Raw genomic sequence first — 144179 nt, forward strand, 5'->3', positions numbered from 1 at the left:
CCCAGGATTTTATTAGTTTTTGACTCTCTCTTTAAATATTCAAATGATTGACCATGGCTATCATATCTATATTCGGAACGATTTTTACTCCCAAATACCGCATCTCGTATTTGGTTTGGTATCAGTAGTTCGGCAGGTTCCAAGTCATGATTTCGGTCTTTTCTGCATTAACCTCGTAACCAGAGACTCGACCGAAATCCCTCGCTAAACTGATGACCTGAGGAAAAGATGACTCTAGATCTGACTACAGAATAAGAATATCGTCAGCGTACAGGGCTACCTTCCTCTGCCATGTTTCACTCTTAAATGGTAAGATAGCTTTCTCCTCCCTAAGACACTGAGCAAATGGCTCTATATACAAATTAAAAATGAGAGGGGAGAGGGGGCAGCCCTGTCTAGTTCCTCTCTTAATTCTGAAGGGTCTAGTCAGTTTTCCATTAACCACCAGCCTTGCCGAAGGATCACTATAAATAAGATAAGACTAATGGTTCGGCGGAATTTTGGACCAAAATTAAACTTCTCAAGAACGGCAGCAAAATAGTTCCAGTTGACCCTGTCGAATGCTTTAGTTGCATCCAACGTCATTGCTGCCAAAGAGAGTGAAAAATTAGAGGCGAAATCAATCGCACCTATAAAATCGTGCGTGAGGTCAAAAAGATTTCTACCTTTTAAGAAACCCTTTTGATCGGTATGCAGCAAGTCCCCTGCTACTGCGCCCAACCTATCAGACAATATTCTGGTAAATACCTTATAATCCGAATATAAAGTGAAATAGGTCTATATGACCCAGATTTTGTAGAGGGTTTGCCTGGTTTTAAAATCAACATAATGTTAGCTTCACCCCACGAGGTAGGAGGTTTAACCCCTTCAACTAAAATGTTATTGAAAATAGGTGTCATAAATGGGATTATCGCCTCTCCCAAATTTTTATATAATAACGCCGTCAGGCCCTGCAACCATACCTGCCTTACAAGCGAGAAGTGCTTTCCTGACTTCCTGTTGTGATATTTCAGCTTCTAGATTTTCTCGTTGGATGGATTCCAAGGCAGTGAGATAAATCGGATTTAACCATTCACATGCAGATGTACTATCTATATCATTATCCCCATCATATAAATCCTTGAAAAAAGTGTTGAAGGCTTCTCCTATCTTCTTCCTTGATTGTTGATGTGTTAGAGTGTGCGTTATCTATTTGTTTTATAAGATTCCGAACTCTATCAGTTTTGGCCTTCCAGGCTAATAATCTCCCAGCCCCTCACCATATTCAAAGTGGGCAAGCTTGCACACCTCCCACCTATTGGAAATCCTGGTCTGAATTGTATTATCCAATAGGACTTTCAAGGATTCCAGTTTCTCAACTAGTGTCTGACGAAGATCTTGATCGATTTCATTATTAATCTTCTTCTCCACCTCCTTCATTTTGCGCTCAGTAGATGTAATTTACTCCCTGTACTGCCTGTTTTTGTAAGAAGTCCTGTTTGTAACTAAGCCACTCAAAAATGACTTCAGGGCATCCCATACTACTAAAGGTTCTACTGATCCTATATTGATATTTAAAAAGGATATTGTCTCCTGGGATAAGTAGCCAGTTTCAACTTCATCTAGAAGGAGAGTGCGATCGAATGTCCATGTCCTCTGCTGTTCTTTCCCTGCAAGATCTAAGTCCATCCATACGGCCCGAAAGATGGGGGGGTCACATAGCCTATATCTTTGATGTTACCTCTTAAGTCATTACTAATCAGGATATAATCGATCCTTTATTTATGTCTATATTTTTTTATTTTAGAAAGACACCCCCAATTGAGTGCCAGATCTTTCCGCCCAATGATCAAATAACGCATTTTGCCTCATCATCGTCTTTAGGTATGCTTTGGATTTTGACAAGGCATTGGCCCTACTGCTTGGGGATTTATCCAATTTTGGGTTCAATACTATATTGAAATCCTCGGCTAAGATTATCGTATCGGGAAACCCCAGAAGATTTATAAAAATAGTTTTTAGTATTGAGGGATAATCCTGCATAGGGCCATAATACCTAACTACTGTGATAAGTAAACTTTCAACAGATAACTTGGCTATAACCCCCCTACCGCTTGCATCTGTCATGACATTCAGGAGGCCAGCATTCACTTGTTTTTTTATTAAAATAGCAACACCCCTAACATTGGCAGTTTGGCAGGAGCAAACACAATGTTCCACCCACCTGAGCTTCCCACAAATCCACTAATTTCTTCACTCAGGAGGTGTGTTTCCTGCAAGATGATTATGTGTGCGGGTGAATCTTTAAAATATTGGAAAAATGTTTCCCTCCTACTTTTAACTCTGAGAATTAACGTTCCAAGATAAACATTGTAACGTTCTCATGGAGGATTAAAAAGCCGAACTTTGACTCTACTCCATCCTACAGAATATCGACTCCAATCCAAAAACAATGACGAATAAAAAGCAACTAAGTTAGAAGACAAATGCGATTTTCCTTTTTTTTTATTTTTTACCCCTCTGCTCCCCCACCTGTGCTACTCCTACCCCACCCTTGATACCCTCCCACTCCTCCCTGGAGAACCCTACCCCCATTTATCTGGAAAGTTCCAGATTCTGCCTGCCGGTATGCCCTACTCTGCCACACTCTTGCCTTTTGCTATTACTAGTGCTGTGTGTGTAGATTTGTACCATATAAGCCCTAGTCAGCATATTTTTCCTAGCATAATTTAGTGTATCCTAATATATTCTATGTATGTAAACTTATAAAGTTTCTTATCACAACCGGGATCCTATGCCTCAAACTCTCGTTGGTATAAAGAATCCTATATTTTGTATCTTAAAGTGAGTCGAAAAAATAATTTATTTTAGATTTTCTAGGAGCTCATCCGCTTCCTGCACCATTCTCACACTATACATTTTGTTGTTGAACATGATTTCCAGTTGCACTGGGAATTCAAATTGAAAGACAGCCCCTAATTTCTTGAAGCCTCCATTGTTTTTCCCCAACTCCCATTGTCGATCCAAAGTAACACGTAAGAGATCCGACCTGATCTCAAAGGCAAGGTCTCTCGGTTTCAGTGATTTCTGTTTGAGGGCAGCTGTTAATATTCTCTCTTTTAAGGAAAAGGTCAAGAAATTGATTAAAATTTTCCTTGGTTTTGTTCGGTTAGGATGTCTCCTGAAGGGGTCTCTATGGATTCTTTGTATGTCCCTCTTCAGATCTTCTCCTGATTCCTCGATCTGAACCGCGTTTTTGGATGAGGGCCACAATGAAAGATTTAAGATCCTCACCCTCTTTATCTTTGGGTACGTTTAAGAGGCGCAAGTTATTATGTCTAGAGTTATTCTCCAAAGATTCTAATCTGTCGCGGAGCGCAGCCTCGTCCTTCTTAAGTGTAGAGATATCCGCTTCGACTGCTCCCAGATCTTCTTTAAGTTCTTTTACAGAATTCTCTAAAACCACCGTCCTTGAGCTTAAGATGTCAAATTTTTTCTCCAGTGAGTCACAGAAGAGTCTAATCTCTCCCTGGTTCGACTCCGAGATTGCAAACCCTTTTTTGATATCAGATGCCATTGTGAGAAATAGCATCTCTAAAGAGCCCCCCAAAGGGGATTCTCCCGCCGGGATTCCCCCTTTTCCATGTTGTTCTTCTCTTTATGATTCTCACTACCAACATCTCCTGTATCCTCTACCACAGAATTAACTCCTCCAGTGTGCTTCACTGCCCCCTCTGAGCTCATAACCGCGCTATCCTCTGAAACTTCTAAGATTTCAGAATCTTTTGGCTGATTGGATTGGTTGGCTGGTTGCTCAGCTAATTTGGAGGGTGTTGTAATCTCCTCTTTATGGTACATTCCGGACCCGCCTCCCCTCCCTGTCCCAGTTGGTACGGTCCTGTCCTCTGTGTGCCAACATTCCACAGCGCACTCCAGCTGTCTGGAAACTGTGGTGGTGAGAAGACTAATAAAGAAGAGTTCCATGCTTACCTGCACTTTGTCTTTATTATAACACTGGCGACAATTCACCGGGTGGGGACGGTTCACCACCTCCCCCAAAGCTTACTCCGGGTCAGCAGTTCTGTTTCTACGACATACAAGTGAGTAAATTCCCTCACTTCTTCATCCTGTTCCACCTGCCTCATCTCATCGTCTGACTCTGCTGTGCCCTCGTATGTGCCATTAAAGGACTTCCATCGTCCTCCTCTCCCCAACCGTTTCATTGCTGGCCCCAGCTTACTTGACTGTTGTGCTCCTTGGCATAGTTTAATTGGTAGCGCCAGCTCCGGAGGAGTGTTGTAGCAGCAATTACAACTTTAGGCGCCTAATTCTTTTTTTTTGATGTAAGCGCTCTGGGACCGAGGATTTCTTTCAATTAAGTGTGAGCGCTGTGTTCATAACGTGTGTGGGTGTTTATCTTTAATCTGGCTCTCAGCGCACACATCGCACACAAGAGTTTTCAGAAGCGGTGGCACCGGCATTCTTTGCCGTTTCAGAAGGTAGCGTGTGTGGCGTTTGATGTTAATTCTGCCATCAGCATACGTTGCACGAAGTTTATGTAAGCAGTGGTTCATGCTCTTTTCTCGCTAATATTGCCACCAGTAAAATCTTCCTTGTGACTCTCACTACCGAGTTCCAGAATCTGTGTGACGCACATTATCACCTGTTACCGGCGCAGCTGATAGAATCTTCAGCTGAGGAGAATTGTTGGCGTTTCCGCTCTCTCTCCATTAGGTGGCAGTGTGGCTCCGGACTTTAAAAAAAAAAATTGTGTTGTTATTACAATACCGAAGAGAGGGGAATTATCTCAGCACCTCTCTTTCCTCAATGAAGACAAGGGTGGCTCAGTGGCACACAACTCAATGCGGTATTTTCCATGCGTGAGCCTCTAGTGTGCAATTTCACCAAATAGTAAAGCTGCTTCCATTCTTGCCTGTGTAATTTCATTCACGCTGACAGGCACAGCATTACTTTATAGCCAACTTCATAATCAACCCAGCTGGAGAGTTTTATTCAACTTGTTGACACTAATGAGCTCAACGACTTGGTATATTTTGTTTCAAGCAGAGGGATTCCCACTGATTCGTTTTCATCTCTATCGTTTCACTGATGGGCACAGCTTTTGGCTACACTGTACTGCCTGCTATTTCACGCTGATGGGCACAGTTTTACATTGTTAAAGTTTCACTGATGGGCGCAGTTGTATTCACCATTGTCTTGCCTGTCTTTTCATGCTGACAGGCTCAGCTCTTCACAGTTTTTGCTGTTTTTTTCACTACTATTCATACTATTGCAGTGCGTACACTGTACTGGACATTGTAGAATTGCCAAGTAATTTTCAGTTGTTACTTTTTACATATGGGCACACATTCAAAGTATTTATTGCTTCTTGTCTGGAATTACATTTGAGCATATGAGCTGTATATCATACAATTGTATGTTTTAACCTCTCATAACTAGTTTTCAACTGTTGATAGCATGGCAGCTGCTAACATGTCGCAACCCCCACCCTTCCTTAACGAGGAGGGAGAACCTGTACTACCTTGGAAGCAATGGTTTGGTTTGCTAGAGTCCTACTTAATTGCTATCGGTGGGGAGAAATTTTCTCATTTACGTAAACTACACATCCTATTACACAACTTGGGCATTGAGGGATGGAAAGTTTACGATGATATTTCGGTTAATGCAGAGGGAGGAAGTGATAGTGATGATGGGGAGAATGTGTACTTGGTGGCTGTTAATAAATTAGAAAAACACTTCAGCAAGAAAATAAATGTGGTGTTAGAGAGGCATAAGTTCTTTTCAAGGACACAGGGGAAAAGTGAAAAGGTCAAACCATTCATTGCGGCATTAAAGGGTCTAGCTAACACATGTGAGTTTGAGTCTCTTCAAGATTCCCTAATTAAGGACCAGTTGTTCAGATGCACTAACAATCCCAAGATACAGGAGAGGCTTCTTGTGGCCATCCCTGACCTCAAGGAAGCCATAGACATAGCGGTGGGGATTGAGCACACAGCAGATTGTATGGTTGCAATGAAAGGAGAAGGGGGCAAATCCACGGAGGTAAATGCCATAAGCAAACAGGATTATAATAAAGATAACAAAAATAAGCCAGCTAACACGTTCCCTCCTGGTACCAAACACAAGTGTTATAGGTGTGGGAGCCCAAGCCACCTTGCCAACAACCCTATATGCCAAGCCCGTTCTGTCATCTGCCACAAATGTGGGAAAAGGGGACATTTGTCCAGGGTTTGTCATGATCAGCGCTCCAAATCTGTGTTGTCTTTTGAACCAGAATCGTCTACTGAGTCTAAGTTGATTTTCCAACTGAAAGATACAAACAATTCTGCCAAATTTCCGTCTTGTGATATCACCCTAGACAATAAACCCGTTACTGTCTTCGCGGACTCATGTTCCCCTTACACCCTTGTTGATGCTAAGATATTCTCCCAACTTTTTCCCTCTTGGCAAGAAACCGTACAGCCCCCTGACATCCGACCAGGTGGTTATAATGGGGATCCTATACCCTTGTTGGGCATGACCACAATTGTAATTGGGTTGAAGGGCAGGAACACAGTAGGCAAGATTTACGTCACTTAGAAAGGATCTAACTTGTTAGGGTGGAAACACCAGAGGGAACTGGCCATCAAACTCGATCCTAACAGTCCTGATCAAGTTTTATTGGTGGATACTTCAGCTGGGGGGATGGAAGTATGCAACGAATTCCCCAAAGTTTTTTCTGACTATTTGGGTTTACTTAAGGACTACCAACATTCCACAAAGTTAAAATCTAACGCCAAGCCGGTAGCACACAAAGTCAGACACATTTCCCACATGATGCAAGCCCCCCTTCGCACTGAACTGGACAGATTATTGTCTTTAGGGGTTATTGAATCCATTGAATGCTCACAGTGATTGGCCCCCATTATCCTTACCACCAAAGCTGCTAGTAAAGATATCAGGTTGTGTGTGGACCTCAGGGACCTCAATGAGAACATCTGGGTGGATCGGCACCCCCTGCCTCGTATACACAAGGTTCTCACCCTCATCAAAGAGGCCAGTTGTTTCAGCGTCTTGAATTTATCCTCTGCCTACCACCAGGTAGAGTTGCACCCAAACTCACGTCACTTAACCTCTTTTGTTATCCCCCTGGGAGCATTCCAATTCCTACGCATGCCATCTGGGTTGGCCTCTGCGGCTGCTGCCTTCCAGAGGATAATGCAGCACGTCCTAAAAGACCTTCCTGACATACTCATATATGGGAAGGACCAGGAGGAACATAATTGTACTCTCAGAATGCTGCTATCCAATTTGGAAAAGGCGGGCCTCACTCTCAAAAAGGACAAATGTCGCATTGGAGTGGGATCCGTTGACTACCTTGGGCACACCATTTCTGAGGAGGGTATCAGACCCAAAATAGACCTGGTAGAGGCCATTCGCGACACAGTTGCCCCTACCTGTGTACAAGAGCTCAAGTCATTTTTGGGTCTGTCTGAATTCTATGCCAAATTTGTGAGAAATTATGCTTCCATAGTTGAACCCCTGCGGGGTTTACTCAAATCCAGAACTCCCTTTGTATGGTCTGACGACTGTCGCAATGCCTTTGAGACTGTAAAAGGATGTATAATTTCTGCCCCATCCCTGGGAAAATGCGACCCCACGAAACCCACTATTCTTTGCACTGATGCCAGTAACAAAGGCCCATGAGCCAGTCTCACCCAAGTTGATGACGGTAAAGAACAGATCGTCGCGTTTGCGTCCCGTGCCCTTAAGGGCACAGAATGTAACTACTCCATTTTCGGTTTTTCCTGTAGAGTATTCCATTTACTGTAAAGACTGACCACAAACCTCTAATGTTTGCGTTTACAATAAAAGGGTCAAATAGAACCACCCCCAGAATAGCCAGATGGATCCTGGGGCTTGAAGGGTACAATTTCAGTGTTAAATATGTGCCAGGTTCACAAAACATTGATTCTGATTTCTTATCCCGTTCACCACCAATGAGTGAATGCAATACTGCTTCAGATGATTGTGATGATGTCATACTCCAACTTCAATGTTTGAACAAGGAAGAATGGGACAGTGCTGTGCAAGATGATACTGAAATGGGGTCAATCAAAGAGTTCATCAGAAATGGTTGGCCTGCTACTAAAAGTGTTGTTCCGGCAAACCTATGTAAGTACTGTGACATATGGCTAGAGTTGAATATTCAAGAAGGTATTGTTTGTCGTGGGGAGAAGGTGGTTTCTCCTGAGAATCTAAGAGAGAGAATTGTAGAAATGGCTCACGTGGGTCACTTGGGGAGTAGCCTCACCAAGAACAAAATTCGCTTGGACTACTGGTGGCCAGGCATGGATTCAATGACCTAGAATGTTGTGAAGAACTGTTTGGATTGTAGCCACAGTGATAAGATTCATCAAACTCGCAAACCACCACTGTCACCAGTGGAGGTTCCAGACAGGCCGTGAACCAAATTGGCCCTTGACATAATTGGTCCTCTGAACATGAAAAGTTTAAAAGAACGTTTCATTTTGGTATTGGTGGACTACCACTCTCGTTGGGTGGTGTATAAATGTGTACATCAGATTGACACTAAAGTACTCACACAATTCTTGGAAGGAGTCTTTTATGATGAGGGTATACCAGACACGTTGGTCACTGACAATGGGGTGCAATTCACTTCCGAAAACATGAAAGAGTTTCTGGCATATAGGGGCATCAGCCATCACAAGACAGCATTGTATTGTCCCCGTGCAAATGGCCTTGTAGAGAGGATCAACCGTATGGTCAAAGAATGCCTTCAGAGAGCAGAAGTTATGGGGACACTGGCCAACTCTGCTTTAATGGAGACTATTTGGGCTTATCGCTCCACTTCCAATAGCGTAAGAGGGATTTCCCCTTTCACCTCTCTCAAAGGAAGGGTTCCTAAAACAAGCCTGTCTCCTCCAGGGTTAAAAAGGAACGACACATGCGTGGTCAACCGCAACGAAATTTCAAGAAGGTTGAACGAACACCAAACCAAATACAAAGACAGATATGACCATACCAAGTACGTCAAATCCCACTTGTTCAAAGAAGGAGAATGGTTCCGTGTGGACCTGCCCAAACCATGCAGAAGAGAAGCGTCTAGCTTCTCAGAGCCTTACAGAATATCCAAAGTAGGGAAAATGTGGTCCAACTGGAAAATGGACAAGCCTGGAGCATGGACAGAATCATTCACCACAATCAAGGGGGTGACGCTGACCTCAGCTCTGACCCGGGGAGAGTGTCAGTTTCACCCATACCCACGAGATCCTTGAGAGCCAAGTCTGCTCCTGTGTGGGTCAAGGATTACAGTGTAAAGTGAAAATGTATTAATACCCCTGTACTTTCGGGTTCCCTCCCCGCTCTTCTCTCTCTCACTCTCTCTCCTCCACCTTCCCCTTTTCCTCATCTTTCCTTTTCTCCCTATGCAAGGAGGTGTGTTGTAATCTCCTCTTTATGGTACATTCCGGACCCCCCTCCCCTCCCTGTCCCAGTTGGGACGGTCCTGTCCTCTGTGTGCCAACATTCCACAGCGCACTCCAGCTGTCTGGAAACCGTGGTGGTGAGAAGACTAATAAAGAAGAGTTCCATGCTTACCTGCACTTTGTCTTAATTATAACAGAGGGGTTTGAAGATGCTACCAGTGTGGGCACAGGGGCAAAGCTGGAGTTGAGCAAGGGCGAGGGCGAGGGGATTCCTGAATCCATAACCAAGTGGAGAGGAGACTGTCTTTCTGACCCTGCCTGGCCAGAGTCTTCCCTGAGAACTTCTCCCTGTTTTACCACATCTAAAACCTGTGGGAGGACTTTAAAATACGATCTCAACGAGGGGGTAACTCTTACTTTAGCGTCTGCAGGGAATCCCCTCTTTCTAATAGTTTTTGCACCCTTTCCTTTGAACTCCCGGTAGGGAGTGAAGCTTTCTTCAATACTGCCCTCTGGCCTTTTAACTGATGTTTCTTTATTATCTAGGGGCGGCTTGTTGGTATCTTTGCAGGGTTTACCTACTCAAGTCTCCTGTACCTCAGGCTCTCGTGCTGCCCCACGTTTCCTGCCTTTTTATACTAACTTGTTTTTAGGGATTTTAGGAGTTTTACCCATTTCTTTAAACGTGTTCTCCTGTGTATTTTTGTTAGGCTGCGCTGGATTAATGGCTAGGGAGTCTCCCTTACGGCTTGTTTGTCTCAGACAATAAGGTGGATAGGGCTTACCAGATTTAGAGATCTCCTGGTTACCATCATCCCTGTTTACCTGGGACACCAATGCCTCACTGTCCTCCCGATCCTCGCTGTTCTCTGTCGGGTTCAATCCGCTACTCTCCACAGTGGATTCCTCTCCTGTAGCCCTCCTCGTCCCCTCGGCTTCAGCCTCCCTCTCCAGCATGGACGCGGTGGCAGCAGCCGCTCTCACTCTGCTGTCTCTGCCAGCAACCCTCCCAGATACACTTAGGGAGAGACCGCCTCGAAGAAGACCGCGAGCGGCAATCCTCCGGCCGCTCCTCAATTCCAGGGCAACCGAAAAACAGCACGGTTGGTCCACCAATGTCTCCACGCACATACCCGAGCAAAATTCCCCAGGTAAAATACTTTTAACTTTATAAAGAAACTATAGGAAAACTATGGAACAGCTAACTAAAGCTCCACGTACAGATTGCTGCATACTGCGTGAAGGCAGAGCAGGAGCGCTACCGGCATCTGCAAGCAACCGCTCAGCTCACGGCCACCATGTTCTCCCCCAAATTCACAGGTAACGTTGTATTCAGAGGGGAATTTAATTGTGGAAAAAGTTGTGTGAACTATCCACTATATCATCTGTAAATACCATTCCAAATGATATCAGCAACATTATGCTGGATTGTTGCGTATGCCACTGATTCTCAGGTTTTTTTGGCTGTACAATGTTGTGTTATACTTCTGTGGTAGTACTTAATTTTATCCATCAAATGATTCTGGAAAGAAAGTTTCTGACAGGACATTGGAGGAAAAATATGCCAAGTTGGGCTAAAATATATATATTTTTTAACTCGATTTGAAAAGTTATAAGTTTCAAACAGCCTCATGCATCAACCCAAAATCCAGTCGGTAAAATACCGATTCGCTAATAGCTCCCGGTATTAAGTTAAAAATACCCAATCCCAATGCATCAACCCAAAAGCAGAAATCGCTATTTAAGGAATCCTTAAATAGCGATTCTTTAAATAGGGATTCCTTAAATACCGATTCCTTAAATAGGGATTCCTTAAATACCGATTCCTTAAATAGGGATTCCTTAAATACCGATTCCTTAAATAGCGATTGCATTTAAGGAATCCCAAAGTGAGATTCCTTAAATGCAATGCATCAAAGTTAAAAAATTAGCGATTTCGCTAATAGGGGAAGCAAATTACCATGAAGATGAACTGCATGGTAATTTGCAAAAACCTTGAAAAATGACTTTTGTGCATTTTTCAAAGTTTCATGTTGCGCACACACATGCCCTTAGAGCATGTGTGTGTGCAACATATGTGCACATATCATTTTCAGGGGTGCAATAGGGTGTCATTTTGACACCCTTGCACCCTTGAAATTGCATGAGCAATTAGCGAGAACCTACTGGTACTCGCTATTTGCTCATGCAATCTCCGATTCATTCCTATGGGCCTGGAGGCCCATAGGAATGATTGGGATGGCATTCCTTAATTGCTACTCGCTATTTGCTAGTAGCAATTAAGGAAAGTTAAGGAATCGCTATTTGAATAGCGATTCCTACATGCATAGCCTTTTGCTATTCCTTATTAGCGAATCCTTATTTTTCGCTAATAAGGAATCGCAAATGCTAATGTTGATGCATATGCCCCTTAGTCCTGAAAGTGTGGAAAATACATTTTAAAAAACTTTATTTGTATGCATCAAAAGGTAATTTGCTTGTGTAAGATTCAAAAAATGTGTATCTTGTCACAACGAGCAAGCCTGCAGGCTCCCCCTCTGACCATTGCCCACCACTTCCTGAGCAAACTTATAGGAAGAGCCGCTTTGCCCAGATGTCACAATTTATTGAAGACAATTCCATGCTTTCTGACTTCCAATTTGGATTCCATGCAGGAAAAGGCACTAAATAGGTCCTTATCTCTATCTGGGATGACCTTAAAACCACGGTAGACCAGAATGGAGTTGCTGCCTTCTTCTCTCTCCTTTCGGCAGCCTTTGACATAGTGGATCTTGATACACTAATCCAAAGACATGAAGAAGCCGGAATAGAGGGCACAGCTCTCGCTTGGATCCCATTGTACGTGCTTGATAGGAAAAAATATTATACATACGCCTTTCTTTTCTAAACCATACAGCATTAAAGTAGAAGTTCCTCAAGTCTCCAACATATCACCCATGCTTTTCAACATAATTATATCACCCATGCTTTTCAACATCTATATGAATTCATTACTAGATCTGATCAATGGTTTTGACTTCATCTGCTATATCTACACAGATGACAGGCAGATGCTTCTGAAATTGGAAACCCCAAAGGAAATTGTAACATCACAAATATTCAATTGCGTCTGGGCTGTTGACTATTGGATGATGTGAAGCCACCACAATTTGAATGCCTCCAAAACCAAAATACTCACCTGGTGTGCCTGGAAAACCTATGTCCCTCTCAGCACATGGGCCTTATAATCTAGAATCACTGCCAAAAATATCTAAGGAGGTAAGAAAACATTGAATTTCTATGGACACCAAGCTGTCAATAAATGCACAAGTGGACAAGGTAACCAAATCAAGCTTTCTCACAGTGAAAACATTGCAAAGCATCTTACCGCACCTAGAATTCCCTCACAAGGTTCAAACTACCATCTTTCATATCTTAACTAAATTGGATTTTGATAATGGTCTGTATTACAGCCTACCTCTGTCAACTATGAGAAGATTATAGACAATACAGAACACTCGTGCTAGACTACTCCTACATGTAAAGCCAAAATAACTTATCTCCCCTGCCTTGAGGGCCCTGCACTGGATACCAGTTGCCAGAAGTTATCACACACAAAGCAATACATGGCAAAGGACCAATCTTCATCAGGAAGAAAATCAACAATACATACAAAGGAACTTATGCTCAAGAATGACTCACCTCCTCAAGGTTCCAACATAAAAGAACAAAAACATTGGTGGAACATCTTTGTCTGTTCAAGCAGCCAAACTATGGAATTCACTTCCCACACACTTAAGATTCTCATTCACTGACAACCATCTTAGCTCTGGAAGATTACTCAAGAGCTGGCACATCCTCACATGGGAAAAATACTCATAACACAAACGTGTACCATTCCAGAATACTCCAACATAGCCAACTATGATTCTCATGTTATATAGATGAAATTGTTGATATACATGTGGCATCACGCCTTGAACTATCCGTCTTGTCATAAGCAGATACATTCATATAAGGACGTGCATATCAGGCAATGCCATAATTACTGCTTCTGTGTACATAAAGGCGCATATATATAAAAGATTATGCTTGCTTCTAAAACTCTTAGAAATGTCAGAACATTTGCAAACTTCACCAAAAGATAACTGTGCACATCAGACCATGGTAAATATTACTGCTTCTGTGCACATTTGGCAATTTATAGAGAGCATTTTTCATCAGCCAATGCAACCTTATCAATTGTCATGTACATATGTGAATGTCTAATTTAATTTCTGTTTTTTCAAAACACAAAAATGCTTTCAACATTTTTTCCATCCCTCCTCTCTCAGGCTCACCCCAAATATTTCTGACTAAGAACCCCCAAACATCCTTCTCAAATGTTCCCCTTCTTTTTCCCCATGTCACCCCGCTAACAGCCATACACAACCTCTACCTACAAAAAAACAACTTACTACGTCCCCTTTCAAATCCACCCCCATCATTTGATCCCTACTCTAAACTACTAAACACACAAGAAATCAAGAAATTACTAATCTACTAACTATTAACTTCTAATCTTTTTGTCTGGAGTATCATGCTCTCGTCAGCAGTGATAAGCACAATACAAATACAATTTGTAATTACAATTACAATTGCATGTCCTTGATATCTTCACCGCCGCTGATTTGTGCTTCTTTCTTTTGTCCGCTTGGTAAATTTTGGCATCTAAGTAACCACAACTGCTCACACGTTTATACTATGTCACATCACTTCATGTATCGTGTTTTCCCATGCTTTTTTCATGATATCCAAGCCATGAGAGCGGCACACTCACAACAGTCACTTTACTCGGTACACTTTGTTCAGTGCAATTCTCTTCAGATGCACCAAGGGTGATCCCTTCTCCACTGTTCCCTGTGTATGACAATGACTAGGTTACCCTCTGTTTACCCTGTTTCCCTCACCCAAGGTTTTATATCCCTCCCAGCCCTGAAGAGTCACAGGACCACTCCTAGTGACGAAACACGTGTTGGCTGGTTGTTTGGTTCAATACAGTTGTTGCTTCATGATAAAAAACTTTTCAAACTTACACTGGTGTCGACCACTGCATTTATATAACGCATAAGACTGACATTAACATTGTGATATCCCCACCACGTGTGCCCAGGACTGTGCTTACTTTCCAGTGTGGATCCTGTGATTCACACAATTCTAGGGGTTATCGGGTAATTCCCCCGACCTGGCAGCACCGTACTGACACAGGTCCATAGAAGAAAACACGCGCATTAGTCTGAGCGCCATTCTTCCTGACTTCACTAAAAACCTCACCCCTAGCCTTCAAATATATGATTCTATTCAATAAAGCTAGAAGTAGACACATAGAATTGTACCAGAGGCCAGGCCCTCTACCAGCTCCCACATAGGCTGTTGAAGTTGAGTTTGGCTGCCCACAGATGATTGGGCCAAAGGCTGTGGGGTGTCTGCGGTGGGTTGGGTATAGGACCTGGCCATTAACCTATCCCTGCAGTCAACCCGCACTGTGCAAGTCTGAAGTTTGCATCTATCGGTGGTTAGTTGACCTGTGTGGGTAGGATACAGTATCCGACCAATCCTTTTAGTATTTATTAAAAGTCCAACTGAACTGTTAGGGAAGATTATTAATAAATATTAGGGAAAAGTAACTTTTAGTGAGCAACCTTTGCCTCTGACTGAAGCTCCTCAAGTCTAATCTGCATTTACTCTCCAGTAATGCCCTGATAATGTGTGAAATTTGCTCCCAGAGCAGAGACAATGGCTGGCTCTCACTCAACTGAATCAGTCATCAGCGTTGTCGACGATCTGAAGGAAGGAGCTGACAGGGGGCACAAACAAGCAATGGTCTTACTTGACCTCTTTGCAGCCTTCGATACCGTTGATCATGTGATACGAGGGGAAAGATTAGTGGCAGCAGGTCTTAGAGGCACAGCATTACAAGGGATAAAATCCTTTTATGAAAGATCGCACTCAATCAGTTAGGCTTGCACCCTACAGCTCTGCCTCAGTAACCACAAACTGTGGGGTTCCTCAGGGCTACTCCTTGTCCCCCCACCTTTTTAACCTCTATATTCGCCCTCTGATTCACTCCCTCCAACAAATGAAGGTTAATATTTACAACTACGCGGACTACATGCAACTGATTTATTTAATTGACGAGACACAGGACTCCAAGATATTCTTCCAAAATACTATGCTATTCATCAAAGATTGGATGACTCACAACCACCAGACTAAATCATTGGCCTAAAACATTAGGAACCCCACCCACCCCTAAGAGCGTTGTAAAGAGTTGAGGCATCCAAATAGGCGCTAATCTTTCCATGCAATCTCAGGTAAGCATGGTTACGTCATCCTGTCTTTATCAACTGAGAAATTGTAGAAAAATCTGAAGGTTTTTGACCAGGGAGGCCAGCACCTTAACCATGATGGCCATGATTCTATCTAGAATTGACTATGCCAATGCCATTTACTTAGGGCTCCCCATCAACCTAACCTATAAGCTTCAGTTCATTCAAAATTAAGATGCCAGAATCATCTTTCAACAACCCAGGCTTTGTCCTACGAAGCCATTGTTGAAGGAGCTTCACTGGCTTCCTGTGGTACAGCGGTCCATGTTCAAAACGGGTTGTATTAGCTTTAGGGCAATCAACAACAGAGACCCTAAATTTCTCTCCACAAAGATCCACCCATCCCTTCCAAAACAGAATCTCAGATCGGCACAAATGAAGTTGCTGACAGTCTCCAGATTTAAGCGCAGAAAAATGGGCAGTTTGCGCTTCTCTAAGTTGGATCCAGAACTTTGAAACTCCATGCTGATCGAGATTAGACAGACAACTGATTAAATGAGATTCAGAAAAAACGGAAAACCTGGCTTTTCACTCAAGCCTACTTCTAGACACAACTTCAGTGTTGGTTCTAAACTTAGCACCAAGAGACCTGATGGTGTACGTGCACTTTATAAATTCCCCATAACAAAACATAACATATTCCATTGGCAGGAAGACCAGTCGAGGTGCAACAAGGCTCTTAATTTATGTCAAAAGGGCCTATCCCGTCACAAACAAATGTTATGTGACCCCCAAAAGGCCCCATATTTTGTCCTTCCAGTCAGGCATACACCAACTCCAGTGGGGGGACAGCTACCTGCAGAACTGATTTGAAGTGAACAGAGAGGAGGGAATTTCTCATTACCTTGGCCACAATGCTGGGAGGGCACACAGGCTCTAAACAAAGGGAGAAAGGTTTTCTCATCTTTGATGGTGGGAGTGAGGGGTACTGTGGGATTGTTTGCAGTAGGGAAAACAGGAAATGCTACTTAAGTGGGTATGTTGGACCCAGGCAGCTGGTGCCCAGTTAGCTAGGGAGGGGCCTACCATCTAGTGCCAGGCACAACTATGGCATCTCCAGGCACCCTCCTCAGAATACTTTCTGGACTTGTTGAAGAACAGAAGGGGACTGGGCCAGCTGTCAGTGATTTTAGCCCTGAAGGACTGGACCTGCAACCTCCTGTAACCAGGACAAAGAAGTGAACTCCTAGGGTCAGTTGGTTGACCTCCTGGGTGTCTACAGAGCTATAGAAAGCTGCAAGTGTTTTGTTCCTGAAGTTCCCAGCTGATCAGTACCAACTGAATCTACCATGGACCTTGCTGTTGTTCTTGGCTGAAGTGAGTCTCAACCCCCACAACTGTTCCTGAGAACCTTGGCTGTGTCTAACTCGACTTCTCCTACTATTCCTGAAAGCCTAGGACTTCTGCAAGGCCAGGACAAACCACCCTAGCCTTTCAAACCAAGTCAGACCTCTCTAGGCTAATACATCAGGTTTCTCGCACTCAGGGCTTCTCTGTTGCAGCAAATTCAGTCCAGCAGACCCTCAGGGAGAAGGTATGTGGTCTTTTGGAACTCAAAGTCAGATACAGTCACAGCTTTAATCAGCAGATGAATTTTGAGTTGCACAAAAGAGAATAAGTCTGACGGTAAAAAGCTTCTCCAGGCAAAGAAGCCAAACGTATCTGACTGGCGAGTTGACTTCCCTGGGTCCATATTTTAAATTTCTCCCACTCTAATCTTTTCCCTCGAAAACCAACAGTTTCAGCTGTACCTCAACCAATGCCTAGCTGACTTTGTGAGGACTTCTTTATAACAGCTTGCTGCCTTGACTCATTGAAGGATTTTGATTTTCAGAAAAAAGACTGAGTCGCAAAGTGTGATCTCCGACTCAGCCGAAGCTGGTGTGTAACTGACTAGGGGTCCATCGTGGGTGGCCTCACATTGCGCCTAGGCCCTGGTCTACAGCGACCATTAATTAATAAGAGCTCTTTGTACTTTTTTGTGCTATTTTCACCTAAAGCTTTACAAATTCATGCCTTTGGTTCCCTATACTGGATGTTGCTGTTTTGGTTTATTTGTATTCATGACATTTTACTCTAAGTCATTTGGGGGTTTTTGTTGCTTGTTTTTTTAAATTTATTAGTGTTTTACTAGGGCATAAATACATTGCTCATAGTCTGTTCTATTCCATAGCTACTGGGGTTGAGCCCAGATTAATTTAGTGACTTTGAGGGTTCACCATGACAAGAGTTGGGATTATTCCTTGAGATGGGCAATTGACCACCCTAAATATTAATCCAATTTCGTAGAGACATGTTCAATCCCAAGAACCATGATATTATCAATATCAAGTGTGTGGATACCAGATATCTTTTATCACAATTTGTTATAGCTTTCATTGCTCTTTCCATCTTTCTTTCAAGAGTCTCTTCATAGACCCAAAGTACATTGTTGACCATACACAAAACAAATTATGTAACTATAATTAGGCCTGGGCGAAAATTTCGTTCCGTTCGCGGAAATTGCGATAATTTGACATTTTCCCGTTCCGCGGAGAGCGCGAAAATGTCAAAAATTCCGGTTTCCGCAGCTTGGCGATAATTTGTTTCTTGCTCGCGCTGTAAAATAATACATTCTCCCGCGCGCGCGATCGCCTTACCTGAATCCCTGCGTTCGCCGACAAGTTTTCTTGATCCGGTCGCGTTCTCCATGAGATGTTGTATTGTTTTTAGCCATTTGCGCTGTCTCGCAACAGTTCGCGCCCGCAGTGACGTCATGCGTCGCGCGATCACGTCTTTCTTCTCGCGATCATGCACCGCGAGAACAACTCAAAACAAGATGGCCGCGCCCGCAAGCAACCACATGGGTAAGTTGGCGACCTGCAACCATGCAGAAAATCTCGCGAACATGCCGGAAAAAAACTTCCGCATCTTCGCGATATTTCTGCTTGTTTGCGATAATTTTAAACATTTTCGCGATAATTTGCGAAGGTTAATTCCGCAAATTCCGCCCACCCCTAACTATAATACAGTGTGTTGCAGCATAAAAACTATTTAATGGTGATTTGTTTCAGTCTATTGACACTTGAAGATGCCTTTGTTTTATCTATTGCATAGTTGCTGAAGATAGAATTTCAACAAATGTAACATCCTACTGGTGTGCTCGAACCTATAACATCCTATTGCTGTGTCTGACAGCCAATTACAAGTATTTTGAATCTGAATATCTACATTTATCACATAACTCACGATATTTCTTAATGTTTCTGCATTCTAAAAGTGACTATTGGTGTGTGAGGTAGAATGTTATTAGTATCTTACACCATTTTTGAAACCTGCCAGTGTTTGTTTAAAAGACAAAAGATCTTTCCAATCTCTGCGCAACATTTAATTACAAATTTATAACAGCAATAACAGTGGAGCCTTCAATGGACCAGCACCTAACCTATTGTAACTCTCCCAGTACTAACCCTCTATTTAAGGGAAAATCGTGTGCACACTCTGTGGCACCCACTGTTACAATGCCTATTCCCTTAGGAATCAGAGTATATACCAACAGAAGAGAGGTGCACCACACGAGAAACTTAAGAACACAGAATTCATTTGTAATTATAACATTTCTTCAGAGATCATTCCTTATATTCATTTTATTTTCATTTTTATGATAATTCCAAGAGACATGACATTCAGTTCATATGACTCTACAGAAAGACCAGCCAACGTGTTTCGTCCTGAACCAGGACTTCTTCAGGGCTGTTAATCATAAGCAGAGAAGTACATATAAATAACACACATATAAAAATACATATACATATATAAAAAACATATACATATATAAAAACACCAGTCTTCCTATGTTGAGAATTAAAGCAAAACATTCCAAACAATACATTGTATTTAATAAGAATCCAATACATTTTACAGGGGCCAAACGAGAAAAGGATGACTTGTATTAACTACTGAAAACAAAACAACAATACAATAAGAGTTATGACAGAAGGTGAGAGAGGAAATAGAAGAGAAGAAATGAGATAAAGAGGAGGGAAAAGGAGGAGGAACCTAACCTACCACTGAATTGTAAAGGAGATCACAAAAAGGGTATCTTCGTGAGTGTTCACCAATCTTTTAAACTTTCATACTGAGAGGCAGAGTTCCATCCAATCAGATCTATAGTAAAAACACAATCAAAAGGGCACCTAAAATCAATAATAACTCTAAGGTGTCAAAACGGAAAAGGAGAATGCTGACACAAAAATATATATATATATCAGACAGACTACGTGTAACTCACAAAATCACGCCAACACTGGGTTATCAATGGCACAGCTGAGTGTCGTACTTTAATCTCTGTGACCGCGTAGGGAACAGGGCCCTACCCCTGTCTATCTTGGTATTAGCAAACCGCAAATGGTAAATGCGGCATGTACAAGTGCTTTATATATCGTTCTAGCTATGAATGCACTGTGTACACGTTATTCTGCTTCACTACGCGGGTTCCATTTTGGAAGCAGTGGCCATCTTGTCATTGCCCTCACATAGGCTATGATGGAGTAAATACGGGCCTCACAGTACATGGGCTTTCCCTCTGACTTCTCTGTGACCTGGGCAGCTGGCTCTGCTGCCCCAGGTCAAACCGGTCTCACGAGCTCCCCTTCCTCCGTACACCTGTGATTAGCATCAGGGCTTGACCCATCATAAAACCCTTTCATTCTACACAATCCTCCGGCTAATCTCTTTCACACCTGCTTGTTCCTGCTTTATGACTTGTTTCCCAAAACAGGAGATGCTCATGTTTATTGGGGGGTCTATTGACATCAAATGTGGGATCTGAACCTTACTGTGTAAATCATTGTGAGCTGGCCGAACTGGAATGTGGGATGGTCATCATGACTCTGCTTTTTCGTTTGTAATGTATACTTGTAATGGCCATATCGTAAACCAAGGAATGTGTGCCTGAAGCATGATATTTTGTATTTAAGGAGAAGCCCGTTCCTATGATCTTTAGCAGTCTCCTGAGAACATACATGCTGTTGTACTTCTAGGATACCTGTAATTGGTCTGCAGCCAATAAATGAATCTTTGACTTCACCCAGAAGACTCTGTGTTTCTGTAGGTCTGGAACAGGGTGAACCCAGAAGTCATAGGGTGTGTGCCCCTGCACCGCTGGGACTAAAATACCCAGTACTTCAGTTTGGCGCCCAACTCGGGGCGATTTCAGCGGTACCGGTCCAAGCCAGAGGTTCGTGAGGAGCGTCGTGTGGAAATTCCGGAGGAAGGCCGCCACTTCATCGACCCCTGCATGTCGACGTGGTCCGAAAGTCTTTTCTGCGAGGTTCTCCGCGTCCCGACGGCTACGAAGGACTGCTGCCCTGATTAATCGACCTGTTTTGGACCCTTGACGAATTTGAGAGAGCGAAACAATCGAGAGAGTCTTCTGGTGACGCCATCGATCAACAATATTCAGTTAAGTATAAGTGGAGCGTCTCCCATTTGTTTTGGTATCCTTCGGGATCATTTGAATTGGTACTTTGGAGTTTGCAAACGCCAAAGCCAGAGGACTCGTGTATTCACGAGAATATCGTAATCGATAATCCTTTGACGTTTGGATCTAGACTAGTGAGCAAAGATGCCTGGATCTGGACTATTTGGTAGATTATTCTGTTTGGGTTGTGGAAAGGATTTCCAGCTAGAGGAATCATGTCCGGTTCCTCCGGTTGGAACTCCAACTTATGAGCTCTATGTAAAACATGGCGTAGGCCCCATTGCATATAACGAAGTGTGGATCCACTACACCAGGAAAGACGGTGTTTTAAAATGGCCCCAAAACGGTAGTTTTGATACCGATATTTTAGATAATTTGGAAATTAAATTGTTTAAGAAGAAAGCCCGGCCGGCGATGTTTGACTCTTTCCGCTTATGGCGAAAGGAAGCCAAACAGAAGGAAATTAAGTTAGCGAAAAAGAATAAGAGAGAGAAAGGTATGACAGTAATGCAAGCAGCTGTACAATTTAAAGACAATGAGGAGGAGCAGATGAGTGAGCAATTGCACAGGCAGCGCAAGTTAGGGATTGACAAATGTTACCCAGCTTTACCACATTCTAAGCAGAATGAGTTAGAAGAAAAGGAGAAAGATCCCCTGATGTCACATTTGTTGAGTTCGCCACCCCCGTATGCTCAAAATGCCACGGCACCTCCCCAGCTTGTGAATATGCCACCTCCAGTCAATATACTGCAAGCCTTGCCGCTACCGCCAGTTGCTTTGCAGCCGGTTCCTATCCCTGTAGCGCAGCCCTCTCAAGGGCCGCCAGTTGTGCTTCCAACTGCCCCCGCACTTTCTGCGACTTTGCCTAATACAGCAGCTGCCTCTTCTGACACTCTTCCTTGCACCACTCCAGTACCTGTTTCTACATCCTCTTTTCTTCCCTCTGTTTTTCCCCCTGTTTTCGCCTCAGCTTCTCCTTCAGCGCGACAGCGCTTAGCTAATGTGGTCACTACATTAATGTCTCCTCTCTTTGATTCGTCTGGTGCGACTCCTGGTTTAAAGCGTAAGCAATTGCGCAGCCAATTGCCTAACCCTGACGAGAAAAAGGTAATAGATAACATGGCGCGTAGATGGATTGTTTTCCCTTCACTGTATGATGTGGAATCAGTTGTCAACGTTTTCCATCAGTGGGATGCCCCAAAACAGAGATATGTGTTCGAGAAAATGTGCGAAATTCTCTGTGAAGAATTGGAGGATAGTGGTAAAAATCCGAACCCGCAGGAGTTGTGTAGAGTGAGGTTCGATTTTGGAACTGGTATAATTGTGGACCGCGAGGTAGATAAAGCAGTTGCGGTTGTATTGTCCTTCAGGAATGATGAGTGTCAACAGTCATTGTTTGAACAAGATGTCCTTGTAGGGAAAAAGGTAAAAGCGCGACAATACCCCATGAGAGAAGTTCCCCCAGTATGGAAGGAAGCGGTTGCAGCTGCCGGTGGTAACCCCGCTGTGGCAGCGCATTTCCAGCATGTTTGGGTGCATGTTCCATGGAAGCGCTCTGAGGTGTTAGCGCTTAAGCAGTCATTGCCTGATCCCCGTAAAAACCCAGCAGGTTATTATAAAGAGTTGTCGCAGACGGCAGGGTCATGCGTTATGAATCTGGCCGACATAGACATGTTATTTGGTAATGTTGTTCCACAGCCTCTATGGGGGTCAATTCGTAATGTAGATCACGATGCAGAACTAGGGGATACATGGGCTAACATTATTGCCGCTGATGCTAGACAAACTGGTGGCGCGAAAACAGAACCTTTAGTAGCTGAACTGCCTGGTAGAATCATCACGTATATGAAGACAATAATGCCTGCGATGCACGTAAATTGGGACAAGCTATCTGCATGCAAGCAGAAGAAAGATGAGACAGTGTCAGACTTCTTTACTAGGTTTGAAGAAACGTTTATTGATCACAGTGGGCAGGATATGAGTACTGAGGGTGGCCAACGGTTATTTGTGGATAAGTTTGTGCAGAATCTACTCCCTGACCTGTGTAAAAAGTTAAAAGATTCAGAAAGTTCTTGGGCTGTTTCTTCTTCAGCGCAAATACTGGCTACTGCACAGTATTATGAAAATAGAGATAAGGACGAGAAAGATAGAACGGAGAAGAAAACGAAGGAACTAAAGACAAAGGTCCTTTTACAGCAGGCCTATCCGCCACGTGGAGGTCAGAATAATTATAGGCAACCCCAAGGTGTCTATCACCAACCCCAACAATTCCAGAACAATCAGCAAATGAATGGGTATTATCAACCACGTGTCCCTGTAGGTCCCAACCAATGTTCATACTGCAAAGAGGAAGGTCATTTTAAATATAGTTGCCCTAAATTAATGCAGCGGAACGGTAATGCGTATGGCGCAAGAGGTAGGGGTGGTCAGCAAGCTCCTAGAGGCAGAGGGCGTGGAAATGCTCCCCAGAACGCGCGTCCTCTGCCGCCTCAAAGTACCATTAATAGCTTTGATCAGCAAGCTAACGCGACTAGTAATACGGCCCAGTATTATAATAATGATTATTATGTAGAGGACGGTGATGCAGAAAGTAATGATTACTAGGACAGCCATAGACAGAGAGAGGGAGTTGTTTCAGTGCCAGTGGATCAGAGCGGACCATATGTTGAGGTAACTACAGCAAATGTAACGGAGCCTTTTCTGCTAGACACTGGTGCTGCAAAGAGTTCAATCATGCATTCAAAACTCCCTGGCGCACCTTTGTCTGGCGATATAAATGTTTCAGTAGGTTTTTCTGGCGCCCCAGTTAGGAACCCGATTTCTAGTCCCATGTCACTTTCTGTTGGACCTTGCGAGTTGAAAGCACCCCTGATTCTGACAACAGGTTGTGGTGAGAATTTGCTGGGATTAGATTTGTTGAAAAGATTGCACGCTACACTGTATTGTTCTCCTTCAGGAGTACAACTTACATTAGGCAAGAAAGTGATTTCCCCAATGTACTTGTCTAAAAATACAATGCCACCTGAATTGTCATCCCTTCCGGATGCCCTTTGGGCTACTGGTCCCAATGATGTGGGCCTCTTGGAGATACCACCATATGTGGTGACTTTAAAAGCTAATGTCAGACTGCCACGTATTCCCCAGTACAAGATCTCTAATGAAGGCCAGAAAGCATTGTTAGACATTGTCAGCGACTTGATTCATAAGTGCGTGATTGAAGAGACAAGAGGCAACGTTTGCAATAGTCCGATTTTACCTGTCTTAAAACGAACGGATCCTTCACAGCCACCTGTTTACAGATTTGTGATTGATCTTAGAGAGGTTAATAAGATTGTTGTGCCACAGTTTCCGGTTGTCCCTGATATAACTGCCTTGTTAACGATGATTCCAGCCTCTGCTGCATGGTTTTCAGTGATTGATTTAAAGAATGCCTTCTTTAGTATCCCAATTGCAGAAGAGAGCAGGGACATTTTTGGTTTTAGTCTGGGAGGCCGAAGCTTCCGCTTCAAACGCGCTCCCCAGGGCTACTGTGAAAGTCCATCCATATACAGTCAAGCTTTGAAAGCGCAGCTTGATGCACTTGTTTTACCTAGTGGCGCTATCCTGATTCAGTACGTGGACGATTTACTGATCGCTGCGGATACTGAGAAGATCTGTAAAGAAGCCACATTGTCACTGTTGCACCATTTATCTGCTTTCCATCACAAAGTGTCTCTCTCTAAGCTGCAATATTGTCGACAAGAAGTGACCTACTTAGGTCATCTCTTATCGAAGGAGGGAAGGAAACTGACCCCAGAAAGAATTCAAGCCATTGCACAGTTGAGTGTGCCAAAAACACAGAGAGAAGTGCGTGCTTTCTTGGGCATCACTTCATACTGTAGGCATTGGATCCCTAGTTTTTCTTTGTTGGCAAAACCTTTGTTAGCCTTAACATGCAAAGACACACCGAATCCTATCCCATGGTCTGAAGAGTGCCAGAAAAGTTTTGTGGAATTGCGTAATGCATTATGTTCGGCTCCTGTGTTGGGTACCCCTGACCACAGTAAGCCTTTTACATTGTATGTTCACGAGAAAGATGGATGTGCGTTGTCAGTGTTAACACAGCCTTTTGGCGACAGACCGCGCCCATGCGCATATTTTTCATCAACCTTGGACCCTGTAGCGAGGGCATTGCCAAGCTGTCTGAGAGCGACAGCTGCTGCAGCGATGTCTATCCGACAATCTGCTGGTTTGGTAATGGACAATACATTGATTGTTATGGTTCCACACGCTGTAGACACATTATTAAATAGGACCAAGACACAACACTTGACTAGTGCGCGATTATCAGGCTATGAGCTCACACTGTTAGCAAATCACATACACATAAAGAGATGCAATACGCTGAATCCAGCCAGATTGTTGCCAATTCCAGCAGACTCAGATGAGATTGAGCAACATGACTGTCTGTTCAGAACGGAAGAAGAGACGAAAGGGAGAGTAGATCTAAAAGATACTCCCCTGACTGAGTGTGATGGCACTTTATGGGTAGATGGTTCGTGTTTCAAGCTCCCTAATGGTGACACGACTGCTACATATGCTATCACGACTTTGCACACGGTCGTGGAAACTGCACGAGTGCCACATAATTCGGCCCAAGCAGCATAATTAATCGCCCTCACGAGAGCATGCGTGTTGTCTGAAGGAATGAGAGTAAATATATACACAGATAGCCAGTACGCCTTTGGCGTGGCTCATAATTTTGGGCGTTTGTGGAAGGAGCGTGGGTTCCTGACATCGCATGGAGCTAAAATTCAGAATGGCAAGTTGGTGAATGATCTCCTTGAGTCACTGACCCTACCGTTGCAAGTTGCGATCATGAAATGCAGTGCGCACAGGAAAGTCACAGATGATGTTGGACGTGGGAATGCGTTTGCTGATGAGACGGCGAAAGAAACAGCACAGAATGTGAAGACTAGAATGTATGTTGCAGGCCCCGCAAGATGGGTTAATGATGTGGGAATGTGTGAGAACGCAATAGAGAGTGTGAAGTCGCTTCAAGCTGAAGCCACAGAGAAAGAGTTAAGCAAGTGGAGAGAAAGTATGGGTAAGTTGGATGAGAATGGTTGTTGGATTGATCTGACAGAACATAGGCGATGGTTATTGCCTGATGCATATGTGCTTCCAGTGGTTACTATGGCACATGGAATGGCACATATCAGTACGAAAGGTATATGCAAGTTGTTGGCTCCAGTATGGCAGAATGCTGGGATTCCCAAGTGTGCAGAGAATGTGGTCAAAAATTGCATAGTATGCTTGAAGTACAACCCTGGTAGGGGAACCCCAACTCCAGCTGGTCACTTTGCACCCCCATCATGTCCATTTGAAGTTTTGCAGCTGGACTTTATTCACATGGAAAGATGCAACAACCTGAAATATGTACTGGTGGTTGTTTGTGCTTTCTCAAAATGGATAGAGGCTTATCCTCTGAAAGATAACACTGCCCTATCCACAGCCAAAGCCCTTGTGAAGGAATTTTTCCCTAGGTTTGGGATGCCAAGAATGGTGTGGTGTGATAATGGAAGTGAGTTTGTGGGTAAAGTGATGAAGAATGTATGTGAAGGGCTAGGGATAAAGCAGAAGTTCCACGCTGCAAATCACCCCCAATCAGCTGGATTAGTAGAACGCTACAATGGAGCCTTAAAGCTCAAGCTGGCCAAAATTCAGGCGAGCACCGGTCTTAAATGGCCTGACGCTCTGCCTTTAGCACTCCTGTCCACCAGAATGACCATACACTCACGAGTGGGACTTAGCCCTTACGAGGTTGTTTTTGGCCGCCCGGCCAACGTATGGGGTGTACCGAGGCCTACGAAGTTCAGTGAGATTGAGCATCCAGTACTACTCAATTACCTGTATGATTTGACTGTTAAACTGCGTGTTTTGCACCAACAGGTACATGATACTCTTCCCCAAGCTTCTGAACCTCCTGGACACCCTATCAACCCTGGCTCGTGGGTGCTGATCCGAAATTTCCAGCGTAAGAGCAACGACGAGCCTCGCTGGATCGGCCCTCACCTTGTGCTCCTGTCGACAAGGTCAGCGGTGCGAGTAAAAGGGAAGAAACACTGGATCCATGGTACCCACTGTAAAGTAGTCCCCTTGCCTCTGTCATATGACCAGTGGGTCAAGGAGGGTATCGCCGACTCTGAGACAGGCACTGTACCTCGTTTTGTACCATTCAGTGACGCACGCATAAAAGACACAGTTTCAGACCAAGAGAGTGACAATATTCTGCAGGAAGCTGTGCCACCATCAAATCGACTGGACACCACTGAGCCTCAACTTTTATTTCAAGACCAAACAGCACCTGGCCGTCTCCGCTATAATTTGAGACCAAGGCCCATGGACAAATAAAGATTTCCTTACTATTTCCTTTTTGACATTTTTGCTCTCCCATCTGAAGGACTTTCTTGATTTTTGTTTTTCGAACCACCATCCGGGTTCTGCCGCAGGGTCGCGGTGCCAAGACTTTGGGGTACAGGCCGAAGACGCTAGGTCAACGGTTCTGGTTGGTCTAGGGCGTTTCCCTGGACTGACAGGCGTACTCCTTAGCAGAAGACACTCATCCGCCGCGAGCGGCCCGAGTAGAGGATGGAGTTTTTTAAGATGGAGAGACCGATTGAGGAAATGAACTTTAACACAAGGATGTGTAGAATTGTAAAAAGTAAATGTTTTGTATTTTTGTGCCTTTTTACACTGTGTAGTATAATGATGTTTATTGTAGGGTTTGTGTTTTTCTCTGCTCAAAAGCCCATTGAACCCACTGAACAGCCTATACCTCTTTCTACTGCCTCCTCTCACTCTTTTCACCCTTTGCCTGAGCACGAACAGACCAGACGATCGGAGTTCGTAAATAACTCGTTTATCCAGCTCTTGCACCAGCACCAACTAGTAATGAATACGACCAATTGCTGGGTGTGTGGGTTAATGCCACATACCATTAACAAGGGTATTCCCTACCTGGTGCTGCCGTATAGTTACAATGGATCGTCATGGGCATTCCAGACCATGTTTCTCTATGCTCTAGATACGTACTCCCCACGCCAACCGCGTTCCATTAGACCTATCACCAATAATAAGGCTTTGATGAAAGGAGTTGCCGATATGAGTAGGGATATCGATGCATACTCATCCATTCCCAAAGAAGAGTTGAGACCTTATGTAGGATGGAACGCGACGGGGTATAGTATTAGTCTGGGTGAAAGACAGCGAAAAATCTCATCCCCAATCTGGGTCGTACCCCACATGGGTCGGTTCTGCTTACAAGGTAATGGTCAGAATCCTAGAGCTCAACTGGGAAGAAGTGACTGTACTGAAACGTACACTTTCCCGTCACAGTTTTCCCCTGCGTTTTTGGCTGCCAAGGGCACATATTTCATCTGTAATGACCGAGCATATACATGGCTGCCCCCTGATTTCTCGGGCACATGTTATATTGCGAACTTGCTACCGCCTACATTTACTGCTGCCTCTGACTATCACAAGACCAGAGTTGTGAGAGGTGTGATTAGTAAGGAGGATACTGCCGGTCAGGAAGCGGGAGACTTCTTCTTGGGTTTCCTGCCGTTTTGGGGACCTATGGTCAATAGTAGGAACCTGAGACAGCTGACTCGTGTGGTTGAATCCACTGTCAATGTAACGGCTGGTGCCCTTGGTAATCTGACAGCTGAGCTCCAAGCGGATCGCCTTATGACTTTACAGAACCGCATGGTTCTAGACGTTATTCTTGCAGACCGCGGTGGGGTATGCAAGGTCATCCAATCCAGTTGCTGCATTTTCATACCACATAATGCTCCAACAGTGTATCAAGCCATCTCCAAACTCCATAAAATATCTGAATCCATACACGTGGATAAGGGAGATTGGTCACTGGTGGGGTGGTTCTGGGAATTGATATCTGCCTGGGGTTGGAAAGTTCTGATGGTCATTGGAATGATCTTAAGCCATTCTTTTCCTGTTCTGTCTGTGCATACAGTGTGCTCCTACGATATGTGGCCTCTGTGCTACCTTATGTGTAAGGAAACCTGTATCGAGGGACGAGCTAAGTAATAGGATGATGCTACAGCAACATCTCCATGATTTCGTGAACATCGACCTAGACTCGGATTAAGATGAGTATAGTGATTGCCTATGTAAGGGCAAAAGGAGGGTCTGTCGTACTTTAATCTCTGTGACCGCGTAGGGAACAGGGCCCTACCCCTGTCTATCTTGGTATTAGCAAACCGCAAATGGTAAATGCGGCATGTACAAGTGCTTTATATATCGTTCTAGCTATGAATGCACTGTGTACACGTTATTCTGCTTCACTACGCGGGTTCCATTTTGGAAGCAGTGGCCATCTTGTCATTGCCCTCACATAGGCTATGATGGAGTAAATACGGGCCTCACAGTACATGGGCTTTCCCTCTGACTTCTCTGTGATCTGGGCAGCTGGCTCTGCTGCCCCAGGTCAAACCGGTCTCACGAGCTCCCCTTCCTCCGTACACCTGTGATTAGCATCAGGGCTTGACCCATCATAAAACCCTTTCATTCTACACAATCCTCCGGCTAATCTCTTTCACACCTGCTTGTTCCTGCTTTATGACTTGTTTCCCAAAACAGGAGATGCTCATGTTTATTGGGGGGTCTATTGACATCAAATGTGGGATCTGAACCTTACTGTGTAAATCATTGTGAGCTGGCCGAACTGGAATGTGGGATGGTCATCATGACTCTGCTTTTTCGTTTGTAATGTATACTTGTAATGGCCATATCGTAAACCAAGGAATGTGTGCCTGAAGCATGATATTTTGTATTTAAGGAGAAGCCCGTTCCTATGATCTTTAGCAGTCTCCTGAGAACATACACGCTGTTGTACTTCTAGGATACCTGTAATTGGTCTGCAGCCAATAAATGAATCTTTGACTTCACCCAGAAGACTCTGTGTTTCTGTAGGTCTGGAACAGGGTGAACCCAGAAGTCATAGGGTGTGTGCCCCTGCACCGCTGGGACTAAAATACACAGTACTTCATGAGATCCAGTGGGTTCACGTCGCAACAGTTCCACAATCACAGGAACCATACACACTTAAGTACTTGGAATGTTCCCATTTATCACTGTCCCAATATTCTAAAAAGAAGCGAGAATATATATCTTAAATAGGGAAAATGAACATAATCACAATTTTCTATAACTACACGGAAATATATATCTTTCTTGGAAAGAATGAACATGGCCACAGAGCTTTTCACAAATAGTGACTAAAAAAAGGGGAGAAGAATAATTTCTCAAATGGGCAGTAAAGCAGGTCAGCATAGCGACCTGGCTCGGGAAATGAAAGAAATACCCAGAAGGGAAAACGGCTGCATTAAGTCAATTACAAATTACATAGGAATATATCTCTGTCCCCCCTGCCTCCCAAGTCGTTGCTCCAAAACCTAATGCGCACAGAAAATAAACAGTGCACATTAATATAAAGATAAGGTCGGACGGGGGGCCCAATTACAGAATAAATTGTTGCTGCAACCCGTAGTGAGCACAGGGAAAAAACCGTGCTCATCGATATGTACAATCGAAGTAAAGATGGTGCCAACTGTGAAATACGAAGCCTAAGCAAGCCTCAATGAGCGGGGCGGTCTGTAGTTCGAGACTTACCGCAATATGCTAGTTGTAGGTCCAAAGAACAAAAAAGAATCTCCAAAGGACAAACTAATGGTCCAATACCCAGGAGAGAAACCTGACCCATTTTCCAGCGATCTTTAAATAGTGCGCGCAAGGGGTCTAGCTGAAGAAACCACGTGGGTAGTTTCCATGGCAACCTGCGTTGCCAAGTCCTACTCGTTCGTTGCGGCAGCCATATTGTTATTACCTATGCTCTTGTTAGTCATAAAAAGAGCATTTGATATTCATCGAAAAGAGCGAACTCAAACCACCCGTGTCGTTAGATTCTAATAATGTTTTAACTGCGGGCATAGCGCAGCCAGTCTTAAAAACGACGTGCAAACATGTTAATGTAAGCCGAAATAGGCGTTCCTTATTGTCACCACAGTGGCGGCCATCTTAACATGTTGCACGCTATCTAGTGTGTAATGGGAATATAACTATACATCAAATTAAGCATAAAATAAGATAGCATAAAAATCGCAATTTATCTGCTTGTAATGTTGTTAAATGCAACTCTAACCAAAGACCTATACAATATATTAACAAGAATTATGTCCCTTGGTAAGAATTGTTATATAACTATCAATATTCAAAATTGAATCTCCCACCACGGAGAGCAGAAAGAATCAAAGGAAGAGAGGCATACACCATAATACGCGTATAAATAGAGCACTGTTATTCAGAGTACTTATATAAAGAGTTTCCAAAGTACCCTTCATAAACACTCATTCCTCTCTTATTGCGGCAGTCCTATTTTGATATAACCAAACCCCGCTATGAATCCATAAGGAGGGTAATGGCAATGGAAAACGCTTCTCAATTATAACAACCATTTAGAAGAGCTCCAATAGCATAAATCCTCAGGCTTAGAGATAATAATACCTTGAACATCCAGTCATTAAAGATGGGAGTGGTCACTTGTAAATCATAAGTATAACTGAGCATTTAGAAGAAGGGGAAAGAATCGAGAGGGAACCGTATGGTATAAGTCGGATCTTACCAACCTAAGAGTGATGGCAGTAAGACTCAGCATATGAGAGGTGATAATGGCTAGGTCCCCAACTAACCTCTTAATAACCTAGAAATACCTTAATTTAGTGTAACACTGAAGGGAAAATAATAACATATAAACTTTCAAAGTGGAGAAAGCCAGTGAATATAAGATGATCAAGACATAAGCAGAAGAGCATGTAGCAACTAGGATAGCATGGATAAAGGCCAAGCGCAATGTATTTGCATGTTTCTTTCAGACAATCCTCATGGTATATTCAGCTTTGGTTATGAAGGGCAAGTCACTTGTTTCAAACCTGAGCAGTGATCGCAGAATATCAAGCCACTGACATTACAGAAAATAATGCATTTCGTCATCGCTATTGTATCCAAATTCAACACTTCGTAATTTACAGATCCATCCTGCCTCATTTCTTCTCAGGGACAGTTTCCGATTGCCACCCCTCAGGTTGGCGGGTATGTGATCTATTCCCATGAACCACAGTTCTTCTTCAGTTGTGTGATTTTCCTGCATGTGATCGGTGAGTGGATATCTGAGATCACCATTACGACGAGCTCGAACATGTTCCTGCATTCTTACTTTCAAAGCTCTTTTGGTGCTGCCCACATATATCTTATCACAGGGGCAGCCTAACACATACGTTACGTATTTGGAATTACAATTAATTAGATGATTTATCGAATAACTGCTTTTGGTATTAAAACTAAAAGTTTTTGTTTTGTTTTTCCCCAATTTGCAAACATTGCATTGATTGCAAGTGTAAAAGCCAATCATCTTAGATTTAAGCCAGGTTTGTGGTTTTGAAGTGGTGACATAACTTGGACACAGGATGTTACGTAAATTTTGTCCTCTTCTGTATGTAACCTTTGGTTTAGTTGGTATAATATCCTTGAGGCCTGGTATCTCCACCAACAGATGCCAATGTTTTCTTAGGATATTATATACCTTATTGCTTCGGTCATCAAATTGTGTCCCAAAGGCAATAGGAGCTTTTTGGGACTTGCTAATTGGCTTGGTTGTTAAAGTATCTTGTCTCAAAATTTTCAATACCTTTGTATGAGCTTTTTTCAATACAGTTTTCGGATATCCTCTGTCCAGGAACCGTTTCTTAGTTTCTCCTACATTGTGAACAAAGGTCTCATTCATGCTACAATTTCGACGCATGTGAATCATTTCCCCATAGGGGATGTTGGAAATGACATGTTGGGGGTGTGAGCTTTGGTAATGCAGTGTGCTATTGCAAGCCGTGATCTTCCTATGGGTACGGCTATGTATATGTTCATCATGGATAAAAAAAGTGATATCCAAGAAATCTATTTCCCGCTGACTATAACTGATGGTAAATCTCACATTAAAGGGATTATCATTAAGATAGTCATGATAGTCCATGAGTTTGGCGATAGGTCTATCCCACAACACAATTACATCGTCGATGTACCTACCCCAAAAGATCACATGCTCCATCCAATTGGCCGCATGTCGGCCCCAGGCATGCTCCCGCTCAAACCAGCCCATGAAGAGCCCGGCGTAGGCGGGAGCAAACCTGGAACCCATGGCCGTACCCTGGATTTGATGAAACCATGTTGAATCATGCAGGAAGAAATTTTTTGACAGGATAATGTCAGTCATTTCAAGTAATACTTCATTATGAGAATAATGATCAGCCGTTCTTTGTCCCAAGAAGGATTGTAATGCTTTCATCCCAAACTCCTTCTTGATGCAGGTGTATAAACTGGCGACGTCCATCGTCACAAAGACAAGGGACTCCGACCACTTAAATCCTTCAAATTTCCCCAAGATGTCTTTCGTATCTTTGATATATGCAGGTACATTTTGCACCAGTGGCTGAATATAAAAATCCACATATTCGGAAAGTTTTCCCGTAGGTGAATTTACTCCAGAAATAATAGGGCGGCCTGGTGGAAACTGGCTGCCCTTGTGTATTTTCGGGAGGGTGTAGATACAAGGAAAGGTGGGTTCCAAGACTGTTAAGTATCTGCATTCTTCCTCACTGGTGCAAAATTTACCTGCATATATCAAAGATACGAAAGACATCTTGGGGAAATTTGAAGGATTTAAGTGGTCGGAGTCCCTTGTCTTTTGTGACGATGGACGTCACCAGTTTATACACCTGCATCAAGAAGGAGTTTGGGATGAAAGCATTACAATCCTTCTTGGGACAAAGAACGGCTGATCATTATTCTCATAATGAAGTATTACTTGAAATGACTGACATTATCCTGTCAAAAAATGTCTTCCTGCATGATTCAACATGGTTTCATCAAATCCAGGGTACGGCCATGGGTTCCAGGTTTGCTCCCGCCTACGCCGGGCTCTTCAAGGGCTGGTTTGAGCGGGAGCATGCCTGAGGCCAACATGCAGCCAATTGGATGGAGCATGTGATCTTTTGGGGTAGGTACATCGACGATGTAATTGTGTTGTGGGATGGACCTATCGCCAAACTCATGGACTATCATGACTATCTTAATGATAATCCCTTTAATGTGAGATTTACCATCAGTTATAGTCAGCGGGAAATAGATTTCTTGGATATCACTTTTTTTATCCATGATGAACATATACATAGCCGTACCCATAGGAAGATCACGGCTTGCAATAGCACACTGCATTACCAAAGCTCACACCCTCAACATGTCATTTCCAACATCCCCTATGGGGAAATGATTTGCATGCGTCGAAATTGTAGCATGGATGAGACCTTTGTTCACAATGTAGGAGAAACTAAGAAACGGTTCCGGGACAGAGGATATCCGGAAACTGTATTGAAAAAAGCTCATACAAAGGTATTGAAAATTTCGAGACAAGATACTTTAACAACCAAGCTGTCAGGGCACGATTTCAGACAAAGGATACAAAACCTCAGGAGCGAACAATATTCTCCACACTCCCCTCAGGGCACGACCAGACTCAAATATAAGTTTGAGAACAGATCAACTGCCCCACGGGGAGGTAAGAGACATCGAAGGACCACCAGTCTTCGAGAAGGGATTGCAGGGATGTAAGACTCTCAGGAGTGGGAATGTCCCTACAGAGAGAGAAAGGAAACAGCAGGTAAGTGAAAGAATATGGCAGGAAACTCTCTCTAACGTCTTTCCCCCCTCCCGCCTGTTATCTCTCTAATCCTACTGTAGCTACCCCCCCTAGGTTGTGTGCTCTCTCAGACTCACCGGGGTGTGATCATGTAGGTGATGTCTTGGCAACAGCAGGAGACTGGAAGGAGTCCGAGGACGAATATAATCCACAGGAACGGCAGGAGAGCTGGAGAAGATGCACGCTCACGTCGGCGGAGTCACTGGGGTCACCAGGGCTCTTATTGAGAGTCTTTAACTCCTTGGGAAGTGCAAGCCACGCACTCGAGCTTGGAAGCGGGATAATCGTATCCAACCAAGCAGCATTGAGAGGAAAGTCCTGTACTGACTGTCGGTGGGAAATGAGGGTGTAGCAAAGTCAGGCACCCTACGTGGATTTTACCAGGTGCGGGTTTGCGGTAACGCACAACAAGCAAGTGAAACAGTCGTGGTCAAAGCAGGAAAGCAGCAACACGCCACCTGACGAATTCCAACAGCAATCAAAGGTCCGATACACAGCTGCGGGAGGCGTGGTCCATCACAAGGAGGGATTGTCAAGCGCCGGCATCACGCAGAGTGACGCTATTTATCCGCCTCGCAAATCAGGTGATCTCTGCGAGTGCACACAACCTCCTCCCTCTTCCCACTACCTTCTGGGACATGTAGTTTTTCTGGCTAACACGGGATCTGGACCGGGTTCTAAAGGGTGTTAGGGGTCAGGGGCCACGACCAGGTTTTAAGGTGTAACAGTTCCCCTCCCTAAAGATCTTCCCACTAGTCTAGGCTTGTCGGGGTGCAGTGTGTAAAATCGCCTAACCAGAGTAGGGGCATGTACATGTGCAGCTGGTTCCCAAGTTCTGTCGTCAGGGCCATAGCCTACCCAATCGACTAAGTATTGTAGTTTGCCCTGTATCCTTCTAGAGTCTACAATACGCCTGACTTCATACTCTTCTTCTCCATTAATGATAAGTGGAGGAGGAGGAGGTTCTGTACAAGAGGGCGTTAAATAGGGTTTAAGCAATGAAGTGTGAAACACTGGATGGATCTTCATTTCTCCAGGGAGGTCTAACTTCATCGCTACGGGATTGATGACTTGTTTCACCTCATAAGGACCTATATATCTGGGTTGCAGCTTGCGTGGTCCCGGCATTCTCAGATTCTTTGTGGCTAACCAGACCTGATCACCTTCTTGATACTCAGGAGCCGGTCTTCTATGTGTGTCAGCCTGCTTCTTCATTCTGTCTTTAGCTGCAGCGAGCTCATGTATTGCTTGCTTCCAAATCTGTGTTAGTAAGGCGTGATGTTCTGTTACTGCAGGGAACTTTGTTACACTAGGGGGAAGAGACAGGGGCAAGAACCTTGCATGATAACCATAGGAAAAGAAAAAGGGAGAGATTTTAGAGGCAGAGTGGTTTGTATTGTTGTAGGCAAATTCCACCAACGGAAGCGCTTGTACCCAATCCCCTGTAACAGTACTCAACAGACATCTTAGATACTGTTCCAGCGTCTGATTGGTGCGTTCCGTTTGCCCGTCTGTTTGAGGGTGATATGCAGAAGATAGGCGATGATCTAAGTGAAGAGCTGCACATACTCCCTGCCAGAATTTGGAAACAAATTGGGGGCCTCTATCGGAAACAATGACCGAGGGCAGTCCATGCAATCGTACTACATGTATGATAAATGCCTCTATTAAATCATTGGATGAGGGTAGTTTTTTGAGTGGTATAAAATGCGCCATTTTTGTCAGCATATCAACTACCACAAGCACGGCCGTATAACCCTGGGAACAGGGTAAATCAGTAATAAAATCCATACTGATGGATGACCAGGGGCTTGAGGGTATAGGTAAGGGGCGTAGCAACCCTGGGGGAACACGATGGAGAGATTTCTGTCGCGCACAGACAGGACAGGCCTTAACATAGTCGTGAATGCACAGAGACATGTTAGGCCACCAAAACCACCTTTTGCATAACTGTAAAGTCTTATCACCCCCGGGGTGTCCCGCAAGAGGAAGAGCATGACACCACTGGATTATTTCTTTCTGTAATTCCGTAGAAGGAACATACAGCAATCCGTCATGAAAGAATAGGGCATTTTCGACTTTATTCAAAGGGTCTAGTAACCAGTCTTCTTCCTTTAGGGCCTTGTACGCCTGCACCAATTTCTCCACAAACGGGGTGTCTGCTTCTTCTAACGTTTCCCCCACTGCTATGATCTTATTGGCGGGTATCAAAGGCACAGGTTCTTCTATAGTGTGTTTGGCGTCCTTACCTAAACGAGAAAAGGCGTCGGCTCTGCGATGTATCGCTCCGGGTCTGAAATTTATGACAAAGTCGTACTCACAAAAGAAAGACACCCATCGCATCTGGCGAGGAGTGAGTGCCTTCGCTGATCTAAAGAACTGCAGGTTCTTGTGGTCTGAATATATGGTTATGACATGAGGAGAGCCCAACAAATAGTGCCTCCACTCCTGGAAGGCCAACTTGATCGCTAGGAGTTCTCTCTCTCCTATGGTATAATTTTGCTCAGCGGGGGCAAGAGTTTTTGAAAAATAGGCCACGGGATGGAGTGTTCCCGTCAAAAGGTCTCTCTGCAACAGTACCCCACCCACAGCATATTGCGAAGCATCAGCTTCCACGTAATAGGATTGGGTTTCATCTGCGTGTCTCAATATCGGGGCTGACACGAATTTGTCTTTTAAGGCTTGGAAAGAATCTTCAGCTTTCTCATCCCAATTGAACACCACTCCCTTCTTTAGTAGTCTGGTGATGGGTGTGATGAGATCTGAGAAATGATCTATGAGACGCCTATAAAAATTGGCGAAGCCAAGGAAGGATTGTATGTCTTTGACGGACGAGGGACTGGCCCACTGTGTAATGGCCGAGATTTTAGCTGGATCCATATAAATGCCTTCAGGGGAAATCACAAATCCTAAAAAGTCTACTTTCTCTACATGAAACAGGCACTTCTCCAATTTGGCAAAGAGATGGTTGTCTTGGAGTATCTGGAGGATCTTCTTTACATGAAAGACGCATTCATGTATGTTCTGTGAATATACTAAAATGTCGTCTATATAGACAATGACACACACATCCAAGTATTCACGCAGGATTTCGTTGATAAAAAATTGAAATGCTGCTGGAGCGTTGCAGAAGCCAAACGGCATTACGCAGTACTCATAGAGTCCAAACTTAGTGCGGAATGCCGTTTTCCATTCATCTCCCTCTTTCACGCGAATGAGATGATACGCGCCTCTCAGGTCTAGTTTCGTGAATATCTTAGCCTTTCGGACTTGGTCTAACAGTCCAGGAATTAATGGAAGAGGATACTTGTTTTTTATAGTTACTTTGTTAAGGGCTCTGTAGTCTAGGCAAGCTCTCAAACCCCCTTCCCGTTTCGGTATGAAAAAAAGCGGGGAAGAGACGGGGGAGGTCGATTGGCGGATAAAGCCCTTTTTTAACATGTCCTCCAGGTATTCTTGCAAATATTTGCTTTCAGGTTCAGTCAACGCATAGACTCGACTCACGGGCATGTCTGCGCCTGGGATTAAGTCGATGCGACAGTCAAATGGTCTATGCGGTGGCAGAGCCACCGCCTTGACCTCATCAAACACCACAGCATAGTCGTGATATTCTGCAGGTAAAGTGGTGGTAAGAGACTCTGCGAGGGCACAGGTAACAGAGGTGGTGGTGGGCGTGGTATCCCGGTAGCAATGCTGCAAGCAATAGGGAGACCTAAGCGTAACTTTACGCGTTACCCAATCAATGTGAGGGTTATGTGTCTGAAGCCAAGGCACTACAACTATGGCACCGAAGTTTGGAGCCCCGATTAAGTCAAATTGGACCTTTTCAGTATGTCCGTTATCACACACCATCACCATTACAGGTGTTTGGTATGTGATTCTACCTGAGGATAACTCAGTACCGTCCACAGCCTTGACTGTTTCAGGATGTGTCTTGGATATGAATTCTATCCCTAATTTTTTGGCTAAAGTAATGTCTAGGAAGTTACCGGTAGCCCCGGAATCCAACATGAGCGACAGCGTGGTCTTATCGGTGAAGGATAAAAACAACACCACTGATAAAGTTAAGTGCTTGGGCGTAGAAGAGGAGGTGTTAGCTAAAAAACTAGAGACCAAAGAGGTAAGCGGACTTGAAGAACTGGTCTTGTGTTTCTCCAAGTCAACTAGTTTTCCGCCTGCACGGATGATCCTATTTTACCCACACCCGCCCTAGCGCTAGTCTTGGGTTTAACCAAGTAATCTTTGGCGTAGTGTCCTCCTTTCCCACAGTACAAGCACAGATCGAGTTTTCTACGCTTCTCTCTTTCTTCTTTGCTGAGTGGTCCACGGATACCACCTATTTGCATAGGCTCTACTCCGTCTTTCACCTCTTTTCTCTCATTACGCGTCACCAGCAAGCGAGGAAAGTCTCCTTTTGTGCGTTCTCCCTTCCTCTCACTAATTCTGTGGTCCAGCTTGACCACTAAATCAATGAACGAAGTACAGTCTTCAGGTGGATCTACGATTTGTGAGAGGATGTCCTTCAAATCGTCTCGGAGTCCTCTATAAAACAAAGAAGTCCGTTTCTCTTCTGGCCATTGAGTCTCGGCCACCAGCCGATTGAAGGTAGTGATATAAGTCACCAAATCTTTGGAGTCTTGTTTCAGCCCTAACAACTCATTATCACTTGCCTGCATATATGTGTGACGAGAGAAAAGGTTTTTCATACGCTCTTTGAAGCGGGTCAAATCATACAGAACGGGGTCGTCGTTTTCAATTAGCGGAACCGCCCATAAGGCAGCATTGCCAGACAAATATGATATGATGAACGCCACTTTTGCCGCATCGTCAGGGAAAGATGCAGATCGGCATAGAAACTGCAAGTGGCATTGGTTCATGAACACGGCGTATTTCTGACTTTCTCAAGAGAACCTCTCTGGCATAGCAAGGGGAGTCTGAGGAGGAGTCAGAATCGTTACAATCACCGGCGCCAGATTAACCCCTAGGGAGGGGTCTGCCGCAAGAGAAGGCATTTGAAACCAGGCAGGCTGAATATACGTCTTTTTTTGCTTAACTGACCCGTCTGGATTACTGAAATTGGGCATGGATTGGGTTTTTAAAGTGTTCAGTTCTAGGTGGAGACGTATATTTTCGTTTTTTACGGTTTGGAGCTCTTGTTGTAAATTACTGACTAAAACGGCCAACTCAGACATATTGACAGCATGGTTAGGGTCTGCCATGGCCCCAGCCATAGGTGTCATATCCTTATCCATCTTCGCTCGGGTTTTTTTTTTAAAAACGTGGGCTTGACAATCTGTCAGGGCACGATTTCAGACAAAGGATTCAAAACCTCAGGAGCGAAGAATATTCTCCACGCTCCCCTCAGGGCACGACCAGACTCAAATATAAGTTTGAGAACAGATCAACTGCCCCACGGGGAGGTAAGAGACAGCGAAGGACCACCAGTCTTCGAGAAGGGATTGCAGAGATGTAAGACTCTCAGGAGTGGGAATGTCCCTACAGAGAGAGAAAGGAAACAGCAGGTAAGTGAAAGAATATGGCAGGAAACTCTCTCTAACGTCTTTCCCCCCTCCCGCCTGTTATCTCTCTAATCCTACCGTAGCTACCCCCCCTAGGTTGTGTGCTCTCTCAGACTCACCGGGGTGTGATGATGTAGGTGATGTCTTGGCAACAGCAGGAGACTGGAAGGAGTCCGAGGATGAATATAATCCACAGGAATGGCAGGAGAGCTGGAGAAGATGCACGCTCACGTCGGCGGAGTCACGGGGGTCACCAGGGCTCCTTTTGAGAGTCTTTAACTCCTTGGGAAGTGCAAGCCACGCACTCGAGCTTGGAAGCGGGATAATCGTATCCAACCAAGCAGCACTGAGAGGAAAGTCCTGTACTGACTGTCAGGGGGAAATGAGGGTGTAGCAAAGTCAGGCACCCTACGTGGATTTTACCAGGTGCGGGTCTTGAAACCGGAGGCAGTCTGAAAGAGGCCAGACGGAGGCGGGGGAAAATACTGACGGCAATTGGAGGATGAGACACCGGATGGAGAACCTGCAGACTCTCGACCTCCGGCGGTGTCCAAAGATATTTTCGCTAGTCCGCGAGACCGCAGAGGAACAAAAAAGTAGCCAAGGAAAAAGGAAACGGGCAGGGTTTGCGGTAACGCACAACAAGCAAGTGAAACAGTCGTGGTCAAAGCAGGAAAGCAGCAACACGCCGCCTGACGAATTCCAACAGCAATCAAAGGTCCGATACACAGCTGCGGGAGGCGTGGTCCATCACAAGGAGGGATTGTCAAGCGCCGGCATGACGTAGAGTGACGCTATTTATCCGCCTCGCAAATCAGGTGATCTCTGCGAGTGCACACAACCTCCTCCCTCTTCCCACTACCTTCTGGGACATGTAGTTTTTCTGGCTAACACGGGATCTGGACCGAGTTCTAAAGGTTGTTAGGGGTCAGGGGCCACGACCAGGTTTTAAAGTGTAACACAAGCCAATTAGCAAGTCCCAAAAAGCTCCTATGGCCTTTGGGAAACAATTTGATGACCGAAGCAATAAGGTATATACTATCCTAAGAAAACATTGGCATCTGTTGGTGGAGATACCAGGCCTCAAGGATATTATACCAACTAAACCAAAGGTTACATACAGAAGAGGACAAAATTTACGTAACATCCTGTGTCCAAGTTATGTCACCACTTCGAAACCACAAACCTGGCTTAAATCTAAGATGATTGGCTTTTACACTTGCAATCAATGCAATGTTTGCAAATTGGGGAAAAACAAAACAAAAACTTTTAGTTTTAATACCAAACGCAGTTATTCGATAAATCGATAAATCATCTAATTAATTGTAATTCCAAATATGTAAAGTATGTGTTAGGCTGCCCCTGTGATAAGATATATGTGGGCAGCACCAAAAGAGCTTTGAAAGTAAGAATGCAGGAATATGTTCGAGCTCGTCGTAATGGTGATCTCAGATATCCACTCACCCATCACATGCAGGAAAATCACACAACTGAAGAAGAACTGTGGTTCATGGGAATAGATCACATACCCGCCAACCTGAGGGGTGGCAATCGGGAACTGTCCCTAAGAAGAAATGAGGCAGGATGGATCTGTAAATTACGAAGTGTTGAATTTGGATACAATAGCGATGACGAAATGCATTATTTTCTGTAATGTCAGTGGCTTGATATTCTGCTATCACTGCTCAGGTTTGAAACAAGTGACTTGCCCTTTATAACCAAAGCTGAATATACCATTAAGATTGTCTGAAATAAACATGCAAATACATTGTGCTTGGCCTTTATCCATGCTATCCTAGTTGCTACATGCTCTTCTGCTTATGTCTTGACCATCTTATATTCACTGGCTTTCTCCACTTTGAAAGATTATATGTTATTATTTTCCCTTCAGTGTTACACTAAATTATGGTATTTCTAGGTTATTAAGAGGTTAGTTGGGGACCTAGCCATTATCACATCTCATATGCTGAGTCTTACTGCCATCACACTTAGGTTGGTAAGATCCGACTTATACCATACGGTTCCCTCTCGATTCTTTCCCCTTCTTCTAAATGCTCAGTTATACTTATGATTTAACAAGTGACCACTCCCATCTTTAATGACTGGATGTTCAAGTTATTATTATCTCTAAGCCTGTGGATTTATGCTATTGGAGCTCTTCTAAATGGTTGTTATAATTGAGAAGCGTTTTCCATTGCCATTACCCTCCTTATGGATTCCTAGCGGGGTTTGATTATATCAGAATAGGACTGCCGCAATAAGAGAGGAATGAGTGTTTATGAAGGGTACTTTGGAAACTCTTTATATAAGTACTCTGAATAATAGTGCTCTATTTATACGCGTATTATGGTGTATGCCTCTCTTCCTTTGATTCTTTCTGCTCTCCGTGGTGGGAGATTCAATTTTGAATATTGATATTTATATAACAATTCTTACCGAGGGACATAATTCTTGTTAATATATGGTATAGGTCTTTGGTTAGAGTTGCATTTAACAACATAACAAGCAGATAAATTGCGATTTTTATGCTATCTTATTTTATGCTTAATTTGATGTATACTTATATTCCCATTACACACTAGATAGCGTGCAACATGTTAAGATGGCCGCCACTGTGGTGACAATAAGGAACGCCTATTTCGGCTTACATTAACATGTTTGCACGATTTTTAAGACTGGCTGCATTATGCCTGCAGTTAAAACATTATTAGAATCTAACGACACGGGTGGTTTGAGTTCGCTCTTTTCGATGAATATCAAATGCTCTTTTTATGACTAACAAGAGCATAGGTAATAACAATATGGCTGCCGCAACGAACGAGTAGGACTTGGCAATGCAGGTTGCCATGGAAACTACCCACGTGGTTTCTTCATCTAGACCCCTTGCGCACACTATTTAAAGATCGCTGGAAAATGGGTCAGGTTTCTCGCCTGGGCATTGGACCATTAATTTGTCCTTTGGAGATTCTTTTTTGTTCTTTGGACCTGCAACTAGCATATTGCGGTAAGTCTCGAACTACAGACCGCCCCGCTCATTGAGGCTTACTTAGGCTTCGTATTTCACAGTTGGGACCATCTTTACTTCGATTGTACATATCGATAAGCACGTTTTTTTCCCTGTGCTCACTACGGGTTGCAGCAACGATTTATTCTGTAATTGGGCCCCCCGTCCGACCTTATCTTTATATTAATGTGCACTGTTTATTTTCTGTGCGCATTAGGTTTTGGAGCAACGACTTGGCAGGCAGGGGGGACAGAGATATATTCCTATGTAATTTGTAATTGACTTAATGCAGCCCTTTTCCGTTCTGGGTATTTCTTTCATTTCCAGAGCCAGGTCGCTATGGTGACCTGCTTTACTGCCCGTTTGAGAAATTTTTCTTCTCCCCTTTTTTTAGTCACTATTTGTGAAAAGCTCTGTGGCCATGTTCATTCTTTCCAAGAAAGATATATATCCCCGTGTAGTTATAGAAAATTGTGATTATGTTCATTATCCCTATTTAAGATATATATTCTCGCTTCTTTTTAGAATATTGGGACAGTGATAAATGGGAACATTCCAAGTACTTAAGTGTGTATGGTTCCTGTGATTGTGGAACTGTTGCGACATGAACCCACTGGATCACAGCTCTGCCATTGATAACCCAGTGTTGGCGTGATTTTGTGAGTCACACGTAGTCTGTCTGATATATATATATATATTTGTGTCAGCATTCTCCTTTTCCGTTTTGACACTTTAGACTTATTATTGATTTTAGGTGCCCTTTTGATTGTGTTTTTACTATAGATCTGATTGGATGGAACTCTGCCTCTCAGTATGAAAGTTTAAAAGATTGGTGAACACTCATGAAGATACCCTTTTTTTGATCTTCGTTACAATTCAGTGGTAGGTTAGGTTCCTCCTCCTTTTCCCTCCTCTTTATCTAATTTCTTCTCTTCTATTTCCTCTCTCACCTTCTGTCATAACTCTTATGTGTTGTTGTTTTGTTTTCAGTAGTTAATACAAGTTATCCTTTTCTCGTTTGGCCCCTGTAAAATGTATTGGATTCTTATTAAATACAATGTATTGTTTGGAATGTTTTGCTTTAATTCTCAACATAGGAAGAATGTTGTTATAAATTGTAAATATATTCTAGAACTGGGAATTATTTCTTCTTTCCCCTAGTACACAATGTCGCTCTGTCTTTTTGGTGTTTTTATATATGTATATGTTTTTTATATATGTATATGTATTTTTATATGTGTGTTATTTATATGTACTTCTCTGCTTATGATTAACAGCCCTGAAGAAGTCCTGGTTCAGGACGAAACGCGTCGGCTGGTCTTTCTGTAGAGTCATATGAACTGAATGTCATGTCTCTTGGAATTATCATAAAAATGAAAATAAAATGAATATAAGGAATGGTCTCTGAAGAAATGTTATAATTACAAATGAATTCTGTGTTCTTAAGTTTCTCGTGTGGTGCACCTCTCTTCTGTTGGTATAAACATTTAATTACAACTTTAATAGATTCATGACTACAGTTCTTTTTCAGTATGTTAGCCTTTTTTGCAACAAAGTCCATCTGTTGATAGGCTGGACCTTTTTAGCAGACTGTTGCAATATTCTCATGTGATAACCTCTGCCATATGGTCTTTTGACAACCTTCTTTTCTTCTCTCTTATACTTTTCATTCTCACAACAGTTTCTTTTGCATCTCAGTAGTTCTCTAAAAGGAATGTTTTCTGTACTTGAGTATGTCCTGATTTATAATGAACAATATTATTACTTTCTGTTTATTTTCTAAAGGAAAAACGAAAATGTTTTTGACCCTTAGTGTATAATTCTAGATTTGAAAACCTGATCTTGAATTTATGGTATTCTATTGTTAGTTTTATGTTTGTATCATTAGTATTCAAAAAGAAAGGAACATCTTTGGAAACATAGGTGTGACCTTCATGTAGGGGATAATTTCAGGCATGCTCCATCTCATACCAACACATAAAGAGGTTGGAATATTAGCGAGCAAACCTGGCTTCCATAGCAGTTCCACAGATCTGATGAAACATCCTCTTTTGATACAGGAAATCATTTTTGTTGAAAAAATATTCAGTTAATTTCAACATCATCTTCATGTGTAATATATGACGGGGAGATTTTTAAATGAGAAGAATTATTTCAAAGCAGCTTGTCCACCTTTGTGTTGATTCACAGTATATAGACTTTTCATATCCATAGTGACTAACAGCTAAAAATATCTTCCCAATGGTTATTGCATATCTTCTTTAAAAGATCCTTAGAATCTTTTATGTAGGAAGGGAGATTATTAACTTTGGCTGACAAAAGAATATCTATGCACTCAAATAATTCTCAGTATACAACCTTATCACTGTATTCATAGGGTGTCCAGGATGACTTTTGCCCCCATTATGTATTTTCAGTAGAAATTAGATAATAGGAATCATTTGATTTTTGGTATTCAAAAATATAAATTCTTCTTGATCGAGAATCCCTTTTTCAAAAAGTCTCTCTAACATTTGTGACAAATTCCTTCAAACCTTGGCATATTCAGCACTTTTGCATTCAACAAAACATTTTCTCATAGACAATTGTAGCAGTACGTCTTGGTTTTACAAATATTTTTATTTAAAGATATCATTTAAACTCTTGTTTGCCTGTCTTAGTATTATTGAAAATTCATCCTACAATTGGTGTAATGCATTCCTTTATTTAATAGATAATTCTTAACATAGTACTTGTATGTAATTTAATCAATTTCAGTAGAAACCAGATCAGCAAATACATCAATACCATTACCCTTCGGCATAGTAGGAGTAAAATGGGATTTAGTAGTCCGACCACTGCTTCTAATAACATTATTTTCGAAATCATGCATAATGTCTTCAATGTCATAAACATTGTCATCTCAGATACTCATTAGGATCCGTACATCTTCTAAATCTGTGGTGGTAAAGTAAGATAACTGAAAAGTCCCTTTATTTCCATACCTTTCAGTGGTTTGGTAAAACGTATTCTTTTAATTTCAGATTTCTAAAAAATTGGAAAAGATCAGCCTTTAGCTCAAAGGCATCGAAATGTCAAGTGAGAGTGAATAAGAGACCTTTAGATAAAACTATGCCCTGCAGCCTTAGCTAGTAGTCTATTAGACTAATTCATAATAACATTTTCATTTACTTTTTCTCTATCCTTTTCTGGTATCTCCTTATTACTACTAGATTTCCAGAATCTCCTTGTACACCTTCTACCTCTCTTTTTCCTCTGTTGGGTGCCATGTATGTCAGGTTACTAACCCCTGTGACCTAGTACGTTCCTTACTGGGGTAAGAATATTGGAGATAGACTCTGAATTGTGTTTTAAAACAGTTTGTTTGGGGCACTTTTATTATCTTTTGTGTGTTTCTTAATGGTTGTAGGGAAATTATAAAACTGGATATTTGGTGCATTTGATCCTAACAGGCGTTAGAACATTAATGTAATGGACGTTTGTTGTATACGATTTTAGATGACTCTGTGGTTCGATGAGTAGGTATTGAAAGCTGATGTGGTATTTAGGAATTGAAGAACTGTGTGCTTTTGGGCTGATTTTTGTTCAAATGGGTGATGGATTATGTTCTGTATATAAAAACCCATTATATTTGTGGAGTATAACATGTGTTGCCAGAAAGTGTATTGTGTGAATGTATAGTAGGGTGGTCCTGCTATGATTTAAATTTAAGGTGTTCTCTTACACATACATTCTCTAATCTAATTTGACTGAAAATTGAGTCTTTAAATGTTTGATTGTCTGACTTGTTTGGTGTGCCATTATTCAAGTTTATTGGTAAGATGATAGTTAAAGACATTGTATAAATATGGTGTGAAATTAGACTTGTATTGCAATTAAACAATAGTTTTAGTTGTAATAAAATGATCATGTCTAAAATGTGTTTGTGTTTCTCTTTTTGTGTTTTAGAATTTTCATTTATGCTCTTGAAAAAGAGAATGATTTGAACCAAGGTTATAATCCTGTCATCTGAACACATGTAGGGTCTCCTTTGCTGTAGTATTAATTGGAAATATTTATTGTATTGTGAAAAATTCATATGAGTTGTTTATTTAAAGCAAGATTCAAAGAACTTTACACGATCATTACAAGAATGGATTAAAAAGGATGACATATTCTGTGAGTTCTAGTGATGCATGTAAGGTTGCTTACATGCCTGCTAAATCAGAATTGCTTTTTTCTTCTCTGTGTACTTTTCCTATTTTATTTTTACTGTTTGTCTTTCAAGTTATTTAATGTCAGTGTAATCTTGCTCATAATATTGTATTATTCTAGTGGGTAACATTTTTTGCATAATAAAGCAATTTATTTCATTGTGATGGGCTGATACATGTTATTGATAAACTATGTCTGATTTATGACATAATTAAAGTTTCTGCTATTTCCTATGCTTATGTGAAAGTGAAATGCCCTGAAGAAGTGGCAAGATGCTGGAGGACACAGGTTTGATCTGTCTAAAATTGCCAAACAATCCAGCTTGTGATTGGTTACATATAGAACTATCAGAAAGAATGAGCTATAAATACTGTATAACTCTGTGGAGACATTGATTATGGGTTTAAGTAACAGATGGGTTCCTGGTGAATTTTGGAATTGTGTTTTTATGAGATGTTTTTTATATTTTTATGTATGATATTGAGAATAAAATAATTTGTATTTTTTACAAATGGGTTTTTAAGTTCTGTTTATTAAACACAAGATAATTAACACTAGCTTTTCACAGAGCACGCTCCATTTCATGTATTCAATTTATAGAGAGTGTTTGAGGTAGCTAATCTGTGTAAGAGTTTTTGTTACAAAGATGTGGTCACATACATGCCAGCAAGTCATGTAGGTTCTGCATAGAAAATATAAGCACCAAATAGTGGTCATGGTGTACCTCTTTTGATTACCTTAGGGTTGACAAATCTATTTTGCGAGCTGCAGTTGTAAGTCAGGAGTTAGTGGATAGGCTGGAAGTTTATGTAGCCCACCGTTCTGCATGAATGGGTGAACTGAAAAAGACTTAAGTTGACATACAAGTGCTCCGATTTCCTGTCGCTATCATATTTGTGTGTTTTGCTAATATGAGTTATAGAATGATAGAGAAAATAGGGATAATGAACTTCCAACGTTCTTCTTTAGCTGAAAGTGAAGGAATATTAAATAGAAGTCATAGATGAGAGAAGCTTCATGGGAAGAGGTGGAAGCCTGCATCTCAGAGAGTTTGACAGGAGCTGATTTATAAGTCTGGGAAACCTTCTGACTCAAGAGTTGGACACAGCATGCATTTGTGGCCCCATTGTGAACTACTGGAAAGTTCAGCTGGTGGTGCGTTTACTAACCTCTCTCAAGAGTGGGTGTTTGTTTTTACTCAGCTCATCCATTAGCACTAAGGTAATTGTTTTTATTTTTAATGGGTACATGACACCACCACTTTACACACAGGGAGTGTGTTTACTTTGGGAAATAGGATAAATTCTTTGGTTTTGGTGTGGAGATCTCAGCCCAGATCGTGGACATCTCTCCATGGTCAAGTTATGAGACCTTTTCCCTATACTTTAGCATATGGAGATCTCCACTCCAACAGTGAGGTCTCCTCATGGTAAAGTATAGGTGTTGGAACCAGCAGTGTCTGGTTGGCTGAAGGGGTGCCCACCAGCCAGGCAGAACCTATTGCTTACATTAAGGGCAGGTGATTACACTCGCTATATAACCCTTGCTCACCCTTGGGTGGCTTGGCACTGAGCCGTCATGGTTACTACAGACGCAATGTGTAAAGCAAAGGCACAGTAGTCACTTGTGATAAATACATTGAACATCACAAAAGAGACTTCAAACAGGATGTATGTAACATTTATATTCAACATACACATTCAATCATTATAACATGAACATCATATACTTTTGGGCATAAAACACATTTGGAAATATTGCTAGCAGTACTAGGCTCAATCGTATTTTTATGATAGCAATATTATACACACTTTGGACAATTCCTAATGTGACCCCCCCCCCATTGGGAGAGAGCACTCTTATGTGGTGCACGATATCAAAAATATGTGCGTGCATGAAAATAGAACACTTTTTAGCAGCATTGCAGGCTGGAGCCGCATTGTTAAGCCCAATGTTAAATGTATTGTGCTTTTGTCATCCAATCAACGTATAAATCGGCACCGCCGGCCAGTGTCATGAATCACAGGTGGTCCACACACGATCACTCCCACTCACACACACACGCTCACTCCACACCTCGTAGCAGTGCGACATGTATCAACCAGTGTTAGACCTGGCACCATTGGCGTAAGTCTCCCATCCATTTTTTCGCTGTGCCTCCTCTGTTTTTCTGGTGATAGATGCTCTGGGCGCTGCGCTTCTGCCATTCAGTGCCGCAGCGCGGATGCTCCCTGTGTAAAGATGACATATGAATTGATGTATACCTGATTGGCTTATTTGCTCTACATGTTAGTCCCTAGTAATGCTAGTAATGTGGTGTGTGTGTGCCCAGGGCTGGTAATCCAAATGCTGCTGGTGGGCCTGCACGGCTCGTTTGCGCCTCCCACAGAAGCAGCTTGTAAAGTGTGTCTCAGACCTGCCACTGCAGTGTCTGTGTGCAGTCTAGAACTGCCATCTTGGCTGTGAAGTGCACCCACCTCCCAGCCCCTGAACCTTCCCTTGGCATCATGTAAGCCACCCCTATGGTAGGGTGCATTGTATGTATAAGGTAGGACATGCTCTGATGTGTGTAGCATGTCCTGATAGTGAATTACACCCAATTTCGTTTTTCACTACTGTAAGGCTAACTGTTCTCCATAGGCCAGAATGGGAGGTTTGGCTACTACATTCTATAGTCCTAACTGACCCATAGAACATGGTAGAAAAACAATTTTAGTATGAATGAGCTCAGAATATTAAAATACATCTTTTAGTGAAGTTTATTTTTATATTCTGTGTTTGAAAATACCACTATTAGAAAGTAGGTATTTTCTTGCCTAAGCCTTCCAGTGTGCTCTGCTGTTATGTGTATTGGCTGTCTGGTTTTGGAGGGATAAGGCAGGCTGAGTCAGACCCGGGTTGAATAGAAAGATCTGCATTGGAGTGTGGGGAGGGGTAGCTCCTGGACCTGAATAGGGCTGTGCCTGGCAAGGTGAATGCTGGCGCCACCTCCCACTGTGCGTCCGATGGCAGACCCCCTCTTTCTGAAAGGAAGGATGCAGCCTGGTAAACAAAGTGCTCCAGGGCTGGGCAGAACTGGTTCTGTCTGGGTTCAGTGACTTGTAGGTTCTGAGAACAAAGACTTTTGGGGTACAAATATCTGTGCTGAAACCCCTACAAATTGTATTGCCCCTGAATCTCGAGACGAACCTCTGTCCGTGGAACTGAAGGAAGCTGCAGGAGAGGACTGTCCTGGTGTTGTGTGCTGTTCCCTGGATTGGCCTGCAGTAGTTTTCATTGGACTGGAAATAGGAGGGAAAAGGAGCTGTAAGAGAACATTTTAATCTTGAACCTGCAATCACCCAAGGGCTAGAGAGAGAACTAGCCTCCTGACTGAAGTCTCAGGACCAGTAGACTTCATTTTGTCGCTTATGCCTGTTAGCGAGCCGCCGCAGCCGAGGAGCGTCAAGAAAATCATCGCACTGCTGCCGCCAAGGGCTCGCTGGCCTGATCATCGCCCCGCATGCTTGCGGGCCTACAAATTATCGCTACAGCCACGGGGCGTCAGAAAAAATCGTCGCCCTGCTGCCGCTGAGGGCTCGCTGGCCTGATCATCACCCCGCACATTTGCGGGCCTCAAAATTATCGCCACAGTCACGAAGCGTCAAGAAATTAATCGCGTCGCTGCCGCTGAGGGCTTGCTGGCCTGATCATCGCCCCGCACATTTGCGGGCCTTAAAATTATCGCTAACCCCAGTTTTTGTGTATTATTGACAACAACATCCCGGAACTGTGAGTAAAAAGGGTCGCAGAGACCATTGCCCTGAACTGAACTTTGCCTTCCCCATTTGAACTATTTTTGCAGCATCCAGAGAGAATCATTTTTGCACAGTATTGTGGCTTTCCCGTTATTTGGTCTTGTGATAAACCTATATATAAAGATAACTATTTTCTTTTGATACCTACCTGTGTTGTGTCCTTTTGTAGTGCTCCTCACTGTATTACTGTGTATGGTCATAAACGCTTAACACTCTGCCTCTGATATTAGCCTAACTGCTCGTGCTACGTTACCACAGGGTGGAGCAGGGGTTGTCAAAGGGGTGCAGCCCTTCACTCTGACTTAGGAAGAAGGGTCCCTGCTTGGACAGTGGCCATCCACTGCCAACCAGAGACCCCCATTTCTAACAACCAGTCCGTATGTCATGTTCTTACACACATATGCACACCAGCCCCTAATGCGTTGCCACTGATACCCAGCAGGTCAATGGATCACACCCTGCAGACTCTGTGGCCCAACCTCCGTCCACCCTGTAGTTCACCCTGATTGTCCCATACCCCTGGATGGAAGATAACCAGCACTGTCTCCCTGACACTGGACAACACACGGCCAAAGTCACAGTTAGTCTGGGTCCGCGGGGAGCAGGTGGGAATATGTAGCAGTTTTGATTAGGAAATAGATGTAAACAAGGGGAGTTTAGCAGCTACTTAGGAAGTTTACCCACAGGTCTCAAAACACAAAGGAGTCACACAGTCTCCTGACCCGCTTCTGAACTGTCTCAGAAGCATTCCTTCAACCCAGTCAATCTCTTTCGCTACTACATGGTACCAAGATGTCTTTGGGAGGGGCCAGGTGAGGAGAGAGCAGTTGGTCTGCCGTGATGAGGGAAAGAAGGGAACAACAGATGAATGAGGAGTAACAGAGGGGAGTGTCATGATAGGAGGAGGTGCACAAATTGGTACATAATGATCAGGGTCATGCCCAGGCATTCCGGGCACAGTGCATGGTGCTCATGCCAGACACTTCCGATTTTAAACACGAAGAGTTGCAAATTCTGCACCTCCCTGGAAATGAGGTACACTGACTGATGCACATTGAGATGGGTTGCACCAGGCAATTCTGGTCACACAGCAAAGAGTTGTGATTCCCTACCCCCCTGGAAATGAGGCACAGCATCCCGTGCACGATGATTAAGGTTGCACCAGACCAATCCAGTCACACATACACAGGCGCAAATTCAGCAGAGCCGCATGCGGCAGAATAAGGCACCACTATGGGTAAACCCCCACCTCCGAGGGTCACACCCTGCAAATCAGACCCTGCATGCATTCAGCATGCAGTCAGCGTATTGCATGAGAGAAATGCAGCACGATCAATGAAACGGTTCATGCAGGGTCCCACAACCAGTCAATCCGCTCTCCACCAACTAGACGCTTATGATTGTCAGGGTCCCCGCAGTACAGGAACCACATGTCTTAGATGCGGACAAGATTTCTGGGCTCCGCACTAGACAATCCATTCTCCAAAAACACGTCTTAGTTCCAAGCTCACACTGCACTACCAGTTGGGATTCAGTAGCCGATGTAGGTAATTGAGAGGGCATTGCTCTCTAGATGTCACAGGTAGATGGTGTAGGTGTCTCTGATGTCCCTTAGATCTCGGGGAGAACAGGAGACCCGTGGTGGTGCCTTTGGAAAGAACAGTGCAGGGTGCCACACTTCAGGAGGTCCTTGTCATGTGTCTTTAAAGTTAGGGGTGGTAAGGGGGTTTCCTTTAGAACCACAGATGTCACCCCTAAATCGTAGCCCTGTCTGCCATGAGGCCATAAAATGCATATCTTAATCTTTAGTGGGGCCATGATCTGGCCCCTAAAGGCTAAGTGTCAAAACCTCTCTCTCCAGTCTATCCCATTTGGCCCTGAAATGGCAGAGGTCTGCCGTTCTTGTGGGATGCTCATGGTTTATGGCTGTCACTTGGGGGGAATGCACAGATGTGCTCTCCGACGTCCGGTGTCCAATGGAGCCAGGCACCACGGAACACAAGACTCTTTGAGCATAGAAGTGTCCATATTCTGAAAGTGGTATTTCTAAGTGAGTTATGCCAGAACCCCCTTTCCCAATGGAAAGGGTTTGGGATTGCGAATCCATGAATAGGAAACATCATGAGGGTGTTTCGCTGCAATCCACTATTGCAGCCCAAAGTAATGTCAACCACTTACCCATGTTAACCTATAGGAAGAGGAGGCCTCATAGGTAGTGAAAACAAGTATTACTCACTCCCTGGGTGTATGTGCACTTGTACACACACAGAACTGTGATTACAGTTTGGACACATAGTCCCCAGCACCAGGGGTGCAAGTGTGTCCGCCCGAGTGGACATCGGGTTAACTGATGCGTGTGTCAGTGTGTGCGCACAAGCCTGTGGTGTTAGATGGCACATGCAAACACAGGCACCAAAGGTGCGGGTCCACCCATACAGCGGCCTACAATGGCAGGCTGCTCACAAATTTAGTCACGATAGACTTTTCAGAATATCGAACCATCACCACTTCCCAACACATGTAGAAAGGTGTGCACACTTTCACACCGTATTTACAGTGGGAAAGTGCCCAGAGCTCGGAGGCCACAAAGCGAATCCGCAAAACACAGGCAGAAAAAGTGAAAAAGGTCAGGAAAAACACTACCTGATGAGTATCAGGTCCAACAATGGGGAAAATTAAACAGCTTTTTTAAACTTAGAAAAGGTTTGTAGAAACATGTTTCTGTTAAATATCAATGGAAATTCATGTTATATATTTATTTTAAATGTAGATCTAAAGAAAATGACGGCAACACCAATTACTAAATTTCAAAATAGATATTTAATTATTATAAATCTATTGAATGACATTAAAATTATTTTTCTCAAGTTTAAAAATAAAAATTAATTCCCACTTTAACTAAGTTTTTTTTTAATGCTTTAAGAATGATTAAAAGTAATGCAACTAATTAAGTAAAATCAATGTAAGTATATTCAATACAATGTATTGTTACATCATCTTTAAAAATGCAAAAGGTAATTAAAACTTTAAATTATAATTATTCATAGTTTTAAATATTTTAAAGAATATAATTTAATTTAACACTATTTCCTATACACTTTTATTTTAAGACCTTACTTCTATTGATTTCTATGAAAGGGTGTTGCAGTGCCAGTGGTTGGCCTTGTGTGGTGCTGGGCTTACTTCAGCTGTCAACTGGAGTAAATTAGTACCGTTTTTGGTCCCTTTTTGCCTGCAGTAGGTTTAGAAGAGCAATGTGAGAAAAGAAATCGGCTTACTGTTTTGTAGGTGGGTACACGTCCGCCACTAAACCCCTCCTTAACCATTTCTTAACCCCTCCTTACTCCTCCCTATTCCTCTCCTCCTTAGAAGTAATTATTCTGTATTTTCCAGCCACCCCCTCTCACATATTGTACTAAAACGTATACTTAGGTATGCAAATACTATGCAGTCCTGGTAGAAATCTATGCGTAGATAAAGGCAGAAGAGGTGGAAGCGTAAACTTTGCACGTAGGTTTGAGAATAGCATGTTGTATTATATTTTGCAGTACTACAAACGTTATTACAAAACTACAGTTTAAGAATAGGCCCCAATTTTCTGGTCGAACCAGTCACCTGCTGGTATATTCCAAGACTTTTTTAAGCTAAGCGCAAATGTTTTTTAAAAAAATCTTTATTTTTAATGTATATAGATCAGGGAAACAGTCCACACATAGATTGTTTAGATACATATTTTCAAAGTATCAGAATCAAAATCAAACATAACCCTTGATCCTAGATAAAGTCCCCCCCGGTCTCTCATATCCAATAGGACATCAAGCTATTAAAACAGTTAAACCTGAAACTTTACCCCTCCCCCACCCCCCCACCCCCCCACCCCCCTTGAGCTTCCCTAAAATGTAATTTTCAAGTTTGTTCTCGTAATGCATCAATTCCCCCACAGAGTCAGTTTGTGCGCTACCTTTCCTTACGGATTGACACCCATCTACCTGTGGGGGTGTCTCTCTTTGCCTTCTAGCCATTATGTATTCCCTCCGGATCTCGGAAGCGAGGCCCTACTCTGGAAACATGTAATGTAAGTAGGCTTTGTGTCATCTGCGCCCATGCCGCTAGTGTTTCCTGTGCCTTGGGGCCCCTGTGTGTCTGCCTCATATGTACCTCTGCTGCTCCCACCCACTCCACCATGTACGCCTCCCAGGCCTCCCATGTTGGAACCCGTGGGCTGATCCAGTGAATTGCAAGTCGTCTTTTCGCTATAAGGAGGCCTAAGATAGCATGTCCTCTACTTATCTTTTTTTGGGATTCTCAGAGACAAGGCCCAGAAGACACACCTTTAATGTCTGGGGGATTCTCCAACCTGTGGTCTCCCATAGCTGACCCAAAATTTCCGTTCAGTAATGGCGTACTATGGGGCAGTGCCATGTGATATGCAAAAAGTCTGCCGGCACCGAGTGATGTTTCGGTAATTGTGGGTCTCTGTTGGGGTATCTCTTAAGTAGACGTTTTGGGGATAAATAGATCGTATGTATATGGTTATATTGTATTAATTTAAAGCGGGCACTCACCGAGGCCCTTTTAACCCCTACATGTATTTTGAGCCAGGTCATACGTATATGATTATATTGTATTAATTTAGAGCGGGCACTCACCAAGGCCCTTTTAACCCCTACATGTATTTTGAGCCATTCTTGCTGAGAGATTCGGTCTTTGGCCAAGCATTCTCTATTGGTAGGGCTTGCAACAGATCGAAGTGCATGGTGCAAGTGAGTTATTAATTTACAGCCCCCTGCCATCTCTAGCAGTGTAACCAGAGTTCCGTTGCACTCTGGTGCCTCCGGGAAGGTGGGCCATATTTGTCTCACCGTCGCTGCATTGTAAGAATTGGCCTTTATCCAGATTGAATGCTTCCTGGGCTTCTTGCATACAGATAAATCTATCTCCGAGATATAGATCGGATAGCATTAAGCAGCCACCCTCCTACCATTTATCTGTAGTCATTGTGTGTGCAATTTGTGAAAATGGTACTAGCGAACAAATATCCATGTCTGGGGCCTATGGGGTTCTCTTAAGTATGCACCTGACCACTCTCTCCCATATTTTCCCCATGTGCCGAATCACCGGGGGGAGTGCCAAAGGAATCCAAGATCCTTTCATTAACAGTTCTCCCAATGGTATCCATTGTGAGTTCCCTCCAACAGGTCCCACTCTCAATTTGGTTCTCCATCCAACCAATGCACTGCATATCGTAATTGTGCTGCAAAGTATTATAATTTGAAGTCCGAAACTTCCATGCCTTCTTTCTCCTATTCCCGTCTTAAGGTTGCTAAGCTCACTCTACATCTCTTAAGTTACAATGCCAGAGAAGTGTCATAGTCAAGTTGTCAATCTCCGCAAACACTGTTCGCGGGAGCTTAGTAGGTGTCCTGCATTTGGTATAGACAGCGTGGGAGCACCACCATTTTAAGACGTGTTATTTTCCCCATCAAAGATAACTGAAGGGAGTTCCAAAATTGTATAGGTGGTTTTAACACAGCAATGACCCATCCCATGTTAAGGTCATAGTATTGCTTTTCGTGTCAGGCAATATTGACACCCAGATATTTAATGCTATCTGACTTTCATTAGAGAACTAAATCTAACAACGCTTCTATATGGTGGTTAACTAATAGGCCCAACTGGAACAATGTCGATTTTTTTGCATTTATCTGGAGTCCGAGATCTCCCAGAATTCCCGCATTACCACTAGAAGGATCAGGACCGATACTTCAGGTTGTAAAAGATAAACCAAGGCATCATCTGCATATAACAAGATTATATGCTCTGTATTGCCCACTGGGATTCCCCAAACCTGCAGAGTCTACCGAAGTTTACATGCCAGGGGCTCATTTGCCATGGTAAAGAGTGTTGGAGACAGGGGACATCCCTGCCTTGTTCCCCGTTGTAGAACTATAGCTTCTGATATCTATCATCCAGGATGGATCCTGGCTCTTGGTTTCGAGTATAATAGCTTGACCCAGTTTATGTATGGTGTTCCCACTCCCGCTTTAGTTAGTACTGTCCACATATATTTCCAGTTAAGGTAGTCAAAGGCTTGTTCAATATCTACAAAAGCCAGCACAGAGCGTCCCTCTTGGCCCAACGTGGAATTCATAACTAGAGTCGACGCAGAATATGTTGGGTGTTTCTATGAAGAATAAATCCGGACTGGTCCTCGTGGATCAGTCGTAGGAGGTGGGGTAGGAGGCATGCCACTAGCACATGACTGAGCTTAAGATCCATGTTCAGCATTGATATGGGCCGAACCTGGTTCAAGGAGATCCCTACCCGGCTTTGGTATCACAGCTATCAGGGCTTCAGACATTGAGCGTGGAAACTCTTGTTGCTCATATGCAAACACCTGGACCAGTCTATCTAGTAAGACATTTGGGAAAGTTTTATAAAATTCAGGTTTGGGAGGCCATCCCCACATGGCGTCTGTGCAGTGGCCATCGATTGCTTCTTGAAGTTCCTGCATAATTATAGGGGCCCCCTTTAGCAATCGATCTGCCGCCGAAATGGTCGGTGATAAGAGGTGATCTAGACATTTGTCTCCTTCCCTCCCCAGATGTCTGCTGCGGTTCAGTATATACCTCACGTAGGTGGGCCTCAAAAACTGAATTAATGGCGTAATGCGTCTAAGCCACCCGGCCCTCATAATCCCTAACAGAAAGGATTGGTTGCGGGGCCAACTCTGTTGTAATCAAGTGTTGCAACATTCTTTCCGCTTCATTCTCCTACACATACCGGTGCTGTCTACTTTTCTTCTTGTCAAATTTTTCCAACTGGTCCCAGTGCTCTCCTAATTTGTTTTTCTCTGGATCCAAATTGACTCTGTTGGAAGTAGCTTTGCATAGATCCTTTTCCATTTCCTTTAGGATTTTTTCTTGTTTAGCTAAGTCAGTTTCAAAAGCGTGACGGACCCTACCATAATTGAAAGCCAAACCTCTCAAATTACTACCATCATCGCATCCCCATCTATTGCTCTAGTACTTGCCGTTTCCCAGTTTTTGTTAAAGTATTGAGTTAAAGACGAATGTAGGATGCTCTGGAAAACCAGGTCTAAGAGGAGCTCAGTGTTCAACCGCCATAAGGAACGCTGGGAGGTCGTCTATCAAGGGTGTAGGACAACAGCAAAGAGGAGTGGTCGGAAAGATATTGGGCCAGGTACTGCACGTCGCCTATCCGATGTACAGCCATCCTTTGTATAAAACAATTCTAGACGACTGTAAGTATCTGTGGCTGGACTGTAGCAGGAAAATGTACGGGTATGTGGGTGGTGAATGTGCCAAATATCAATCAGGCTCAGGTTTTGCTTTGCTTGCTGCAATGCTGGCGTTAGCCGTGGTTTAATTCCTAACTGGGGAGGTGACCTAGCCATCTCTCCACTTAATGGACAATTGAAGTCCCCAGCCATCACAATCTCTATGTTAGGGCCTACTTGTGTGGCCTGGAGCACTGTTCCTATAAAGTCCCCATCATCTGTATTTGGGGCATAGATATTAATAAGGCACAGAAAAAGTGCATCTAGTGTCCCTTCTAGGATTATGTATCTGCTCTCTGTATCTGTAAATACTTTAATGCTCTGGAATGGGGTCCCTGGGGCTATCCATATCAAGGCTCCCCTTGCACAAACCGAGCAGGATGTAGCAAAGATTTTGCCATTCCACCATCGTTGTAGGGACTTAAGACAGTCTCCTCACCATTGCTTTTCTTGTATGAAGGCAATTGCTACCCCATAGCGTTTGAGATAAGTGATTACACAATAGCGTTTTGATGGATTGTTTAGGCCCCTCACATTCAATGTTATGAATTATAGGACTTTACTTTGTCTCCCCCGGGCATTTTGCTTTCTTAAACCTTTTGGAATTGAACTTATTAGCAAAAGGATATTCAACTGAAAGAAGAACGTCAGCAACTGTTCAAAACTTTGAGCTCCAAAACCTGGAGAAACGTATCCCCAGCAACCCCCTCTCCCACAGGCAGTGGCCCCCTATACCATCTTGCATTCCCCAACTATCAAGGAGGAGGTGGAAATACCCTGCCTCAGGGCCTCTTCATGCAAACTAAATAATACTCAACACAACACTTCGTATTAGATGCCTTAATCCAACCGGAACCCCTGAACCCTGTTTCTCATGAGTTCAACTAGGCGCTCAGCTAGTTACGGATATCTGAGTCCCGGAGTCCCCGTACTCAGTTAAAGGATCACGCCTCAATGTATTCCATCTTAGGGTGTCAATCCAATAATTAACCTCAGCATTATTGAGTCCCGCTATGGCTCTCGTTAAATTAAAGTATATCTCACTGTTTAGATCCCTTCCTTACAGTTTGCAGCCCCCACCGCCAGTTCTGGATCCCTCAACCTTGTTACCTCCCATGGACGATCTCAACCTTGTGGTATCACCTGATCAGTCTGACGTCTGGGTTAAGGGAGTAAAAGGGTTATGAGTGTCCAATGGGAGAGTCTCCATCGTCAGTGTTTCATCTTCCGCCACAGTAATGCTAAGCGCAAACTCGTGTGAAAAAAGTCACACAAGTTAACTGCAAACCACATTTTGCTCAAAAATTGTGGTTTAAGGAAATCTTATGGAGTTTCACAAAGTTTTTTTTTTTAATTATGCATTTTCACTGGCCCCTTACAAGGCATGTTTGATTGGACTATTTCTATTGAGAAGGCTCAAGACTGATTGAAGTATAGTTGATCCCTGTCTGGAGTGTGCAGTGGGCACAAAACAAAAGACTGGAAGGTCGACTGAGCATTGCCAGTAAATCAGAACTTTGCAAACTTTTCATCCATCACCTTTTTTGTTTTGATATCATATTTTACTCTAGTGTTCAACCCCCTGCTCTACCTCATTTCTTCAGCAGTAATGGCAACTGTACATTGTATCTTTGAAGCAGCATCTTGGGTATGAAGCATATAGCAGTTGTTTCGGGATACAGGATACAGGAATGAGTGAAGTGCGGAGTGAAGATGGTGCAGAGTCTAAGAGAAGATGTGTTTTTTGATTATGTGATTTTGGGAACAGTGAAAAGAATCAAGAGCCTTATTAGGAATTTGGCGGTCCGAACACCCAAAAACTGTGGTCATGGCTGCCTGTAGCCCACAGTGCTGAGGGTCTTTAGACAGCCATATTACAAGTTGATCATGTGCCGGTGGTGTGGCTGTGGAGAAGTTGCATCAGTGGTGATTATGTTTCTATATGTATCGATGCGTGTGTGAACATTTCTACTGATTATGTGTCGAATGCACACATATGCATGATATATGTGAAAAAATACCACCTACCCATTGCTGGAGTCTGACCCATATGTGGGCAGTCCTGTACTTCTCAGCAAACAGGGTTGTATTCTTCAGGGTGAAGATGCTGCTGTGAAGGGGAGACCTGGAAAAGGAATCCATGTCAAACTCTGCCTGGAAGAACAGAAGAGGGATGAGTATGCACCCTCAAATCCATTGCTACCACCGACTTGAATCTGGTGGTCAGACCACCACGGTCGGCTTGTCAGAAAGCCAACTTGTAATATGCACGACAGTGGAGCTCCTCCTCAGTACCACCCTATGGCAGCTGCCATTCCCCAACTGAGACCCAGGCGTTCAGCAGTGTGCTGGAGGTGTCACCAGTTCAGTAACGGTCTCAGCAGTAGCAATCTGCCCAACTCGTTATACAGCAGTCACACTGCCGACTTCGCTGCGGTGGACCACCACTGCCAGTATGGGGGTTCATGGACCGCCAAACTCATAATAAGGCCAGAAGTAATTTGGGATGAAAGAGCAGAGTCAGAGGGCTTGAAGGCTGGATATGAAGTATGCAACAGGGGTGTATAAGGGGCTGAGTGGAGGCAGAGGTTGGGAGGAAGAGAAGATTGTGGTATCACCATGAGTTTGTTGCAGTACTCATCACCAAAGAGTCCTTAATCACATTGTTTTAAACTGCACTGCATCCATTATCGGCAGTTGCCTATGGTTGGTGCACATAAACGTTGATGGGAAACTAACAGTTGTTGATGTCTGCAGAATCAGTTATAATTACTATATTTCTTGCAGTACCTTCCATCTGCAGTTGTAATTCATCAGACTGTCAGATAATCAGAGGCGGCTCCCCCTCTAGGGCAGAGGAGCATTGACTCCCTGCTGTGAGCATGCAACCGTACCAAAAATGTTATTACAAAGGGCAAAGCGAACCCGTCTAGCCCAGGTTTGAGGGTGGGGGGCTGGGCCATTCCTGCTGTACGGCAGCAGGAATTTCTTAGCCTAAAGTCTTATGTGCGCATGTCAGATTGGCCAGCTCTCTTGTGTCGGCCAGCCTGACATGACCATTTCAGACCATTCCAACCTGAGCTGTGTTAGACAGCTAGGTGATGCACAGGCACCCAGTTTCAGAAAGAGTGCTGGGTTGGCCTGCTCCTTCCAAACCTGGCGAGTCATGAGAGCAGCTCCTGGATTGGTGAAGTTAGTTTTCTCTGGTCTGAGACCTTTCACTCAGATCCACATCCTGCAGCTGCATCGAGGTACCATTCTATTATATGTTTTAATATCATAAGACAAAAACAAACACTTATTGAGTGATATAGTTAAGTGTATCATTTTCTTTTTCCGGCCACAGAGCTCACCTAAGCAAATGAATGACCCCTGTGAGGCAGTTAGTGAAACACGCAGTCAGTGCTTCATATTCTTAAGAATTCCCAAAAGCAAAAAAGGCTTTTAAAATGTAGTTTTCCTGAATCCGTGTAATAAGTCTAGTTGTATCGATATTTCAGCTGGGAACAACAGGCTTGGAAAAAAGAGATTAATTTTTAGGCATTTAAATAATGGTCTGATGACATGAGAGGCCCACAATATTCTCCATCTAGGCTTTAGTGCTGTCTAAACTTTCGCATTTGCTCTTCTCTCCAAATCGGACTGCTTTAAAATTCAAGATACCTCGCACAAAACTATAAACTAAATCAGAGAAACTGGGATGGTGTTAGTTAACACCAATGTGTCTAATGTGCCCGATTGTAGGGTGGATGGACAGCAGGTATGCAAGAGCAGTGTGATTTTTCCCTCGGGCAATGTGCTGCATGAATAAAGCGATATGTATATAGATCCAAGTTGTGTATGTGCAATTAAATGTCTCGTAGTACCAACACTGCAGTGGTGCATGGCTGGTAAATTAGATCTGTTTAATTATGTGCTATGTCTAGGAGTACAATACAGCAGACACATTAAGTCATTAGACTACATGTTTTCAAACACTGTCCTCAAATAAACATAGGTAGAGGGTGTTGTGTGTATTTAGCCAGAAACGTCTTGGGAAAGGGACTGGGGGTGGGGGCTAACATTTCGAACAATTGGGGTGGAGGTCACTTCAGAGTCCAAGTCAAAATTATTTTTGGGTGCTTTTACTTAATATCGCATAGTGTTAGCTATTTTCAGGATGTTGTTTCTTTATTTTTTTCATGTAGCACATTACTCTTGTACAGTGCATACTTTAACCTGAGTCGCAACACAAGTTTATAACAGGCTACGATTGAGAGCTCTGGAGCTGAGGCTGAGAGCACTGCTAGATTCTCAGAATGCCTGTCAGTGAGTCAAAAAGGGTGTTCAGGATACATGGCCATCCAGTCGTTGGCCTTCCTAGAGAGCGCACAGGGCAGTGGATATGTATTCCAGTTGTATTTTTGATTCGATGCAAATGGGCATGATGGGGGTACATAGTTTTCAAAATAATGACAAAGTGAAAGTAAAAGAATATGCAGTGCTCGCTCACTGCTTAATTCATCCCTAACTTTTATGCCCTTCCACTTTCAAATGCTACCAGCCGCCACTGCAGAAAATTGCTTAGGTACTTCATGTAATAGTGTTGCTCAAAGTTGGCAATTTCTAAAAATAAAAGGGAGAGAAAAAGAACCAAGAACATCAGCAGGAAATTGACACTACTGCTGCTCAGTGCTGTGAGCAGTTGTACACTGCTAGCCAGCTCCTCATTGACATGGTCTACTGTCTGAATTTCCCCCCTCTAAGAGGGTGGACTTCCAGCGATGGGGAGCCACAGATGTAAGGCTGCCATCCATCTGCTGTTTCTCAAGGTTAAAGACAGTTGAGTATTAGCAAGCAAAATTCTCTCTGCTCAGTAGTTAATGGTGCCCATCGGTGCACCAAGCAATTCCCTGCAGCTATGTATCTCCAGGATTGATACTTCCATGAGGTAGGGTGACATAGGAGCATAGATTACCACCTACTGGTAACTTTGAGATCGGGGATAAAGCCGTGAGAAATGGCCCCTTGAAGGCCTTGCCTACAGGCAAGCAAATCTATTGCAGTCAATATAGACATAGATGAGGGTTGTGTCCAACCCTTGCTCATGATTCAAAGTAATTCTTGTCTAGCTCAGTTTGCTACTCCTGGTGCAATAAAATGTCTGCCTATTTTTGTGTTTGTCCTGGCCAAACAGTATTTCGGTCTCACTGTGTTCAGATTGGATGATTTGAATCATTCAATTTCTGATATCAGAACTTTCCCCTGCTGTGCATGACATACTACTTTCCACCCCTTTCTATGTCTCCAGCTGCTTCCCCTGATACTCTAGGACCCCTCAGTCTCCTTATGAATTATTAGTCCCTCACACCTCTCACACTTTTACTGATACCCTTTGTGGTGCCATCTTTAAATAGATTTGAAACTATTCCGATGTGATCATGCGTATCAGTAAATGTGTACATATATGCAGTGGTCATGTTGGAATTTTTTTTCTACTTGTGGAGAAAAATCATTCAAAAGATGGCTACTGCACATATGAGTGGTCCATGGCAACCATATTTGAATGATATTTCTAAATACAAAAGAAAGCTGAAACCTTCAAAAACCAAGACCCGCAAACATGCCAGCAGGTACATCCGAGAACTCAGGAGCACCAAGGGCAACTGTCACTAACTGGAGAAACAATGACGCATCACCAAGAACCCCGCTGACAGAGCAGCTCACAAAAGTCCTCAGCAACTGCCACCAGCACATCAAAGAAGCCCAAAAAGTATCCATCACTACCCGCATCGACTCTGCTGCCAACCACTGAAGGAACTCTTCAAAATAGTCAAAGAATTCGCCAACCTGACAGCCATAGGGAACACCAGCCACCCCTTCCAAGAACTCTGCAACACCCTCTTAGACTACTCTCACAGCAAGATCAACAACATGTTCAAAATTTCAACATCCATCCCTCCACCCTCAAACCCATTGACCTAATCCAACCAGCAAACACCAGCCAAACCATCACCACCTGGTCTCCGCACACCACCTTGACCACCTCAGCCATCATGTTTTCCATCCACTCCAGGATACCCACCGATCCCTGCCACCACAACATCTACAGCCTCGCAACGAACCCAATCAGCACTCAACTCACTAGCATCCTTAACTCCTCCATCGCTACAGCAACCTTCCTGGACAGAGGGAAACACACAGATGTCAGGCCCCCCTAAAGAACCCTCCACTGACCCCAATGATTAAAAATGATCGCCCGATCTCCCTGCTCCCCTACACAGCCGAAGTTCTTGAGAAAGCCATCAACCAGCAGCTCACTAAATTCCTGAAACAAAACCACCTACCGGACACCTCTCAATCAGGATTTTGTGCCAGCCACAGCACTGACACTGTGCTGATTGCCACCACACACAACATCAGTACACTCCTCAACCGTAGAGAAACTGTGGCCCTGATCCTCCTTGACCACTCCAAAGCATTTGACACAGTCTCTAACAACACCCTCATCAACAGACTCTACAACAAAGGCACACCGCAAGACGGCCTCAAGTGGATCGCCTCCTCCCTTACAGGATGCATGCAGAGCATCTGACTGCTTCCCTTCACCTCCGTACCCAAAGACATCATATGAGGTGTACCATGAGGATCATCCATCATCCCAACCTTGTTCAACATCTCCATGATTCCCCTCGCAGACGTCATCAGATCCCACGGACTCAACGCAATCTCCTACACAGACAAAACTCAACTCTTCCTTTCGCTCATCGACAACTCCTCCAACGCCAAATTCAACTTCTGCAATGCCATGACCGACATAGCCAAATAGATGAAAGACAACAGCTTCCAACTCAACTCCGACAAAACTGAACTACTGATCTTCAGAATGAACACCTGTGCATGGGACCACAGCTGGTGGCCTTCAGAACTCAGACCGTCCCCTTTACTGACTGAAAACGCACACAACCTCGGCATCTCCCTCGATAGCCAACTGACCATGAAACAACAAATTAACATAGTCACCTCCTCCTGTTTACACACACTTCGCATTCTCTGCAGAATCTTCAGATGGATCCCAACCAACACCAGAAAGACCGTCACTCAGGCCCTCATCACTAGCTGCCTCGACTACAGTCACTCCCTCCATTCAGGCATCTCCATCCAGATCCTCAGAAGACTCCAGACCATAAAGAACGCTGCAGCCAAACTCATCCTGGAAGTTCCCCAAGCAAACCCATATCACCCCCACCTGAAAGACCTCCACTGGCTCCACATCCAGGAAAGAGGCAAGTTCAAGATCCTCACGCACGCATACAAAGCCCTCCATGACCTAAGTCCTGTCTACCTCAATCATCGACTAAACTTTCCACCAACCCACTAGACTACTACGCTCCTCTTCACTCACCCTCGCACTCACCCCCCCCCCCCCACATTTGCGGTACCCACAACGCCGGCGGCTCCCTCTCCTATATAGCAGGCAACCCCTGACGTAAGGAGCACTCCCTGGCCGAGTACAGAAAGAGACTCAAGATCTGGCTCTTCGACAGACACAGCACCCAGAGACCCCTAGGGGTGACAGAGTGCTCTTTACAAATGCTGATTGATTGATTGATTCCATCTGGGTGAAAAAGCACTGGCCAGTGTCATTGGTGAGACCTATTGTCTAAACTAATGCTTGTTCATTGTATGGGGAGCACTCCAATTTGTAAATTCTTATTTGAGTAGAGTTAAAAAGTGCATTCTGCTGCAAGAAAGCATCGCTTGCATCGGTCCATGAAACCTAAACACGAAATCGTCTCACACAGTCTCAAAGAGCTGCATTTCCTACTAAACAATCATGCAGCAGGCCTCATAAAAGAAGGGAGTTAAGCATTTTATTTCCAAAGCACCATGAATAAAAGTTCATTTGTTCTTCAATATGGAACACATTTTAAGGTTCTAGAAAGTTGAAAAATGGGTGCGCCGGCCCCGATCTGTGAGTAATTCCTTCGTACCCGGCAGTGGCGTTCTGGATGGAGAGATTATGTAAATTGTAATCAAAAGGTTACAGAACTGGGTAATGGAAATAGCCGATGGGCAGTCGAAAGCCTTGTACCTCCCTCGCGCCTGTGACGTCTGTTTGCTAATCCTATTTAGTTATTAGGCAACATGCCTTATTCAACGCTGATCTGTGGAAGCACCTGTCTGATTCACTCGCTCAAACATCCTCAAACAAAGGTACGGGAGGCGCATAATGAAGGCCACATGAGCACCGCTAACTTCAAAACAGTCCTCTCGATGCCAAAACCAGATGATATATTAAAATCTAAGCAGCAGTTTCCATGTTTTGTCTGTTTTCCTATCCTCCACTTTTCTCCCCTGTTAATGACGATACATAAGGCTTAATTTAGTACTTTTAGTTTATTCTGTCCCCCTTTTTCAAAGTACTCTCTCCATAAGAAAATTGCTTCCAAATGTAACCGAATTTTGGGGGAAATATCTGCAAGTGTTAATGTACTACTAACGTCAAAGTGTGCAGCTACTCATCAGTCAGGGCGTAGAATTCTGCACACATATGTATAGGTAATGCAAAGAACTCTGCATGAAGCTCGCAAACTCCAATTTTTAGTACCTCAAAACTTAGTACACAGTTCAGCTTTTGACTCAGGCCCTGTGTTTCCTCATTAGTAATAGGAGAGTGTTCTAGTATATTTACACCAGCAGGGGGCTCTTAAAGAGCTTTGTAGGATGTGTTCCTACAACACAAGCCCCCATTCAGAGTTATTTAAAAGTTTGCCCAAGCTTACATAACACGTCCCCTTTGAACAAACAGCCAATCACCCCATGCCCAGAAAGACATGGTTGGGCCCCGTAAGTGAGGTGCAGAATTGATCATATGGCACAATCAGCACAGTTATTTTTAGGATTGTCAAGGTAATAAGGTATCAATGCGCAAACTTGAACCAGCTGCTCGTCAGTCGCAGATGTGGTTTAGACTGCTGCAAATTGAAATTCAGTAGTTCATGGGTTGCTGGGAAAACAAGACAAGTGAGACTCCCCAAAGTTGCAAATGGGGCAGTCAAGTTGCTGAGATATCGGGTCTGATGCTGTTCTTTTGTGAGTCTCGTACAGAGGCTAAGGTTTCTCAGACCACTACTGTTCATAGTATTCAAGATGCAAGATCAGCAGTCTTGGAATATTGTGTAAGGGTCTGTCACAGTAGAGTGCCATTCCCTATAACAAAATGCTTAGAAAGGGCAATTCAAACTGGTAACTGCATAGTTAATTCAGCTTTACTCCGTTAAAATGAAGGTATTAAAGGTAAAAGAATTAAAGTCAACATAATATTGGTAACAGGACCGAGATCCCGTGGCCTGTAATGGCAGCTGCAACAGCTCTGTTTGGTTGCGGCTAGACCAATCAGATCGCTCAGTTCTGCTGGACCACTATAATCGCAAGTGACCCAGATGGCGAATAGAATAAAAGCCCTCTCAGCAAATCAGATTGCTTCTTTTTTGATTTTTCAGTACCGCAATACCGCAAGAGTACTGCCGTACTCCACAAGACCAACTGTCCAGATTTTACTATATTTTTAACTTTATTTTCACCAAAAATGGATGAAAGTATTTACACCAAATCACAAATGGCCCGCTTTTTGAGTAAAGATCTAACTTTCTGCCCAATTTGGTGTAATTCTGTTCAGCTGTTGCCCTGTATTACCCCCCAAAATCCTTATGAGAATATACATGTGGGGAAATGATTTTGAGACCCCCCTTTTTTCTCAGCCCCCACTTGATGGATCCCGCTAAAACTTTACAAGAAGGAGCTGAGGTTGATGAACGATTTTTTTGTAAAATTTAAACATTTCGTGAAGATTTATCAAACGGCACCAAAGTTATTAGAGAAACAAAAAATCGGCTTTGTATGGAAGCTCTTACCAAATTATAACCTTTATGAGAACATTGGAATGTTGGCAGCTCCATTGAAAACAATGGAGCGCTCCGGGCTTATAATGGCTGGTATAAGCCCGGAGCGCCAACATTCCAATGTGTCTTTGTTCACAGCTCTGGCTGTGAACAAAGACTTCAGGGAGCCGGAGAGGATTTGAATCCCCTCGCGCTCCCTGAAGGCTTCGTTTTGTTAGAACATTCTGTCCTCTAGTGGCAGAATGTTCTAATAGCCTTATAGCCCTTCGTAGCAGGGCTATACCGGCTTTTAGAGTCCCGCTGCTGTTGTTAAAGTCCCTCGCCTTCGGCTCGGGCCTTCAATGCTGCAGCGGGCCTTTAACAGCCGGTATAGCCCGCTCCGGCGGGCTATAAGGCTATATTAACTGTGTAAGCTCTGATTTCAAAGATACTGAATAATACAGGCAATTTTACTTTAAGTTAGTGTCACCTTTTCCGCTATCCCATGAACCCTTTGTTGGAATCTTTGATATCCTCTTATCAGAGCTGAAAAACTAGCTGTTTACCTTCCTTTTATTGAGAAATGACTTACATGGCATAGTAGTTGGAGGAGATTAAGGGAGGACTTTTCGGGAGTAGATGTACATATTTTATGTTTGTTGGACTTGTTCTATAGTTGTTGGTAATTAAATTTGCAGAAGAAAATGTTGAAATCCAAGTGAAATAATATTTACTCTCCATATAATAAAATGAATGAACAAAGATTTAGAAAAACCATTAGAAATAGATTTCAATGTGCTGAAATATATTCAAAATGTCAACAGTTTCTCAGCCTCTCATTGTTTAAAAGGCAAAGTGAAGGCAGAAGAAGAAGGACCTCCTAATGTATTATCAGTCAGATGGTACAATGCATTACCAAATGCATAAGCCTTTCAGTCTATCACTGTCAAGAGTGTGGCTTATCAACATTGTTCTCTGCAGAAGGCCTGTTTGATTTAAGAAGCTCTAAAGAATCCAGAAGAGGGTGGATTCCGAGTTTTTGGAAGACCTTTCTTTGTTCTGTAGAATTAGGAAAGCCTGGTAGTGTATCAACTTAATTAAACATTAACGCATTAACATATCCCAATGTGGTGCTTTATTTTAAAATATACTAGTATGTTAGACAATCAAGTATTATCATATATAATAATATGTTTTAACTGTAATGCAGTGTATACAATGCACAGTTAAGTACGGTATTGTAAAACAATAACTAAATGGTTTATTTAATCCTTCAACCTAATAAACTTTAATGGCTCCTGCAGTCCACCTGTACCCTCATGCACACAATACAATACTCTTACCATCTGTATATTATAACGATGATATCCAGAAACACAATACAGTCTTTGTACAGAATTCCACAATAATAATAGAATACATTAGACAGACCGCCAGCTTTGCATGTGCACTATATCACATCAAAGCCAACCAAGTAGCACACCAACAAAATTCCCTTTCTTCGTTTCATCTTTGATCACAAAATAAAGCCTGCAAGTGCATCTTACTTTCGTGACAGGGGTGTGCACACATTTGTTTTAACTAACAGAGCTTAACTAAATTTTCAGGTAAAAATATTATTTGTGGAAATTTCAACATGAGGCGTTTTACTTAATTATAACATATTGAGGAGCAGTTATGTCTATACTCTGTTCTTCTCCAACAGTCCCATCTCCATCACTAAGACACAGGCATCCCTGAGATCACTTTGTCCTTTAAGTTATAGGGAAATCTGTAAAATGTGAGAAGCACAGGAATCCACAAACACTCGTAAGAATTCACGTTATTGTTTGAGGCTGTGGAAGCTCCACTCAGGAAACAACCCCAAACTTTGTCAGGGTGAACAACAAAAGTCACTAAATTAACTGGTGCTGCACCCTCTGGTAGCTTGGCATAAAAGCAGTCAAGCTTAACTTAGAGACTCCGGGCCCGATTCACAGAACTAACTTAAGACAAAATCCTAAACTTACTACTTTTGGTATTCACAGAAGGCATTTAGTAGTAGTAAAGTTAGGATTTTGTCTTAAGTCTGTCTTAAGTCTGTCCTAAGTTTGTCTTAAGTTTGTCTTAAGTCTGTCTTAAGTCTGTTTTAAGTCTGTTTTAAGTCTGTCCCTCTCTGCAGGATCAGCATTGGCAGAGCTGCATGCCAATCACAACAGTTGTCCCAGGACCATTATGACTGGAGCATCCCCTCTGACCCACAAAGGGGCAGTGTACTGTTTAAACAATAAAACCACTTTGTTAGAGTTACATGTCTGATGCAAGTGATGTTTTGTGTACTCTAAATGCTAGAAGTTGTCTCCAAGCGTGCAACATATGTACCAGATTCTCTTGTTTGATGTTCATAGCCTAAAATGAAGTGTACTGATATTGTCACATGGAAGGCTGTCTAAATACAAGCAGCATGTGCAGCATTATTTAAAATTATATTGCAGAAATAAAATATGTAAAATGTAACAATACTAAGAAGAAGTCTGCCACAATGTGCAAAATGTAAAACTAAGCGGAGAACCAAAGTGGGTCCACAAGGGCTTCATGATAGGCTTGGTGGTTGCAAGCGAAAACAGCTCTGCAGCACTAGGACCACATCCTACACCATCCTGCCTCTTATCCCCCTGATGGAAGACAACAGGGTTTAATTAAGTGAGTTGACAGCCCTAGAGAGCCGACAATGCCCTCGAGTCACTGGACTTCTGTCCGTGGGGGAGCAGACAGTTGGGGCCCGATGGAGTTTAGTGGGCCTGACATGCCATGACGATGCTGATCCTAGGCCCATGTGGTGTCCCAGGTAGATCGTGGCTTGCTGGGAAGCTGTGATGCGGCCAATCCTGGACCCGGTTTTGTGGAGCCATCAGACAACGGTGGTCAAGCTGAAGGGGCAGGGAGTAACTGGGGCCCGACGTGGAGACGCAGGATGGGCAGTGGAGAGTCCTAGTCCTTTACCCTGACCTGGATGATTTCCAGCATCCCAGACCCCATCTAGGAGGAAGTGAATGGCAGACGGGGCACAATGAAAGTGAGGATTATGATGAGTGGGGCCAGTGGGTGGGCCTGCCTCGGCTGTATACCAGAAGTGCGGCCACACACTACTGCAGCAGCTTGATCAGGAAGTCTTGGGGCTTGAAAGCCCGGGAGAGGCTGTGGTGACAAATAGAAAATAAGGAGAGAGCCCAGCATTGTTCCCCTGCAGTTCATACTAGGGCCCTGGAGGTCAGGCCCTAGTGTGAACTGGTACTTAGGGCCTAATATTAATATGGGCCCCAGGTCTGGCATTGCACTGTGGTGCCTTTGGAGGCCCTGGTGCCTCTGCAGCTCGCCCTGGAGACCGGGGATTGAGACCTAGTAGAGAGTGGCACATCGTGGCCTAAGAAGATTGACTGGTCTACTGAAACAATATACCTCTGCCTTGTCCTGGGACTGGGGGACTGGGGCTCTTCCTCCCCCTTCGTCCATTGCTTGGTGTGGGCCACCTGCAATCTCCTTCCTGATGGATGCCACTAATAGCCTGGGGAGACCCCCTGGAGGAAGAGGGCCAAACAGCTGACCACTCATGCTGGCTTATGGATCCCCATGCCGGCTGGCCAGCTGAACTGGGAGAGTGTATTCCATTATACATCCCTATACTGGAACGTAGAGTAAGACAAATCTCCTCCTGGGAGTAGAGAAAGCATGCTGGATAAATTAGCCCATATGACAGTGAAATCAACTGATGCTGTGTCACACCACTACCCCTGACACAACCATGATTCTGGCAGGTAAAAATGAATCACATGATGCACTCAAGGCCAAAATAGGTGCGTTAGACAGCAATGGTATTCTGTTACCCCAGGACTTATGCAAGTTGGTGTACAGAATAACGGAAAGAGAGGTGAGAGTCTCTGGTGTAGAAGACGCAGTGACGGAGATGCAACTGAAGATTTCAAAGCTCTCTACAAACTGCAAAGACCTGGCCACAAGGGTGGAGGACGCAGAGGGTGGGGGCTCGTAGAAATGACCTCTGCTTCACGAGGTTTCTTCTGAGCTCTGAACAGCTCTCACCTGAGGCATTTTCCGCTCAATGGCTCTACTCAAAGCTGCCTACCACCACCTTGCCCTCCTGCTTTGTTGTCGAACGTGCACACAGGGCCTTGTTCTAGAGGCCGCTCCTGGAGGCCTCCATCAGACTCATGATAGTGCGCATCTTCAGCTACCTGGACATAGATGCTATTTTCTAGCATTTCCCCTCACAAGACTTGCTACCTTTCCAGTCCCACAAAATAATGATATTTCTGAACTATACCAGATAAGTCCAGGAGCAGCAGTGGTCATTCATCGAAGAGAAAAAGAAACCATGCAGCCTTAATATTTGCTACAAGCTGTTGTTCCTCCTGAAACTTAAGTAGAACTTCTAATCTAAGAGCCTCTTCTTTGACACACCAGAAGAGGTGTTTCAGTGGATCGATTAGCGGTTCTGTCATCAGCCACACACCCCCTTCCCCTTAATAGAGGACCCACCATGAACCCAACCACTCAGTCCTCCCAACAGCAGACCAGGAACCAGGTACGCAACAGAAACAGCTTGTAATCATCCTAGCTCACTAAATGTGATGACCTAGAGAGACCACAGATTTCTCGGAAAGGACCAGCCATGACTGAGGAGGAGTTGCATCCATGGAGATGACTGGGCCCATCTCACCAGACTGCTCTGCAGGCTGAATGCTCCTGAGCGGAAACAAGAGCATGGGGAACTTAGTCATGAGGGACTTGTTTTAATCCATAGTTACAATACTTGCTAAGTGACTAGGGACATTAGCTCAATGATGGTTTTTGTGCTGCAAACATGGGTGTCAAGAACAATAGAGCCACCCCGGTGCTGAAGAACTCTTGCCACGTAGAGCCTAAACTTTTAGAGATGGATTATTGTCACTGAAACTAGTTTGTCTGGGGTGATAAGTTAGGGCATGGCAACACTGTCTCTTGGTTGGTGGCAGTGGTTGATCTGTCCTGTGACAGAAACTTCATGTTTTCAGAGTATACATGTGGAGGGTTGGGGAAGTTACTGGTATTGTCTTGAGTTTTTACTTATGTTACTGATGACCCTAACATACCAGATGAACACTGACTCGGATAATGATTCCACCATGAACTTCACATTCTCCATGGATGAGAAGTAATGATGATCAGGCTCTGTCAGACAGGGTTCATTTGATTGTCATGAAATGCTAATGGCCCTCTAGAAAAGGTCAAGAGAACAACAGTTCTCCGGTCCGCTATGAGACAACGTTTTCAAGAAACACACTTATTGGGAAACAATGCTTCCTTTCTGGCATGATATGGATACACTCAATCTCTTCATTCAGGGCTTACTAGGGGCTGTAGGGGGTAGAGATAATAATTTAAGGAAACCTCTCTTTTGTTGTCAAACAAACCTGGATCGATCAATGGAGCAGGCATATTGCCATCACTTGCCATTTGTATGGGAAAATCTTGACACTAATGAACAATTATTCTCCAACCCCGGTCACTTCCTTTTTAGAGATGATCACAAGACTCATCATAGACCTCCCGGTGACACCCCTGGTGCTGGTTGGGGACTGGAATGGGATGGTAGATGATAATCTTGACAGACTCCAAGGAGGGGGACTCCGAGGAACCGCTACCTGCTGAGGCCATTCCCGGAAGCTATGGGACTGTCAGATGTCTGATGAAGACTCCATCAAGAAAACAGGGGATACACTTATATTTGGGGTATATTATACTCTTTCCCGCCTCGATTATTTCCTTCTCCCCAAGACAGAGATGCATAAGGTAATCAATGCACAGATCTTACCTTGTGAACTCTCCGATCATTCCCCGATAATTCTCCGCCTGCGGAGGGCTCATACCAGAGGACTCTTCAGGTGACATTTAATCCCCTAGTTGCTCCACAACACAGCACTTATTTAACATCTAGGAGAAACAAGAGACACCAAATTGACATGGAATCGACATTCTGTGTGATCCCCAGGTATACCGTGGGAGGCCCTTAAAGCCACTCTCTAAGGAGAAATCATAAGTTACTAGGTTGGGAAAATGCGTAGGAAATTGAAGTCTACCTGGGATTTAGAACTGAAATCTAGATATTGAAACATTATTACATCCATTGTCATGAACCAGTGCCCAATCACAACTGCAACATCTGCAGCTAGATGAGGCCAAAGCTGCTTATTTCTCCTCACAATCCCATCTTTTTCAATTGGGAGACAAAGCCAGTAAGCTCTTGCACTACCTTTACGCTATCATTATACATTACACCCCCATCATGTACCTGCTGGACTTGTCTGGTTTGAGAATCATCAGGACAGAACTATAACACAGCAATTCACTTGCTATTACATCAAATTATGACCCTGACCAACCCTCTGCCAGATCACAAATAGTTTGCTTTGTATCAGATTTGCCCCTCAAGACTCTGTCATGGAAGGAGAGAGAGATATTGGATGGGAACCTTAAATCCGATGGCCCAACAGCTGCCCTGAGCCACTAGCGATCATGAAAAATACCAGACCCCAACAGATTCCTTACAAATTCTTCAAATTATTTATGAGCACACTTAGTGACCCCCTGGATGAAGTCCTGAAAGTGGTGGTTACCACCCAACTTTCAGGGGGTGAAAATAGTGGTGCTTCTAATGCTGGGTAAGCCCCTGGACCTATGCTCCTCATACCACCCCATTTCCCTCATAAACACCGAAGCTAAAATCTTAGTCAAGGCATTGACTGTCTGTCTCCTTAGGGTAAATCATCCTGATCAGGTAGGCTTTATGCTCCGACATGCCACAAGGCATAACATCCAGATACTACATAATGCACTTGCCATAGTGGGCAGACTAGATGATCCAGTAGCAATATCACCTGCAACATAGAAAAAGTATTTAATTTGGTGCACTGTACGTATTTATTTGATTTGCTTCAGAGATTTAAATTCAGGCCTATATTTATGACATATGTACAACTCCTATACACTGACCTATTAACCTATGTCTGGGTAGGAACTGTGAGCTCTGAGGCCTTCAACATCTGATGAGGCAAATGTCAGGGATGCCTGTTGGCCCCACTATTATTTGCTATAGCCCCTAGCTGAGCGGCTGTGTATCAACGCAAAAGTGAGGGGGTTTATGTTGCTGAGGGAGATCTTGGATAGGGCCACTTTGCATGGGACAGCACCTGGTGTCTGATGCCCTCGGAAGCCCACCTACCCCCGCAAACCACACTAGGAACCTCAGCATTGTACATGACTCATCAGTCATCATGAACCGACAGGTCAACGCTGTCACCACCAGCTGCTTCAACACCCTCCGCATCCTCCGCAAAACCTTCAAATGAATCCCACCTGAGTCAAGGAAGACAGTCACCCACACACTCATCACCAGCAGACTGGACAACGGAAATGCACTCTACGCCGGCATCAACAAGTCCGTACTCCGCAAACTCCAGATGATACAGAACACCGCCACCAGACTCGTCCTCAGCATCCCCCAGCACGAACACATCAGTCAGCGCCTACTAAGACTCCACTGGCTCCCCGTGGAGAGAAGAGTCACCTTCAAATCCTCACTCACGCCTACAAATGCCTACACAGTGACAGACCAAAATACCTTAACGACAGAATCAACTTCCACTTACCCAAAAGAAACCTCCTATCTTCTAACCTCGCACTGGCCAAAACCCCGCGCATCCACAGAGCCAGAGCAGGCAGAAGATCCTTCTCCCACATTGCGGCCAAGACCTGGAACGAGCTACTGGTAGACATGAGACGAGCCCCCTCCCTGAACACCTTCAGGAAGACCCTCAAGACCTGGCTCTTCGGCTAGACAGGTCTACGGACCCCGCCCCCCTTAGTGCCTAGAGAACCTCTTGGGTGAGTAGCGCGCTTACAATTCCCTGATTGATTGACTTTATACGCACATGATGCCCTGATTTTTCTGACTGATCGCAAGATCTCAGGTCCACGGGTACTTTAAGGGTAATATGTACCAAAGTTTTTTGCATGCACGAATGGGTTTTAGACCTGTCTGCACCCACAAAAACAGCTGTGGCCCATGTACTAAAAGACCCACTTACTGCAAACGGGCAACCAGTCGAACCAATCAAAAACCTAAAAACTTAAATCCTATTTTATGAGTCACAAATCATTTTGCGACTCTCAAAATAGGATTAGCAACTCGCTATTAGGAAGGGGCATTCCAAGGGCATCCGTTCCTAATAGCGACTCCTCAAGCTATGTAATAATGTTTCACGATCGCAATTGCAGTTGCAAAACACTTGCAGTTTACCACCTTCTCAGAAGGGTGGTAAAGCACTCGCAAATGGAAAGAATCCCAGGGACACTACCTGCCCTTAAACAATGAAACTGAAAATTTTCATTTTTATTTTTTAAATGCATTCCGTTTTCCTTTAAGAAAAATGAGCTGCATTTTTTTAAAAAACTGCTTTGTTTAAAAGCAGTCCCAGACATGGAGGTCTGCTGACTCCAGCAGGCTACCATTCCTGGGATGGTGTCATTCACATAAAATATCTCCATGGAGTCTATCCTACACGATGCAAACTTTGGCAAGGATGGGTGGTTTATCACCATCACACAGAGGGACAATTGCATAAATACTTTGGAGATTAAAATTCTTAGCTATGAGGTTCGAAGGTGAAGCTGTAGAGTGGGTGGTCGACCTAATTACATGTGGGGTTCAAAGGGAGGGATGTGAGGAGGTAGTTCCCAATGGGGTTGCAAATTGAGACAGGCTCATTAATATGCATGAAGCATGCAATTTGCGACCCCATTGGGAATCGCAAACCATGTTTCAGACACTGTTGTGCATCCCAATTAGTGAGGCACAAATGCGACACAATTTGTGACTCGCTAATTGGTGGGTTGTACATCTGGCCCCAAATCCTTTGGATTTTGGTAGGACAGTGGATCTCTCCATAAATATGGAAAGTCCTCGGTCTTTCCAGTCCTCCATTACCCCAGAACCTAGAATAGGCATTTGACCTACAAACTATTATGCGTAGTTTCAGAAACCTGGGAGTCCATATTGCACACAGTACCTCAGTAGCCTGGGCGTTGAATATTTAACCGCTCTCAGATGCATTGGTGGCAGAGCTTCAAATGTGGTTGGCTCTCCCCTCATCTCTCTTGGGACAATCGGCCACTTTCAAAATGGTTTTGATCCCTGCATTACCAACTGCAAAACTACCCATACTCTCTGCCTCAATCCTTTTGTCTGGACAGTACACTTGATGCTTCTTGTGATTTTTTAAGGAATCAAGGTTCCCTCTGCATAGTCCTTAAAAGATGTTTTAACTGTAGGTGCAAAGTAGGTATCTCAGTGGCTGACATTAAATCATACTATCAGGCTTCCCACCTGATAAATATTAATGAATGGTGTTATAACACACAGGGTGGTGACCCAGTTTATACCTCAGAAAAATGGGCGCTCCAAGGCACCCCGACTTCAACACTTACCATATAGTGGGGAGCCACAAATTCTGATCCCCGGTGACAAAAGTGGTACTTCAAACCTGAGAAACTGCCTCGTCAGCAACGGATTGGAAGTGGAGACTCACAGAACAGACTCCATTGTGGGTGAGGACAGCACTACATCAAGTGGTGGTGCTAAATGGATTCTCTAAGTAATATACTATAGGCATTTCTACCCTGGGGGATATCATGGAGGATATTATGCTGAAATCATTTTTGGCCCTACTGGACAAATTCAGACTACACCATAGTCCACTCTATGGATTGTCCAGCTATGATATGCCTTGACACCACACATCCTGGGGCTGGCTTAACTTCCCAAATACAATCCACTGGAAGCCAAACTACTCATGGTGGATTTGGAGATCACAACATTACACAAATGTATGCACATTGATAGCCCATATGCCTGACTCCTTCACTTCTGTACAAGCGGCCTGTAAATAGGACCTAGGGGCCCATAAAGATGGGGAGTGGACAGAGAGGCGATCCCCAAAGTATTTGGCAATGCCATTGCAACTCTGTTTCATTCTCATAAAAAATCTCCATGGGGTGTATCCTACACGATGCAAACTTTGGTCAATGGGTGCAATGCCCTTCCCCTCTTGCCTTTGATGCATGGCAGAGGAAGGCGATCTCCTGAACATCATATGGTGTTGTGTTTAAATACATGCTAAAGTCGATAATATACTGTTTGGGCTGCATTTTGGAATTTTCCATACCACAGGACCCCAAACTGATTATTTTACATATCACTACAGATATTGGGGTGGACTGTTATGAAGCCACACATCTATGGCCTGACAGTGGCTAAAAGCGCCATCGCCCTCTATTGGAAAGCAGATGCATCACCCTTGATTAACGAATGGAAGAAACGGTTGGACTGGTGCATGAATAAGGAGCAAACAGTGTATGAAGGTTTGAGTTGCCCCCAAAAATTCATTACAATTTGGCAAGGATGGGTGGTTTATCACCATCACACAGAGGGACAATTGCATAAATACCTTGGAGATTAAAATTCTTAGCTATGGGGTTCAAAGGTGAAGATGTAGAGTGGGTGGACGACCTTCCTAATTACATGTGGGGTTCAATGGGAGGGATGTGAGGAGGTATTTCGAATGCACTGCGCCTTGTTGTGATTTTACTATATTGTATTTGACACATATAGCCCTACCACCAATACAAGCATTTTCAAAAAGAAGAAAAAGTTAAGGCCGACCATGATGGATAAGATACAGGTGGTAAATTGGGCCCAGTCTTGGCTTATCCTTGGACTTCGAAGATATTTTGTGGAAAATTCTAGGAGAAAGTAAAGTTCAGCAGGGCAAGGAAGTAAGCTGTGTCGTATGAATTGTGATCATCGGGGAGCACTGGATGAAGTCTTGATGAAGCCATCGAGGATGGAGGGACAAAACTCAGAGTGGGAGATTTCCAAGCCGACGAGGTTGGCATCGTCGATGGAGTGACAACTTTTGGAAGTCGAAAGCCTCCAGTGGGATAAAGCTGTAGCCAAAGTAGGGTCCACAAGGCCGGATACCATCACTCAGAGGTTCCGCTGAAGAGGATTTGTTGCTGCAGAGAAGAATGTAGCAAGAGCTACTGCAAAGTCAGGTAACCAATGTTATTCTAGGGGAGAGGTAGGCCTTATAGTACTGAACAACTAATTTAGAAGTTTTGAACAAATGTCCTGCTTTTTAACTACATTGCACCTTGTCTTATTGGCTTTTTAGCCCCTACATTGAGGGTGGCTCATATGTGTTAAAAAGAAATGTTCAGGCCTGGCAAAAGGTTTATTTTACTAGATCGATTTGGCAGTTTAAAACTGAACAACAAGGTGCATTTCCAGGCCAGACATATGTTTTAAAGTGCTTTTTAGTGGGTGGCACAATGAGTGCTTAAGGTCCACGGATAGCAATTTATTTACGTGCCCTTGGTACCATGTAGTACCATTCACTAAGGACTTATAAGTAAATTAAATGTGTCAATCAGGAATAGGCCAAATTTGCCATGTTTTAAGGAGAGGTTTAGGAAAACAAGGGGATCCCGATATTTTAACCAGGGGTGATGATTAATATTTAGTGAACAATGGCTCAGATGTGGCCTAAAAAGGTCCAGAAATACAAGGGGTTACCCAAGGAGGGACCCTGCTATTATTGGTCAAAAAAATTTAATTCAGTGGGGAGCAAAAAGATGAATCTGTAGAGGGGAATGTAGGTCACAGGAGTGACAAATAGTTATTTCCATGAAATCAATTATAGAGTGCTCACATACATAGAAAGCGTGGTGTGAAAATAGTGACTGTGGGTTTTAAAAAGACATCGCATTGACAGCAAAGAACAGCTGAATTCCTTAAGTGATTTCTACAGTTTTTAAAGGAATTCATGTTGTGAAATGGTCGACGGCGTTTCAAACCCAATTATTGGGGTTCATCTTCAGGACAAAGTGAGCAAACTGTAATTTAAAAGAGAGCAGGGGAAAAAACATATGTTTAAGACCCTCTAAATATATGCATTAATTAATTCTATATGTAGTTATGCTCCCTAAATCAAAAGAATACAAGCATTCGAGCCATGCAAAATACTTGGTGAGGCTCATGACATTAAATAAAAGCCATATCAAAAACAATCAAGTTGGTTGCAAAACGTTTTAAGGCAAGCGGAAGTTTTTTCAACGGTAAATAATTAGCAATGAATGGTGGCAAGCGCCTGCCAGTATTTGGTATGCAAATATAATTGCCAAGGTTAGAACAAAGCGCACATGGTGTACTAGTAGTGAGCGCGACTGGTGAGCGCGAGCTGCCGTTGTGAGCGGAGGACCATGATCATGAAAACAATTAAATAACAATTTAAGAGAGCTCTAATACTTGTAACAACGGTAATACAGTGCCAGTGAGCGCGAGCTACCGGGGTGTCTGGAGGGCCACGGGCACGAAAACAAGTTAAGATAAATTAAGAGAGCTCTGATAGTTGCAGTGACGGCGATTAAGTGCTACAAGGGTAGGGTCTAGCGAACTTATGCGTGTGCTAGAAATTAATTCGAACGATCTTAGGAAGAGTTCCAGTTCATCAATCAACTGGGAGGAATGGATCAAGGGCTCCGGGCTATGGGAAGAGGGAGAGTATTGGGTACTGCTGGTGGAAATTGAATAAGGAAAAGTAATAATGGGTGCGCAATGGCAAACTTACTTAGAAATAAATCAGATGGAGGCAGCTGGGAAAATTAGGAGGTCGCCACGACGATATCCGTTATCTGCGGGGGGAGAGGGTAGGTGAGTCGAGTAATAGACTTTGGGTGCTGGGAATTGCAGCGGGGAACAGAGGAGGGAGGGGCGGGACTTACTTGGTCGTGCGGCAACAGGTCAGTAAATGGGTGCCTGAAGCCGAGCAGGGAATGCGATCCTCTTGCTGCTGGAGCTGGCCGTTGAGTGCGAGAGAGGCGTTGATCGGCTGTGCTAATTAAGGTGCTGCTCAGCTGGGGAAATTCTGGGGGCATGGATGAGGGGCGGGGTTTACGCGCGCGCGAACGGGTGAATCAGTTAGGCTGAGAGCCGAACTAATTGAATAAATGGATGCACGCGAATGACAGCACAATATTAACACATAGCAAGTGATGCGAGAGCACGTAATTAAGAATTAATTTAAGCCCCGAAGCTCAGTGGTTTAAATCGAAGGGCGCCAAGGAAGCAAAATGTGTGAATTGCCCAGCACAAGAGCAGAATCAAATGCAAGATTACAACAGCGCCACTTGTGGAACACTTCATGGAGAAAGGACACTCGGAAACAGACTTCACCTGGCAATTGATCGACAGATTACTCCCCAATCACAGAGGTGGTAACCAACAACAAACCCTGAACCGCCTTGAATGTAAATGGATTTTTAAATGTCGCACTATTGAAAATGGACTGAACTCTCCTGAGGAGTGGAATGCCATTCTTTGAATAAACCTCTGGCCACCCTAGACTATCGTCACAAAGGCCATATATATATTACATCTGATTCTGTATGCCTACATCACTGTATGTAAATATGTACAAACTATTCACTGTATAAATTGTATTTTTATCAAACCTGCCAGTACATATGCAATTTTAGCAGAAAAGTCCCCGTCCCTTATGGAAACACGAGGACGAGAGCATGATGTTCTCACACTATGAAATGCCCCCCTGGCTGCATAGCGAACATTTTTGACTTAATACCCTTTCACACATTTTGCTAAGTAAGTTTGCCATTGCGTGCCCATTATTACTTTTCCTTATTCAATTTCCACCAGCAGTAGCCAATACTCTCCCTCTTCCCACAGCCCGGAGTCCTTGATCCATTCCTCCCAGTTGATTGACGAACTGGAACTCTTCCTAAGATCGTTCGAATTAATTTCTAGCAGACGCGTAAGTTCGCTAGACCCAACCCTTGTAGCACTTAATCGCGGTCGCTGCAACTATCAGAGCTCTCTTAATTTATCTTAACTTGTTTTCACGCCCGTTGCCCTCCGGACACACCGGTAGCTCGCACTCACTGGCACTGTATTACCGTCGTTGCAAGTCTTAGAGCTCTCTTAAATTGTTATTTATTTGTTTTCATGATCATGGTCCTCCGCTCACACCGGCAGCTCGCGCTCACCAGTCGCGCTCGCTACTAGTACACCATGTGCGCTTTGTTCTTTCTAACCTTGGCCATTATATTTGCATACCAAATACTGGTAGGCGCTTGCCACCATTCATTGCTAATTATTCACCATTGAAAAAACTTCCGCTTGCCTTAAAACGTTTTGCAACCAACTTGATTGTTTTTGATATGGCTTTTATTTAATGTCATGAGCCTCACCAAGTATTTTGCATGGCTCGAATGCTTGTATTCTTTTGAATTAGGGAGCATAACTACCTATAGAATTAAGTAATACATATATGTAGAGGGTCTTAAACATATGTTTTTTTCCCCTTCCCTTCCCTCTTTTAAATTACAGTTTGCTGACTTTGTCCTGAAGATGAACCCCAATAATTGGGTTCGAAAGGCCGTTGACCATTTCACAACATGAATTCCTTTAAAAACTGTATAAATCACTTAAGGAATTCAGCTGTTCTTTGCTGTCAATGCAATGTCTTTTTAAAACCCACCGTCACTATTTTCACACCACGCTTTCTATGTATGTGAGCACTCTATAATTGATTTTGTGGAAATAAATACTTGTCACTCCTGTGACCTACATTCCTCTCTACAGATTCATCTTTTTGCTCCCTACTGCTCCCCACTGAATTAAATTCGTTTGACTAATAATAGCATGTTTTAAGGAGAGAGCACAAACCCTTCAGAACTGGTTAGCAGTGGTAAAGTGCACAGAGACCAAATGATAACCAAAACGGAATTCAGTAAGCAGGTGGGGGGAAGGCAAAAGGTTTGGGCGTCACCCTACATAAATGGCCAAGTCCAACACTTTGTATTCCTGTTTATGGGGGCAGCATATACCGCGCTATGTGGTTTATTATCATCATCTTTATTTAGTCAATATTGACCATGAGAGTACAATGGAATCACATACAATAATTTTACACTTCAATAAAATCTAAACATAAATTCACAGTTAAGCTATAATATTTTGCTCTCCTTAAAATAACTACACCCCTGACTGCAAGGACTTCACTTGGGGTGGCCATTGTTAAGGATGTCCACAATATGTCAAAAGCTAACACAAATTTGCAATCAGTATTCATGTTCAGATATTCTCCATTATTCATGTGTATGCATATTCACATTATCTTATATTTTGGGTGTCACACCAGCTGTGCACTATCACTTGAAAGTCGTAGCAGCACCATCACTCTGGAAATCTAGTATGTATTCCTATGTGCACCTTCACTCAGCTGCTACATTTGCAACATCACTATCTAATCATCAGAATACACCCATATTTACAGCACTACTAATATCCAGTGCTTGCAGGTTTTTCATAGGTTTAGTGCGTGGGGCAGAAATAGCGTAGGTTTAAAGTGCACTCAGAGTTAGAGTTAAGCCTGGGTGATCTGCCCTCCACAGATGTTTCATCAGCTACCTTTTTTCGGAGGCCTATCTATTGCCACAGTGTGTCATCTCTGCTGCTCAACAGCACCTGGTCTAGTAAGTCATCAAACAAACAGATGGCATGCTAGTCCATGCAATTGTTTATATGCCATGCTGTGGCACCAGTCGTAGCCAGCACTCCACTTGGCTTGGGGACATTCAGGAGGACGTCCACGGCGTCAGACTATCTGCACACTCCCTAATTCAGGACCACAGCACTTAGAGACCTCCATGCTTAAAGAATGTAATGCTGGCTTAATTGTGGTGAAACCATGTGTACTGGAGTACCAAGACAGACTCTTGCACTGCAACAGTGGGAGATGGATATTACCCATTTGGTATAAACCAATATATTCTGAGGGGAATCATAACAGCTAACACGCCCGCCCCGGTTGAACTTGTGCTGCAGCAGACTTGTGGTATGATGAGAGCCTTTCTCTTACAAACCAATGAGATTAGCTTGGCGGCCACGTCAACGAATAATAAACAATCAGGGCTCACCAAGCAAGCTAAAGTATTGTGTTACTCTAGGTGGACCAAAAGCCGCTGAGCAAGGGCATCCGCCTCCTAAACTAAGATCATAGTCACAGGAAGGCAGTAAGTATCTTCTATGTGGCTCTTGATGTACTGCTGTCATGTCTCTCTCATAAAATGTGATACTACAGGGGGACTCCTTTGCTGATGACGACTGCAAAATGTAAACATCCATAAACTTTATTGGGCTGTTACAATATGTTAGGTACTTTGCAGTAGGGTGATACCTCATATAAGCCAATTGCTTAAGGAAGGTTGCCTAATGCCCTAACTGTGTATTGTTGCTGTGTTGACAAGAGCTGTGGCAGACACCTAGACTGTCTGCATTCAGACCAAAAAACAACAACAGTTAGCAGTGGTGTCTTAGATCTAAAATACTTTGAGCCTGCAGGGGAAAATAGTAGTGGCAGCTGGATCTCTGATACAAAGACTCTGCATGCGTTTATAAAGGATTAGGGTGCTTACTCTATACCTCATAGTATCTGCTCATTACTTTGGCTAAGTAAAACTGAAAGCCAGGATGGGATCATATAGAAAGAACTTGTTCATTTGAAAGGTTTTAGGTAGGCATGAAGAGAGATGAGAAGATGAACCTTGCTCAAAAGTGTCCTCTTTTTGGCAGGAGTTGGAATGGTAAATGTAAATATAAGTGGCAGACATCTAAATTCAATGTATAAATGCAATGGGAATAAAATAAACCGATTAAGATGGTTTGTGGTCACCAAAGGCAGCAAGAGTTGGTCTATAGTGCAGTGAGAGTTAATTGGAGACTAACTGGAAGATATCACTTGTAAAACAATCAACAGAAGTAATTTATTTTGATGGAGTGTGGATATCTCAACCTCAGTCTCTAAATGAAACCATCAAATATATTTCCCCATTGGTCATAGGGACCTTTGTTAGACGACTTAAAGTGTTGCAAGGGAGCGAACATCACAATTTCATGTCCATTGCTGTGAAGCCATTGTGACTCCACAATAAGGACCAGGAATCAATTAATACAACCATAAAGGTTTATTTTATAGGCAATTCAGGAACACATTTGAAAGATGAAACAACACAGTCTGGAGACTAAAACTGTGACAATAAAATAAGTTGCAATAAAAAAAAGATATCAAACAGCCAAAATGTAACGGAAGCAGATTGTTGCAATCATGTGTTCCTGAAAGAAACTTTCCTTTCCAAATTTAAACTTAAGCTAGGACCAAGACTCTTGAAGGGGTTTCTAAACAGAAAGCATAGAAGGTGTCAGCACTAGTCCATAAAAAGGGAAGAGTGTTCAGCACAAAGCCCAGCAGAGAGACCTGTTCCCTCTGAAAGTCAGGATAAAGCCTGCCCAACTAACTATGAGAACACCAATTAAAAATACAATCAACCATCTCAAGAACATCCATATCTCTTTTCCACCACTGACAGCCAATCCCTATACTGTGCTTGAGGGCAGTCAATGTCCTCCCTAAGTTCCCTTCTCCACACTGTCATGGATGCAACTGTTGGCCTTAGATGTTGCGTCCGCTTGGTACACCATAGCCATGAGACTTTCTCGCACCATCAATGCTCCACATTCATTGCCAACTTTCTTCTCCCAGATCTCACTTTCAGCAGTCTAATATCCAACAATAACCCTTTCATTTGCTAAAGAGGATCACAATAACCCACCCGCAGAGGAGAGAAAACAGCAGGCTGGCAGCGTTAAAGCAAACACTTTCTGCTCAGGCCTAATGTCAAGCTAAATTAAATTGAGAATTAAAATGAATGCATAATATAGTAGTATAAAACAATGAGAAACCAACAATCAATGTCAAGTGTGAATATATGTTGAACAAATCAGGCTTCGACCCTTTGGAACAAACTACCACTCCATGTTAGAACCAGCTCTGACTATAATAAATTCAGGAAAACACTAAAAACAGTGCTATTTTAACTTTACTCCAAACTACTGCACTGACTGTTGAGCTGAGATACCCATGGTGGGGTGCTTCGTATGCGGTATCAAATAAATCATTCATTCAACATGATTACACCAATCTATGAATTAGCCTAATACATATGTAAACTGCTAGCAACCATAATGGCTACATATTATTATCATTTAAGTAAAATGTGCCGCACACCTTAATAAAATGTGACCGCTCTTCCAACATAAATGCCCTATATAGGTGCATAAACGTATATACATAACGTTTACAGGATGGAGCCTAAATTAGGCTGCTCCAATGGGAATACAATGTAAAATGTTTTCAACAAAATAGTAGATGTTTAATACACAAGAGAAAATCACTGACATGGAGAGAAATAAGTTTGGAAAGTATTGCGTTATTGTTCATGGAACACACTATTGTTCTTATCTGTGTTTGAAGTGCCAATCAGTTGGGTGGATGTGGTATTTTGCTTTTAAAAGACAATACAAAATCAGCGTTCCTAACCTACCCGAAGCTTTGTCCTAGTGTGTTAGGGCATTGTTCTTTCTATCATGCTTGGGTCCGCGTGCTGTGCATGGTGAACTCAAGCAAGGAAAAAAACTAAAAAACCCTACCTCATTAGAATCAGACTGGGGTAAAAAATAGGCCCAGGGCACCAAAATAAAAGTGGCCCCCACCAACGAATCAGGTAGTTAAAAGGTGACCTATGTTAGCAAATTGGGGCTATTTTTAACTTGTAAAGACCTGCTGTATAGGTCTTTTTCCAGGTCTGGGAGACTGCATGCATTTGTGCTTGCCCCAGGCAATGTTTGTGGTAATGTCAGGGAAATCAAGAGAAAAAGTGTTTCAATAGAGATTTGGGCTAGAAACTGCCAATCAAACTGTCCCACACACTCCCCAGTAAGACCAGCCATTTCGGGCCTGCAGGATTGCTATATAGTCCAGTTTGACGTAGAGGAATTTTTCCAATGACATGGAGTTTGTGGTTCCTGTCAGAAACTAATGCAGTTCCCCATTTTTAAATGAGGTGTTGAACCAAGAAGTGGGCAGAAAGGGCATCGGAGGAAGCTCTTTTAATGCCTGCCTCTACATGAAGCCCCTGAAGAAGAATTAACGTGTAGTACCTCATGTTTCATGCTGGTCAGTTATGCTTGCTTCTTGTCGTACACCATTTCTTCAATGTTTGGAGCATGGCACCGCTAGGTAGGCATGATGAGTATAAAACATATTTTTTTATGGCCGTGTTTCAAACTCCTTTTAATAGCTATTTTTTAATTATTTGTTTAGTTGGCATTTTCAGAAGGTATCACCACAAGGGCGCCTGTGGATTTGGTATAGAGTCCGAGAACTAGGAGGAGAGGACAAGTTAATAAAAATCCAATCAAATTCAAAGTAAGTACCCCTATTTAGTATTCTTTATTCACCACCCACATCGAAATTGTGCATATCATTAAATAAAGCATCATCTCTTCCTTGAGACCTAATAAAAGCGCAAGTCTGAGAACAAAAATTATGAAAAGTGTCTTATTTCTAAATCTCTTTGATTGTCACAAACAATCCTTTTCAGCATGCATGACTTCCTTCCCTAAGTTATTAATAGATGGACTTCAGAGCATACACTTAGACATGACTGCTGCAAAGTTCAGATTTCAGATACACTACCATGGGTTTGAGGCCCCACAGGAGTCCAAATACAGACACGTAGGGCACTAAACACAAAGATAATTTCCATCCTAACCGTATGTGTACAGCTGGAAATACCTCACTTTATGTCCACCATGAATTTTTAAAAAGCATTCTTGACTGATGTAAATGGATTTACTACTGAGGATTCCTCCGGGAGTGTGGAAAACATCCACAGTCATATGTTCCACATTGGAAGTGAGCATTTAAAGGTATATGCAAAACTGCTAGAGGAATGATTGCTGCCAGCCCTGGAGATTTCTCTTCCCACAGGCAGATCCTGTGGTCAGAAACCATCCACTTGTGCATCCTCATCCACCTCTGCATCCTCTTCCTCCACAGCCTCTCTGGCCTCCCACCGGGCCCTTAAGGCCTTCTGTAGCTCCTCCTTCCCGGAGCTGCTCTTCATGGGATATCCAAAGCTCCTGCAGAACCGCTTGAGTTGACCTACTTTGTAACAACTTAACATTTCGATATCAAACTCCAGTTCTGCAATATAATTTGCTGGTTTACCCTTCTGAGACATGATGCGTGGATACTTTTAAGGGTTATTCAAAAATAGAACCAAAAACAAAACACAGTATGTGGTTGAGTAGTGGTCTGCACTAAACTAGTGATGTACACCAATCACTGTTGGTCAGGTACAAATACAGCTACAAATCCTCACCGCTGACCACCAATGTTAGAAATGGGGGTCTGTAGTTGGCAGAGGTAGGTACCTTTGTCCAAATAGGGACCCTTGCTTCTAGTCAGGGTAGGGGGGATACACACATTAGATAACACCTGCTCACCCCCTAGGTAGCTTGGCACAAGCAGAAAGGCTTATCCCAAAGGCAATGTGTAAAGTATTTGTACCAACACTCACAGTAACACAGTTAAAACACCGCAAATAGACACCACACCAGTTTATAAAAATTAAATAGCTTTAACTAAACATAACAAGACCAAAAGTAAAAGAAAATCCAAAATACACAGTTAAAATATGACTTTCAAAAGGTTTCAAGAACTTGTACCATACAAAACTATGGATGCGTGAGTTTTCACTAAAGTCCCTGTAGGTGCGTCAAAGTTCTCAAACTAAACAGCCGCAGCGTCGGAAACAAATAGATGCAACGCTCCTTAGACCTTGAGGAGGCGATGAGACAGTCCCGCTGCACGCACAGGAAGGGTTGCATCCAATGTGGTCTGTCTAGGGAGTTATGCGTCGATTCTTCATGACGGTTTCAGTCCGCAAGTGATGCGTCGGAAGAACCTGCTGCACCGGTATGATGCGTGGAAATCCGGGATGCATCGGCGATCGATGCGGCAGTGTAGAGAGGCGCTGCATCGGTCCTCTTCAGCCGCGATCCCTCGATGCATTGATTCTTGCAGTGGAGACAGTCGCTTCAGCAGTTTCCGCAACGGCGCGGCGATGTGTGGAAATTCGTCTTGAAGAACGATGCATCGATTTCTGTAGTTCTTTGAGTTTCTTCTTTCTTCCAGCTCCCAAACAGCAGCAACAACCTCCAGAGGCCCAACACTGGCACACGCACCTCTTGTCAGGCTAGAACTCACAGCAGCAGAGATCAGGGGAGCTGGGGGTGAAGTCTGTGTGTCCCTGAGACTTTAGAACAGGATGCCAGCTCACTCAAGGCTCTTGGAGATCTTCTTCAAGCAGGGGGCACAGATCACAGCAATGTTCTTCTCCTTCCCTTGGCAGAAACACCAACTGCAGTCCAACCCCAGACACACAGCAAGGGCAGTATTTCTCCTCAATCTTTCTGGCTCTTCTCTTTGGTAAAGGTTACTCTTTAATTCCAGGAATGATCTAAAATCTGTTTTTTTTCGGTCTGATACTTATACCCCAAAATGTCTTTGTTCTCTTTGTGCAAGGGGCTCTGTGCCCGGTTCAAACCAGCTCTGGGGGTGCTCTGCAAGTGCACAACATCCATTGTCAGTGTAAGCTTTGGCTCCAGATACACCACAGGGGGGCGGAGCCAGCATTGTGGAAGGCAGCCACAGCCCTATTCAGGTACAAGTGCTACTCCTCCCCGACTACAAATGCATATCAGGCCTATGCAGCCTAGTGCTGACTTATCCAGACTCCTGGAGCAACTGCATCTCCCCAGCCCCGTCACTACAAAGCCAGACAGTCAATCCACAAACAGACAGATGCACACAGGATGGTTGAACAAGAAAATAGCCACTTTCTAAAAATGGTATTTTCGAACACACAATATAAAAACTATCTTTACTAAAAGATGTGTTGTTAAATCCTGAGTTCAGGGATACCAAACTCCATTTTTCCATCTTATCCCTATGGGAAGATATGCTTGCAGATTGGTACAAACTATTCCCAATTCTGTTCTATGGGGCAAGATAGCCTTTCAATAGTGAAAAAACGAAATTGGCAGTATTTCACTAGCAGGACATGTTACACACACCAGTACATGTCCTACCTTTCACATACCCTATACCCTGCCCAGGGGGTTACCTTGGGCCTACAGTAGGGGTGCCATCTATGTAAGAAAAGGGAAGGTTAGGGCCTGGAAAGTGGGTGCACTTGCCAAGTTGACATGACAGTAAACAAACTGCGCACAGGCACTGTGGTGGCAGGCCTGAGACATCTTTTTAGGGCTACTCATGTGGGTGGCACAATCAGTGCTGCAGGCTCACTAGTAGCATTTGATTTTCCAGCCCTGGCACACTCAGTGGACTTTACTAGGGACCTACTGGCAAATCAAATGCGCCAATCATGGATAACCAATCACAATAACAATTTACACAGAGAGTATATGCACTTTATCACTGATCAGCAGTGGCATAGTGCCCAGAGTCCTATTGCCAACAGCAACAGGCCAGGAAAAAATAGGAGGGAGAAGAAAAAGGTTTGGGGATAATAACCCTGCAAAAAGGGCCATTTCCAACACAACCTTTTCTAGTATTGAAATGTTCTGAGCTTTACTTTAACCAAGATAGATTAAGTACACTCCAAGGATGGGAAAGGAAACGTAAAACTCCACATTTGGTAGGGTGTAGTGGAGGGACTTTCTACACATGGCAAAATATTTTCTGTATGCAGAAAGTGGAGATATCAAAGGTCATGATTTCATCACGTACACCAGCAGGTGAAACTCAGCAAACCAGCAGCCAACAATACACAGCCTGTCCACAAAATTAAAAAAGCCAACGCCACAATCAAACATTTTTTACCCATTTGTTACCCATGTTGATGAATACATTTATAGATTTGCCCCTTATTGTGAAGGCTATATTTTCCAGCAGTCTACTATTGCACATCAGTTTGTTTCCTAGGGATTTCAGTAACATGTGGCTAATATGTAAGTTTACGTAATTGAAACTGGGAACACTTATTCCATGAGAATGCCTTCATAAAGATATTTACCCATAACGTCACCCCATCTGAATACACCCATGTACAAACAATAATTTCATGTATATGGAATGCCTGCAGCATTCTACCAATAAGAACTGTAAATTAAATATCATCGGTCTTTTTAGAAGGTAACACTGGGTATGGCCTATCTTCCTGTCTCTTTCTCCCCTTCCGGCATCCATAGAGGTAAAAGAGAGCACCCACATGTAGGCGTGACATAATTGAGTGCACCTTTGTGATCCCAAAGTCATTTTTAGGTGTCTTGTTCCCACAGTGGTGACGCCACAGTATTCCCAGAAGCAGTTTGCAAAAGATCATTGTCGCCTTCTGAGTGTTGCAAAACATCACCTGCAATAGAGCCTATATGTATACATTATCCCTGAATTATGCCTTCACAGAGGTTCTTGAGGAAGTCCACAGCCCAGAGTTCAGGTCCTGCAGGTACATGGCTGACTGGTGCTCTCATATTTGACATAAGCTCGAAGAATGTTTGCTGCATCAGTGGATGGAAAATGTTAGGCCAATGATGAAAAGTGGACTATGCCAAGATTCATGCATACCTTCCTGACACACAGCCATTGCATCATCATGATGCCACAACCAAATATGCAATTATAAATGTACTATGCATCTGCACACACTAACTACACTTATTCATTTACTCACACTTTCAAACGTTTGACATATATAATTTAATCACACTGGTAATTTCACCTCACATCACGGCACTCTCTACATAGTGTGGAGATAAATCCATGTTACACATGGAGAATTCTCAAACATAACTTAGGCTCCATGTTCTACACTTACATCTTCTGAACATTTGCAGGTGATGTAGTGCAATGAGACGTTTACACCCTTTGAGCCAGGGAGAGCATGAAATGCTAAACGGACTATCAGTTGAGGCATGCCTGAAGGCCTAGGATGTGCTAGGAGTATCTCTTCTTAGCTCTTCTCACTGGACAGGAGGGTTCTGAAAACAGATTAGCCGGACGTTTATACTCACCTTGAGTCCTTTGAAAAGCTGCACAGAGGTAAGTGACTGCAGATAGAAAAAGCGTACTCCTTTATCTGTGGAATGCAGGTGCTTTTGCTTTAGTGTCCTGTTTGATGGGTCTTTTGCTTTGTTTTCTGGATGGCATAGTCTCAAGAGTTAGGTATAATTGAAAGCACAAGGGCAATAGATTTGTAATATTTAACAAAATACATCAATTACATGCTGTTTTATCACAGGTTGGCACATAGGAACTAAATTATTTTGGATTATGTGTATCTTTCAGAAGACTGTACATGTCACCGTGGTCACATGTCCTAATTTTATGACTCTGGCACTTTGTATTGCTAAATATACATGGGACTTTAGCCCATTTCTACTTCTCTCATCTCAGGCAAAAGATTATAGACAGTGTGAACATCTAAACCATTCTGACATTGTGACACACTCATAAGGTTCATTCTTTTAGTTTAAAAGAAGTTTATTTGTGATAAAATTAGACATAATACAGTAATCAAAGAATAATACATACATACATACAGAATAATAATGCTTAACTATCTGAAAACGGGGGCAAGGAGGAAAAGAAAGAAAAAATAGGGGGATATAAAGAAAGAAAAGAGAGGGAAGGGGGTGGTACAACCATATTAAACATTCTATGCAAAAAGGTAACAATTATGCAAAAAAGTTCCTACTTATATTGAAATATTGTTTAACTATAAGCAAAACAGTAATTATAACAGTAATAATTGTAAATTCAAGGGGGTTTGGGTACTCCTTCAATGCAGGGTTTGTGCGTAGGTAGCTTTTTAGCTGAAACATTTAAAAACTCAGTATCGGGCAACCAAAGTAACTCTTGTTTAATAGCAAGTGTGACTGGGTGTGCATAAGCTCTAGCCAATCTATGGTTATAGCAAATGCCATACCACCATGCTTGAAAAGACACTGCAGAGGTGTCCTTCCATGACTTAGTAATCTGTCGAAATGCAACAGCTATGAGCAGATCAATAATATGAAAATTGGTAGAGAAAGAGGACCACACTTCGGAAACGCTACCTAAAAAAAATCTAAGAAAGAAAAGATATATGGGAATGACAAATAGTATTAATTTGTCGCCAAACTTGGGTCCAGAACGTGTGAATTGCTGGGCATTCAAAAAGCATATGTTTGAGATCTGCTAACAGAGCGTTACATGACCAACAGGTAGAGGGGGTGTTAGGGTCGATCTTATGTAGTTTAGCTGGAGTGATTTAGAGTCTGTTATAAATAAAGAATAAAGTTTGAGTGGAATTAGCTGCTCTAGAAAACTTTCTTCATTTAGTCCAGATTTTATTCCACATTGGAATAGGAAAAGATGCACCCAAATCATATTCCCAACAACGTTTCACGTCAGATTTGTCACGAGAAATAGGAATGTCCATTCATTTTTTGTATATTAAAGAAGCAGAAGGAGAGCTATTTAAAAAGGATGCGGAAATAGGAGTTGAGCGGGTAGGAGCATGAGAGGAAAGTAAAGAATTGTAGGAGGTTTGGGCAGCTGCTGTTAAAGATATATACTTAGAGTGATATGAAGAAGGAAGGGAAAAAAGAGACAGCAATGTTGAGAAGGGTATACAAGTACCAACCTGAAAAAGTTGGTGAGTCCATGGGAGACCATAAGATAACTAGTCTTTCCAGAAAACGTGTTTATTGTGAAGTTTAATAAATTTATTATACCGAAGTGATGAATTAAAAAATTGTGAACGTTCATCTAAACCAGATGAGAAAGTGGATGACATTTTTTTCGAGCATTTTTAAGGATAGGAAGAGATGTTGATGAGGGAACATAGGAAAGAGAAACATACTCTTTGAAAGAAAAGGGGTGAAAAAAGGTTTTTTCAATGTCTACCCATAATGAGTAAGAATTAGAATCAATTCCACTTTCAGACAGTAAAAAGGAGGAGTGTTTAAGAAACAATGATGTGTGGTAAGAATAAAAATCCAGAAAATTAACGCCACCCAAGTGCTTAGGCTTTTTAAGTTTACAAAGAGACATCCTGGGTGGTTTGTTCTGCCATAAAAAATTTGAAAGAATTGTATAAATAGTTTTATAGAAAGACTTAGGAATAGTAATGGGAATATTGGATAAATAGAACAATATCACTGGAACAAGCATCATTTTTAGAGAATCTAGCCTACCCCACCAGGATAGAAATAAAGGATGCCAGCGTGAGGTAGAAGTGGTTAAAGATGATTGTAGCTCTTTTAGGTTTAAATTAACAGTATATTTAATAGAGGAAGTGAACCAAATTCCCAGGAATTTAATTTTTACTGGGTTCTAATGTAACTAAGAGGCTAAGAAATCAGCCCAAAAGCAAAGTTTGTTCAGCGGAAGGATCTCACGTTTGTCTACATTGAGCTAATAACCTGAAACAAGAGCAAAGTCAGACACTTCTGATAACAATGCAGGTAGGGAGGAATGCGAGTTTGAGATAAATAATAAAATATCATCCACGTATACTGAGAACTTTAATTGATTGGTACCATATGAGAAACCAGTAGTGTTCGTGTTTGACCGAATTTTTATTAAAAAAGGCTCTAAGGAAAGGATAAATAAAAGTGGAGATAGTGGGCAGCCTTGCGGAACTCCTCGATGAAGAGAAAAAGATGGGAATACAAGACCATTAGCTAAAATAATGGACCTGGGAGAGGAATATAGTAAAGAGACATAATTATTGAATTTTGGACCTAAACCAAACCAAGCAAGGGTTGAAAATATGAAAGACCAACTAACTTTATCGAAGGCTTTTTCGGTGTCTAATAAGATTGCTGCTAACTATTTTTTATACGATTTAGATTGACTTAGGACATTAAAAAACAATATAGTATTATCTGATAAGTGACGACCCTTAATGAAACCACATTGTTCCTTTCCAATCAATTTGGGCAAGAAGGAATCCAAACGCAGGTCAAGGATTTTTGCAAATATTTTATAATCTAAATTAATTAAAGAAATGGGCCTATAATTTTTACAGAGCGAGTGTTCTTTGTTTTCTTTTGGGAGAAGACAAATCAACGCTTCCTGAAAAGATCCTTCAGATTTTCGAGTAGAAATAAAATATGTGAATAAGTGATGTCATTTGGGAAGAAGAAGTGGGGAAGAATGCAAATAGAATTCAATGGTAAAAGCTATCAGGTCCTGGAGCTTTCCCTTTTTTAATAGCTCGAATAGCAGTAATAATATCAGTAGTTTGGATGTCTTCTTCCAGAGAAGGAAAATCTACATTAAGAGACGAAGGAGGAGGGATAGAGCATAGATATTGAGTAATATCTGATTGCTGAGATGGAGATTCAGGAGTATAAAGCTGTTGATAGAAGTTAAAAAAATTCTAAAAGAATATCTTAATTTTTCTGGACTGCAGTATTAGTTGATGTTAAAATAGATTCAATTTTGTTGCGTTATTTTTTGATCTTGAGATAGTTGGCAAGGAGATTACCAGCTTTATTTTGTGCGCTATAATATTTAGCACTAGATTTAAGTAAGTATAAATTAGCAGATTCAGTGGAGAATTTATTAAAAGCAAATTTTGCTTTAATAAGTTCACTCAAGTCAGAAGGGGCCTTTGTGGAATAATAGGAATGCTCCAGCTGTTCAATACGTGAATCAAGGGAGCGTATGATTTGGGCGGATGCTCTCCTCTTTTGAGCCATAAATGAAATAATGAAGTCTCTAGATGCAGCTTTGAAAGTGTCCCAAATAAGAGGAGGAGAGGTATGGGGAAATTAATTTTCTAAAAGGAAAGTATCTGCAAATTTCTGAAAAGCAGGTGTGAATTTAGGATCTAATAGAAGGGCATTATTAAGTCTCCATCGCCTAGTTCCTTTAATGGGGGGGGAGTACATCGAAATCTGAGGATACAGGAGCGTGGGCAGAGATTAATATAGATCCTATGTCAGAATGGAAAATATGTTGAGTAAGAGGTTTCGAAATAAATAAGTAATCTATACGGGATTGTGTGGAGTGAACTAGTGAAAAGAATGTATACTCCTGGAGAGTGGGGTGACATAATCTCCAGGTGTCCAAAAGGGATCTTTAAGTTATAGTAGCTGTAAATTGATTGTGTATGGAAGAGGTGATACATTTAGACTTAGAGCATCTGTCTATGAAGGGGTCCATAACCATATTTCAATCTCCACCCAATATTAAATAATCATCAGTGTATAACATCAATTTAGACAAAATCAGAGGCCAAAAGAGCTTATCTGGGGTGATAGGTGTATATAAATTTAAAATAGTTAGGGAAATTTTATTGACTAGTAACAAAACTGAAACCCATCTACCTTCAGAATCCGCATCTTGATGAACAAGTTGAATATCTAAACATTTATGACACAGGATAGCTACACCATTATGCTTGCCTGAACCCGGAGAAACATTGACATGACCCACCCGTTGACGCTGGAGTTTGGCAATTTCTTTACTTGTTACATGAATTTCTTGTAATAAAACTATATCACCTTTTAATCCAGCGATATGAGATAAAACTCATTGACGTTTTATGGGGGAGCCTAATCCTTTAACATTCCAGGTTATAACTTTCAATGACATCTATTCAAGCAAGATATTTAAGAAAATTTAATATGAAGAGCAAATATTAAAATACAAGGATGCATCATAAGCGAACTGCCGGTAAACAGAACCAAAAAGAAAAGTCTTATGTAAAAGAGAGATAAAGTAGGAAAGATTATCATAGTGAGACAAAAAATGAATAATAATGGAAAGCAAGGAAAAAAAGACCAGTGGGAGACATAGAGAGGAAGAAATAGAGGAGAGGAGAAGCATAGAATCAGTATGAAAAGAAGTGAAGACAAAAAAAGAGGAGAAAGCAAAGCAAGTAAGGAAAAAAGGACAAGGGAAATACAATGGAAAAATGGCAGTACAAAAAGAGAATAATAGGAAAACAAGAAAAAAACCAAAAAGACATACCACAAAACATTTAATGAACATGGGGGTGGTGGAACCACATAAGGAAGACGGTACAATCAAGCGGGAAAGTCCAGGACGAAGACGAGGAAGGAAGACATCCTCTAGGCGGGCATAGGGAATCAAATAGGGTCAAATAGCAGGGGACCACGATAAACTGCTCCTGACATTAAAGCAAAGGGAACTGGTTATAGGAGATACAACAAACAGCAATAAGAACAAAACATCAATATGAATACAAAATGTGTGAAGTGCAGACATATAACAGACAACATGAAAAAGCAATCATAACATCGATAAATGAGGAATCTCCATGTTCTCCCCTCTGCAGGTATCCAAGAAATGCTGTAGGCGGGCCGGATCTTCATAGGTAGTGGTTTTGTTATTATAAGTTACTTTCATATGACAAAGATGAAATAGGCCATATCTAGCATTTTGGCTTCGAAGAGCAGGTCTCATGTTCAAATATTTCTTCCTTCGATCTGCTGTTGCTTTAGCATAATCCTGAGTGAAGAACAGACCGGAACCTTGCCATGAGATTTTCCCTTTAAGTCAAACAGCTTGTAGAACTTTAAGTAAGTCAGTGTTTTCTCAAAAATACAGGATAACACTTCTTGGCTTGGTTGAGGAAGATGATAAACTTGGGGTTTGCCCCAAACTATGAGCTCTTTGAATATTCGGTTTTGGAGACTCGGGAAGACCCAGGAGAGTCGAAAGAAAAGATTGAAAAAAGGAGAGAGGATCTGTACCTTCAAGACCCTCCACAAGGCCATAAATGCATAGGTTATTACGCCTAATACGGTTTTCCAAATTTTCCACTTGCTGTTTAAGATGCGAAATCTCCAAATGCAAAGAAGGGACTTGATCAGTAACACCTTGAATAGAGTCCACTCGTTGTTCCAAGTGATCAACTTTTGATCTGTGTGAGACCATTTGTTCTCAAGACTTTGCAGAAGAGTATTTGTGTCCTCCATATAAGGTTTGAGAGCACAAATTTACTCTAAAAGCAACTCCATAGATAGTGCTGACGAGAAATTAGAAGGAGAGGGTGCGTCTTTTTTTACATGTTTGCCTGTTACAGATGATGAAGCATCAGGTATTTTAGAGGCTTGTTTAGATGCATTACGAGGCATAGTGGGCGTCACACCTCCTATGGCAGTAGGACCAGACTCCAGCTCTTCCATGTTTTCTTGCAAAATACTAAAGGGGTTGTAATCCTCCAACAAAGAAGAATTAGAGGAGACTACACCACCACTAGAAGAGCGCGTGTTTGCCATATGACAAGCCAAGTAGGTGCACTCTGCATCCAAAGAGGCTAATTGAGGTAAGAAATATTGATCAAAGCTGTCAGGAGTCGTGAAAAAAGAAAATTAATCACTGTGACAGAGTATTCCTCAGGAAACAATAAGCAATTATAAGCCATGCATAAGAGAAACAGGAGAAGAAAATTTCACATTTGCTATTTAGCAAAGGCAGAGGAATATGGGCCAGAAACTGCAGGAAATTGGCTCTAAAACAGCACAAATGGTGATGATATATGGCTGGCCATAAAAACGATATGAGGGGAAGTTCCAGTCGTCAAAATGACATGAAGGGAAATTCTGGTCACGAAAATAACATGAGGAGAAAGTCCGTTCTGAAGAGCAAAAACAAAATTGCGGCTGCGAGTGGCGATGCGGCGTCAATCCAGCAATGAAGAAAGGGAGTTAACGCTCACCATTTATATGAAAAAGCAGCCCAAAATGTGCCGCTGCGCATTGTAGGACGAAGTAGGCAGCTGCAGTGTCCAGGAAGCAGAAAACACCGCCACGGGCGAGCTTGCCTCCTCATGCCGTCACGGAGCCTCCTGGCAGAGCGGCCATCCTCCCTGGCACCAAAGCCACCCATAAGGTTCATTCTTAAGCTGTTTTCAACCAACGTACTCTTAGAAGTGTCTAGAAGAGACTAGCAACGCGTGACTAGTTAACAGCCATGCATTACGCACTCAATGCTAATTCCCTGTGGACCTCAGATTCATGCATTCCTGTCTGGCATCATTAGGTAATATGAGGGAAATGTAAGTGAATGGAATGCCATATACAAATGTAAAGTTTTATTCTCTATGTCTCTGACAAGGTATTATCTTTGAAGGGGAATTACCATGTGCTACAGCTCCTTATTTTCTTCCCGCAGTGACACATTGTTAAAAATGGAATTGGGTGATATTAACCTTGCATGAGACAGGAGAGTGTGGTGTTAGACGACGTCAATCTTTGTCTCAATGGCTACTGCAAAAACAATTTGGTATGTTGTTATGTACACAAAGTTGTGGACATACATTCATAAGTCTCCTGTTCGCTTATCATTCTTTTTCAGCGAGCACAGAAGAAACAAACGGTGGCCACCAGGGATAAGATGGTAGAGAAAAAAGGGCGTTTGTTGGTAACGAAGCACATGGAAAAGAAACAATCACTGAGGAGGAAATAGAGGAGACATGCCAGAAGTCTTCATCCTGTCTGGTGAGTGATGCGTTCATAGGCTATGAGACTCCGAATAGAGGCTAAGACCACTACAAATGTAGTGGTTGATTTAGGAGATATCTGAGGATGGGGCTACTCCAGTCTAGGGATAAAAAATACCAGTCTTGTCCCATGAACAGTTACATCTGTCATTGAGGACTAACGTTTCCCCCTTCAACCAAAGATCGTGACCCCACAACACTAGGTCCTAAGCTGCACACCTTTTTACACCTTGTTGGAAATTAGGTTACTCGTTAGGGGGACTAAACCCTACTCGAGTAGCAGCCACAACTCTTGTCAGGGTGCAGTCACACGAAAACCCCAAATTAACCTGTGCTAAACCCTCTGGTAGTTTGGCACAAAAGCAGTCAGGCGTTACTTAGAGGCAATGTGTAAAGTATTTATGCAACATTTCACACAGTAATAAAGTGAAAACATAACATAAGAAAAATCCCATATCAATTTTTTAAAAAAAAGAGTAAAATGTAATGAATAATTGTGATTTGTGATATGTGATTTCTAAATTTTAAGTAAAAATAGTACCTATAAGCACAAAGTGGCAACTGTGGTTATCTGGTCGCGCCGGACTGGGACAAAGTCACAAGCTTGGGCTGACCATGATGAGGCACCAGGCTGGCTACAGAGACCAAGCTAGGTCTGATGAACAAAAGTACCTTAAATCCTGGTTGAAGAGCTATGCGAAGTACCATATCGAAGATTGCTGCGCAGCAGAGGCAATGCAAGGACCTTCCATGGAGATGCATCATGCAGTGGCGGATCCGGTGGAGCAGCAGTGGTGATGCAAGGTCCAGGCAGTGAGGTGTATCATTCAGCAAGGAGTCGTAGGGGTGATGTCCAGCATGGAGATTCGTCATGAAGCAGCAGTCCGAGGGAGTTATGGGCTGCTATTCAAAGTCCTGCATCTGGGATGTGTTGCGCAGTGGTTCTGATGCGGAGCCTTGCTTTGGTTCTGCTGAAACCACAGATGGCCTTGCAGAGAACCTGCAGACCCACTTCCAGTGGTCTAGGACTGTGGTGGCACCACTTGGGATGACAGGACTCACAGTTGGCAGTGTCCAGGTGCTAGGTTCAAGGTTGTTGAAGCATGTTATGTCCCTGAGGCTCTTATAAGGAGGTCAGCCAACTGGCCTTTGCAGTCACTTTAGTGATCCTGGATTCAAGATGAAGGTCCAGTCCTTCACTCAGGCATCAGGGAAGCAGGTCATCAGGGCAACAGAGTAGCAGTCCTCCCTGCAGAGCAGCACACCAGTCCTTCTGAGTCTACCACAGGTCCAGAGGTGCACTGAAGAGTTGGGTATGAGGGTCCAATATTTATACCTGGTGTCCACTTTGAAATAGGATACGATTCTGAAGGTTTCCAACCCCAGAGAAACTTGCAATTCCCTGTCTCCCTGCCCAGGCCCCAGATTGTCTAGGAGCACAATAGACTAGTGTCAAACCCTTTGTGAGTGTGCTCAGGAAGAGCCTTTGTGATGAGCAAGTGTGGTAGGTGACAACTCCTCTCCGTCATCAAGTCATAGATGGCTCATCCTGCCAACACCTATGCTCCTTTGTCTCTCTGTCTAGGAGCAACATACAAAGACCAACAGCCAGCTACACCTAGTCAATTGACCCTGGAAACAGGCTGTAGACACCGAATGGTATGGACAAGAAAATGCCAACTTTCTAAAAGTGGCCTTTTTAGAATTCTGATTTAAAATTTGACTTTACTATTAAATAGGGGTTTAAATTACAATTATTTAGACAGCAGACTTCACAATCCTACTTGCTCCCAATTAAAAGTTATCATTTATTAAATGTAATAAGTTAACCCAGCGTTATCTTATGAGAGTGATAGGCCTGGCAGTCGTGAAAAATGAATTTAAGAGTTTTCCACTACCAGGACATGTAAAGGTGGCTGTCCACCTTTTTAAATACACTGCACCCTGACCTATGGGCTGTTTAGAGTCTACCATATGAGTGACTTATATGTATTAAAAAAGAAGGCTTTGACCTGGCATAAGGTTTAATTTTGAATTAACTGTGTGCACTACTGAAATTTTTTTGACACTTTGATAACAATGTTGACTGTCAATAACACAATGATAAATAATGTTCATACAGAAAAACGACGTAGTCAAAAATGTACATTCATGAATATTTTCATTGTTTCACAAAACAAACAAATATCAGAAGGATAAACAATTCCAATCAAATTACACCATATATTCTAGTACACTTTATACATGGTACAAAAAACATAAGAATGAGGTATAGTCTTCTTGATTCAAGTTCCACTCAATTGCGTAATGCCCTATGCATTTCGGGACCCATCATCCCTTCTTCAGGGGCCACTGTGGAATAAACAAAAATCAACCACTAATTACTACCATGGTGTAGTAACCATTACCTGTAGCTACCCAATTTAATGACACCCCTTCTAGGGTGAGTCAACAAGTTCATGATAGAGGATTCGTGACATGCAGAAACCCTAGGTGCATACTGAACGTCCGAAAAAAAACAATGAGTTGCTGCTGCAACTAGTCACTTCTGCTGTACATATACAAACTGCTATGGAACCCCACAGGATAGACGTCAATGTCACAATGATAGTAACCATTACATGCAAGAGGTGCAAAAATATAATAAACCAAAAAACGTGAACGATAAGACAGTGCTCAAAATTACTCATACGTGGTGTACATGCTAAAAGTGAATTCCGTAACCAATGGTAACGCAGTTCGGTACTTACTGTCAAACGAGAACAGCGTTGGGAAGTTTTAAGGGTATGGTAAGGCTGTGTCTTCCTAAAAACACAACCACATATGCGTTAGAACGTAATGTGATAAGAGATGTAGTGCACGATGAGTTGTGAAGAATGCAAAAAATACCTGTTGAAATAACCGCTATGCTTGGCAGAGCCTAAAACACGTAAAAAGAAAATTGCGCGTCAGCACCATGAAGTAACGCAGGAAAAAGAAAGTTAGTTTACTAAAGAACAAAGCTTACCGGAACATGAAAATGATCTTCATCTAAAGACAGCAGGTACACAAGCTTAGGAAGACGCTAACTTATGGTTTTCAAAATATATACAAAGCGTTTACCGTGCCCTCCTGGTACAGGTCACGTGATGGTTACTCCGCCCTGACTACAAACCATCTCAACATCTTAAGTATTGTGGCAGCCATCTGCTCACGCACTTTGTAGTACCCCCCAACGAGCAATAAGTAGCTGATACAGCAACTCATTTGGTTCTTCTTTTACTATATGTTTTGAATTGTGTGTTCTTGAATTTGCAGTTTAGTGCGAATGGCCCATTGCCCATTGGCAACCAGGCCTGGGGTGGGAAGTTGGGATATTCTCGCTGGTTTCTTTGTTGTTTTCTTTTTATGTTCTGCATCCACAAGACCTGGTGATGTAACATGTATGAGTACAGTAGTCGGGGACTGTAAGTGTGCCGATGGGAATGTGGGCTGTAGTGTAATGGGTGGATCTTTGCACAGTTCTTGTACACACCTACGTAGATGGCTCCTTACTCCTTATTGACCTGGAATATGAAGGGGTTGGCAGGATGCGCCAAACGTCACAAAGTGAACCAATACCTACGCAGTCACTTGATCATGATCGCGTTGTTTCAGGAGACGCACCTCACGACACAGACACTAACGTCGCTCCGCAAGGGTTGGCGGGGCATGGTCCTGGACACGACATATTAGGGATTCGCTATGGGGGGCGCTTAATTGGGTGGCTCCCGGGACTCCTCTTCAAATCACTCATTCCAGGTTGGATCCACAGGGCTGATATGTTACCATGGAGGGCGTGTTGAATGGTTCCCCCCTGGCGCTGGGCTCTGCATGCCCCAAACTCGGGTCAGTTCAACTTCTTGCAACTCCTCATGCCCTCGCTGCTTGCGGACCCCACGGTCCCCACATATTGGGGTGGTGATTTCAATGGAGTATGGGATCTCGCCTTAGATCGTTCCCGCCCTCCTCTCACAGGGGCACAATCCATCACACTGGCACACCACATGCGGGAATGGGCACTTCAAATGCAGCTACATGATGTATTGCGCAGATTACATCCGAAGGCGCTCGTATAGTATCATTACTCTGCACTGCATGATTTGTATACGCGGATCGACATGGTGTTTTGCTCGGAGGGTGCTCTGCACAGTGTGGTATATGCTGAGTTTTTGGCGCGCGTGCTCTCTGACCATACAACCTTACAACTGAACCTGACCTGGGGTGCTCAACAGCCTGCAATCTCGACTTGGCGCTTGCCTGGGGCAGCACTCGCTGATTCCTCCTATCGGGCCACCCTCCTGGAGTCCATCACCTCCTACTTTGAGGAGAATGAGGGGACTGCCTCATCGGTAGGAGTGGAGTAGGATGCCTTCAAGTCTGTTCTAAGGTGCCATGCCCTCAAGACCACTTATGGGGCTCGTAAAGCCTTGACTACGGCACTGGCCACGCACGAGTCTGCGATTCAGAGTAGTTGAGCCGCGTATTCTGAACGATCCCCAACTTGCCCCCTCATTCGCCCAGGCTCAATTGGCGTATAAGAATGCAATGGATGACCTGTGTGCCTTGGACTACAGAACGCATCTGGAGCGCAGGCACGGAGAGGGTGATAAGGCCGGGAAGCTCCTGGCATGGCTCCTTCGATCCGACGCTACCCAGTCTCCCATTACTGCCATATACACAAGTGCTGGGGCCTTGGTGAATACACAAGCGGCTATTAATTCCTCCTTCCATGAGTACTGCGCCATGTTGTACGCGGCCCTGAATCCACATGACCCTGCCCACATTAGGGAATTCTTAGAGGGAGTTCAGCTCCCACAGATCACCCCGGCCCACCGAGATGCCCTAGAACAGCCCATTGCGATCGATGAGATCACGGATGCCAATCGGCAGCTGGCAGCGAGCAAGATGCCGGGGACAGATGGGTGGCCGGCTGAATTTTCTAGTGCCTTCTCTACACAGCTAGCACCTCGGCTGGCCAAGATGTATGTTGCGGCCTGTGAGACGGGTGAATTACCACCCACTATGAGAAAGGTGTCACTGGTTGTTTTACCTAAACCAGGCCGAGATCCTCTCCTGATGGCCTCCTATGTCCCCTGTCAATGCTGAATTTCGATTATAAGATCCTCGGGAAATTACTAGCTAATCGACTACTTGCTACGGTCCCCCTGCTGGTCCATGAGGACCAGAATGGCTTTATTCCAGGCCGCAGTACGGGGCTGAATCTACAGCGGTTATTCATGCTCCTGGAGAGAGTGGGCGCGGGCTGGGGAGGAACAGCCTTGGATCACCTCGCTTGATGTGGAAAAAGCGTTTGACACCTTAAGTTGGTCTTACCTCGAGGCGACCCTGGCAGGGTTCGGCATGGGCTCCCATTTGCTACGGTGGATACGAATATTGTATCGGCGGCCCCAGGCCAGGGAAAAACGGGCCACACTTATTCATCGCTTCTGTCCATAGCGAAGGGGACACGTCAGGGCTGCCCCCTGTCACCGATCCTCTTTGCTCTGGCCATGGAACTGTTAGCTTTCAGGTTACCGTTGCGGGTGAGGGAGTGGGGTATACAGGTCGATCAACGATGGCACATTCTCTCGTTATGCGCCGATGACGCGCTGATTTATCTCCGCGGTGAGGCCGGGATCATACAGTCTATCATGACTCTTTTAAATAATCACGCTAGCGTATATGGCCTCCAGGTTAACTGGGCAAAATTGGTGGTGTTTCCAATGACACTAATGACACCAGCACAAAGACAGCTGGCACCGCTTACACCGCTGAAGTGGGCGTTCGACCAGCAGCTGAGCAGCTGAGCCAACTGTGCTGGATCTCCTACGTGCAATGCCAGGGGCAAAACAACTACAAGGGCAAGGAGAGCAAAAAGGTGAGCAGCACCAGGGGGGGAGTAACATGGAGAGGGGAGATGTGAACAGGGAGGTTGGTGGCATAACTTTTGCTCCTCAGCTGAAACACTGATCCCGAGTACAGGTATAGCAACACCTTTGTCCAACCAATATACTCAGCCTCAGCCTTCTCTCCCCCTACCCCCCACCCCCCCGCCTGCAACCACAGATAGTAGACATCTTGAATGTAGGAACTGGTTTAGGGCCAGCGATTCAAGGAGGAGACTGTATATTGGGGGCTACTGGCTTTAACTCCCCTCTGCTATGCTATGACTATAGAGTACGTGTAGTGGACAACCCAATATACCCTTGAGGGCTTGGGCAAATATAAATGAATGGGTAAGAAGGTGCCTTCAAGGGATTTATTTAATGAAAGTAGAAAACTTTTTGATATTAATCAATGGTAGGTTAGTAATATCCCTACAGTCTTAGTCGCTGTTATTTATATAATTTTAGAACAACTTAATTTCTCAAAATGTTCGTTAGATAAATGGAAGCATATCAATGCAAATTAGTCTTAACTATGCTACGGAGGAGAGAAAAACTGAACAAAATGATCAAAAGAAAGGTGTGTATTAAAAATTCAATTTTATAATCAAAATTCAAAAGGGTACTTTACATAGCAGCAATTGAACATGAAGTGAAAGAAAATAATTGAATCATTCAAGTCTTCACATTGATAATTGGTCAAACACTTTTTCACAAAATCATAGACAGTTAATTCATTGGAAAACAGTGTGAAGTCGACGTTTCGGTCTTTGCAGTTTCTTTTATAAGACCATCCTCAGGACTAAATGATTTAAAATGATGACCCCTGGTGACAAAACAATAATGAAATGAAGTCACAAATAATGAAACATCAAAGTAAACAATTAACACCTTTAACAACAATACTCTTCCTCCAAAAAGTATGTATCTAAAAATCTTCATTTTTTGTAGCATTCCTGTACATATGATATGTCAAACGGAGAATTTATTGGTCAAGCTATATGAATAACCAGTCAGTGTTATATAAAGTCAATTCATACCAAACAGTTATGCATTGGTTAACCATACATTTATAAACGGGAGCTTCTATTCAATCATAATGCATTTCGCGTTTCAAAATAATCCAATTAGTGACCATAAAGCATGTTATTGAGGTCCTATATTCGATCTAACACTAATTATTGTTAGAGATAATATATATTAAAGAGTTTCTGTTCTTGTTACTCTTTTCAGTACGTTCTCTGTATTTCTTTTTTATCTTTTTTGAACTCGTCTCAAGTCATTAAGGTATTTGCAATCTAAGATGTAGGGAGGATAACATCACCTAAATTAGCAAGATTCATATCTGAAATATATTTTAGTATCTAAATAGTGATCATTAATCAACTATTGTGGCATTAGTCTAAGACAAGAGATGTAAACATCAATGGTATTGCTGCTTTATATGGCAAAAAGATACTAATAACGTTGTTAAAAAATTCAGTTACTGCTGCAATATACATGCTGAACATTACTCGTTATCGGGTATATTTAATTCACCTTTGTTAAAAGGAGAATATCCTTGGTATCAGTGATATGAAAATAAGACATACCTTGCGTGGCATATTAATTTCTTTAGCCAATGAGAATAATCAAAGAGCCGTATAGGCGAGTCTTTCGTTAGTTTTCAAATGAGGAGTCAATCGTTTCTCATGTGAGTAACGTTATGCGTAGTTTCAAGTGAATCTGGGAAGTAATCGGTAAACTAGAATAAATTTATTGTTAAACGTTGGTGTATTTCTCAAGAGAATTTAAAGGACGTTTTAAACATACCTCATTTATGAAAAATTCAATCGTCTCAGATTTCGATAATGATGTGGACGCTCTCAATTTAATCTAGAATATAAACATTCAAAAGGCAGTTGTAAATCCGCATTCCCTAGTGACATACCATTTGGAAATATTCAGAGGGCGCTTTGAACATACCTGGCGTCTAAAACGAAAAGCGAAGCACGTCAAGTCGTGTACGCAGCGAGCGAAGCTAGGCGTTTCGATGTTCGCGGTATTTAAAGTGATTGGCTGAGAAATAGAAAGCGGACTGAGAGGTCCGCGAATTACTTGTTGGGTGCCATCTTTAGATGGGAAAGTTGTTATATACATCATAGGGGATTACTTCTTGGGAATGGCAAAGTAAAAGATGTCTAAGTATTCAGCGGCCATCTTTGTAGGGAGTAATGATGTCGGCTTAAGTGGCACATTATACAAGATTAGCATTTTTTGTATAACAAATTAGATTGTATTAATCACAGCTAATGATGGAAGGCTGTAAGTTCGTTATTTACAAATATAATCACATATCGAAAGGTGATCGCTCAAGATTTTAATTAAAGATTCAGGTTAGTACTGAAAATATTATCGACCTGTAATTCATCATATTTCAGAATTGTGTATACACATTAAGATAGTTGTCAGAGCATTTCTTGTTACAATGGATTAAGAATGCCAATTTATCTTAAATCATGATAACCTGCCTATACAAATCTGAATTGTATAACAGTGTTTAAACTGGTACAGAAATATGTAATTGACATTCGTTAAAGTATCCTTGCAGAACATCGATAATGTAGATGAAGATCATTGGGGAATTAGGCTAGACAGGCTAAAGTATGCCATTCAGTTGCCGAATTTAAACCATGACTAACAACGTCAGTTAGACAGATTAGTTTGCCCTCTTTGATAGTTAATAAGTGGTCAACATTGGTCTGTCTTTTTGTTGGTTTAATTACTTCAAGCACCCACCAGCGCATTTCTTTTTCAGAATGACCCTGTTTGCGGTAATGCTCTACCAGAGGAGCATTGTCTGTAGAACATCTGATACGGGACTGGTGTTGCAAAATTCTTTTTTTAACTGGTTGTATCGTTTTACCTATGTAATGCAGATTACAGGGGCATTGTATACAATACACCACATTGGGTGTGTTGCAATTCGAAAAAGATTTGAGATTGATGGTAATGTTGTTAATCATACATGTTTTGGTGGTTTGTGTGGTGTTGCACGCCAAACACATATTGCATTTGTAATGGCCAATGATCGGGGAAAGTTGGCGCATATTGTCTATAAGATCTTTGTGATTGTCATCATAGGCTCGGACCAATCTATCTTGTAGATTGGTTCCTCTTTTGAAAGCAAACATTGGTTTTTGAAAAAATATAGGTATGCTTTTCAAAAGGTTCCAATGTTTATTTACAATTTTTTTAATTGCATTTGAGTGGGTTCCAAATGTAGATACACATATTAATTGTGAGTTGGTTGGTCGATCTTTAACACGCAGCAATGCGTCTCTATCATTGTACCATGCACGTTTCATGGATTTTTTCAGTAATTTAGATGGGTATCCACGAGCTTTGAGTTTCTCTTTAAGTTTCTTAGCCTCTAGAAAATAATCATCTCTGAAAGTACAATTTCTGCGTAAACGCAGGAATTGTCCGAAAGGCAAACCATCTTTTAATGCTTGAGGGTGATGGCTTTGGTAATTTAGAAGAGTATTTCTAGAGGTAGGTTTGGTATAGAGAGTAGTATATAGATGATTAGATGTGTCATTTTTGATCGTGATGTCAAGAAAATGTAATTCTGAGTTATCAGATTCCATGGAAAATTGTAAATGTGGACTTATGGAATTTATCCACTCATGGAATGTTTGGAGTTCTTCTTGTGTGCCGTGCCAGATTAGGAAAACATCATCTATATATCTAAGCCATTTTCTGATGTTAATTTGAAAAGGATTAGATGGGTGTAAGATGTATTCACTCTCGAATGTAGACACATAGATATTAGCAATATCTGGGGCATAAATTGCACCCATTGCTACTCCTTTCTGTTGCAAATAGAATGTGTTTTGGAAAAGGAAAAAATTTTCACACAGAGAAATACGTACACATTCTAGTATAAAATCGGTAGGCACAGGGTGTGGTCTAGGTCTTGTATCAAGAAGAGTCATTAAGATCTGTAAAACTTCTTGTTGTGGGATGTTAGTATACAAACTCTCTATATCCATAGAGACTAGAAGTTCGTTTTGAGGATCAAATTCTAAATTTTCAACTGTATTGATGACTGCCATTGTGTCTCTTATATAGGCCGGATGATTAATGGCAAAAGGCCTTATAAAGAAATCTGCGTACTGTGCAAGAGGTTTAAGTATGGAATTGCAACCCGAGACGATTGGACGTCCCGGGGGGTTGACCGGGTCTTTATGCATCTTAGGTAGTAGGTAGATGGCAGGTACTGTGGGTGTCTTGTTGATTAGGAATGCAGCTTCCTTTTCATTCAGCCAACCTCCATCAAAACCCAGTTTACTTAGGTTTGTAATCTCTTGGACTAGTCTGTTTGTTGGGTTAGATGTTAGTTTCCTGTAATGTGATGTATTAGATAATTGTTTGAGAAGTTCACTGTTATATTTATCTTTTTCCCAGAGAACTATTCCACCACCCTTATCCGCAGGTTTTATTAGGGCGTTAGGGAGCGATTGGAGATTCTTAAGTGCTAGTTGTTTTTCTTTGGAAAAGTTGGATTTGTAATGTATATTGGTCTTAAAGAGATTCTCAATCTCTATGAGGATGGCATTTTCAAAAGTGGTAATTTCTTTTTTGACCATTGAGTTTATTGGGTAGAATGTCGATTTATTTCTTAAACCTGTAAACCCACTGGTGTTGTTTGAATCATTATTTGAGAAGAAGTCTTTTAATCTTATCTTGCGGAAGAATTTATACAGTTCAAGTTTTGTCTGAAACAAGTCATTTCTATATGTTGGAACAAAACTTAGACCTGCTGAAAGAACTGCAATTTCCTGTTCTGATAGAATATGTGAAGATAGATTAAAAATAGGAATCATTTGATTCTCTTCTACCACTCGTAGTATTGATTGCGTGTCTGCCGGAAGCCCGGCGTGTATTGATTGCGATACCATCCTCGTCTTTGTGACCGTGGTCTCCGGGGTGGACCCGTGCTCCGACGGTCTTGTCCTAAAAAAGCTTGTCGCGAGGTCGACGGTTGCTGTTCGTAATGTCTATAATTGGTATCAGTGGATTGATCACTTCCAGTATCCGAATTTGTATCGGAGAAGGTGATCCTTTTTCTTGTGCTCTGGTTGGAGCCTTGGGGCTTATAAAAATCTTTATTTAGATAGGGATACGTTTTCTCTTTGTTGTATCGTTTGATGTCGTTCTGAAGTTTTTCAGTTTTTTTATGGGCATTAAATTCTTCGAATTCCTTTATAGTTTGTTGTACTTTTTCTAAAAGGAATTTGCTATTTGTTATTGTAGAATCTCCCAATATCTTTTTTTCTAGAGTTTCTATTTCCTTTGCCAAGATTTTAAGTTGTCTTAGGGCAGTTTCAATGCTTAAGACCATCCAAGTGCGGGAGCATTTGTTGGCCGAAAAACTAAAACCTATCTTGAATTCTTCATCATCAGTAAAAATGATGGGGATGTTGCGAATTTGTAAGCCCGTAGGGATAACGTTAGCGTTTAAGCTCGTGGATACCCATCTAAATTACTGAAAAAATCCATGAAACGTGCATGGTACAATGATAGAGACGCATTGCTGCGTGTTAAAGATCGACCAACCAACTCACAATTAATATGTGTATCTACATTTGGAACCCACTCAAATGCAATTAAAAAAATTGTAAATAAACATTGGAACCTTTTGAAAAGCATACCTATATTTTTTCAAAAACCAATGTTTGCTTTCAAAAGAGGAACCAATCTACAGGATAGATTGGTCCGAGCCTATGATGACAATCACAAAGATCTTATAGACAATATGCGCCAACTTTCCCCGATCATTGGCCATTACAAATGCAATATGTGTTTGGCGTGCAACACCACACAAACCACCAAAACATGTATGATTAACAACATTACCATCAATCTCAAATCTTTTTCGAATTGCAACACACCCAATGTGGTGTATTGTATACAATGCCCCTGTAATCTGCATTACATAGGTAAAACGATACAACCAGTTAAAAAAAGAATTTTGCAACACCAGTCCCATATCAGATGTTCTACAGACAATGCTCCTCTGGTAGAGCATTACCGCAAACAGGGTCATTCTGAAAAAGAAATGCGCTGGTGGGTGCTTGAAGTAATTAAACCAACAAAAAGACAGACCAATGTTGACCACTTATTAACTATCAAAGAGGGCAAACTAATCTGTCTAACTGACGTTGTTAGTCATGGTTTAAATTCGGCAACTGAATGGCATACTTTAGCCTGTCTAGCCTAATTCCCCAATGATCTTCATCTACATTTTCGATGTTCTGCAAGGATACTTTAACGAATGTCAATTACATATTTCTGTACCAGTTTAAACACTGTTATACAATTCAGATTTGTATAGGCAGGTTATCATGATTTAAGATAAATTGGCATTCTTAATCCATTGTAACAAGAAATGCTCTGACAACTATCTTAATGTGTATACACAATTCTGAAATATGATGAATTACAGGTCGATAATATTTTCAGTACTAACCTGAATCTTTAATTAAAATCTTGAGCGATCACCTTTCGATATGTGATTATATTTGTAAATAACGAACTTACAGCCTTCCATCATTAGCTGTGATTAATACAATCTAATTTGTTATACAAAAAATGCTAATCTTGTATAATGTGCCACTTAAGCCGACATCATTACTCCCTACAAAGATGGCCGCTGAATACTTAGACATCTTTTACTTTGCCATTCCCAAGAAGTAATCCCCTATGATGTATATAACAACTTTCCCATCTAAAGATGGCACCCAACAAGTAATTCGCGGACCTCTCAGTCCGCTTTCTATTTCTCAGCCAATCACTTTAAATACCGCGAACATCGAAACGCCTAGCTTCGCTCGCTGCGTACACGACTTGACGTGCTTCGCTTTTCGTTTTAGACGCCAGGTATGTTCAAAGCGCCCTCTGAATATTTCCAAATGGTATGTCACTAGGGAATGCGGATTTACAACTGCCTTTTGAATGTTTATATTCTAGATTAAATTGAGAGCGTCCACATCATTATCGAAATCTGAGACGATTGAATTTTTCATAAATGAGGTATGTTTAAAACGTCCTTTAAATTCTCTTGAGAAATACACCAACGTTTAACAATAAATTTATTCTAGTTTACCGATTACTTCCCAGATTCACTTGAAACTACGCATAACGTTACTCACATGAGAAACGATTGACTCCTCATTTGAAAACTAACGAAAGACTCGCCTATACGGCTCTTTGATTATTCTCATTGGCTAAAGAAATTAATATGCCACGCAAGGTATGTCTTATTTTCATATCACTGATACCAAGGATATTCTCCTTTTAACAAAGGTGAATTAAATATACCCGATAACGAGTAATGTTCAGCATGTATATTGCAGCAGTAACTGAATTTTTTAACAACGTTATTAGTATCTTTTTGCCATATAAAGCAGCAATACCATTGATGTTTACATCTCTTGTCTTAGACTAATGCCACAATAGTTGATTAATGATCACTATTTAGATACTAAAATATATTTCAGATATGAATCTTGCTAATTTAGGTGATGTTATCCTCCCTACATCTTAGATTGCAAATACCTTAATGACTTGAGACGAGTTCAAAAAAGATAAAAAAGAAATACAGAGAACGTACTGAAAAGAGTAACAAGAACAGAAACTCTTTAATATATATTATCTCTAACAATAATTAGTGTTAGATCGAATATAGGACCTCAATAACATGCTTTATGGTCACTAATTGGATTATTTTGAAACGCGAAATGCATTATGATTGAATAGAAGCTCCCGTTTATAAATGTATGGTTAACCAATGCATAACTGTTTGGTATGAATTGACTTTATATAACACTGACTGGTTATTCATATAGCTTGACCAATAAATTCTCCGTTTGACATATCATATGTACAGGAATGCTACAAAAAATGAAGATTTTTAGATACATACTTTTTGGAGGAAGAGTATTGTTGTTAAAGGTGTTAATTGTTTACTTTGATGTTTCATTATTTGTGACTTCATTTCATTATTGTTTTGTCACCAGGGGTCATCATTTTAAATCATTTAGTCCTGAGGATGGTCTTATAAAAGAAACTGCAAAGACCGAAACGTCGACTTCACACTGTTTTCCAATGAATTAACTGTCTATGATTTTGTGAAAAAGTGTTTGACCAATTATCAATGTGAAGACTTGAATGATTCAATTATTTTCTTTCACTTCATGTTCAATTGCTGCTATGTAAAGTACCCTTTTGAATTTTGATTATAAAATTGAATTTTTAATACACACCTTTCTTTTGATCATTTTGTTCAGTTTTTCTCTCCTCCGTAGCATAGTTAAGACTAATTTGCATTGATATGCTTCCATTTATCTAACGAACATTTTGAGAAATTAAGTTGTTCTAAAATTATATAAATAACAGCGACTAAGACTGTAGGGATATTACTAACCTACCATTGATTAATATCAAAAAGTTTTCTACTTTCATTAAATAAATCCCTTGAAGGCACCTTCTTACCCATTCATGCTATGACTATGGCTACTAATCGCAATACGTCTCCAAATCATAGTGAGCAAGGTGACTCCAGTGAGGAAAACTCAGACACTGGCAGAAGAGACACTATAGCCACAATGCGCAAGATAGCAAAGAGAATCAGCCACCCCAGTCCACAAAAAAAAAAAATCTTAAATGGGACTATTCGGGCGCAGATTTACTCAGCACTGGTACTGCCTCACCAACTAAAGGCGAAAATACATCTCCCCCAGTACCCCCAACCTTGGATACGGTTATCCAATGTATACTCTCCCATCGCGAAGAAACACGCCAAGACAGCAAATGCGCACAAACGACAATGCGAAAGATTCAAGAAGCTGTCAGAAAAGTCGCAAAGTCCTGCGCTGTTATTACGGAACGCCTCACAACCCTCGAAGTACGTACCGAAGCCTTGGAAAATTACCTACCAACTACACGTACAAGCACTATCTCGCATGATGCTCAATTAATAGATATTCAATGGAAACTCGAAGACTATGCAAATCGGTAACGCCGAAATATTCTAAGGGTCCTTGGCATACCGGAGGGAAAGAAAGGGTCAGATACCCGGCGCTATATGGCTGATATGCTTGCTAAGGCATTTCCAGATTTGGAGGGATGGAATTGGGCACTGGAAGTGCAAAGAGCCCATCGAGTTCCTTTTAATCTTAAATCACCTGTGAAGTCTGATATGAAACCTCGTGCCATGTTGGTTTATTTTGGTAACTTTTTATTGCGACAGGAAATCTATGACAAAGCAAAACCAACAACAAAGCGCAGTGGTGGGGACTATTCTTTTTGTGTCCACCAGATCTCTGTCACTTCACGGTGGAAAGACGATGGCGTCTTCGACAGATGATACAGCCAGTGCAAGATCGAGGAGGGCAAGCATATTTGCTTCATCCAGCCCGCCTAAAAGTGATAAAAGGAGATCAAGTCCATTTTTTCACCTCAGAAATTAAACTGAAAGATTATTTGGAGAACTGGGATACGAAATAATAGACTGATTAACATAATATGGACTCTATATGCTTTAAGCTTTCCTCTCTCTTTAACTGAAAGACTGCTCAGACATCTAGGATAGGAAGTCATGTTTTCAATCTGTTGTTTACCTGCATGCTTCTCCTTTATCCTTTCTCTTCTTCTCTTTTATGTGCTATACTGCTAGAATGCTCGTGCTTTATTGTCTGTATTTTTCTTTTTTTTTTGATAATCTAATTGCCAGATAGGTAAAAATACGAGTCAGGGGGCACCAATCATCGCAACAGACTATTGTCTGAATGCCTTTCTAAATGGGGTGGGGTGCGGGTGGGGTATGTGGGACAGTTAAATGTATGGGCATGATGGTTGGGTGGGTGAAGGAAGGGCGGGGAAGAAGGGGAGGGGGCTGGTGGGGGGCACTTAGGGGGGAGGGATAGTAGAAAGGGGAGAAAACTTTTGGAGAGGATACATTAAAAAAAATGCGAGACAACAGGTATCAGTAGGCACGGTCGATATAGGCGATATAGGCAGAAGATATTAAATAAGCTAAATGAGTAAAATCACTATATGTTCGATTAATGTAGGAGGCCTTAATGAAAGGTCAAAGCGTATCAGGACTGTTGAAATACTAAGAGATGGGAAAGCTGACATAATATGTCAGCAAGAAACACATATTCCTTGGGGGAAACGAGATATGCTGGCTATAAGGGGGTATAATCTTGTAGCTTGTTCTACACAAACCTCAACCATTAGAGGGGTCACGATTCATGTAAGAAACTGTTTTGCATTACCTAACCGGGTTCTGGAAGATAAATGGGGGAGATGGGCTATCGCACAACTCCCCATGGGATTCACTATATGCACAATATATGGATCAAATGAAGACGATCCACAGATTTTTTATGATCTAGAAATCGAGCTAGCATCATGGCCGGACCCGTTGGTAATTTGTGGGGATTTGAATATTCATTATGAGAAGGGATGCAACAGAACTCAGAAGTATCAAGGGAGAAAACCTCATGTTTATCAAGCTTTATTAGCTTTACAAACTAGCTATGATTTGAGAGATGCATGGGAGACGAAACATCCTACGGATTCTGGTTACACATATTTTTCAAACCCCCACAAGAATTTTTTCAGGCTTGATTATTTTTTGGTATCCTCCTCTTTGATCTCAACTATGAGAATAAAGAAATTACCCAAAGTTTTATCAGACCACAATCCCTTAGTTATGGATTTAATGCTTCAGAATTTAGATTGTCGATCGGTAAGGTAGACATTTGATAGGTCGCTGTTAGCTAATGAGGATTATCTCAAATATATAAAAAAATGGGTTATAGAATATTATGACATTAACCGTTATAGCTCTTCCCGCAATGTAGTATGGGATAGTTTTAAAGCAGGCCTCCGGGGAGAAACAATTAGTTTTGTGGGGAAAGCTATAAAACAAGAGAAGAAGGAAATTAATACATTGATATCTGAATTGAGAGAATTTGAAAAAGAATATATAAAAGCAATCAGACAAAATCAAGGGAGAGATTAACTTGTACTACGACAAAAAATAGCGATCACAAAAGCCAAATTAAATGATCATTATACCAAGAAGGGAGCAGCTATTTTTCAAGTACATAAGAATGAGGGATATGAATATGGGGAGACCGTTGGGAAGGTTCTCGCCTTACGGACTAAGCAAAAAGCAGCTAGAAATAATATAACGGAAATCAAGGGTCAAGATGGAATCCTCTATACAGAAAAGAAGGACATCATTGGGACCTTTGAGAAATTCTATCATGACTTATATATGCAGGGCAACAATGAACCTATGCCTACCAACTATACCGAGTTAATCTTTGGTAACCAGCGTAGACTTAGTGAAGAAATGCAGCAAGAGATGGATAAAGACATATCTAAAGAAGAGGTTCTTTCTGCACTGCAAACAATGGCCTTAGGGAAAGCGGCAGGTCCTGATAGAATTCCACTGGAGCTATATAAAGCAATTCTGCAGGAAATAACTCCTTTATTGCTAGATCTATTTCTTGGAGTACAGTATAGTGGGATTGCCACAGAGTCCTGGCAAAGAGCAGATATTGTGGTGTTTTTAAAAAAGGGGAAACCTGCAGACAATCCTGCATCGTATAGACCTATATCCCTTATGAATGTGGATACAAAGCTTTATTCCAAAATCTTAGCCACTAGGCTGGGGGGGATCATAGCCCATTTAGTCTCACCATGGCAGCACGGTTTTGTACCAGCAAGGGGCACAACAGATCACATCAGACGTGCTATAGCCCTCTTTGATATCACGGAGACAACAGGTGAGAAGATGGCTATGATCCTCCTCGATGCCGAGAAAGCATTCGATCGTGTGGCATGGCAGTATCTCTGGACAACTATGGAACAGAGGGGATTTGGATCAGGTATGTTGACTGTTATACAGGCAATGTACTAGAAACCCTATGCTAGACTAAATATAATGGGTCAGGAATCAATTGCCATCGATATTGCACAAGGGACGAGACAGGGGTGTCCCTGTTCTCCGATATTAGTTGCTTTGTCTATTGATATTTTCATAGAGCAAATTCTTCAAGATAAGATTATCACTCCAGTTAAGTGCAATGGGCATGAAACAAAAATAATGGCCTATGCTGATGATCTGGCAATTGTAACCATGGACCCAGAAACAGCAATGCCACAAATTCAAAAACTAGCGGATGAATATGGCCAAAAATCAGGTTATCTGTTAAACTCGGGGAAAACTCAGATTTTATGTAATTCTAAAACCCCATGTAACGATCCTCGGAGGCTAACTGAGGTAATTTATCTAGGTATCTATATTAACAGCAATATGGAGTCCATTTGGAAAATAAATATGGCGCCGTCTTGATAAACTCCGGCTATCACTTATAGGTCGATGCAACATCCTGAAAATGGTTATGCTCCCTAAAATTTTATATATGTTTAGATCTATCCCAATAGAAATTGAAGATCACTTTTTAAAAAAAATAGACAGTATATTTAGTAATTTTTTATGGAAGTACTCTAAAATTCGCCGCTCCCTTAAACTCTTAACGCTACCACAAAATCGAGGAGGATTATCCGTCCCCAATCTCAGATATTATTACTATGCATGCTTTTTACAGCATATGGCATTCGTGATCTTACCAGGTACAGGGAATTGACAACGTAATATAGAGGGGGATCTCCCCTCAATATATGAATTAGCTATAGGAGCCAATGCACAAGGAATACTTCTTCAACAAATTGAACCCAGCTATTCTAAAAAAAACAAATTTAAGGTGGTGATAGCAATATGGAAAATTTGGAAAAGGGTGATCGGCCTTGCAAAACCACCTATTTATAATAGATATACCCCACTCTGGCGATCTCCCCTTTTTCCTATCCCAATGTATGATAAATTGGCTAGGCAATGGGAGGAAAGGGGAATAGTGAGAATGGGGGATCTCTACTTAATAGACCAGAGATTGTCGTTTTCTGATTTGCAACAAAGATATGGTATATCTGCTGGAACATACTTTAAATATACACAGTTCACAAGCCTTCTAAATAGAATGAAGGAGAAGGGATTTTCCTTGCATAGGAACTTGTTAATTGAAACTATCTGCCAGTCCCAGACAAAGATCAAATATATTTATAAAATCTTAATCGATACACTCCCGTATGATCTTGAGGCAGCAGAAACCAAATGGGCTATAAGAATCGGAGATGGCGATATTGATCTGGATAGCTCTTTAGCACTAGCAAAGGAAACATTTCTTGCAGCAAACCTAAAAGTCCAACATTACTATGCAATATATGACTTATAATTTACACCTGCAAAACTATTTCGATGGGGGAAAAGGGTGGACGATAAATGTCCCAGATGCGATCAAGGGCCAGCGGATATAGTCCATATGTTTTATAGCTGTGAGAACTTAGCTCCTCTAATAAAACAAATAGAAACATTTCTGATAGCAGCTATAGAGAATACCATCAGAATAACCCCAACTCTAATGTTGCTAGGATATGATGAGAAGATACAATGTGATAACCTGAACGTCCCAATCATCAGAACGGATGTTTTGTTTAACCACATCACCCATAGAAACTCGAAATACATTTGGTACATTGATAACCTCAGTTGGACCATGAATCTGAAATTTAACAGCATCCCACGCAATCCCATCTAACACTGGCCAGGCAGTAATATTCACAAAAGTCTGGTCCCTCTTCATGATGTGTGATGAGGAGTGCGGGGCCAAAGTTCCATCAATTAGTCTAATTGTAGATCTTTCTTTAAGGTAGTGTCCATTCACAAGATGAAAAAATACCACTACAAATCCAATGGACATGAACAAAAAAATACATATGAGCATCAGCCAAATGTAAGTCCAAGGGGGAATTAAAAACTGTCGTTTGAACCAAACAGCAAAAATGGAAACCTTTGACGGGGCATTGGAAGTCGAGGTAGCCAGCCGACTACTGGAATCTGAAGTGCAGCATCAGATGTGGAGGGCATATGTTCCTTCGCGAGACTGTCTCTGGCTTCCTGTAGAGTCTGCAATACAGCACAGTGATCATCTACGTCAAAGGGTGCGGCAGGCGCCGCCATGTCTAGACCGTCAAGGTCCGGGACAAACATTTTTATGCCAAAGAGCATCATGTATGGGGTCCGCCCACCCAGAGACCTTCTAGGGAGATTATTAAGTGCACGTTGGACGTCATACAAATGGGCTAACCAGTTCCGGCCAGTGCCTAAAACCCTAGCTGTCAAGGATTGCTTTAAGTCACGGTTCATTCACTCCACCACACTATTACCCTCAGGTCGGTTGGGAGACAAAAATTTGACTTGGACCCCCAAATTTTTCATGGCCTCTCTGTACGCCTTAGAGGCGAACGCAGGGCCCTGATCAGAATGAAAGGTGTCACAGGCAAAACTTCCCACAAAGACACGCAAATCTCTGATGACAGAATGGGCATCAGCACTCCTTTGTGGCCATTCCCACAGAAAACTTGTGCACGAATCCACTGCAACTAAGATATACTTGTACGCAGTATCAGAGGAGAAAGGACCGCAGTGATCCAAATAAACACACCCATGTGGTTTATTGGATATGTACAAGTGAGTTTGTGGTGGACGCGCAGCAGTTGAAGGTTTAATCTGCTGGCAAATGTCACAATCAAGAACATAAGTGCGAGCCTGTTTATATAACCCACGCCACCAGTAACGTTGTTGTAACAGATTAACAGTAGCTGCAACGCCGGCGTGGGCAGAGGCCATACCCTCGTGAGCTGCTGTTATCAAGGATGGTCTGCAGTCCACGTTGGGAATCAATCTGTCACCAACGTCGTTAATTCTCACTAATGGGACGTTATCAGGACTTAAGTGATAATGGTAACGAGAAGGGAAACCTCTTGGGTAATTACTTCCCTTCTCTGTAGCAGCAATAGCTGCCAAGATGTCATCGATCTTACTTTTGGATCTTGTAACTGCTGCTACTAGATATGTCGCCACTGCTGTTTTCGCTGCTTCGTCAGCTAAGCTGTTGCCTACAGCGTGGACACCAACTCGCTGGTGCCCAAGAGTGTGTATTATATTCACGAGAGGCAGATGTTCTTTAAGTTCTGCCACTCGAACTCAAAGCATTTTATGCTTAATTGTGCTACCTTTGGAATCACGATATTCATTTTGAGACCAAAAGAATAGATTGTCGTTGAAGGATTGAACACAGTAAAACGATTCACTGACTATAAGAGTAGTGACTCGAGGATCAGCAAACTCCAGTGCAAGCACTAGAGCACGGAGTTCCGCCAACTGTGCGTTACAATCGCCCAATGACTGCATATGCACGACATCAGATTGGAATTCACCGTTTACGAAAGTACCTGCCACAATTGCGCAGGCCGCTGAATATGCATGCTTCGATCCAGTCGCCGGTTGCGCCGAACCGTCAGTGTAAATGACACAATGGTAATCTTCGAGCGGGCGCAAGGACAGAGGAGCAGGATGAACAAATTCATACTGTAAATACTCCTGAGTCTGTAACGAGGCATCAAAGATATAGGTGACATCGGGCGATGTCAAGGAAGTGGCCCATTGTATCCAACGTGGATGCAAAGCTTTAGAATTGGGTACACTTGCTTTCGTCACTTCCTCTAGGGCAGGATACAGTGTGACCACCAACATGCGTTTTCCTTGCGACAGCGCTCGTTCTTTAAGAATCGCCATCTGTACTGCCGTCAAAACTTTCTCGACAGAAGAAAAGCGCAGCTCAGCCGAAGTGTACAGGTGTGATTTGTATGCAATGGGGACGGTGTCGCCCTTATTGAACGTCCAGTACGTGAAACCCACTGCACCTGGCACGATTCTTATTACCAGGTTAGTGTGGTTATCACGTGTCATTAAGTATTTTGAAGCAAGAAGATCAGCTTGCAAAGATTGCAAAATTACTGAATGCTCTGGCAGCCAGCTCGTTTTGGAAAAAGTAGGTTGTACCAAGGCATAAAGCGGCTTGATATGCTGGGCATAATCAGGAATGTACGTACGACCAAAATTCTGAAAGCCCAGCAAAGACTGTAATTTTTTCAATGTTGTTGGAGCACGCAAACATGCGCACTTCTCCAAAAAGTGAGGAGCCAATCCTCAACCCTCATTGTTGAGCTCGTAGCCCAAAAACAACACTGTATACTCTGCAATGTGAGACTTGGCAAAGTTGAATTTGTAACCGAAGTCTGCAAACATAACAATAATGCGATCAACGCGACACAGATGCGGCCACAACTCGTCGTCCGTGAGATAGATATCATCAACATACGAGTACGCATCAGGGTCTATGCTCTCTAACAGAGAGACAACACGAGCGGCAAAGACGCCAGGGCTGTTTTTATAGCCCATGGCTAATCTCTTAAAATGTTTTTGTTTGCCGCCTGAAGTAAACGCTGTCCACTGACTACTCATAGAGGACAGGTTATGGCTGTAAAAGCCATTGGATATGTCAAGTGTGGTTTTAAATCTTTTACGCACAAGACTATCAACGAGGGCAGCACTGTGGGTATTCTGTACCGCGCACGTCCGGCAATGAGAGTTTAAATGCCGGTAATCCAAAACTAGGCGGTACGACTCATCAGGCTTCGTTACAGTGAATAAAGAACTATTCATGGGTGACACACATGTTTCAATAACTCCTTGATATTCCAATTGCTCAAGGATTTCCGCAACGTGAGATCTAGCTTCGCGGCGCATGGGATATTGGGGTTGTGGTTGAGGCATAGACCGTAAGGGAATCTCATGGCTGGTGGACAATTTATCCCTGCCCACCTGAGTACGATACAAAGCCGGTGCAAGCACCTGAGCCCACTCTTCGGCAAACCTTTCAGCATGCTCCTTCGGCACAGTATGCGCAAAGGACGGGAGGATTACCTCCTCCCCTCTGGGAGCATCTAAAATGAAAGTCGGGGGCCAGTCTGCCCCTGCCAAGAGAATGTCATAGGAAGAGGTCAGATTATCCCAAAAAATCCCTTGTATTGTACGTTGTATGTCACCTTCAATTAAGAGGACTATATCATATAGTCTGTCAGGGGGAGTTTCTACAGTAATGAACGTGTCAGCTGCTGTCGCCTCCAGAAATGGACGTAGTGTTTGCCGCACTACTGTAACCTCCGCCGCGCTGTCGAGCAGCGTTATCGCCCATGTCAGGTTCCGAAGCTGCGTCCGCACTATTTGTGGCACACCTCGCTGTTAGCGCAGCAACCTTCTTCTGAAACGGGGGACGATGACGTTCAAACTCGTCTTGCTTTCCTTTACCGTCAGCCTGACGGGGTTGCCCACTATTTAGCCATAACACGCACGCAGCTGCAAATACCTGAAAGTCGAGTGCTTTTAATATTGCAGACTGCATGCTTTACACACATTCTGAAGAAGAGCTTTCCCAGGAGCAGAGCACACCTGATCCTGTGATGTGATTCAACGAAGCTGATCTTTACGGTATGGGGTTCCCCATTCAAGCCTAGAGACCTTCTACTAGTCTAATAATACTAGTTTACTAGCGATAAGGAAGGTGGCTGTATTCCACTGTCATTTATACTATGATTTCTCCTTTCATTTTCTATGGCATTGTAACAATGCTGATGGTGTTGATTTTAATCATTTGTCTGCTTATGTTAGCCAAAGTACTGCATCTTAGGACACGTAGTTTATAAAATAAACGTTACTGTGTCTCTGATTACTCTTGTTGTGGACTGATATGAGAATAATTACGAACAGGTATTTCTGATTCCCACCATTCCTGAGAGTACTCTAAGTCGCTTGTTCTGGGTTGTCTATACATTGGGACCTCCGTGATAATACGGATAACGAATGGGACACTGATGCTGGTCGGATAGGGGTTCTGGGTACTGAGGTGAGTTTTTTGGTACACCACAATTCACTGAGGTCCTGGTTTCCTGCGCATAGTTCTGTGCATGAGCAGAATCTCTGCAACATTCCACGTTCTTGATCACCACACAGAATAGGACCTAGAATTTGAACATATTCACTTTTATACACTCTTTGTTTGTCTATGTTTGACATCACTGTATATTCTGTTCCAATTATCCTGTAATCAGTTTGTTGATGAGAATTCAGCATATCTGTTGCATTTTACATGTGATATTGCACTCATTGTATTAATCAATCACTCATGACAAACAGATTATGCCAACAAAATAGGATTGTGATTTAATTTTGGACATGGTGCTTTTACATTATTGTCTTACAGCATGGTAACATTTAATGATACTCCCGGTCAACGAGATCATCGTCAGGTGCTTTTTGGCATTAGGATTTATATACTTTCTCGATCTAGTCATGTGTTATATTTTGACTAATAGCAGGCACTATTTTTGTATTCGACATACTTTAGTTATATCAGCCTCAACTCACCAGTTGTCTTTCCAAAAGGCGGGTTGATTTTGTGTGTTACCTGCACTTTAAATTATTCTCTTATGACATGCGGGATGGTTGCCTCTGCCATCACTTTTTAGTTCATATTAACTATGTTTTGTTCTTGTAAACAATTCTTTATCTGTTTTGCACATTATTGTTATTCCATTCACCTCTTCAAACATGGCCACCACAATACTTAAGATGTTGAGATGGTTTGTAGTCAGGGCAGAGTAACCATCACATGACCTGTACCAAGAGGGCGTGGTAACCGCTTTGTATGTATTTTGAAGACCGAAAGTTAGCGTCTTCCCAAGCTTGTGTACCTGCCGTCTTTAGATCATTTTCATGTTCCTGTAAGCTTTGTTCTTTAGGAAACTAATGTCCTTTTTCTTTGGTTATTACATGGCGCTGATGCGCTGTTTTCTTTTTACATGTTTTATGCTCTGCCAAGTATAACGGTTATTACAACAAGTATTTTTTGCATTCTTCTCAACTCACTGTGCACTGCATCTCTTATCACATTTAGTTTTAACGTATATGCAGTTGTGTTTTTAGGAACACACAGCATTACCGTTCCCTTAAAACTTCTCAACGCTGTCCTCGTTTGACAGTAAGTACCAAACGGCGTTACCATTGGCTACAGAATTCACTTTTAGCATGTTCACCACATATGAGGAATTTTGAGCACTGTCTTATCGTTCACGTTATTCGGTTTATTGTAGTTTTGCATCTCTTGCATGTAATAGTTACTATCATTATGACATTGGCGTCTATCCTGTGGGGCTCCATAGGAGTTGTATATGTACAGCAGCAGTGACTAGTTACAGCGGCAACTCAATCTTTTATTCGGAAGTTCGGTATGCACGTAGAGTTTCTGCATGTCACGAATCCTCTACCATGAACTTGTTGACTCACCCTAGAAGGGGTGTCATTAAATTGGGTAACTACAGGTAATGGTTACTACAACATGGTAGTAATTAGTGGTTAATTTTTGTTTATTCCACAGTGACCCCTGAAGAAGGGACGATGGGCCCCGAAATGCATAGGGCATTACGCAATTGAGTGAATCAAGAAGACTTTACCTCATTCTTTTGTTTTTTGTACCATGTATAAAGTGCACTAGAATATACGGTGTAATTTGATTGGAATTGTTTATCCTTCTGATATTTGTTTGTTCTGTGAAACAATGAAAATATTAATGGATATACATTTGTGACGGTGTTTTTCTGTATGAGCATTGTTTATCATCATTGTGTTATTGTCATTCAATATTGTTACAAAAGTGTCAAAACATTTTTCAGTAGTGCACACAGTTAATTCAGTCAACTGTGCTGCTTGATCAATTTCTATACCAATTTCAGATGTGGAACGGGCAGGCCACAATTACTGTTTAGCACACACTATCATTCAAGTTAGGTGAACTATTACTACTCTACATCCTTACCTTTGCATTACTCCTTGCGGTGTGCATCGCTAGCATAATTTCGTTTTGTCATAAGGTTTATTTTTGCCAGGTTGGACTGGCAGTTTAAAACTGCAGACAGAGGCTGCAATGGTAGGCCCGAGATATGTTCAAAGGGCTACTAGAGTGGGTGGCGCACTGAGTGCTGCAGGCCCTCTAGCTGCATTACTAGGGTCTGACACGTAAATTCATTACGCTAATTGGATGCAAGCTAATTTTACTATGATTAAATGAGAGAGTAGACACACTTTAGCCCTGGGTCACAGTGGAAAGGTGTGCAGAGTCCTAAAGCCACCAAAAACAAAGATAGCAAAAAGAGGTAGCTGGAAGGCAAAACAAAACATAGCATACTAACAATAAAGGTACATTTTGCCGTGATGCATGCCCTCTGGTCATGGTCCTATTAAAACCACACTTTCCGCAGCACAATCTGCTTGCTACATCTGGTTCTCCTTCATGAATTCCACAATCTTTTAGATTTCTTTGTATGTGTGTCTTGTTTCAAACATTATAGAGGGGATCAGGTGACTCTGTTGTATTGTACTGTATTTATATAGTGCTTACTACCACAGACAAGGTGTTGAAGTGCTTTACAGCATACTACTTCGGAACTCAAGTTAGTGGTTAATCAAGTCATTATTGCTGGTAAATGCAATTAGTCGCGTGCTCTCAAGAAAACAATTTGCATGCATTTACTCCAGGTACTTTGTGATAGATTATATTGATACCTGTTAGTTGTAGTCATTAGTGCTTTGTGGTTCCAGGTTAATGGCTGGGTGAGATAAATAGGCTGGCAGAGATTAGGTAATGTTAGGCTTCAGGGAAAGTGTTTAAAAGAGGAGAGTTTGTGATCTACGAAAAGGTGTATCAGCCAATTGGAGAATTACAAAAAATTAAGGCAGACATCCAACGGACTGAAAGGAGGTAATACTCAGAAATAGAAGGCATGCAGAGGATGGAACGTAGAAGAGAGCCGCTCTGAAGCAAGAATGGAGGGGATAAAAGCGGAAGCAAGTCAAATAAAATTTTTCCCACAGAGATCGAGAAATATCGTGGGAGAAGACTTAATGAGATAGAAAGCAATCTGAGGATGTAAACTGTACGAAGAGACAATAATAAACACAGTGTTCCATATCCGGGGCAGACAGCTTAAACATGTGAGTCCGAGTGCACACATTCTTTAAACATTACGAGCCCAAGCCTACCATGTGCCAAGCCCAAGGCAGCCCTCTTAAACATATCTAGAATATCCCAGATTTGGAAAAGGGTCTGTACACTATACGAGGGGAGTTGTCACAGAGTAAAGGAAAACATCTAATTTAAACATCTTACGTGACTATTCTGTATTAACCTTTTCGGGGCTCAGGACGGATCCCGGCCAATCCGACGCCAAGGTGGGCGTGTGCGGAGGACGGCCTTGGCCGTCCAAAACTCGCCCACTCATTAATTCTCCCCCACAGCTGGAGAATTCACGCAGCGTTGAAGGGGTTAAAGATTTTTTACTTACTACATAAGAGTCATTTGACATTGGCTGAGAGCATCTTGCCAATGTGCAGTTATAATTGTTCTTTATTTTGTCACCTAATTCCATTCTAGGTATTTCTACAGTATAACAGAGCAACAGTTGATATGAAGGTGCCTACAGCTCACTTCTCAAATGTATGCTGTGCATGTTTGTGTATGTGACCCATGTAGTATAGGCATTGTACATATAAATAAAGTAAAGTAATGGAGGCCTGTGGGTTCCATTTTTTAAGTTCCTGGACAGCGGCGGCCGGCACAGGTAAATGCGGTGAGGTGATGCGGCGGGGTGGGCGAGGAGTGGGAGGGGGAAAGTCGACAGATGACGGAATAGGTATAATTAAGTAAATAAATATAAATATTCCTTCGTCTGTCGGCTTCCCCCTGCTGCGCCCTGCCTCACTGTGCTTAACTGTTCCAGTGCATAAAATGGGGTTGAGATTGTTTTTCCAAGACAGTGGATGTGTGTTAGAAGGAGGAGGCCTAGATATTGAATTGAGAACAAAGGAGACAAGGCTGCTATAGAAATTCTAATAAGTTCTCTTGCTGAGAGAAGCTGCTGATTAGCCTACCTGCAGTACTGCCATTTGGTGAACGGGGAGGGGTGGGGGGCTGTAGTCTCTATTGTTCTCGAGATGAGGCTAGCCGTGTTCCGCTCTGGATCTCCGTCTTTGTGACTGTTGATAGTCAGGTGTAGAGAGTTCACACTTGCTTGTGCCCAGTTTTACAAATGTGTTTGTGAAACGGCAAGAGAGACACTGTGAAAAAAAAAGAAGCCACCCCAACCAGTTCTGTGCATCTACCTTTCGTCAGATATAAGAAGGGATTAGGAGTCCCTTTTGTTCTATATATAGCATATTCCAGATTATATATTGCTAATAAACGTGCCCTCCAGGTACAAAACGATGGTGCTTCACGACTAATCCACTCTTGGGTAATACACCCTCGAAGAATTGCCATAAGGATAAATACCAGGTTTCTATTATACTCATTCGATATCTTGGAAGAAACTCCTAACAGAACTAATTCAGGTGTTATTGTTATTACAGATCCAAGTACTACAGTGAGGAAGGATTGAATTTCATGTAGCAAAGATGTTAAACGTGGGCAGCTACAAAACATGTGAACTGCGTCAGCAGCAAATAACCCACATCTACTACATGCATTACCAGTGGTTGAGCCCCATTTAGAAATTTTTGCAGGAGTATAATACAGGTCAAAGATGGCCATAAAATGCTGAGCACGCATTCTGCCCGTCAATAAAAACAGAGTTAGCAAGCAAAATAGATGTCTGAATCGAATTGCTATCACAGTTCGTCTTCTCCGCCCACCGCTGTTGAATATCCAACATATCATCAGAGCAGGAAGATAATAATAATTTGTAAAAAGTATGCTCATTTATATTTCAAGGCCATACATCTTTCAGCACTTGACCCCGTAAACAAAACACAGGGTCACTAGCTCCTCAAATGCACTACTGTATCATCAGACTATGCCCAGAAGACCAGTTCCCGTCTACAAAAAACATCTTATAGCATTTCTCTATTTGTAGAAAGAACACAACTTCTTATAAAAAAAATATATATATATATCAATGCAATCAGTCTTTGAAAATCATCCTTTCAAATCATGAACAAGTACTACAGTTCTTTGTTCTAAAGTATTCATTACACAGCCCTTTGTCGTCACCATTTCGTGTCTCCTGCCCTTGGCATGTGCAGCAAATCTTAGTTAACGCTGTAAGTACCACGGTGAAGTACTTGTCCAGCACTCAAGACTCAAACTTTTTAACTGTCTTGTCTTTCTGCTGCTGTCACACTTGGATTCTCCAAGGACATGTCATCACTTTCAGGGCGTGCAGTCCTTTCAGGTGAACAAAAGGAGAAATGTATGCAACAATAGCAATGCGAAGCATGGTATTTTAAGTAAGAACACTCATTGACCTGTCATGTTTTTCCATGGGTTAAGGCTTCACCTTCTATATATCATTTGTATGCATTTACGTGTGATTCAATATATGGTTAATGGCACTTATCCTTGTTAATAAGAATTGTAATAAGTCATTGTGGTGAGAAATCGTGTGGAATTGTACTAAGTTGAATGATGATCCATGTAACTGCAGTTACTGAATGTACTTACACTTTAATGATAATTATTTGATTGTCAATGCCACATTTCGCTTGAGGGGCACTATGCACTTTGACTAATCAAGTTTTTGTAGAAATGTTTTATATTCTTTTATTATTACGAATGAACATAGCTATTTTGATCAATAAAATTCAGTTTTAACATGCAACATGGTTCAGAAATAAGGGCTGGTTTGAGTTACGTATTGCATTTTTAATGACACAGTGAGCCAGCATTTATGTGGTAGGCTCTGTTGGTCTTGCATGCCCTCTGCCAATGCACACACCGATTTTTTATGATTTTATGCACTCTGAGGCTTTTACTTGAAATGCAATTTTATGACAAATTGAGTATATACAGATTGTGGTTAAAATGTTATTCTATAGTATGCTTGTACTTTTATGGCTGTATTGTTGGCGGAATAAAGTTTTATGATGATGATGATTGTTAAGGATTAACAATACCGAAATGTGCTTCTAATTTTCAAAGTAACTTAGCCCGATGCTGGGCATTAGCTGAGTATTTCACACTTTAAATTTGCTAGTATGCTTTTTCTCTTTTCTGTACAAGTGTGTTATCAGATTCCTCGTTAGCTAGAGAACGGTTTATTGCTATATCTTAGACTGCTAGGAAGGCCTGGGAAGAGAAAGCTGGCAGCTAACGTGAAGGGATGATGTTGAGAGGAGCATCCTGTGTCCAGCATGCTAGGAAGATGCAGCTCTCAATGACAAGCAGATTTGTACCTAATTGTGTAGAGTGGGAATTTGGGGAGTCTACTGGTTCTCTGCAAATGCTCCTACAGTATTGGTCTTGGACTATGAGAGTGAGAGATTGATTTTCTGGAACCTTTGATTCTGTTTCTAATTTGAATGCACAGCGGCATTTAGGTAGACGTGGTTGTTTACCCTGCACTGGGCACTTTATAACTTGTTGCACATTACAGAGTCATTTTTATTTTCAAAAGCTGTTCTTACTGATCTCATTTTAAACCTTTTAACTCACCCTCTTGATGGCCTCTGCCTCTCGCTCGCTCCCAGGTCCACCGTGGATTTTCCATTTTGCGTGGAGGTAACACTGGCATACCGAACATTGAGGGGGCCTCCCTGCAAGGTACATAGAGGTGCCCCCTACGGGCTCAATCAGGAGCTCTCCAGCCAGAGTGCAGTGCCGAGGGTGCCCCTTGGAGCTTGGGGCCCCCCTGCACCGCGGGGGCTGCAGGAGCCTGTGCTACGCCCCTGGGAGGGAGCCAGCCAGAGCAGCCGTTGCAACATCCTGATCGGAGGTCACAGGAGGCATACTCCTCGCCAGTACTAAAGCCGCATGGTAGTGCAGACGCGCACAGCAGGCGCGCCACCGGCGTATTGAAGGCGCGCCAAAAGCAAGCCTGTCTACGTCCATCCGTGTCCATCTGGGGCCAGGGGCCAGAACCCCCGTCCCTTTTCCTGGAAGTAAAATGTTATATTCCTCCAGCCAACTTCTTCAATTATGGACTCCCTGCAAAGACAAATGCCTTCACTCTATCTGCCTAATGAACGGCCTCGCTCCGTGTATTCACTGCTCTTTTAGTTGCTGCCCTACCCCAAGGACCCGGCAAAAATTGCCAACCCCCACTCTTATCAAATGTATCTACTAAATTGCAGGTCTTTACCCAAACATTACTCTGATCTTTACATATTTCTTGAAGGGGGAACAACCCGATGTATTGTTTCTAACTGAAACGTGGCTCCATAAGGTATTCTTAAATCCTTCCTGGAAACTGCTGCCACGTTAGTATGTTCCTCCCACATTTTCACCCTTCTAGGAGATTTCAATCTGCATCTAGAGGGCCCTTCAAAGTCCGAAGTCTTGGAACTTACCCAAGATCTATTAACTATCCAACTAACTCAAAAAGTCAATGGCCCCACCCACAGTAAAGGCCATACTTTGGACCCAGTCTTCTCCAGTAATGAAAGCTCTTAGTAGGTGACCCCATCCCTGTGCCCTGGACAGATCACTTTTTAATCCCTATCCGATGGAACGCTCCGACACAAATCACTGCTGTTCAATCGATTTGCAGTTGAGAATGTCCATGGGCTAAACTTCCTTTAGAACTCTGGATTCAAGCCCTCACAAGGTCTTGGCCTATGCTAGACTCCAATCCTATCTCAGCCACAGAAAAATTGAATCGGTGGATTGAGTCGTCCCTGGATGCAGTCATCCCTATTAAATCTTGCTTCACACAAGGAAATGAGAAAGTGTCTCCCTGGTACTCACCTAAATTCTGGGAACTTAAACAAATCTGTAAAAGACTGGAATGGAAATGGAGGAAAGATTATGATGTATAAAATAAATAGAAATACAGAGTGTCCATAAAAATGTACCAAATTGAAATAAAAAAGCACAAGCACTTTATTTTGAAGCTAAAATGTATTCCGCAACTAGCGCCTCCCGGGAAATTTTACGTATTGCGAAGAAGCTCATAGAGCGTCCTCTGCCAGAGACACAACATGATCCTCCTCCATTCCACTACAATGAACTCGCAGAATTTTTCCACCAAAAAATCCAAGACATATATAATACTTTCCCCCACACCCTCTGCCCCAGCAACCTTTTCCCAAGAGATAACTCCCAATCTGACATTGAACACTGTCTGGAGGAACTCCCAATCATAAACCTGGACACCTTATCTCAAATTTTCTCCCAGGTTAAAAATGGCTCCCCTTGAGATCCAGCACCCCTCCATTTTGTTCGTAAGGCAGAGGAAGCCATACTCCCAGTTCTACTGGAAGTGCTAATCCTGTCTATCTCCACTAGCCAAGTCCCTCCATCCTGTAAACATGCCATGGGGAGAACGCTGCTTAAAAAAACAAGTTTAAACCCTGTGATTCTAGGTAAATACCGTCCCATCTCGCTTCTCCCTGGGATAAGCACGGTTTTAGAGAAATACGTTAACAGGATTCTCTCCGTGTTCCTAGAAAGCAACAACTTATTACACACATCTGAAACCAGATTTCGACCACAAAACGGTACGGAAACTGCCCTCCTTGCAGTAGTCGAGGAATCCAAGAAAATCCTCAACCGGGGGGAGCTGTTGCCATTATCCTTTTTGACCTGAGCTCCGCTTTTGATACTGTCAATTATGATAGCCTTCTCAACAGAGTCTGGGGTGGCGTCATCACCTGTCTTCAGTCCTTCTTATAAGACAGATAATTCCAGGCTTTTGCAGAATGTAACACCTCCAAGAGCTTGTCACCTCAAAGCTCCTCATTGAGCCCCACATTGTTTAATGTATACATGAGACCCCTCGCTGAGTTAGTTCTGCCACACGGGATCCACATTGTTACATATGCCAACGTTACTCAACTGGTGGTCACTTTGAACCACTCACAGAACCTCCTTTCTGACCTGGAAGCCTGCCTGCAGAAGGTGGCCAGATGGATGGAACACTCTTGTCTTAAGCTCAATGGAGATAAGACTGAGCTAATGGTCATGGGCAACCCCTCTATCTCCAATCTCAGACTGGCCTGGTCAAACTGTCTCAGCCCCCCCGCTGGCTCCAAAATCCAAGATTAAAAGCTTAGGTGTTTGGCTGGATAGGTCTTTCAAATTTGACCACCAAACTGTAAAACTGGCAGGGACCTGCTATGGCGTCCTCAGACTGCTCCAGAAAATCCTATCTCTCCTTCCTATGTCAGCCAGGAGAGTCATGGTCCAGGCACTAGTCCTTTCCTGCCTGGACTACGGGAATTCCCTTAACCTCGGTACCCCGAAATCCACGACAAGAAAACTCTAAGTCGTGCAGAACTGTGCAGCCAGGTTGCTGCTCACCACTCCCAAAACTCAGTCTGCCAAGCCTGCCCTCAAGATGCTACATTGGTTGCCAATAAACAAAAGAATAAAATTCAAATTACTGTGCATAACCCACAAGACCCTCTGGGGTAAAGGATGCACAGCCAATCACTCTCTCATCACTTTAGCCAACCCATTCCTAGCATCAGTCCCCAAATGAAAAGGGCTTGATCGGGAGGCCGTGCCTTTTCATATAACACTGCCAGATTATGGAATGCTCTCCCTCCACATCTCCGCTCAGTGAGTCATCATCTCTCCTTTTAAAGGCTATAGAAGACCTGGCTGTTTCAGAATACGGCTTGATAACTATTTGCCTGTTGCTCTGCCTGACGTTGTTAGTGCTGCGATGCCTCCGGGTAGCTATGTGCCTAACAAATGCTAAATAATAATAGTAGTTACAGTAAGACCCTACCTTGACTCACAAGTGAACAGACATTTCTGTTTTGTTTTTCCCCTGAATAGAAAGCTTTATGGTAGACACTCTTTCATTTCCTCTGAACTTCTACTGAGTTCACAGAATGCTGATACCTTCTTCCCTTCCTCTGTAGAAATCCCCAACTCTGTCTTAATTTTAATAGAGACAGACTGGATTTCTTTAGCAAACACATTATATGGATATTTTGCATTCTTTACATATTGTTTGTTACTATCTTATATTTTGTAATACTTAAATTTAGAATGCTTGAGCCCCTGAATATTTTGCCTGCATTACTATGCTTTCTTCACTATTGCCAAATTTTCTGATTCATGATAGACTAATTCCCCCAAAAAATAAACTGTTATGGTTAAACTACCATCCTGTCTGTCATCAGTGTGAAACCCTTTGACTTTACTGTATTAGAAATAGATTTCTGATAGTAGCTCCCTCTCAGTGTTTCAGGTCAACAACCAAAGGACTATACAACCAGCGGGGGATATAATTTGATGACATTACCAAGAGACTGAGATTTAAATACCCGAGCTCGATCAAATGATAGAGATTAGAGGGTGTTGTGGATTCAAAATACGCTGAAAGAAATCGAGAGTTGCCTGAGCACAATCCATGCCTATAACATATATGGCTCAGTTCGAAAGATTGCCGGAGTGGTGTTACAATGAGTTTGAAGGAGTTCACTGAAGCTGAAGAGGGAGTATGAAATGGGTTGCGTGTCAAGATTGTGTATGCCAATATTCCGGTGTGACGTTACAGATGTATGCTTTGTGGTGTGATGATGCTTTTCAACTTATTTATAGATACACATGCACGGAATGTTGAGCAGTTGAAGTTGATATTGTACTCCTTGCAGTCAAAGAACCCTGGATAAATAAGAATATATATTGTTAACTTGTCTGATACAGGTTTGTAGTTTTGGTTTCTGCGGTACCATCTACCGCACAAATAGATAGGGTACTGTATCTTTGTTGTGAAAGCACTAACTATAATTGATGCAGTTAGAGCCTGTTGCACAAAGGAGAAACTTTATTAGTCAAGGTGATTTCCAACTGGTCGCAATCTCATCTGTGTGTATGCTAATCTAGGAGAACATCCCCTTGTATGAATGTTACTTTGAATTTCTTTAGTGGAGCGGACAAGGATTTTGTATTGATAGTACTTGCTTCAGTGCTTTTAGAGATAGTTTTTGTGTGTATGGAGACATTGTAAAGGGAGGTGAACCGATGCAAGGAGCGAGAGTTGTATCACAGTGTGCAGTGCTGTGATTGGATGGTGGGTGTAGGTGTCGCGTTGGTATTTGTTGTTACATCATCAAGTATTGCATTGTATTGGTCAGGATGAGAAGAGCAGTGTAGAGATTGGAAACTGGTACTGTAAAATAATCAGTTGTGATTTAATACAAATTGTTTGGAATAGGTTTCTTGTTACTTGACTGTTGAAATTGGCACACAAATGTAATGTTGCAGAGCTATAAAGAAATAATGAGGGGTATACTAGGTCATTATATGTAGTTAAATGTGGGGCTCTACATGTGTGTTTGGCTTAACCAGTGGTATAAGATCACAGAGAAAGAAGCTCCATTATAATTTCCTCATTATGGGACATCAAATTTGAGAATAATTGAACATTTAGGCTGGAATTATATGATATGAAACCTCTGCACAGACCTGCTCAATATGAGGTTTGGAAAACTTAGTAGTGCATTGCTCATGCCAAAGACAAGGAGAAATATCAGAACAGAACTAAGAAAATATTCAGAGTTATATGGATGCTGAATGGGATGCAGAGCAGAAAAGCAAGGAAAGGAAAAAATCAAGGGGGTAGGATGTACCCTGTATTAACAAATGAGAAACGTAAGAAACAAAAAGCCAGGGGAGAGAAAGATGCATAGAAACCAGGCAAATCTGGTACAAATAGTGACTCCAGTGATGATTTTCTAGACGATGATTGTCATCCCGTCCTTTGATTTAAAATACTGCCCCATTTTCAAACAGTGATGGTGCCACTAATAGTGGTGCTCTTGCTACAGCCCCTGTTGACCCCAATGTGACTCAAGCTGGAGGTCCCTCTACAGCCCTATACGTGGCTGCCATGCCCAATACATCTGTTGCCAGTAGAACTATTCCACATGCCTATGGGCCGGCCTCACCTGTTTTTGGGTTGTCAGCACTCACATTGCATGCACAGGCTGCTGCTGTCTCAACAATGACTGCATCATTGGTTAGTGCTCAAATGTCCACCACGGTGGGGGCGGTAGGAGGAGGCCCACAGTGGAGCTTACTCCTAAGTCCCAGGATTCTCAGGTAACTGTTTAGAGTCCATCTCAAATTGTGCAGAGTAACAGACCTGGAAGGAGGTTAGTGTTTACAACCCCGACCACTCAGAATGAAACGAGTTCAACTGAGATTGATGAATTAATTCATTTCTTTAACATAACTCCCGATAGTGGTGAGACCGTCGTAGCAAGCAAGGAGCATCAGTCTCCACCAATTAAGAGACCATTATATTTTTTAGGGTGTAAACAGGACTGGATAAGTTAATCTCGGGGCATCTTGACCTTTCTAATTTAGATAAACACCAGGAAAATGAAATCTTATATGTGAGTAAGGACATTATTCGCCATGCGGCTCAAGCACATGACAAGTTGCTGGAGTTAACAAATTTGTATGAAATAAATATTAACTGAATTAAAATATTGCAGAAAGGTTTTTGTGCTCAATTTGACCAGGAGGCTGTCCTGAATATGAGGGCTTCTGGAATGAAATTTCAGGTGAAAGAATTGGCTGTCAGTATGGAATAGAATGGAAGAGTAGATTGGAAAAGAAGTAGGAGAAGGAGATCATATCATAGTTGCTTTGAAAGAGAGCGAGAAACTGCCTGCAGCTACCCCAGATAGGATGCCAACTCAAAATGTTTCCCTACAAGAGGTACACAGTGGAAGGTATGTACATGTACCTTGGAGTCAAGGTGATCTTGCCACGTTCACAAATCAATACTCAAAATTAGGAGAAAACCATAATTAGTGGTAAAATCAAGCTGACTGATTTGAAAAATTGCAAAGATCATGTGGGAGGATTTGAACAATTTGTTTGAATTAATGGTCCCTAGTGACTTGTGGGCTGAATGTAAAGTATCAATAGAGTGACCCACTGTGGGCTTGCCGAAGGTGGCTAGGACGAATGCATTGTGACTGATCAGAGCCATAGCCCTTTGAAGAATTAACAACAGGAAATTAATGAAAAGCACCCTGGTTGGAAAAAGGATTTGAAATGCCTCAGGACCTTGGTGTAAGTTAAATCTAGGATTCCCTGAGTTCTGTTATGGCACCAGGGCTTGAGGAGCTTGCATAGTTGGGGCATGAGACATGTTAGGATTTTGAATTCTCTGCATTTGGTTAATTAGCATTTGCACTGAGTTAACATTCTTCATTTGTGGATGATTTGTGTTTGACACCTTATTGTGGGCTACTGTAAACAGTGGATGCCCAACTTTTCCTTAGTGGTCAAACCTCCACAGAGGTTAACCCACAAAGATGTGCCTGATCCACCACCATGGGACAACTTCTTGATTGCTTTCCTAAAGCTGAGAGAAAGTCTCTGTCGTGCCCCAGCACTAGTAATGCTAGATTATAGATCAGTGAGAGGGAAGCCTGTGCTCTCTCAGTGCTTACACAAGTACACGGAGATGCTCGAAAACCTGTGGAATGTTTTTCTACCACCCTTGATCCTGTAGCCACAGGACTGCCTAGCTCTCATAAACTGTTGCTGCAGTAGGTATCAAAATTGAAAGATGTGAGAGTATAGTTATGGGACATTCTTTCATAGTGCTGGTTCCTAATTTTATGGAAATCATACTGACCAAAACCCGAAAGCAGCACCTGACAAATAGCCAATTAACAAAGTATAAACAGGTTACGTAGACTGCTGAAAATATTACTATAAAGAGGTGCTCATCAATAAATTCTGCTACATTGTTACCACTACCAGAAAATGAAATGTTTGAAGGGGAGGTTGAGCATGATTGTTTGGATGTCATGGAGTTATGCATCAAGCCAAGACACAATATTAAAGATAAACCCCTTGAAGAGTCAGATCTATATTGTTTGTATACAGATCCTGCTTGAGGGCTGATGGAGGGAACCTGAGAGCAGCATATGCGGGGTGCAATATGGAAGGTGTAGTGGATGCATCTGCGCAAGTGGGTAAGTTAGTTGCTATTACGTGATTTTGCAGCATTTCAGACCAATTGACGGTGACCATTATTACTGACAGTCTGTATAGCTTTGTCGTACTCCATGATTTTGGACAGTTGTGGTCACGAGGGGGGTTTATGACATTTGCAGACTCTCCCATAAGGAGTGGGGAAAAAGATATGAGATTGCTGGAGGTGCTACAAATGCCTCGAGAAATTGCAGTGGTTAAAAATGTGCAGCGCACAGGAACGGAAATGATTATGTGACAGCTGGCAGCCAGAATGCTGATAAAGTTGCTCACTACTTCCCTCATGGTTCCTGTGCATTTAACAGAGAATACGGAAATGAATCTGAAAATGAGACCATCTTAAATCTTTTGTTGACTATAGCTGATACTTCGGAGGGAATTGAAAGGTTACAGGAGGAAGTGCTAGAAATTAAACAGCAGAGCTGGATCAGAGCAGGGTGTGTTATGAATGAGTATGAAATTTGGATGTTGACGGAAGGAAGACGTGTGTTGTCCTTATAGTCTGTTGCCCCCGATGACAAGACATTTTCATGGTCCAGAAACGTAGGGGAAGACGCTATGGTTAGGTTGTTTCGACAGAACTGATTAAGTCCCCGCTTCAGGTTAAAAATGGGTATGGCTTAGAATTTATGCCACTGATTTGTCGTGTGTCATTAGATAAATGAATGGAGAAGGGTCCCTGTGACTATGAGTCACATAGGGAGACCAGGAGGTCAATTTAACCGGATGCAACTGGATTTTATCAAAATGCCTTTGTGTAATGGGCTCAGAATATGTTTTGGTTACTGTGTGCATTTTCTCATGATGGGTTGAGGCATATCAACTAGGAGGAATGAAGGTCTCACTGTAGCAAAGTTGTTGTGAGAGAGTTGATACCCCGTTTTGAGTTTCTGACTGCTCTGTAATCAGACCAGGGGACACAAATAATGAGGGCCTGAAACTGTTTTGTGTAGCATTACAGGTGGAACAGAGATTACACTGTGGTTACCTCCCCAAGGCTTCTGGAGTAGTGGAACAAGTCAACAGAACTTTGAAGTCTCAACTAGCGAAAGTGAACGTGTCTGCCTCCTGAAACTGGCCTAATGCCTTGCCTTAGGTGCTGATAAATCTCTGTATTACTCCTAACCGGAGGACAGGGCTGTCACCCCTTGAAATCATCATGGGTGAAGCCATGAGCCTGCCTGCCTGCTGTGCCTGTGGATGCACTTATAAATATTACATATTATGTGATTCTTGACTACTGCAAGGCACTGGCTGATGTGGTTCATTATGTCTCACCAGATCAGAGTTTTTACCACTCTGCCACAGCAGGAGCAGTGCCATGACTTTAGCCCTGGAGACTGGGTAATAGTGAAGAAGCATATCTGAAAAACACATCTGGGACCTCACTGGAAAGACGCTTCCCAAGTCATCCTAACGACAAACACAGTTGTTAAGTGTGGGATGCTAACCAACTGGTTTCATACATCACATAACCAGTGGATGGAGTGTCCCTTCGGTGAGGTGACAGTGCCAATTCTCCAAGCACAATCAGAATTTACTGAGTCTCCCAAAGTACCAGAAGGGGTGGCGTGAGTGAACCAGAGCACCAAGATCCACTAGTGAGTGAGATTCTGAAGTGGTGCGAGAAGGGGTTGAGGCAAGCTTTGACTCAAGCGTGGTTGAAGCTGGAGCAACTGAAAGCACTTGGTCACTGGCGCAGGTGGAGATCGACTATGAACCTGCCTTAGGACCAAGCGATGTGACAAGCTGAGGTCGAGGTCAAGACAAATGGCCAAAGAGACATGAGAGCGTAAGGCCAAGTTTGTCTTGTGAATGCATACCACAAACTGCCACAGAGGAGACTGAAACCAGCAAGTTGATTGGCCATGAAGATGAGCAGCCAGTACTCAGTAGATCCAAAAGAGCATGAGTACCTTGCAGGAGGTATTCAGCTCCTGAGTGTACGTACTACGTAAGCGACTACATTGATCAAGCTATTTATGATCCGAGCAGTAACAGTGCACTGCTAACAGCGCCTCCACCTCCATGAAAACAAACCCTACCAATGAATTTCCTTATTGACTTTGATTTCATGATTAAATTAGATGGATGATGCACGGTGCTTCTGTGGAATCCTCCTGGAACTGGACTATGACATTTGACAAAAACTTTGACATTCTAATGAACTGTTGTCCTATTGAATTAAAAAGAGTCCCTAGGCCAAGGCTGCAGGAGAAGATAATGGTTGTCATTCTAGAAGAAGATGGAGTAGGGATAGGGATGACTCACAAAGACTGCTGAATCCAAGACTATCCACAATATTTCATTCAAATCAGTTTTCAGTTTATACAAGTAGAAACGTTGCAGAGAAACTCTGTTGGCTGCTATTTCGACTTGAATGGTCTGATTGTGGAGTAGCCATGAATAGCTACAGCCCTGATAAGGGTAGGCTGATAATAGCTGGAGAATTAATCTTTACTATCCTAGTGCTGACTGCTTTTCCTACAGGGTTAAGTTTCCCCATTCTTACTGATCCTCTTATATTCACACCCAACCCCAAACCACTTGTTCCTTCTACAGAGAGATTTCGCAATAAAAAAATTAAGTTGCTACGCAAGGATGTTTCAATGTGGGATTTAATCTTCAATGCATATTTTATATTTATTTTTTGTTATTTTGATACCATAGGTGCAAAGAATTGTTACATTTGCACTCAATTACCTGCGTCGATAGCAGAAGGTAATACATCTCATCATATTCCTCTCACTTATGGAATGACCTGTATTAATGTATTTTATATCAACAAGGTCACAATATTATTTCAGGAATTATGATTTAGTTTTTCCAGAAGTTCCAACGTACAAACACGTGAATTCACACCCTAATGCAAACTTGGGCGTTTCTTTCAGCCTACGACCAAGCTTGGCACTGCTTATGCCCATAGACAGAATTTAACCTGCCTGGGCAGAATTTCCCTGCCTTGAACGCAGCATCTCAGGGGTCCGGCAGCGAGATGACCCCACTTGTGCCCTCATGGAATTAGTTATTTGATTCGCATTGTGCAGCGTTTTAACTTTCCTACTGAATTGTGCAAATAGATCTTAGTGCCCCGTTGTCGAGGGTGACATCCAATTAATTCTTCCTCTTGAGGATCTCTTGCATATCTCACTAACCTTCTCAATTAAAATAATGCTGCGCAGAATGTGCTCGGATGCCCACCGCGCGCTGCATTTCCGCGCAGGCCTATCATTTCCTTTACGAGGATGAACATTCTGTGCTGCAGTTCGAGGTAGTAACACATTTTATTGGATAAACTTATTAGACGCGCGAGGATGTCACAGTACATTAGCTTTCATAATCACACACAATTACCTGATGGATGTTGTACTCGATGAGACGCGGGCAGTTATACCCTTGCGGGAACAGCGGTTGCCTATTAGGATACGGAAGCTAAAGGGAGCCAGAGAAGCGGCCCCGTGCATGCAGCATTAGAGATACAGAGAGGCTGCAGGGAGCGGGTGACTAATCATAACACGGAGGGGGCGGGGCGACGGCTGCCACATTCAATGGCGAATCGCCGTGGGTACCGGAAGGGACATAACACACCCTGTTAAATATATTGCAATCACGTGATGTCGAACAGTGCGTGGTCTTTAAGCACGGCTTGCATAGTTGAGTACATTTGTAAACTTTGGGCAACTTATTTTATTTTCCCGCCCCTTATTTCTCCTTTTGAAAGACAAGTGAGAGAGAGGTAGAGATAGATTGCCCTTTATTGTTGTTCCAATGAATGCACTTGCCATTTACTTCTAGAGATATTCAAAATCAAATAATGTGACGGTATTTATAGGTAATACATTTGTTTCTGATGGTCCATGGAGAGGCTTTGCAGTGATCTGTGGCTCTTTTTCTGGCCGATGGGGCGGGGGGCGAGTTTAATTAACAGACAGGGACACACTTTTCTCGTAGTGGGGATGCATTCATACATGGGTGTACCAATATTCGTAAAGGGGTGCACCATTCACACGATGTAATCTCACAGGTCGATGTGCTGCTTAATACTAACTCGAGGCCTCGGGGAAGGGGACGCTGAATGTGCACCACCAGGAGCTGGAACATAGTGCTAATAGTGGAAGTGGTGCACATGTACAGAAACTGACATGGAAGGCGACGCGCATCAAGAACCTACACAAGCACCCTACACACAGATCTTGAGGTGGACCTGATGGCGAATATCTGGGTGGGGGTAGACTGGTAAGAGTTCCCATCCTGATGTTAACCTTCCTTCATGAAAAAAAGGAACTCTACCGCTGTCTTCCCACAGGTGGCAGACCCACCTTCACTCAGACAGAGTGGTGGCTAAAAAGAAACTCTACCAATGTCTCTTCACAGGTGGCAGATCCACTTTCACATAGACAGATTGGAGGCTAAAAAGGAACTCTGCCAATGTCTTCTCACAGGTGGCAGATCCAACTTCACACAGACAGATTGGTGGCTAAAAAGGAACTCTGCCAATGTCGACTCACAGGTGGCAGGTCCACCTTCACACAGACAGAGTGGTGGCTAAAAAGGAACTCTACAAATGACTCCTCACAGGTGGCAGGTCCTCCTTCACACAGACAGAGTGGTGGCTAAAAAGGAACTCTACCAATGACTCCTCACAGGTGGCAGGTCCACCTTCACACAGACAGAGTGGTGGCTAAAAAGGAACTCTACCAATGACTCCTCACAGGTGGCAGGTCCACCTTCACACAGACAGAGTGGTGGCTGAAAAGGAACTCTACAAATGACTCCTCACAGGTGGCAGGTCCTCCTTCACACAGACAGAGTGGTGGCTAAAAAGGAACTCTACCGATTTCTTCTCACAGGTGGCAGTTCCACCTTCACACAGACAGAGTGGTGGCTAAAAAGGAACTCTACCAATGTCGACTCACAGGTGGCAGGTCCACCTTCACACAGACAGAGTGGTGGCTTAAAAGGAACTCTACCTCTCCTCACAGGTGGCAGGTCCACCTTCACACAGACAGAGTGGTGACTTTGGATGTCTTTTTGTGTCTGTTTTCTGTACACTCTCCTATGCACAAGCATACTCTGATAGAATGTACAGAAGACTTTGTATTTTGTTTGTTAATGAGGCATATCCGCAGAGCGCACATGATACACTTGTTTGGGTTCACACATGAACAAATAAGGGTTGCATTCACCATTTGCTTACATGGACCTTGCAGGACAGAAGCTACGAACAGCAGAAGGAACGAGGTACAAATCAACTGATTGAAACTCACCATAAGTGTGTTTATTTTTGGGTGAATTCTTAGGCACGTTCCTCTTGCAGACACCTTTGGAGTTCTACACTGTAGAAAGGAGGCAATAAATTAAAGGTAAAGTAAAAGGTAAACATTAGGAGTGAGTCGCAAATGAGTACAGAAAGAATAGGCAGGGACGATGCAGCTCTATTGCATCACGTTCCATCCCAGTAATCATGGTAGGTAATACATAGCATCTTGAAAATTACACCTTGTGTGGAAACATTTTTGGGAAGTCAATTGGCAGGTAGCAGTTACTTGGCTCAGACTGTAACACTCACAGCTGATTGCCACCGGTGTGCCAAGTATGACCCTAGTATGGAGTCCAAAACTGAGCCCCAGGTATACTCCTTTACGACTTGATCCTCCCGCTGGTGAGGTTGAAGAGTCCAGGGTTTTCTCAGGGAAGTGGTGTAGGGTAGAAAGGTAGAACCCACAACTCACTGAGACATCAAACAGCAGAGTAATAATTCAAGGTCCAGCGAGCGCATTTACACTGAGAAGAAAAAGTCAACAAAATACTGTCGACAGTCATCAATGGGGGAGTGGTACACATGGCTTACATTAACAACCAGTGTTAATTGGAGTCAGCCCAAGCTGCTCGGCTGGGACAGGTATGCAATGGTCAAACAATGGAAGTCAGACAATTGCCCTCCCAGAGAGAGT

Source organism: Triturus cristatus, chromosome 11 (assembly GCF_964204655.1).
Source record: "Triturus cristatus chromosome 11, aTriCri1.1, whole genome shotgun sequence".
NCBI classification, from domain to species: Eukaryota; Metazoa; Chordata; class Amphibia; order Caudata; family Salamandridae; genus Triturus; species Triturus cristatus.